The sequence below is a fragment of the Hippocampus bargibanti genome, linkage group LG16 (assembly GCF_051943395.1).
Source record: "Hippocampus bargibanti isolate YZ-2025 linkage group LG16, ASM5194339v1, whole genome shotgun sequence".
Lineage (NCBI taxonomy): Eukaryota > Metazoa > Chordata > Actinopteri > Syngnathiformes > Syngnathidae > Hippocampus > Hippocampus bargibanti.
The window spans coordinates 7,388,141-7,532,319 of NC_142749.1; the positions used below are offsets into that span (position 1 = coordinate 7,388,141).

The 144,179-nt window shown below is 40.6% G+C and overlaps 3 protein-coding genes across 5 annotated transcripts in view; 1 reads left to right on the forward strand and 2 right to left on the reverse strand.

The window, feature by feature from the left end:
- Positions 1-2,732: 2,732 nt before the first annotated feature.
- tmem164 (transmembrane protein 164) lies at positions 2,733-14,194 on the reverse strand. Its single transcript, XM_089017326.1, has 6 exons — positions 13,662-14,194; positions 10,781-10,830; positions 8,907-8,973; positions 7,744-7,822; positions 6,564-6,664; positions 2,733-5,261 (listed from the first exon to the last, which is right to left on the reverse strand). The coding sequence occupies exons 1-6, from the start codon at positions 14,097-14,099 to the stop codon at positions 5,055-5,057; spliced, it is 942 nt and encodes a 313-aa protein (XP_088873452.1). The 5' UTR covers positions 14,100-14,194; the 3' UTR covers positions 2,733-5,054.
- Positions 14,195-17,015: 2,821 nt separating this feature from the next.
- On the reverse strand, positions 17,016-96,747 carry gabra3 (gamma-aminobutyric acid type A receptor subunit alpha3). 2 transcript variants are annotated; one of them, XM_089017325.1, is made up of 11 exons: positions 96,481-96,747; positions 68,820-68,926; positions 47,949-48,067; positions 44,694-44,761; positions 34,540-34,760; positions 32,990-33,072; positions 32,713-32,856; positions 31,182-31,334; positions 29,913-30,118; positions 23,127-23,165; positions 17,016-22,986 (listed from the first exon to the last, which is right to left on the reverse strand). In XM_089017325.1, the coding sequence occupies exons 2-11, from the start codon at positions 68,903-68,905 to the stop codon at positions 22,663-22,665; spliced, it is 1,443 nt and encodes a 480-aa protein (XP_088873451.1). In that variant the 5' UTR covers positions 68,906-68,926; positions 96,481-96,747; the 3' UTR covers positions 17,016-22,662. The 2 variants fall into 2 exon arrangements, with proteins under 2 accessions (XP_088873451.1, XP_088873450.1); XM_089017324.1 differs by lacking the exon at positions 96,481-96,747 and adding an exon at positions 73,906-73,965.
- A 41,642-nt stretch (positions 96,748-138,389) lies between these two features.
- The window catches only part of gabrb4 (gamma-aminobutyric acid type A receptor subunit beta4), a 53,897-nt gene continuing 48,107 nt past the window's right edge, over positions 138,390-144,179 (forward strand). For both annotated transcript variants that reach the window (XM_089017319.1, XM_089017320.1), the window contains exons 1-2: positions 138,390-139,463; positions 142,849-142,940. In XM_089017319.1, the coding sequence (XP_088873445.1) occupies positions 139,384-139,463; positions 142,849-142,940 (172 nt within the window). In that variant the 5' untranslated portion in view covers positions 138,390-139,383. The remainder of the gene's footprint in view (positions 139,464-142,848; positions 142,941-144,179) is intronic.

Sequence of the window (144,179 nt, forward strand, 5' to 3'; positions counted from 1 at the left end):
GCCCTCAGAGGAATGGTTGGGCTGCATTTATTACTTTAGCTCTCAGCTTTTATTTATGGATTTGTGCGTGGGTATCGACGTATTTTTTATCCCCCGGAGTGAAAAAAACAGTGAAATGATCATGTGTTGGAATGCAAATTGTTGGTGTTGAGCTCCCCATCATTGTACATATGTAATGTTAAGCAGATTCCTTACTTACAGACAGTGTATTGTCGGTGTTCAAATATGACATGTTTCGGCGACTACTTCCGCCTTCGTCAGAGTGGAGGTGGACTCTGACGAAGGCGGAAGTAGTGAAACATGTCAGGTATTTGAACAGCGACAATACCCTGTAAGTAAGGAATAACATATCAAGTAGACAGGATGAATTTAGTACAACGATTGTACATATGTTTTGTGGTTCTACATCAGTCAAGGAAAGATATTAACGGCTAATTGTTTTGTTCATCTTCTAAAAATGGCGCAAGTGGTTTACGGCTAGGGAGCCACACGACAGGGAAAATTTAAAGCCATATACTCTCCATCTAGCATTCGCTATTCCTTCTTCTGTCTTGTATGTTGTCTTTGTGTACCGAAAGAAACCTCGTTCGTCTCCCCCATTTAGATGCAGCATTTTAAATATAACTTATCCAAAGCTAACTTTTGGAGGTGTCATTTACATTCAACACAGAAACGCTCCATTTCGTCAGTTGTGTAAATACAACAGAATTGGAACGAACGGAATGTTTGCAATGGAGTCTTGGGGTTAATTAAATCCCAAGAACAGTTTTCTTGTTTAACTGTTGTTGCCTGTCACGTCTACACACATGCGCACCCGCTGGGGCTCCAGTGTTACAATGCAGACTGATTTGGTTTGACCGACTGGATTTTATGATTTTTTTTTTTTGAGAGGTTCTCATTACTTGACCAACTTCTGTGACAGCCTTCACCAACTGGCAGATTCTTCACTTTTTTTCCTTTATGCAAAAAACGTCAAGGGCTTTTGGCACTCCCATCCACAGCTCACCTGAAATGACGTTTTAAAGTTGCGTTGCCTTAAATGAATGAGTTACAAACAAATGGAACAGGAGAGGATACTCAGTTCTTGATACCAGGTGGTTCCAATCATAGCACCGCTGGATTGGTCAATGGTGTGTTGTTGTCCGTCGCAGCTCGAACACGCCTCGCAGCGCTCCGCCCCCTTTGGAAAGTCAAAGTGCGGGAAGAGCAGCCAATAGTTTCGACTGAGCATCAAAATCTCCTGTTTCATTTGATCACAGCACAACCTGGAAATGATCTGCTGCGAAACCAAATTGACCATGCTCTTTAAACATATGTCTTTGTACACATGCAACATGTTAAGTTGCATGTATGAGTATGAGGCCTATGGTTTTCTCCATGATATAAAGTATATATTATGCTTGGACACTCTTATGAACCATGAAGAGCGTTAATAGACAAATATGGTGCTATCAGACCTCATATTGGGGTGGTCACAGCTTGTGACTGGTCATGCGGACTCATCCATCATATCATCCAAAAAAAAAAAAAGATGTTACATGTAAGATTTTCTCTTTCGTACATGGCTGCGAAATGCGGCGCATATTAACTTTGAAGGAAACAAAAAAATGTAGCCCCTGCTTTCATCAAATCCATTGCGGGTAACTATTGGGATGAGTTCCCTATGGGAAAATCGTATATTCCTTCACATATAATGAAGCGGGATGATTCCCAGCAGCAGACTACGGAATGTAATGTTAGCATTCAACTGAGATCTGTTGTGAGAGAATCTTACATGTTACCTTTCCTCTTCTTGAAATATGCAGATCTGTTCAACAGGCGTTCTTATTGATTTGTTTATGTTGCTTGTTTTCCCTAGCGACGTCAACATCCGTGCAGGGTTGAAAGGACAAGAAGTCACATGTTAGCCACCCTTTTTTAACCCTCCCATAAACACATCATGGCCCAGCCTCATGGTGTAGTCTGTTCACATGTTGATTTGTCGTTTGCAATTTGCAGTAGTTTGGATGTTGCTTTTATGAGGGGAAAAAAACTAACCCAACAACTCTTGAGCACATCCTATTGTTCTCTAGCTGCTGAATCATTTGTGAATTGACAAGTCCAAATATTCAAACACAAGCGGAAGGCCCAATTTAGACCTTTTCATATGACACAATGCTTGTGTACTGTTGAACAATTTCAAAGCATTGATACCTCATAGGATATTGGACTTTTTTTTAAAATCCTCATAGTTTAGTGTAGCAGGTATGTGCGTCGGCTCCCCAGGGAGGTTTCAGAGTTCGGCTTGTTTTTTCAGCTCAATACTGAAGTTCATGTTGTGTTTGACTGAACCAAAGATGCTAGCGGCCATGTCCGGAATGCTGCTCTTCAAGCCTGACTTCCTGTCCTTCCAAAAAAATACATCTGCAGTTGATGAAAAACATGTGTCTGTGCGTCTGCGTATCAATCGCTCACCTGTCTGGACTTATTAAGCAACCCTGTTTCAATGACTTTTCATTGAAAATATTTCTGAAGCCGTTCATGGCATCACGGATGGTTGCAAACATGTTACTTTCTACTTTTGTTTGTTATTTCTCTCATTCAAAAAAATGAAACTCCCATCGTGTGCCTCGTAGCTTTATGGGTTTATAAATGTTTTCCCCCCACAAGACCAGCAGTTATACTTTGTTATACCCCTTATTTTTATGCCATTAAAATGAAAAAAAAAAAAAAAAAAAAAAAAAAAAAAAAAAAAAAAAAAAAAAAAAAAAAAAAAAAAAAAAAAAAAAAAAAAAAAAAAAAAAAAAAAAAAAAAAAAAAAGTTTTCTTTACCCTGGACCCAGTAGCTGCACTGGTGTACAATCGCACTGAAACCGTAGATGAGTAGTTGGAGAAAAAAATCAATAATAATGACAAATGAAATAAGAACTACAATAAAGTTGTTTGAAACTTTTTACAATATGAGATTGAAAAAAACAAAGAAAGTGACTGTTTTTGTACATCAAAAGTTTTTTTCAAAAGAATATTTTGAATCGAGTTTCAAAATTATTTGAGTGGTTTTCTATGTTTTGAATTTTTGAGACACTTGACTTCAAAGGTGTCTCACTGTACAATATGAACTTTTTTAGTTCCAGTGGCCTGATGGGCTGGGAGGGTTGCCCGGCGTAACTCCTCATACCATTGTTAATTTCTTGTCATTTTGATTTTGGAATATTGTTTTTACTCTGCTTTAGTAACTTGAATATGTTGGAGAAAAAAAAAACGAATCGGAAAGCTAAAAAAAACAAACCCTGTAGACCTAGAGCTTTCCTCTCCTTAAATTGCTGTTAGTGTGGTAAGACTTGAAACGGGCATTTTTTTATCACAATAGTAAGACCCCAACAGGAAAAAAATGCAAAACTGATACAAAACACAAGCAACTTTTCTTAAAAAATATATATAAAAAAAAAAAAAAACACAAAAATGCAACTGGCGGGGTGCGTGAAAGAATATATCCATTGATGGGTAATCTGAGTATGTAAGCAGTGGATGTGAAGAAAATGTAGTTTTAAACTGTTACATTTTAAAATCATTTATTCAATAAAAAGTCAACAAAAAAGTGTGTTTTCTTTTCAGCACAGATGTTGCATGTTTATGTGAGGGGGTAGTAGCCCTCGCCACCCAATTTTACAATGATGGAGCCTGCGTAAGAAGCCTCTCCCTCTAATCCAGGGGTGGGCACTCCTAATCCTGGAGGGCCAACCTCCTACACGTTTTCCATGTCTCCCTGTTACAATACACCTGATTCAAATGACCAGATAATCACCAAGCTCTGCGGAAGCCTTACATTGAATCTGCTCATTTGGATCAGGTGTGTTGCAACAAGGAGTGGAATTTAGATATGAAAGACAATTGCAATGACATTGAACAACTGAAAAAAAAAAAACTAAGAACCAAAAATAATCCCTTAAAAGTAGAAAAGCATCCCTTTTTTTACATTGAAGTACAATATCTGCAGACTATAATTATGCTACAATGATGTACCACACACACACACACTTGAAATGATACGCAATGTAATTGATGAAATATTAATACTTTCTTTCCATCAATAAATTACCCAAAGTGAGCTCATGCAGATTATCAGATAATTGGGGTTTGTATTGGCGGAGTGTGTCTCAGCAATTCTTTGCTAATGTTAACAGGAGTATCGAGCGACACGCTATTCAAGTTTCACAAGGCATGACTATTTTCTTCTCCCAATAAATATGTCAACATATCAACCAAAAGAGCACAATTTCCTTGGCAGAGGACAAATAACAATAATCCGATGGGTCCTCATTGATCTCAACATCGACTGAATGTTTGCGCTGGAGCTTAGTGGAAACTCAAACAACCCAATAAATTTTTGGTCCTATTTTTTAAAAAAATTGACATTAAATTACAACATGTTTAGGTGCAACAAATGAACCTGGGGCATACATTTTTGATCGATTTCCTTCTAAACTCAGTCAGCACGGTGTTGAAATAATACACTTGATATTCCCTTATCATCACCTGATGGCTGATGTAGAAGTGGGAAAAAATGTTTTTTTTTCCCCCTTCTTCCATTCAACATAAACACGGTGGGGTCAGTGATGATGACACGACACTGACAGATCGTTGATGGCCATCTTCCCACTTTTCCCAAAGCCGGAAACGACTTAAATTCACATTTACAGCGCAGGACAAATCGCACACAATACAAGTAAAATGGCAGATAAACTGACAATTAGAAACTTGACATTTGCATATTAACCAGTTGAAGAATGACAACAGCAGATAAGTAAGTGGTCACCGCCCTCACCCCCCCCAAAAAAGGCAGCATAAGAAAAAAATGATCTGCATTTTTCAGGGAAAATGATTGAAATTATCAAGCGGACTGGTGAGCAGCCCACCCAATTACCAGCCCTAAAATACCCATTAAAGTTTGTGCGTGCAAGTTGCGTACATTTGGACCACACGCGGGACTCGAGTACAGTAAAACACACGGTAAAAGATGGACTAAAAGCAACATAAAAGGCATTGAGAGTGAAAGGCTCGCATGTATCCGTGGTTCAATCGACTTTCTTGCTGCGCAGCCGCAACGTATCCAGGAAGTATCTGCATATGGGAACCGTGTGTTGCGAGAGTAGTGTCAGAAGCTTCCCGTGGATAAGCGTCAGGAGGGTCTGGTGGCCCGCTGCCCACACACGGTACCAAGGTCCGTAAAAGGGATCGGACACAGCCGGGCAGAGCATGTTGTTGAGGTTCACCTCTGTGATCTGGCGGATCAAAGACAGGTTGGGACATCATGCCAATATGTTGCTGTCATGTCCAGAGAAACTAGAGGCCGGACGTCTTTGAACAATGATGACATTTGTTTTGGTTACAATTGATGGAGAAACCATTGACAGATGTGTCAATGCAGTGAGTGAGGTGTGGCTCATCTTATACCAGTGCTTCGTCACATAAATGTCGAGCACCTTGAACCTTTCGATATGTTGCCCACGCGCAGAGAAATAATTAGAACGAAAACGCTGTACATGATTTGAAGAGGATTCATTCCCCTGAGCGTATTGTTCTATCCCCCAGCTATTGGATGCAAAAATTATTTCTCATTAGTTTTGCAGAGGTGCAGATGAAATCACATATTAGGATCAAGCCACCTCAGAAAAGGTCACTGTGATAAATTACTTTAAAGAACAACCGACATCTCCGGACAAGTTGTGTCCATCATTTGTAAATCAAATGACTTCTACTGAGCGTATTTTAAAAGGATTCCACCGCATATAGCGATATTTTATGTTTTAAGACTCGCGCTGAATATTCCGGAAGTCTTGTTTTTGAGTTGGTGACGAGTCCGTACGTGACGTCACTGAAGGAACGCCCCTGACCGAAAAAAGGACACATTGTAGCAGTCCTTCCATCACGTCAATGCATTTTGCTGTACTTTGGTCTGAAAACGTCGTGTAGGACCAAAAAGAGGCAGAAGAGGGCGAAAAAGCTCCATGTAAGGAATTAATCAGACTGTGGAAACGGGCTGATTAATTCCTTACACGGATTTGTCGCCATGTTCTGCCTTTTTTGGGTGCGACATTTCCCACCTCTGATGCCTCAAAATGACACGGAATACATTCTTTAATCGATTGCAAACATGTATGCTTTCTTCTTCAGAACTATTTGAATCATATTCATAACTGGATTAAAGCATGTTCTCCGAATCTGAAGCCATTGTGGCGTGACATCACGAACAAGGGAGCGGGACCTTCTGAAACTGGACACTTCCGGTTTCAAATTGAAGTACTTTTTAGACACTTTAAGTCATTTTTATTGGTGTTTTGCATTTGACTAAATATATCATACTTCGTGTTTTGGGTATCTTAGATGCTATAAAACGTTTTTCTGAAGTCAGTTAGGAAACAAAAAAGTGACGTCGGTTGTCCTTTAAAGCGAATAATAATCTCACTTGTATGGTGACATTATCCCCCTCAAACACGCAATGACCCTGGTGAAGCGCAACCCAGTGCATAAATGAGGGCCAACAGTGCACTATCGAAGTCATCCAGCAAGGGTCGCTCTCTTACCAGGCCAAGAACTTGTAAGAATAGGAAGTGATAGAGGAAAAGGATGCCTGTGGACAGCAGCGCCCACCATATGTCCCCCAGCGGCTCGGGCTTGTACACACCTATGAAGAGTAAGACATTTCTGAAATACACATAAAGTAGACTTTAAAATAATTATGCGCTGTTGACAAGCTCTGAATGAAGCTGGCCAACACAGTATTTGTAAAATCACTTTTCACAAGTGCAAATCCCCGTTGATGCTATCCAGACAAAGTTTCCCATCGCCACTTAACTCATTCGCTGCCATTCACAAATTTATTCTGGGTTTGAAAATATGACGTAGAGCACCATTCCCGGATTTGTTTGGGTGTTGGTAATAATAATAATAATAATAATAATAATAATAATAATAATAATACATTTAATTTCTAAGCTCCTTACAAAACTTTCAAGGACACTTTACAGTCACATGATTTTTTTGTGGCTGCCGATAAAGCGCTGGCCATGGCCTCTGGCACAGTTTTTCTTTTCCCTTTTATCCACATTAGTGCTTTGTTCCAGCTTTAGCTTTTGTTAAAACGCTTTAAACCAATATGTACGTATTGCATTGTATTTTGGACAGCCGCCCTCATTTCATGCTCATATAACTCCAGACCCATATAAGTTAGGAATTGACTCTTTTTTTCAAAGAAAAGAAGAGAGGAAGGTTTCTAACCCTGTATTGAATGTTTATGGTGTTCCAAAACTCAATATTCTGTGGGTCCTGGATTTGGAGAGATAATGACAAAAATCCTGACGCTGGAGTTGACACATTTTTGCACATGTCGGTCAGTGAATGGGTTAAATAACACAATTAGTGAGGTGCGCAATTAAGCTTCCGCATGTTGTGTGAGCTTCCCTAAAGGTTAATGAAAGGAAAAATAAAGGCGCCGAGTAGAAACTCCAAATATCTGTTGCCATTAGAAAGTAGTAAAGCGATTCTTCCGGGCATCTTATTAATGTTGAGTGAAGCCCAAAAACATTTGTTCCTCAGTAGTATGGTAACCTTTATAGGAGGAGGTCAAGACAGACAAACAAAACACGCGGAGAGGAACAGCTACCACAGTTGAACTGACACAGGCGATGCAGGCATTGACGTCAAAGGAGAAAAACAAGTCTGCCGTCAATGAAGGGAGGATGTAAGTGAAGGTCAAAACTTTACCTCCTTTCCTGAAAAGATAAAGCGGCACCAGATACAGCATGGAGTGCTGAATGTAGTAAATCTCCTTTTCAAATGGCAGCTGAGGAGACAACAGAGAGGAGAACGCACGAATGTGAGAGAGACACTTTTTTTCTTCTCAGCATTCCAATCTTTTCTTGTAAGCATTTCCTATGTTTTTTCTCTATTTAATCAGATACAGTAAACATAACACACACTCAAAAATTCCCAACCTCAAATTTATATTTAACGAGGTTGCTTCAATGTTATAAAATGCCACAATATTCTAAATTATTCTTTTTTTGTCCTCATTCACATATTTTCCAGTTCAGCTATGGGACAATGAAGGATGAAATACAGAATGAAATGTGACCCAATCCAACCACTGTTTCCCGTTACTATCACGAAACCATTGTCATGGTCGATGCAGCTCTATCGAAAACCAGAGATGGATTTCACCTCAGAGCCCACAATCAAAAGTGACGGCACGCCCACTAACAGCGCCCTGGCACTCAACAGATCAGATATAGAGAATGAGACAAACTTCACACTCGATATAGAGGGTGACAGCAAAACTCTTGAACCGAAGGTTGCCAGTTTCACCACTTCTTTGGACAAAATAAATCCTCATTTGGGTAAAAAAAGTCAGTAAATCGAGCAAATACATCATATGGAAAAGACAGAGTTATATATATATATATATATATATATATATATATATTACTGTGTGTGTGTGTGTGTGTATATATACAGACTAATATATATACACACACATATATATATATATATATATATATATATATATATATATATATATATATATATATATATATATATATATATATATATATATACAGTAAAGTCTCCTTATATCGATATTCAAGGGAGTCCGAAAAAATATCGATATAACCGGGACTATCGATATATCCGACCCTGTTTGCATGTAATTTTCTCAGTGCGTGCATAGAAATAGTATCGATATAACCGGGACTATCGATATATCCGATATCGATATAACGAGACTTTACTGTATATTACTCTGTACACACACACACACACACACACACACACACACACACACACACACACACACACACACACACACACACACACACACACACACACACACACACACACAATCTTGCCTGATTTCAATGGTTGCTTACCAGTCTTGTGTTGACCACGGGGAACATTAAAGCCAAGAGGGCGCCATTCAACATATGGACCTGCAGCCTATAAAAACACAAAAGCAATCATGAAAATCGGCCGGCACGTCGGGTGCTCATTAAGGAATGCCGCAGATTTCAGACAACTTAAGATCTGACCACAGTTGCACACTCTCCGACCCTGTCGACCACTTCTGCAAATCTATTTCTGCATTGCGTACGTCACAGCGTCACATCTGAGTTGATCCATTCAGATTCACAGCCTGGATGAATGGGTAGGGAGTTGATTCTACTTGGGCGAGTAATGTGTTTAAATTTCAATCATAACAATTTTGTCTTTAGAGCTATTGATTGACAAGTTTTAATGTATTGAAAGGTGATTGTGATTGGTTAAGAATTTAACCAATCACATTTCAGTCATCATTTGTTACCAGGGTCCGAAATCTACCTGGACGCCTTCACAATTAGCTCTGCAGGCTCTGGAGCATAACAATCAATGGTGATGAAACAGTTGCTGTAACCAATCAGTGTTCGAGTTGGCAACCCAAGGCCTGCTCAAAAGTGCTGCCAACATCAGTTTTCACAAATTATGATTGGCTAGTCACATGATTGGCTCGTCACGAGCCAATCATAGTATCACTAGCTGCTAGTGATAAGTGCATACTGGCCAGAGCTAGCACACTGTATCTGTAGCGAGCATTTTTGTGTTGATTTAATAGTGGTTTTGACAACCCACAATGGCTGAAGGAGGAGAAGAAATGGATTTGGTTGGAGATATACTGTTGACACCATTTTGAAGATGGACTCTTCAAAAATAGATGGACATCATTAAGAAAGGTTGGACAGTTCCAAAGCTATGAATCCACATGTTCATCGTAAAAATTTGAACAGTTTATTGACACTATTCCTTGTTTCTTCAAGTCACCGGTTATTTCCTGTCCAACGACATCCTCTAGTGGACGTGTAGTACATGACACCATACTCGCACCTGTGGAGTGTTTCAGATGTCGCACTACTTACTGAGGGCCAAGGAGTGAAATGCACGCCCGCCACTGTGCAATCCCAACTTGAAAATGGAGGAAATCTATCCAGATTTGTACATTTGCAGCAATGGAGAAATAAGATGAGCCTCATCGCATGTCCCAAGATGCTGTGTCATTATAATATGGCAGCCATGAATTGACAAACTCATAAACAAATCCTCATATTTGCAATAATACAAGGAAACGGTAGAAGAGCAAATAATTTGGAAAAACATGGATGATTATTTGCATCCATGATTAGCATGTTTTTACAGTGTGTCAAGGTTGTGGATAAGCTCCACCATGAAGACAATAACACAAACCCAGGGGGCGTTGAATGGATATGATACAACTTTGCTCTCCAACGACAGGTGTCACATGTTCTCATTTGCACGCGAGGTAGAATAGATCGGGCCGCATTTGGGTTTTAATCTTGCTGCAGGGGGGAAACGGTTGTCTGAGAGTGAAGCAGCATGCTGCACTGTGGTGGGTGGAGAAGCGTCACACTTCAGCTGCCGATGACATTTGTGTTGTCGGGAGCAATTTAAAATTAGAACCACACCATTTGACAATGCGAGCGCGGCCTTTTGGGCGGCTGGATAATTTCAAGCCATAGAAAGCAGCCATTTCATTTGGTCGACATGACCATGCCTCAAATGAGCAATTTTCCCATCTCAATTAGAAATTGCATGAGGAAATTGAGAGACGATTAATTCATCGCGAAGGACGCATTTGTCAAAGTAAAACATTTGATGTAGCTCTTATATTGGATTTCCATTGATTGAGCAAAGGGGGCGCTTGTGCTTCAGCTGTTGAGCGGAATGATGTGTATGAGTTATACGGCAAGCTCACCTAAACACCACCATTGCAGTTTTACATGGCGGGCAGGCCAGCAGAAAGATCTATGAAAGAGAAAGACATAGTTACACACGCGTGGTAAGGTATAAATAAATCATTAAGTGCTGTAGAGGTGGAAAAAAATGGGTTAAAGCTTCATCTGTTGTCAAAAGAGCATGTTGTCAAAATTCAACCACAGTTCTTACAAGAGACAACATATTCCAATGCATTGTACCAGTGGAAGTCTGGGTTTTTGCGACGACTTCATTTCTGCTGCCACCCCACACCCCTTTCCACATCCACACAAGAGATTACACTCTGAAATGGATTTTATGCAAATCGCTACGCAAGCTTATTCTCAGTCAGGAGGTCCCGGTTAAGTAGAGATGTTTGCTGGTCTGCTCACAAATTGACTGCTTAAAGATTCATGTGTCACCGCTGACACATTTATCAAGAACTAAGATGCTATATAATGTGGTGTTTTTTTGTTTTGTTTTTTTAAAGAATAGGCTAATCTGTCTGTTCCAAATGATGAGCGGCAAAAACAGATTGTGATCATGGGATAGCCAGTATTAATACCCAACTAGGCCACTGCGGCATGAAGTTGTATATGACTTCGAGTGTGTGTGTGTTCATTCAAAGGACAATGCTGTTTCCGTGTCAAACAAATTCACCGAAATGTGAATATCAACATCAGGGATTTTCATGTTTATTTATGGCAGATGCCCTCAGAAATTCAATGAATATTCATTGAAGATTATAATAAATAAACAAATAATAATACATGTGTGTGTCAGATTCCAAATGGTACAACTTTGGCGGTATTTCGTTGAAAAAAAGTAATTATCAGGACTCAGGAAGAAGCCATGAGCATCGCAGCGACCATTAACCAACTTTATCATGACTGCGCATGAGCATCAACAGCGCCACGAAACAATTCGTCCACATTCTGTCCACAAGCATGAGCGTTGGTAAATGAGCCGCGGCACTGCTGATGTAGCATTAAAGACGCAATTAACTTTAATAGTTGCATCCCCCGAATAATTTTACAGCTAAAATATCAATGGTTGGGGGCCTGTTCTTTCATATGGTCAAGCTCTGCACTTCAAACAATCTGAAAAATAAAAATAAAACATAAACGCAGTTTGCGCAAAAGGGGAAAACTTCACGTTTTTGGTTCAGTAGCTGAATTATTACACTGAATACAAAAAACGTCTACGGACCCTCTCAGAGTGGCATTCTTTTGATGATTCAAACAAAATTGAATAAATGTTTACAGAATGTACTTAAACAGTTTATGTGGCCTCGACCCTGTGCATGAATATTCACATTTTTAAGTAGAATTGATGTCCACTGAAATACAGTAAAGTCTCGTTATATCGATATCGGATATATCGATAGTCCCGGTTATATCGATACTATTTCTATGCACGCACGGAGAAAATTACATGCAAACAGGGTCGGATATATCGATAGTCCCGGTTATATCGATATTTTTTCGGACTCCCTTGAATATCGATATAACGAGACTTTACTGTACATTGGGGGGATTATCAGCCAAACAAACCAACAAATAACACACCCTCAACCTCCAAAAAATTGGGGAGGAAAAAAAAATCTCCCTCTATATGCTAATAAATTTTAGATTAGTATGGGCGGCACAGAATGTCCCTAAAGTGAACAAGATTGTGTTAGCCGTCATTTCTTATTTTGCAGACCCGGTCAATGATGTTGTTGACCCACTATCAATCAATCACTATGTGCAATTTCAATTAAATTCTAACCACATTATTCATTTACCACTGTACTGTGTTATGTTCATGACCTTTCGCAACAAAATACAATAATGTAAGGCGCAGGCCAAGCAGTCAGGTCGAACCAACGAAAAGCACTCTCATGGAAATAGTGCATAGAATGTAGCTGATTTGAGAACAGGACTGACAACATTTACTTTTTAATGTATGAACCCAATGCTTTTGTGAATCATTGCTATATACACACACAAAGACGGTAGAAACCACACCCTACATTTTGTTGACGAACACCTTGGAAGCAAACACTACTTCAGCCGGGAGATATTGTGGATTGTCTGTTTAGGGACCACTATGTGTCTATGTGTTCGGATGGGACATTTGAGTCTGAAAAGCTGAGTTAACAACTTTTGATGATTAAATTTTTTTGAGACTACTCAAATGAGTACCATTGGCAGTAAATCATAAGGAAGTAAAAAAATTGCAAAAGACCATAACGAAGTAAGTAGAATTGAGGGGAAGTTTGTGCAAACTTTCACTCTGGGGAAAGAGGAAGGAACGCCGGTAGAGGGTAGAACTTTAAGTCAATCAATTAACAATACAATTACTGTATATATGCCTTTGCAATTAATAATATGGAAGGGTGTTTGCAATATTCCATCTTATAAATCAGGTAACCAAACATTAACATAGCTGTACGTTAATGTGATTCAAGTAATAGAAAAAAAAAAAACTGGACACTTGTAAATATGGGTTGTTGCAATATATTTAAATGCATTTCTTGATTCTGCACTATGTACAGTCTTGTTTATAGAACGGTTTTTGCACATCTACATTTGCACAGTATACAGTTGACATTTTTATTTTGTTATGCTTAGAATATCTTGTTTTCTATCCTTTCACTCCCACCCCAACCCCATCCCTCTTCAATTGCTGCTGTGGACTGCAAATTTCCCCATTGCGGGACGAATAAAGGTATTCTGATTCTGATTCTGATTCTGAATCACACTGCACACTTCATTTGCACATGAATGATGGAGGACACTGTGGCGACCCCTTCAAGAGAAAAGCAGAAATGAAAAGAAGTAAATGCAGGTATGCATTGATCACAGAGGTCAGGAACTGACCAGCAGTGTGATCCTTACCTGGATCATGGTCACCACATGGCACGGATTGAGCAGGTAGATCACAGTCTTGGTGGCGAATTTGAACCCCACTTCTACTCCAAAAGTCATGCATAGTGCAACAAGTAACAAGTTCTTCCCTACACTATCCTCCTTTGATCTCGTGCACTCTTTCCCCACCACTTTGAGCTCTTTTGAGATGTTTATTTTTTTCAACGCAACGCCAATCTCCACAATGGAAACGAGGAACACAACCAGACTTTCACTGATGCGCTGCTGGGGCGCGAGGAAGGCGGCACATTCTGGGCCCCCGTTGCCTTCAAACTTCGGGTCCACCCCGCCGTAGACCCAGTCTAACAGGCTGTATATGTTATACCTGGACATATTCCTCTTCTCGTGGTGGAAAAAATACGAACAAGACGGAATGAAAGACGTCACACTGACTTCTTGGCGAAACATGAACTGCAAGATTTTCCTTCGGCAGTAAGTAGAGAGGAAGACATGTACTTGCCCTGTCTCAGCTAGCGAATTAGCCGAACCCCCCCCCCCCCCCCCCCCGCAAGTCCTCCTACTCCTCCTGGGGCGGATGACAAACTTCCAGCTAGCTGCAGGAGGCGGCTGATAACATCGATGTTAATAGTTGTGTGACCGGGGTAACCGGGAAGCCTTCCTGCTCATTCACCTTCCCCTAAATGGCGTCGACATTATTTCAAGCAAGCATGTTTCCTTGCTCTCACAAAGTCTGAGCTCGAGTTAGCAACAACATGATCGGCGGCAGGTAGCGAGATAGCTTAGCCACCATCGCCCTTGTCTCAGTAAACCCTGAATTGTACTTCTCAGACTGAGCAGCAATGCCATTGGCCATGACGGCATGAGTGCAGTGTTCTTTTCCATTTTGCAACACAACGCTAATCCGGTTGATAAATCCAATGGGGTCGGTTTCAACTCGCAATTGAGATGTAATTAGTTGTTACACTTTTTGAGAGGTGTAAAAGTGACTTAAACGTGAGCCGATTTGTTTGCTGCCTGAGAGACAAAACTATGGGCATCCCAGCAGCCAAAAGCAACGGTCTTTTGCGGAAATGGATGAGGAATGTACTACCACGACTATTATTCCTGATACTTGGTAAGAAAATTGATTTTATGAAATTGCACATAATGGAATATAAAGCTTTATTTCGAAAGCCTTGATGCAAATGCAAGCCTGACTTGATTTGTGACATGTGATGTAACTTTTATTAGAGACAGAGTTGCCCCCTCTGATGACTTTTCTGCAAGCAAGTGTACCATCATCAAGCCGAGTTTTAAGACGTCACCATTAACGTCACAGGTAAAAGTGAAAATGCAAACAAATGTAACATACCACCACAAACCATAGCAAAATACACAAGCGCAATTTGTTATTCAACATGGTTACCTGCTTGTCAAACAAATCCTGACCTCAAGTACCTACCGACCTATAAATGTACACAATCACTAATGTATTGCTTAGAGTCTAATATATATATATATATATATATATATATATATATATATATATATATATATATATATATATATATATATATATATATATATATATATATTGTGGTGGGCCGTCAGGGCCAGCAAGGCCTTCCCTGCTGGCCTAACATAATCAGACATCATTATCATAATTATAATAAAAGTCAATTTCATTAAAAAAGTATTTTTTCTAAATATATATAATTATTCTACATACTGTTTTCTTGATGTTATATTATATCCATTTGGTTATGCTCCTTTCAGTGTTGTAGTTTTAGGTCAGAGTTTTTAATCCAATCAGAATTCAGCTAGTTTGTGTCGCCAGGCTGTATGAAATCTGACCGACGCCTTCAGAATCAACAGTGAGGGCGTCTGTGCGCTGTACAGAACGGGCACATGTAGTTAATATAAGGTTGCGATAGCCAATCAGATCACGAGTTGGCACCTCAGCCCTCAGCCCGGAAACCCGGAAACTTTAGCAGAAAAACCAATTATATCTACTCGCTTTTTTAATCCACAATGGCTGAAGGAGAGGACAACTCGCTGTCACATGTAGGTAAGCCTATTCTCAAGAACAAATGAAAAAGATTTGTTTACTTTTATTTTCAACAAATAGTTTGTTTTGTGAACGTCTTGTTGTTTTTCTTATATTAAACTGACATTTTGTAATTTAGCGTAAAATCTTGTTAAAGATTGCATATTCTTTGTGGACTTCAGTTCTAATTGCTGATGCACATTTATTGATGTGTAATTGCTCCGGAATATCGATAGTCCGGTTATATCGATATTTTTTCCGACTCCTGAGAATATTGATATAACGAGACTGTACTATATATATATACAGTAAAGTCTCGTTATATTGATATCGGATATATATATATATATATATATATATATATATAGTATATATATATATATATATATATCGATATAACGAGACTTTACTGTATATATATATATATATATATATATATATGGGGGGGTTCGGCTAATTCGCTAGCTGAGACAGGGCAATATATATTGGACTTCTCTTGATTCTCTTCTCTTGTTTGAACTGTTTGCCACTGCTTACCACCATCAGCCTTCTGTGCAAAATAATTATTTTCCAGCAATTACTTTCATTGGGAACGTGTCATCTTCTGCATGATCCCTGCCCTCCAGTTATTTCCCTGGTTTATGGTTATGACTTTATGAGGCAATTCCAGGCAGACATAATGGGAAGCCATCAAACATGCATTCGAGTAGGTCTGAGAGACCTGAGACAATGAAATCATTTCAATGAGACAATTATTTTAAATTTAATGAAAATTCAGACAGTTTTTTCATTTGAGGTGGGGAAATGAAACAAAAAGTTATTAGTTCAAATAGACCTCATGGACAAACGAGAACCGGTGTGGTAAATAAATGCCAACAGGCCACAACTATTCCAACTACTGCTATTATGACTTTTATTGGATTACCCCCACAGGACTGTTTATTGCATTGACCTATCGTCCTCTTTATATGAAAGAACTGAATTAAAAAAATAATAATTGCAGAGCTAATAGCCAGCTTTCTTCGATAAACAAAACCAGAGGAACATTTCCCTCATTTTGTGGGTGACAGCTGAGATTTAAGACTTCAGTTCGTCTTCCTTGTCTCTCATGCGATTCATAGTTCAAAATGTACACAAATCAACTGATAACATAATGATTTATGAGCATTTAGGTTTTACACCTGTCAGACGCACCCATTGTTTTATTCACGGATATGTTGCTTTCTTTGTTGCATTTACGGTATTAGGTATGTTTCTTCATGTCATTCTGTGCACACCTTTCAAATGACTCAAAAGTATTCATAGTGACCTAAAAAAAGGATGTTCTACAAGACAAAATACAACATCCTTTTATTTCAATTTCCATTTGCTACATGTCATAACAGTAAGCACATGAACGAGAAAAGTCAACATACAGACTCCAGTCACTGAGCACATTGACAGGGCCACTTCCCAACATCAATACAGAGTCCACCACAGTATGTTCCTGGAGCTGTCTTTTGTGGAGGACGTCTTTTTATCGCTCAATGCGTAGAGACATGCAGTGGAATAGCAGGAGAGAGAACACAGCATGTACAAGTCTGATTGCAAACAGCTGCTAATTCACAGTTAAGTGTTGGGAAAAAAAGTGCCCACAAAATACCGACCTTGTAAGGAGATTCGTGAACCGCATCTACAGCACATCATAAAAACACTATAACACTCAGTGTTACAGAGCTGAACATGAGACAGCGCTACGCTCATCTGATTAAAAAATAAATGACGTGACATATCCATATTCACAAACTACATCTGTATTGGAATTGAGTTCACGATATCTACAAATTCACAACATTTTTCTCAGCTATCCAGTATTGTTATTTGATATAGTGTACTGTATTTGTATATTGCGCGCTACCCATCCACGGAATTGCATCAACATTTTAGAGGTTAGGTTGTGTAACCCGTAAGCGGTACTAAATAGCATAAATGTCTATATATTCGTATACCTTTCATATATGTCTTTGTGCAATGACATGGTTTCTTTATAAACAACTCTGGCCATCTTGGGAAAATAATAAATGACAAAACAATCTCCAAAGTAGCATTCCAAGAGTACAGTCGAATCCAGTTGATCACAAACACTGACTCTTTTTCACTTTGGACCTTTCAATGTTAATAAATACAACAATTTGGGCATGCAAAAAGATGTAGAAATCAAATGTTGCGTGAGTGTTGTTGCCGTCCGCAGATGGACAAACAAGATGTACAGCAAAAGCTAATCTGAGATGCTGTACTGAAAAATAAGTACTCCTTTGGACCATTTCAAAATTAGGCCATAATTGTGTTTTTGCATACAGACATACAGTATATACTATTGATATCAGGGTACTTTTGCCAACCCATCTTTTGGTTTACCGTCACAATCTAGTGAGAGTTCTAATTCAACATCTTTACATCAACAAAACAAAGCATACAAAAGAATGACATTTTCACACATCAGTGGATGTCAAAATGAAAAAGAAACGTACGACATGTCCAATGAGATCGCTCCGATGCCATTTTCCTTCTGTTGTGATCCCCAGGGGGCATGTTTGCATAGTACAGGATCTGGAGATTGCCTGAATATTCTGTCATGTACAATATTAACCCAGTTCCCAGTCTTTTATTTGGCTGCCCAGTCAATCTAATAATTCTCTCCATTTATTCACACGCCTTTTGAGAGGAACCACTCACCTTTTCCCGTCTTATGAAGCCAAATACCGTGCAAATACATATGACGCAGAACTGTTATCTTTGCAGAGGCCAGTTGTTTGCTTTTGGATCTCATTAAGACTCCAATCACACCAAAGGTTATGCTAGGTCAATAAATTGCGTTGCAAAGTGAACAAGTCTCCTGATAGGCCACTTCATATCAGTGGAAATAATACTGTATAAAATGCCAGAAATGCTATTTTAAGAGGGATAATGAGAACCTCCATTGTCAGCGGTTTGAGTTACAATGTGTTACTTTTTATGTTAATAAGCAGCTGTTTAACGTTTAACAAGCTTCAATTCCTACATATTATTTCTTTTCGAACTGTCATATATCATTGAATGCAAGTCTTGAGTATGTTTGACACTTATTTCCAAGGCATTTTCCAAATATTGAACAGCTGCTTAAATCATCCCCATAATGCAAAAGTAGATTACAACGACTTTTATGCGGGTCTATTTTACTGCGTTTTGTCTCGAAATGAATACGTTGGTTCCTACTACTACTACTTCTGTGATGTACTTGGAGGACAGAGAATTTTGACGCTTGCTCTCCAAGACGGAATGGTTCATTTCAGTCCTCCGCAATGCATAATTAATCAGGGTCAAATAATTTAAAATCCCAGCAAGGGTGGAGTTGCTCAAACTATTGGCAACTGTCACAACATGATGTGACAAAACAAAAATGTTGGTAAACAATCTAAGTCAGCCATTGATCAATGTAGTCTGATGATATTCTCTATATTGTTGTATTTTCTAAATGCTGACCCTGTAGTCACTTAAAATATGCTCTGAATGACTAAGAAGGAACTTTCATGAAGGATTAGATTTGTTCCCGAGCTACAGGTAAAGCAGACTCAAGATATTTGCATGCTGGCGTAAGTGGGTAAAAAACACTTTCAAAACCTTGTTGGTGTTAATGAACATCACATAGAAATGCATTCTTCATTTATGAAGGTGTCTGGGGCTGTGAGTGGGTCACCAGTCAGTAAATTGGCCAAACCACAAGAAAACTGACATACAGATCTGCTTGAGTGGAATACTCCATATACCATGAGGTAACGCTGCATTTTGAGGATACGGTACACGGCGGCAGATTGCATTAACTTTTGAATGATATACTGAAATTGCTTTTTTTGCCACAGTAAAACCCCTTTAAGAGCGGCATAACACAGGCTCTTGCTGTAATTATTTTTTTGTTCACTCCTGAAAGTTGTTCCAAAAGATGTTTCGACAAATAGTGTGGTGCAACAGTACGTGTTTAGTATCAACATAAAGGCAACTTCGCTCAGTTCAATTGTACATGAGCAATCTACCGTATATTTTTCCCCCACTAGGTCTGGCGTCACAACTATGATACAAATTTATAGTCTTCATCTGTATATTTGGCAAGCACTTGTCTATGACAAAACGGAAAAGTTGTTTGAGTACACAAATGACATGAGTAAAAACATTGCTTTTTGCAATAGGCAAAAAAACCACGAGCAAGCACTGACAAAGCAGATGAAATTGAGGAAAAACAAGGAAAAATATATTCAAAAATTTTTTTCTGTCCCGTTCTCAAAATACATTGAATGTATAAAACATCCAATTGTATTAATTTCTATAAGAAACAGAAAAAAAACTGGGCTACAGTCTGAGGTAATGATGGTGTTTTGTGATGTTGTGATGACTGTGTAAAAAAAAAAGGACAAAATCCATGTGAAATCTTCAAATTGATTTTGTGTCAACTTGTCAGAGTCCATGTTTTATCCTCATGAACACTTTCACAGCTTTCCCTCTCACCCATACTTGCTTCACGATTTGGTTGGGCATAGTCACACAGTGCCATCAGCTCTGACGATATACACAAAACCGATTTTATTCATATGTCTACTCTCGGTGGATGAAAATACACCCCCCCCCCCACACCCTGCCACACCATTAATATTATCCGTCTATTCAGCAAGGCACTTTGCTTCCTTTTTAACCAAAAATATAATCAGCAAGCTATAGTCACTGGATTTGAAAATGCATCGGCTACCCCATGGGATGCAAAAGCAATTCCAGATCATACCGCATTGGCTCTGATGAGATTCATCTTGATCTGAAGGCCAGACACCGAAGATTATTAATGATGTTCCTGTATGGAACTATATGCGCCGCCCCCTGTTCCTAGACCACACTTATACAACCTTAGAACAGCTCCTTAGATGTCTTTGATTGCATCCCTTGCATGATCCGAGTGTGTGTGCCTGTATGTTATGAATTCTCGTTTTCATCTCGGTACAATAATGACAACCTGAAACCACTTGCAAAACAGAGAAAGAGAAAATGGTTTCACTATTTATCAAACTGAGAAGCGGTCAAGATTCAGCGATAGGCTACTTTGTAACTCACAACGGGAAACATGGCCAGAGCTACTGTAAATGGAAGAAGAAAACAAATGTAACATCCATCAACCTCTTTGACACAGAGATTGCATGACATCGCAGTCGAAGTGAGCCTGCCGTCACGCTGCTTTGCTTGTTTACATGGAGCGGAAGAAAGCTAGCGTGATGCCATGCCAGTTGGGTAGGGGCTTTAGATTGCTTACTGAATATTTCCACTCCTTCCATTTCTCCTTTGTAGAATTGTACCATAAACGGTGTAACATGGATAGCAATGTGATGAACTCTGGAAAAGGGGATATCATGACAATAAATTCCCTCACAGCCAAGGTAGCTTCATGTGAGCATTTGCCCCTCCGTGTTCATGGACGACAAAACATCACAACACAAACACATAATATGCACTCATAGGAATGTGAATTCTCAATCTCAAAAATGCTGCCTTTGCAAAGATATCCACAGGTCTGCCCATATATTAGTCAGCATATTAATTTCTGGTCATAAGGATGGGAATTCCCACTTCATGGTACAAATAATAACACCGTACAAATAATGAGCGGTGGCATTTTTTTCCCTGGAGGCCGCAGAAGATGGCTCCATTTGATGACATACTAAGTACGGTTAAAACAACGGGGACTGGGAGTATAGCAAGATTCCCAAAACAAAAAAACAAAACAGAGCTTTTTGTACACTTTTTTTTGACATAATGTCACAAACAAATTCATCAGGAACAACACTAGAAGCTTTCATGCTTGTCGGAGGTAATTGGGTCAATTTTGAATTGACAACGTCAGAGGTGATAACACACCAACATGTTGGCAATTATTGTTTGCTGCGGTGCAAAATAGTGCTACAACATACTGACCATTTTTAAAAATCATATTTTTAACGTATTATCTTTGTGAAGGCAGCTGCTTGAATATCATGAGATTAAGCATGCATGCACGCACGCACCCTATTTGCATTGTCTCTGTGTGTGTGTATATATACACAAATATAAAGAGGTACCTGGACTGATGAGTTCAATACATTCCCTGACCAACCTTGTACCCAAATTGACACATTTTGTTTTTAACATGAGATTAAAGCACAGTAACCCCTGTAAAATAATTAAATACAATGCAAGTAAACAAACTTGCTTTATGAATTGTAATTACAGTATGACTGCAGTATTCTAAAAAAAAAACAAGAAATACTGTATTTGTATGTTAGATTTTTTTATGTTTAATGACAGAAAGTGACTGTGCTCCCACAACCCACATATCTATATTTTGCAGGGATTACCTTTGTTGTTATGTTTTTTTTTATTCCCACTTCACATGAGTGGCAATGTGTTTGAAACTTGCTTATACAGTAAAACCTCGGTTTCCGACCATAATGCCTTCCAGAAATCCATTCGAAAACCGATTTGGTTGAAAACCGAAACATTTCTCATTATAATCAATGTAATCAATATCTGCTTTTTTAATCGCGATTGAACAATACAAACCGTCTGCTCACAATGCAACGCTACACGAGGATAATGTGAATGAGACACAAAGAAGTGACGTATAACGAAGCTTGAGGAGGTGCTTTCTGGTGCGCTCAGTTTGGCCAAGAACCGAGGCAGAAAAAAACATTTTTGGTCGAGAACCAAGACGTTCGAAAACCGAAGTTTGACTGTAATGGAAATGTATACTCTCAACACAAAGTAAAATAAATAAAAGGAACACATAAACCAAACCATATTCCAACATGGGACCCCTCCTAAGTTAGGTACCACTGTATGCACACACACACACACACACACATATGCACGCACCCCCCCACATGATTTTCATGGCTTCCATCAAATCTTTCTTCTTTCTTAATAAACCGATTCAAGATTGATTTGTGATCAAATTCAGTTGGGGTTGTTTGCCTCTATGATGGCCGGCTTCCTGTTCACGTACGTGGCCCAGTAGCCCAAGTTGAAGATGAAGAATAGGATGGGGAAAATGATGCGCGATATCTTGTCCACTTTGCTGACTCGGTTGTAAGACTTCTTGGCTTCTGTGTAGGGATCATCCATTTTATGGAGATAGGAGTGCTTGGCCGATGCCCCAGTAGCAGCACTCTTAGAAATGGTTGTTAAACCTTGGTCCTTTGGTACGTTGATGGCGTAGGTTGTTCCGACAATGTTGAAAGTGTTGTTTGCCTTTTTGGAGAGACTTGCAGATTCTCTTCTCTGAAAATGAAGAGAAAGCAGCAATGGTTGTCAGGAGAAAAGGCAGCAGACTCCACAATACTTCCATTTGAACTCTTAAAGAGGAAATAGAAGCAACACCACGAGACACGACACACACAAGAGCAAAACAAAAGCCTAACCATATCGTTAATCCTGGCCATGTTAGCCTGAAACGGTTCCTGAAAAGAAAAGTAGAAAAGAAAAAAAGTTTACCAATTATATTAAGTTACCCAAATTACATGCTCTGTTCATCAATGTAGCTTGTACATTTTCCACGATAGTCCAGTAAATCTGCATCACACAAGGTTTGATTGCAGAAGAAAAAAAAGAGGACATGACCATTTTATTCAGCTGTGAAATGTTTTAAAAAGTGCTTCCATTGGAAAAAAAAAAAACAAATAGGCTTGCATCACTTGCACTTGGTCGGCTGGCGTGTGCGCTTTGCTGTCAGCTGCAGCATAGAGCATTGGGAAAAAAAGGGGATGGAGGTGGTTGGGAAGGGGATAATAATGTCTGTAGTCATATCTGACAAATCAATGAACGCAGCGAGGCGTCTTCAGGCAAACATCTCATGATAAAACAAACATGACACAGGCAATATGATAGAAGAAGCTCATATCTTTGTACTTGTACAGAGAAACCATTACACTCTGTGTTGAAAGAAAGCTTCAGTGTTGTTCTGAATTTGCACAGGGATATACTTATTTACCAAACCTTTAGCATCGGATGATTTCATAATCCTAGCAATCTAACAATGGGCTCTACACGCTGCCACAGTCGAGGAGGGAGGAGGGATGAGGGAGGAGGGAGGGCCGGGCAAGTAGGGCAGAAAGATTGATGGTGGTGCAAGTTTCACTTTTCTGTAGTGGCGACGGTAGCTGTGTATGTATACGTGTGTGTGTTTTTGTTATGCTGTAACTGAGTCAGGATGTCCTCACACCTCACACCCATGGAAATTTCCATTGTACATTTCCATCTTATTTGTCTTAACACTAAAAAAAATGTCAGCCCGTCCAAATGTATCAGTACTCCCTTCCCCAATGAGATGCAACACCATTTTCCGGGTGTACGCCACCATCATTATACAGTCAAACCTCGGTTTTCGAATGTCGCGGTGCTTGTTCAATTCGGTTTCATCCAAAAATACTGTTGTTTTTTTTATGCCCCGGTATACAACCGAAATTCGTTTCTCAACCAAACTGAGCGCACCGGAATGCGCCATTCGACTACCCTCCGCTTCCTTATATGTCACTTCCTTATATGTCACGTCCTCGTGTCATGCCTTCCTCATTGTGACCGACGCATTAGTATTGTTGAAGTTTTTTTTACGAAGAAGCAGACGTGTTTGGCTGTGATCTCCGCAAATCGGACATTATCCTCGTGTGTCCATTGTGAGCAGGCATGTTTGTATTGTTCAGTCAAGATAAAAAAAAGCAGACATGTCTGTTTGAGATCATTGCAAATCGGACTGAATGCTAATGTTGATGTTGAAATTGATGAAAATAAAACATATTACAGTTTGTTTTTATAGTATTTTACAAATGACCTGCTCTATTATTACATGTTTATACAGTTAATGCTGTAAAATGGTTAAAACGTGCTTTAAAAAGTTGTTTTGTTGACTTGGAACGGATTAATTTTTTAAACCTTGATCATAATGGAAAGTGTCATTTTGGTTTTCGAACAAATTGGTCTTCAAACAGGTTTCTGGAATGGATTATGTTAAAAAAAACTAGATATCACTGTAGTTAAAGCTGAGTGTTTATGTATCATATGCTAACTGTTTACACTGGTAACATCTTTCACCAATATGAGAAAGTTCACATTTGACATCATAACATCGCTCGTCCGGTTCATGCAGGTTATACAATTGAGACAAATTGGCCTGAACCAATTGGAGTGACTTTGAATTTAATCGTGTTCTACCATAGTTTCACTGTGCTGAGTGTTATGAATTATGCTACGCGATAAGAATATTACAACTTTCTTTTTAACCATGTAATAAATATTAAATATTTACACCAGGCCAAATGTGCAACAGTCCACATGCTTTACTACTGCTGCGTTGGATTATAGCACATTCCTATGCAATTATTTAATGTTATGTACATGCATTAATGTTAAATTAAAAATTAATTTACGTAGGGTTCAAGGTATAACAGATGGCATGCAAAAGAGACAAAAAAAAGTTCCATGAAATTAAGGGGCCATTAAACTCACACTTTTGCTTACCGCTCTTGCGAATTGTGAAAAAAGTGTGGTATTTATGTGTGTTTCAGTACTCCCTATTTTTGTCTACTCTGAGGCCACAGCTTTAATTTTTTGCTCTACTTTTTCAGCTTCATTTGACTTTCCTTCCTTCCTTCCGTCCCTCACTCCTTCCTTCACTCCATCTTTTTCATTAGCATAACTGATGTCCCCCGCTTCCGCCGCCAATTGCTTCATAGTGCATCTCTTTACGCGGTTCCCATCACTGAACGTTTTGCTTTGACCTAATGTTGGCATAGACCCAAAGATTTAATCTTGATAAGCCACAATGTGGCCACGACGATTTGCTACAAAGTTTCGCCATTGTGTACAAAACCGAAGCCCCTTTTCTACCTAGCAATAGACGTCTTTTCACAATATTTGCATTTCCATTATAGAAAGATATAAAGGGTACCACAATAACTGACCTGCAAGATGTGCATGCAAGATGTGCATTCAGCCCAACCGTTTGTCAGTGTGAGTGCAGTGTTCTCCGAGTCAGGTAATGGGGTGGTGCTTAACAACACAATAATGACATCGCTCTTGACATCCGCGGTGGGGTTTATTTACCATTCTAAACTCTACTCCAGTGACCGAAATCATGAGGGAGGGGAATGAAAAATAGGCAGCTTTCGAATGGGTGTTGTGACAATACAGTAGACATCACCGTGACTTGAAATTGTTGTTTTCCCTTCACACTGCCATTGTTTTTACCCCTGACTTTCCTCTGCAATATTGATGAACACAAGAAAAAGGGGGAGGCCTAAAGGGGTCTCACTCGAGTATATTTTAGACAAGGAGACAAAAGTCACACTGGTGTCCTCAAGATAGCCAGTCACCGCAGTGCCTTTTTTGGGGGGGCGGTGGGGGGAGGGGACAAAAATTACTTACTCATCAGCAAATTTGACAGCCATTTGACTGTCATCGCTGGACAGCTCTGCGTTGAGTTTTTTTTGCGCCTGAAATGGGCAGCATTTTCACAGCCCCACTTTGTTCACCGGAAAGGTCGGTTCTTTTGGACAGCCTGCGGCTGGATAGATGCATGGCTTGAGGAGCCCGCGTTGAGAAGAAAGGAGCATCAGCGCAGAGCGCCAATGCATATGTGGAATTGTCGCAACTTGGAATTGAAGCGGATTTACGAGGGACAGGAAATATGAGACAATCACTTGTTGTCAATGGATGATACAGCTTTGTGTTTGCCTTCAACATTTAGCTTGTAGTGGTGCACATTCCACCATTACATCCCTGATCCATTGGTGAAAAGGACACTTTGATCCTCTCTGCTTTCATCTAGAATTGCTTCATAGAACAAAAAGGGTGCAGAAAGTGCTTAAGATTGAATGACATTGCATTAGTGTTGTCATATTATTATTTTTTGTTCTTTTGACTTCAATGAGCGCTGCGAGAGTGGCTGCCTTTCCAGCAGCTCCTGTGTTGTTTTTCTACTTCTTTCTTTCCTTTCCTCTTCCTTTCATAACTTTGCTGCTGTGAAATGTAAATTTCTCCACTGTGAGACGAATAAAGGCTAATCCAATCCAAAACCACTATAATATGATACAGTAGAATATGACTGTAATCATACATAACTGAATATCTATGGCATTGCTTAATAAAACAGCAGGCAAGCCACATAGTCCTTTTCCTGCTCTTGTAAATCCAGCTTGCCCTCTGTTGCAATTTACTGGATGCCTAAATGAATGTTTTGCAAATTTACACCTGAAAGAGCTCACAAAAACACAATAACATTGTGAATCCTGGGAAAAGGGTGGTCATGTTGCAGTGTACCCACGAATTAACTTGGTGTGAAATGTGTTCCTGTTAAACACAACGTTGATATACTCACAGTAAACCACTGTTTTTTTATTGTGTTCCACCATCTAACGGAAGAGATTGACATTATGCTGCCAATAACATTGCGTCTCTGGCATAGATAGATGAAGACATAATAAATTTGGGACAAATGAAGTGAAAGTTTTTAATTTCCCACGGCACTCTTAATGATGAGTGTGCAATGGTGCTTTGGTCGGAAATCATTAATGTGATCATTTGGTGACACCTCATGAGCTTTACGGAATAGCTGTGACACACTTTAGATTTACTAGTCTGCAGATTTTCAGCCAACAATTCTTGTGTCCTTCTATGTTGGTTGGTCTTTGGCACATAAAGTAAATCTAATGCATCCGCATCTTCAAATCAAATTGTATTATTATTTTTTTTCGGGGACCGGGTGATTTTGCGTCCTTAGGGGCGATTATGCCACCTAATGTGAAGTTTCTTTGTGTGGACGTGTTAGATCGAGCCTTGCTGTAGTCTGACCTTATTTATGATTCGAGATGACGTGTTGACATTTTTGATTGCCTCAAGTATTCATAAAAAGTGTGGGTTGCGTCATTAATTTGGCGCATTTTAGGCTATTGAAAAACTGGGAGCTGGGTCGCCTTTGGCATTTTTACGGTTTAAAATAAAAGTGAATGGTGATTTCGCTCAACTTTTTTTGTCTTTTTATCTCATTCACTGCCATTCACACATTTATTCGGGGATTAAATATATGACGTAGAGCGCCATTCCCAAATTTGTTCAGTTTTCTTTCCTTTGTTTGGGTGCCGATAACGCGCTGGGCATGGCCTCCGTCAATATTTTTCTCTTTTAAAAAGGTGCAGCGGTTCCCTTTTTTCCATGTTAGCGCTTTGTTCCAGCTTCAGCTATAATGCAATATAGCAGCCCTCATTTCAAGCTCAAATAACTCCAGATCCATATAATTTAAGAATTAACTCTGTTTTTTCCTGATGAAAGAAGATATGTTGACTGCATTGGATGTTTATGTAATCATAAAAATCAGTATTCTGTGGGTCCTGGAATTGGAGTGACAATAACAAAAACCCTGGCACTAGAATGGACAGCTTTGCACATCTGGCTGTGAATGAGTTAATAAGGCAATATAACTTTAACATTCAACAAATAAAGCTTTCCTACTGGTCAATGAATGCTGAACGTCTAGTGAACTAGACATAGACTTAAAGTTTGGAATGCTATCTGTAGCTACTGTATAACGCCCGAGGTCTGCTGAGTTTGTCGATTATTCCCATAGCATCTCAGTAGAAGGTCATGCAGCAACAGCGGCTTCAGAAAAAGACTGTCGATGGCGCCAATTCGCAGAAGCAGTCACAAGCATCAATGTCTTCTTTGCCTGTCTGACATCCCAAGGCGTTAATCTGAGATAGCTTGATGTTGGACTCCCCCTTCGCACAATGGCCAAATGCGCCTATCTGCTCTGCCCTGTTGCTTTTTTTTTGTTCATCAAATAATCCGCAGACTTCCGTCCTGCCATTTTACACGTCAGCTGGCTTGAGGTGAACTAATTAGCCCGTTGGTTAAACAGATTGTTTAGCGACCCAGAGGGAATTAGATGCCACTGAAGCTGTACAACCTCTAAAGTAAATGAGTATACGCTGACTTGACTATAGCTCACCATATCAGACCTAAAAAAGAAAGAGCCTGCGGCAAATGAAGTCATCATTTGGTTCCCTTGGCTGAAACTCAGCTTCTGATGACTGCAGACAGTATTTTATTTCCCCATACAGTTCCACCCCCTGTACAATTCTTTCATTTCAATGTGTCTTTGGTTAAAAAAATAGTAGTAGTCAGAGCATTTGGCTTTCCAGTAGTGTATTCTTGTGGGGCATTAAGGGTGAGTGTGTCTTGTCAACCACTGTGACCTCGTTCTTGTTTATCTATGATGACAACTACATTCTCAGCATTGTCCCAGAGAGCGCAGACGTTTGCCATTAAGACAAAGCCTCAGAACGAAACCAAGAAACAGCTCTCTTTCTCTCCATGCCTGACTCCTTATCTCTGCTTCATTCCGATAAACTGAAAAACAAACAAACATTGTTTCCACAATACTGCCTCCTATCAACCCTTCTGAGATTATTATTATTATTATTATTATTTGTGTTTACGCTATCAAACAAAGGCCTTATTCCTTTATAGTCTGAAACACAAAAGCATTCCCCAGATAAATATTTCCAGCAAAATGGTTTCCACACATCTCCATTTCAACTTTCTTGCTCTGATCCAATTACTTCTCCTGTCTTGTCCATTTACAAACATACAGAAGAGTGCAAGCTATTGACAAATCTGTATGTGAAATTAATATTGGCCTCGAGGGATTCATTTCAATACACTGTCACTATTTTAGTCAGCATCCCCGTTTATTTTTTCTTTTTAATGAGCATTCCGCACCGCAAGATGCTGTCTCATCTTGACAGAATGGGCTTAAGCGGACTAAAATGGGGCTTGAACATATGCTGTCATCCTAAATTGGGGCTAGTGTCTTTGGGAGTTTACCTCTGTTTCTGCTCTGCACGGTCCGCCCCGCTGCCCTTGTTCCATTTGGTTGTTAATGAATAAATAAAAGCTCTTTGATAGAGTAGTCTGGGTTACTTTAAGGGGTTGCTCCATGTTTGCAATTTGCCCTAGTTCATTCACAAGTATAAACTGCACACTAAACAACATTCTCAATTGCTCTGAGAGGGTCCTCAACAAAAATATCACGGTAAAAGATGGGAATACTCGAGGTGGAGGAGCCAGAGAGGACAGAGGACTAAATTCTATCATTTTTGCTGAACTCCTTCGTCACCATCATATCAATGTGCAATTTTCAAACAGCAATCACTCACCCTGACTTCCATGCCCTCTTTTTTCCCATCCCACGCCCAGCTGCGCTTGGTGAAGTAGTTGACTGTGGCAAACTCAATCAAGGCAGAGAAGACAAAGGCATAGCACACGGCCATGAACCAGTCCATGGCTGTGGCATAGGCAACCTTGGGGAGGGAGTTGCGAGCACTTATGCTTAGGGTCGTCATGGTGAGGACGGTGGTGACCCCTGAGGAATGAATTGGAGAAAAAAACATCAGCGACGAGTATCTATTTGAGGTAACACTGTGATGGGAAATAACAACATTTAATACATTTGAAAACAATTGTTTGTTGGCTCCATCACCATCAACTTTTCATTCAATCAAAAACAATGCCCCCACAGAGTAAACTTGTTTAACTCATTCACTGTCAATCCCAAATTTATTTGGGTTTTGGGTTTTCTTGCGCAGGTGTGCCGAATAAATCGCTGGTCAGACCTTTGCCAATGTTGTACCCTCCCATGAGGGGGCAGCATTTGCCTTTTGTACAGTCGCCCCCATCTCAGATAGCACCAGACCCATCTAACTTAGGAATTAACTATTTTTTTCTGATGATGCTATATTGAATGTTTATGTAGTCCTAAAACTCATTATTCTGTGGGTCCTGCAATTTGAGTGAAAATGACAAAAACCCTGGCACTGCAGTGGACACATTTTTGCACATCGTCTGGCAGTGAATGAGTTTAATTTGCAGGTGAGTGTAATGTGAATGCAGAATTAATCCAACTCTTGACACATTCATGGGAAATGCTTCCCTGTGCAGTACAAACTGAGATATTCACCAGTCAATTATATGACAAGCATGGACAAAAAAAATTCTCACCCTCATACAATCAGCAATTTAGAGCCTCCACTAAGCAGTGGTGCTAGTTAATGACAAAATATTTCTCAGAATAATGTTCAGAATAATGCATGCATATTTAACTGTCATTTATTTAAAACAATAAAAAGTAATACTTCATTCATGCAATGGAGCAGCACAGTAGCAACAGAAAGGACCCATGATTAGAAAATTGCATCCCATCTTTGAGTCTGAGACAGTGATGACAATGTTTGGATTTGATTATTTTGATTATCTGGAGACTACATAATGTGATCATTGCCAGCTATTGAATTAAATCATCCCTCCATATTTGTTTTGCTCTTACCTCAGCCTTTCAAAGCTCCATACTCACTCGGCCATCAGCCTCTCAGACTTCAGTTATTATGTAACGTATTCTGGGTTGTATAAAAACACAATGTGGCACTCACCAAATACAGTGCGTGCAGGAACCGACTCTCTGTTTAACCAGAAGGACACCTGTGACAGTATGACTGTCATGATGCAGGGAAGGTAGGTTTGGATCACAAAATAGCCGATTTTTCTTTTCAAATGGAAATATGTCGTCATCACTACATATTCCCCTGAGGAGCCACAGAGACAGAGGGAAAGAGACAGAGAGAGAGCAGAAAAAAGAGAAATGAAGACATGCCAGATTATCATGAAAAACACTTATATGACATAGTTGGGGCAACACAAGCTGATAAGATTCTTAATTCCTGTAATTCAAGAACATTTCTACATATTCAATTAAGTATATTAATGTCATGGTTACCATATCGTTGTCACTTCCCTATTTCCCGGTTAGGAACTGAAGAGAAGAATCTGTCTGACATTTCTTGGCCCATGCAATGCTTATTAAAGCAATCCTTGAACATCTACCTTCACACTGGCCTCTAGTATCCACACTTTTGTTCTTTCAACTAGCTTTTGTATTCGGTGTAGCTTACCTGCAAACCACCGTACAGCACAACAATAATGATTATCTCAAACAAAAGAGTACTCAGTGGAGTTTCTGACTACCTATAGCATACCTTTTGATTCAAGGAAAAACAGGCTAGAGGGCACTGCAAGAAAGTGGTTTCATTGTTCGTTTGGTCTCAAGGCGGCAGGTATAACCTTGCCGCAGAGCCTTAACTTGCCTCCTGAGGGTCACAAGTAGAAAATAACTTTCCACGTCGTACAATTGTCAGTGACGTTATGCTTCTGTATCCATCCATCCATCCACCCAAATCCATCCATCCATTCATTCATCCATCTTTCCTTCTTAGGAAAGATGGCTTATCTGCCTTGTATCTAATATCCTTATGCCTTATATCTTATATCTAAGGCTTATCTGCCTTATTGTTGGCCCAAGACTTTTTTTCTTTCATGTTTAACTGTATTCACTGTTAACCATCATCATGTTTACTGTTGATTTTTTTTTCTTTAAATGAGTGCATGAGTGGCCTTTGTTTACACACGGATGAACTCTGTCCAACATTTATGGTAATTCTAGCATTTGTGATAATCAATTCTGCGCTCTGGGACAGCAGGACTCTGAGTCCACTGAAAACTATTTTTACAGTTGGCAGTTTCCTAGATTATAACAATAATTTTGCTATCTTGCAGAGGTTGTCAAATGGCTCAGGAAAAAATGCTCGTCATTGAATGGAAATACAGCTTGATTTTTGGATCGCGTAGAAAAATAAAAATAAATCTGAGTTTATTTTCTGTCAGGGCTATCCATCTTTGAAGTGTTGACCTGTGTGCTATGCCGGATTTCAACAATCAGTCTCCATCCTGACATGTACAAATTACTAAAATAAAACAAATGTCACATTTTCTGGCAATCTTGAGCCGCCAACTAGACGGATTTTAAAATTGGACCACACAAAACTTTTTGTCCTAATGTGGCACCACTAGCAACCATGGCACAGTGCTAACCAGTCCAATGTGTTCTTTGCATTCTCTGCACTGTACCTGTACTGGAACTCATGGTTTCTTTGCCAATAACGTGTCCTAGTAGGTCATACTGGTTAAGTCTGGAACCATCCGCAGCCACAGACACAGATCGCTCATCTTCTTGTGTCCAGAGGTAAATCACCTCATTGTTGGTGTACGCATCTAGTAAGGAGAGACAGAGACAGTCAGATACAGGTGGCTGACTTTTGTTTGTTTTTTTTTAAATGAACTCGAAATGTGAAAACACCCACATAGTCTACTGACTACTACAGCTTTTGTTGTAAGTGTAACTTACAGCTTCCAAATTTCAGCGGACAGGCGTGCGCATCCATTGGGAAGTCCTCCAGGTGCATGGGGCATTCGGCGTGAATGGTCAACCTTGTAGGATGAAGGATGGGGGTGATAGCAGGAAGGGTGAGGTCAAGAGGGGTTGAGAAGATACGCACAAGTCAATATCCAATGTCCGCTATGCTTTTTTTATGGTCACTTTTATTTGTTAACCTTATGTTTAACAGGAATCAATATAAGTCAATGCACAATTTACTGATTATACACCGTGGCAATACTTGAAACACTGTGCCAGGAATGTGTCAATCCGTTTATGGAACAATTCATCAAAGTAAACAATCCTTGTAAAATAAAGCCTCCAGTGTTTTAGATTTTACAAGCAACGTTAGCCTCAATCAAATAAAATTAGTGTTTAATAATTGTTTCTGGAACAATTATTTTGTATTTAATTAAAAATATACAATCGTCCCTCACTGTATTGTGATGCACTTATTCATCTAATTATGTGTGTTTTTTTTAATTGGACAGTACAATACAGTACACTCCTTTTATAATACAGCACAGCACAGTGCAGGAAAGTTATTCACCTGCACTTTTCAGGTTAAACTATACATTGCTTCCGAATTGAATGTACTGTGGCTTATCACCACGAGTTACATTGACTTAGAATCTATAACAGGTAGTACAAAGAGGGCAGATGAATACAACCACTGTTGCTCTTTGATCGCATTCGGAAACAAATAGTAACAATCAAAAGGTAGCCTCAAATGGCACTGTCATTATATACCAGTGGCGGACCGTCAAGGCCGACAAAGCCTTCTCTGCCGGCCTACAAATATCGGAATCATAGACTTTTTGTTAACTATATTTTGTCCAAGAATTCTTATTAAATAATTTCAAATTGTCTTTCAACTTCCTTTCATTGCTTTTCCTCTGCTGGTCCCAGGTGTGTCTTTTCATATTCAAGCATTTAAACAATCACAATTCAGTCATCATTTGTTACCGATGTTAGAAATCTACCTGGACACATTCACAATCAGTTCTGCGGGCCCTGTCGCATCAAATAAGTTGATCAAACTGTTGCTCTAATCAATCAGATTTCGAGTTGGCAACCCAAATGGGGTAGGCGTTGGTTGCAAACTATGATTGGCTAGTCACTAGCCAATTATAGTTTGCAAAATCTGCTTTGTCACTCACCGCAAGTGACAAGAGCATACTGGCCAGAGCTCGCAGGAGAAGAAATGGATTATTAGTTAGATATTTACTGTTAGCCATTTTCAAGACAGACTTGTCAAGAAAGCTTGGTCAATTATTTTCTGTCTAATGGTACCCTCTAGTGGACTTGTAGTAAATCACACCACACTTGTTTCAATCTGGATTGATTCTGACAGAGCACTACTGAAGGCGAGCAATGAAATCCTCCATATCATTCAGACATTGAAAGACAGCATTCTTTATCATAATACTCAAAATGCACTTATCCAAATAGACAGATGTTCATGATCACGTTAACACTGTCAGTCAGCATGAACGAAACCCATGCTGCCAGTGTCTTACCTCATCGTGTACAGAAGTGTGCCATTGTCAACTAGTCGCAGGAGTTTGTTTGGGGTTGTCATATTGTGGGCCACAGACTTCTTTCCATTGTGGAAAAATGTGTCAGGTGTCCAGATCTTACTGGCAAGGAGGTTGTTGAGGGGCAACACCTGCATAGGCCCGTCAAATTTCAGTCTCTCATCTCGCCAACTCTGACGGAAAAATACATCGATGGTGTACTCCTGTAGAGAGCGGAGTGTAAAGGTTTCATCAGATAAATCATTCAACAAACTAATGTCAGAATGTGTCGTGAATATAATTTTCAAATAAAACAAGAACAATCATGTCCACTGAAAGGAGTTGGTGTCCTGGCAACAGAGCTGCTCATTAGGTATATATAGCAGCTGTGCAGACAGGAGATCGATAATTTAGCTTTTTTTCTGGTACATTCAAAGGCTTCTTGGTGAGCAACGATGTGGAACTGACTGCTCCATGGTTAAAAATCAAAAAAATGCAGTCATCATTTCCAAGTGGCTTCAAAACAAGGCCGTCTTCCGCAGGGAGATTTTGGAATGCCTTTACTCAACACATCAGAACGGCCTCTCGAAACCAATTTAAAACGGTTACGCATTCATAAATTTGGTGTCATGAGCTGAGTGAAAAAAGAACAGTGTGAAAAATATTGGGTTGACACCTTTTTTTGGATACATATTTGCAATTATTTCATGTATATGTATACAAAACTAAAATAATCCATCAATTATGATGCCAGTAACATCAGATTAAGATAATGGTTGTTGGCCCAGTGCAAATAAGCAATGGCCATCAGAAACAGATGAGCACACACGGACACCAGCTGTACTCGTGATTCGTTGTAGATTTTTTCTGGATTAAATTATTTTCAATTACAAAAGTTTATTTCTTCATTTTTACATCAAATCACGAGGCAGGAATCTTGGGAAAAGCCTATTGAGACTACCACACACAAATAGTGTGAAACCTGTCTAAACCTGATTGCAAACAAACTGACTTGCAGTTATGACAGTATCTCAAAAAGGTAACATTGGTCACCATGTTTCTCTTTGAGTAAAGTGACAACCCTCCCCCCGCACGGTTTCACTTGCAACTTCCCTGATATGCTATTTTCCTCAGAGCTCACAGACGTTGATAATCTCCTTTTTTTTTTATTAAATTCAGCTATGATTCCAGAACTGGGCCAACCACATGAAGCAAAATTCCCTTTCGCCTGCCTGTCAATGCAAGCTTTCAGTTTTGCATTCGTACATATTTTTGACATAGTAGCACGCCTTCGATCAAAGGCGGAATTCATTTGGTGTCGTGCTCTCTGCAGAGATCATTGAATTTCTGAAAGTATTAATAGGACTTGTTTCCCCAGGTATTTAGTGTAGAGGTGTTATCGTCTCACACAACACAAACACACACGCACATACACGGTATTCAATAAGAATTCAACCATTTAAAAGGTTGGTTGACATTTTATCTAGCGCCACCTTGTACCGTCAAATTAAATGGAATTAAAAGCAACGCCGAGATTGCACCGCGAAAACATTTTGGGAGTCTTATCCTGTTCCGGAATTAACCGAGGATTGCCTAATTGTTCATTAACGCCTTTCAATTCTTCTCACGCATGTTTTATTATGTTGTTGTTTTTTTATTAGCTTCTATAGTCTTTTAGTTCACACTTGTGCAATAAATCTTTTGGCAGCTTGCCTTAATAAAAATGCATGTTTTTTCTTTTCTTTTCTTTCTTTTTTTTTTTTTTTATTGTGTGAACCTGCTCGCCACATTTACAGCCTCTGGACCTACCAGCCTTAATCTCACACAGTTATATTGCATTCTTACATCGCCATTCTTCTCTACAACTTGCTCCCCACACTCCACATCTTGCAAACTCTGCTACCTAAGAGGCAATACCTGCATTTATTGGATTTTTGATTGTTGCCTGATTCTTCTCGGTTCTTCTCCGTTTCTTCTCCGTTTCTTCTCCGTTTGGGCTGTCTTTTCTACAGCCATAATGCATGGCAGTGAGATGTTTCTCACCGGTTTTGATTAGGGGGAGGTCTCCAAAGTCGCACCTCGCTCAGTCGCCTACATTTGAGTTGTAAAAGAGGTGCTAAAGCGTCACTTTAATGCATACTGCAAGGTATTTCCACCAAGGCATTTAGTACATGATTCTGTTCTCAAAGGATACATTTGCATTATCAATGCTATGTCCCAGTCGTCATAGACAAGTACTAATGTTATTACAGTGAATCCTTTCAATAATAACAACAACAGATTTTGTTCAGGGGTTTTCTTGTAAAAAAGCATCAAATATAAGGCTTACACCTTTTTTTGCAACCAAAATACCTTCATTCATTTCTAAAACTGAATTTGTACTATATTTGAATGGCAGCCGGTCTTCGTCAAGAAATGGTTGGAGATAGTCAGCCCCCTTTCTGTTTTTAAATACAGGCGAAAAGTAAGTTTACAGGAAAGGAAAATGATGTACCGTAAACGTATTGTTTGGTGTCAGATGACACGGTACTTTTTATCTGTGTTAACTAAGTCATGGGGTAGTTGTAATTTACTGCCCAGAAGAGATCTGTTGTCTCGAAAACTCATTGTTCACTGTTATTAGTGAAATATGTGACAATATCATCTTCTTGACAATGCGCAGCAGGCCAGAGATGACATTCGCCAGTGTGATAATGACACACACGACTTCCTTGAGGCAGCACATCCATTATCTCCCTTTCTTTGAGCATCACCGATGATTAGCCAAAAGATTTGATTGATGTCAGGTGGTCAATCTCGACTTCCAGCCGTAGCTAATTCTCTCGCTGTATTCATCTTTCCCCTGCCGAGAATGAAACCTGTGTGCGAGTCGCAACTAATTGTGAAACGCCTTCCGACTGCAATTATCTCCAGTGTTCATCTTTCTGCTCTGAGGCGTAAACACATTTAGCACTTCACCGTGTTCAGCCAGAGGCGCATTGTGCTCTACAAATATAATCACAACGCAGTAAACAAATGAAGGACAATGTCCATAACAGCATCTCCTAGAAATGTGTTGTCATTAATAAACATAAAAGTAAACACATCCTGTTTGGTTTGATCACTCTTTTATGACTTCTCCAGTTGGTCCTACCGAGTCCTAACATGCCTTGATTAGATTGAAAAATATAATTGCATCACCTTAATTAGGTTCAATATCACACACAAGAACGAGGACGTTGTGTTTTACTATATGCGTGTTTTTCCGCAATTAAAAACTACAAAACTACATTTTTTTTTTGGGGGGGGGAATAATATTGTTAAACCTTGTTAAACCTTTCAGTCCATCATTAATTTAATGTTTGGTTCATTTTGAAATGTTATGCAAACACACTTCTATTAATTCTGTGAAAATGTCCTTGAACTACTCAATGAGTCTGAAGTGGAATTTTTATCATAACAATGAGAGCAGCATTTTCTGTGCCCTGGGTGTGAAGGTGGGCAAAGTATCTATTGACATATACATTGAAATGTAGTCCAAGTTCAGATTTTGAAATGAATGGTGCGATTTTGGTTGTAACGTAATCGTTACACATTAGCCTCCGATCTTTTTTGCTTCCACTGGTTTCCTTTCTTGCCAAATAGACAAATATTTCAAAACATATCCATCTTCTGTTTATTTCTTAGTGATCAGTCAAGTTTAATGTTGTTTTTTTTTCTATGAAGGTGGGCTAGATGGGTCAGAACATTTGCTAAAAAGGTTTGCAAGACTAAGTCAACAGTCAGTGGTGCTGTAGGGCAACTATGGAAAAAAAATACATCCGTATCATTTTATTCAGTCATAATGCCATTTTAAATTACAGTGAGACCTCAACTGACGAACACCTTATCTTACAAACTTTTCGTGTTACGAACGTCAAATGTATGAAAATTAAACCTTATAATAAGCACTATTTTCATAATACACACCCACCACGGCTGGTGGAGTAATCTTCGGCGGAAGAACACCAAAGCACACGACCTTCGTGGCTATGACAGTCATCAACATGATGAACGATAATCTGATGCCTCAGCTTCGTAAGACCTTACAAGTCAGAAAGCAACAGGTGTCAATTGAGAGGTTTTTAATCAGCAAAAATGATGAGGAGTCTCCAAAGAAAAAAGAAGAGAAGCCACACCAGAGGTTAAGTTACCAACAGTCCTTATGGAAGGTGACTCTCCTTCCATAAGCCATCAACGACCATCAAAAAGGTAAATAAAACTTTATTTTACAGCACAGTTTATTTCTTTAATTACAGTCCTCATGTAATGTGCCTCTCTTTCCAAACAGCAATTCCCTTTGACCTTCGACCTCCAACGCCATTCCATCAAGCCATCAATGACCATCGCAAATGTAAATAAAGTGACTTTATGATACAATGCAGTGTATTTCTTTCATTACAATACAATACAATAGTTTTAAGGCTTATTTAGTTGAAAAGTATATTTTATGGAAACCCTAGAACGGATTATTCCCATTTTAATGGTTTCCTATGGGACTTTTTTTACACTTTTTTTTACACACACACTTGTCGCCTTACACACTCTGTCTGGGAACCAATTAAGTTCGTAAGTTGAGGTCTCACTGTACATGATTTGGCCCAACAGTGAAGAGGGATAATAAGATTAATGTTAATACACTCCACATGCATCAACATGCATATGAAATATGTATAGGGAGGGAGGAGGAAGGAAATATACATATATATTCTTGAGATAAGGGAGCACGCCCACCCCAACTTTGGAAAGATCAGTGTCAAAATCATAACCTACATTCTGGGTCTTCTTCTGACATAAAGCAGAGATATGGCATCGTTGTAAACTCTAAGCTCATGACCCCGACTTTCTACAATTGGTTGCTATTTGCAGAGCCACTTTCATCACCATAATGTGAGTGGTTAGGTTTAGAGAGACGTATGACACATTGGGGTTTCAGTGAAGGCTATGGGTACCAAGTGAAGCGTTTCTCAAAGATTTGATGTTGTGGATGGGTAATTGGATCGGTGGATATACAGTACACCACCCCCCCCCCCCCCCCCCAAAAAAAAAAAAAAAAAAAAAAAAAAAAAAAAAAAGAGAGATCCTGAGATAAAGAGTATCCTGTCTGCGGAGCTCATTTTCAAAAATTTCTGCAAGCTTTTTGATGCTTGGCATTATGTCGCTGGAGGGAGATTGTTCCATTTAGTACAACCGCTCATAGAGCACTTGAGCATGAATACTTGAGTAAAGCTCAATGACATTTTTGCTTATCCAGAAAAAAATGTTGGTGTCTCACTGCAATTGTTTTCAGGCCAATGTTCTATTTTTGACACACTAACTGTTCCTGAAAGTGCCACAAAAAATGTTGATAAGTGGCAATGAAACATCGTTGTTCACTTCAGGTGGAAAGATTGTGGTTATAAAGCAAATGGAAATGAAATAGAAACGGCAAGTGGAATGTGACTTACGATGGAAGTTCACCGCATCAGCGGATTTTCAGATATCTTAGGCATTGAGTGTTCAGGGAGAAAACACAAGGCAATATATATATTTGCTTTTAAAATCGGAGAGAAACTTATATAAAGGTTTATTTAAAAGCAAAGCTTTAATACTTTCCACATTGAGATTTTAGTGTCAGAGATTTTAGTGTCAGTCCTGGAGCCAAAATCTTCTTTCATTTTTATGCATGACTTTGAAAATTAAATTATTGCTCACAAGTGCCTAAATGCTCTTTGTATCCATAGCCTACTACACCTCAGTCAACCAAAAAAAGGCTACAAATAACTTGCCATGGCCATTATCATACATTTAGGAGCGCTGTGAATGTGGCCAAAACCATTTTGTGTGTTTGATGAACTCATGTTAAAAAATTGCGAGGCCCATCCACAAAGCTGATTGCCCCCCTTTTTTAAATTTCAGCAATTTATCCTGCTCATTACTGAAATGTGGGGTCAAGCTCTGCTAGTTAGTCTGACCCACTATTTGTATTTTCCCCTTTTGAATGTGGATCAGGTTGTTATTTTCATATCCTTTTCTGCTCAACGTCCAGTGTCAAATCTTTTGTAAATCGCCTTTTGAAATAATAGATGCAATGCACTATAATGTGTACAAAGAACTGTCACGTTTTTCCCCATTAAAAGTAAAACATGCACTGCTACACTTTTTCTCTCGCATTTGTGTAGTGCTTTGAGATGAGAAAGTGGAAATGTTGAAACGGAATACTTGAAACCTTGATGTAATGTTTATGTGCACAAAGATGACAACAAAAAACAACTGTGAAATGATCCGTGAGATCAAATACATTCACAACTAACAATGCAGTGGCGGCATGTTATAAAAGAATGTCTTCCCCGAATAAATAAAATTTCGTAAAAGTGCGCAATTTCTTTCTCAGGAATCAAAATAAAATCATTCTACTTCAGTTACAACAGAATAACTTAATTTTCTTCAATGTTGTGTCCCTCTAACTAACTGGACACTCTCAATCCAATTCTATAATCCATCCGTTCATATTCTAATCTGTTTATCCTCATGAGAATTGCAGTGCTATTCTATCAATACAAATTAATTAAAAAACATAATTAATGAGCGAACGACCTACTGTGTAAAATCAAAGATATGACAACTTGCCTTTTGAAATTACATTTTATGTAACCCTTTATTTTTTCTTTAAATTCATATTAAAAAATTGTGTCTCTGGAGTGTGAACATACTTGTCCTTGGCTGTGCAAAACATGGGCAAGTTGCTTGAGTTAGGACCACCAAACGAGTGAAAACAGGTTTGGAAAAACGAGTTAAAAATGTACATGCCTTGTAATTCCTGATCTTTGGGGGCTGTTGGAAAAGTATGAAGACAACTGGGAACTCTTAAATTGTTAAAAGGCAAAATGGCGCTGTGAGCAAAAGAACACAAAGATTACTCATCTATTACGTGTCACTTTGCTTCTTTTTAAATATAGTAAAAAAAAAGAAAAATGGGACTGGTGTGCGCAAATCTGAACATTTTACTTTCTGTACCTTTTTGTCCCCTACACAATGTACCATGGCATTATTTTTTATACTCATTCCATTTTCTCAAGGGGAAATTCAGAGTCTGATGTATGTTTTTATGTTGCACACCGCATGCAGAGAATGAGATCACACAAACGCAGGCATGCAAGGAGAGATGTCAGAGTGAAAGGGGAGGACAAACAATCCTGCACCTACCAAGGTCGCAGTTTGGGGATGCCGTCTTGCCCAAGGGCACCTTGATTAGCATCACTCCAACAACTTGACGCCATCCCCCCCCCCCCCATTTTGTCCACAAAGGGACTTTAGTGTTACAGATAAGCTCACAACTAAGCTGCTGCTGCCCCTTCGCTAATTTGAAGTCCAATGAACATCCAGATGGTATGGTATCGTGAAGTCGACTCGAATGGTAGCTCTATTTTTGACAGTGTGTCACATGTCCTCTACCCTGCATGACATCTGTATGCTCCGGCATTGACCCACTGATTCATTGTGTTGCCAAGTAGGGCATGCGAATACAATAGAAGATTGGGGCGAAAAGTGGGCCTCGAAAACCTCAAAGGTATTATCTGCTGAAAGAGATAAAATGTTCTTTGTTGTGATAAGAATGTACTCATGACTCAGAATCATCATCCAGAGAGCATGGAAATGCACGTTATGTTTTAATGGATGTACAGTTGATATAACGAATAAGGTTTGAAATAAAGGGAGGATTTGCTGATTTACTGTGCACAGTATTACCATTTTTTATATTATAATATTTAAATACACAAATTAAATAATTATTATAAGTGAAGAGTGGAGAATAATGTGACATGACTTTTATAGGATTTGAAACACGGCCGGAGACTTTGAAGTCCTGCCTTGCTTGACTTGCTGTCTTCTAGTAAGAACATATTTTTTTAGAAGCTGCAAAATACCCCTAGAATGAAAGAAAGGGAAGCCTCCCTCAAGACATTTTGGACCTGCTCAGTTGCTGTAATTATCTTCAGTAGTGTTTCCATTTGAAAGTATCCTTGTGGAATTGTGTAGAATTTGACTTTGACAGCTGTGAACTGCACCAAAGAACTTTGCGTGGACCTCTTGCTAGACCAAAGAACTCTAAAGCTCAATAATCCAACTACATAATACAGGATGTCAAGGACCCCCCTCTTCCCCCCAAAAAAAACGTTCTTACCCCAAGGTAGTTAATTAATTATAGTTGCATGATCAAATCTGTCAAAGGCAGCACAATATCATGAGATGGCTCTTTTTTTGTCTGCTGTAGAAAGGTTCGGAAATGACTCATAGAATTTCATAAATAAAGTGGATAATTTGGTTAGTTTTTGTAGTCTGCTGCTAAAAAAAGACTCAGTTGTGCTTATTATTTAGCTTATCATTACAGCGACCTGCCTGATGGCTAATACATCCACTGTAAATTCAACTCTTAATGATATGCTCAATTCTTTTTCGCCACATTGTTGTCAACATTCATTATATGCCCGAAGCATTGCCATTGCCACTAATTGTCTTTTGATTGTTTTCTTTGTTTAGTTTTGTTAGAGCCTGTGTAATTATATTTTTCAGAGGTTTAATAATACAATATAATACAATACAGATGGATTTATATAGCAGAGTGTATGTAGCGTTAAGTATGCCTGACTTAATGATTGGCGTTACATTATTTTGAATATCATAAACTCTTGGAATATGCAATGTGCATTGATGCCCAAAAAATAAATAAATAATAAATATTAAGGCTTGACAACCATAAAGAGCTGCACTTGTATTTAGCAAATGCTTTTATCTCATTCACTGCCATTCACAATTGTATTCAGGAATTGAAAATATGACAGAGCGCCATTCCCGAATTTGTTTGGGTTTTGTTTTTTGATGCTCGAGTGCCGATAAAGCGCTGGCGATGTTTTTTCTTTTCCACAAGGGGCAGCATTTCCTTTTTTCCATGTTAGTGCTTTGTTCCAGCTTCAGCTGTTGTTCAAGCGCTATGCAAACCAAAATGTATGTATTGCATTGTATTTTGGACAGCCACCCTCATTTCAAGCTCATATAACCCCAGACCCCTATAATTTAGTAATTCTCTTTATTTCTGATGAAAGAAGAGATTCTAAGATGAGAAGGTTTCTTCAGCCGCCATCTGTACAAAAGTGAAGGTTTCGGACGTTTCGCCTCCTATCCAAGAGGCTTCGTCAGCGAACTAAAGTCTGACTGGTCGTATCGGCCCCATATATATAACCTTAATGTCCAGACCTGGTGGCGCCGGACACAGCTATGATAGGTCCCTACTCTCAGGTTGGGGGGGCGCGGGACCCCCCCCCTGTGGCCCCACTGATTGTTCCTACATTCCTGACTAACGATTGGCCTATTACCCCCACTCCCCCCGGTATCACCTCATCAGCATAACGACCCTCATCAGCATTGCGAAAGTTGCCTAACCTGTTTTGCCTGAGCAGGCTATTGTATGAACGATCCAAATTGAACCTCACACCACCAGACCGGTTTAATTAAGTATTTTGTTGTTTTATAAGAATCGCCTCTTTTACCCCCCTTTCAAACCATCTATGTTCTTTCGCTAAGATTTTAACCTCATTGTCGTCAAATGAGTGGTTGCTAGCTTTTAGGTGCAAATGTACTGCCGATTGAGGCCCACTAGTATTATCCCTGCGATGTTGATAAAGTCTTTTTTTGAGAATTTGTTGAGTCTCCCCAATGTACTGCTCTTTACAATTTTCATTCTTACAATGTATGGAATAAACTACATTACTTTGTTTTTCATTTGGTAGCCTATCTTTTGGATGCACTAATTTTTGCCTTAACGTGTTTATCGGTTTGAAATAAGTAGGAATTTTATGTTGCCAAAGGACTCTTTGTAATTTTTCAGAAACTCCTGCAATGTACGGTACTGCTACTCCTCTCCTTTTAGAATCTTGAGAATTATTGGTTTCGTTCGCTATTCTTTCTTTCTGACATTTGTTGAATGAAGAGATTCTAAGGTTTCGAACGCTGTACTGAATATTTATGTAGTCCTCAAAATCAATATTCTGTGGGTCTTGGAGTTCAAGTTACAATGACAAAAACCCTGGCACTGGAGTGGACACATGTCTGGCAGTGAATGAGTTAATCAAAGCGATGAAGATGGAGGAAAAAATACTCACCATGTCAGTGTCTGACACTGGCCCAAAACTTGTCACGTAAATGTTGGTCCTCACTTCAGTGACACTCTCTGGAAAGAGGGGGAAAAGGAGAAAATAGCAGAATCTAAAACTCAGAGCAATGCTTCCAGTCAATCTTATGAAACGGATTATTCATGTGCATGGCAAGCTTGCAAATTAGCATTTAACTAAGCTTTCTTAATAGTAGGCAGAGGTAACCACATTTCATATCACTATGTAAAACAGGCTTCGGGGGATGAAAAAAAATGTCGGGAAAGCACGACTGAGCAAATTTTATTTGCTTATTAACATTGATAATGAAATCTCGCTCTCGCTATAAGGAGCAAAAGCACCCTGTGGTGAAAAATAAGAACTCATTTGACGGCATTTCCTTTATCAACCAACTGGAAAAATATTGATCAGTTAATTGCTATGCCCCCAAAAGCATATTTTACCAGTAAATGCCCTGCAATGGAAAGTCAAATATAATAACTGAAGTATTCACACTGCCCAACAGGATCATCTTGGTGAATGGCATGAACTCGTTTCGATCGCCTCAAAATGATGCTGTTCTTTAGGCTTCAAAAAATCTGAGTCCACGCCACTGCTAGTTGACAAGAAGTGCAAGTATTGAACCCAATTTTGCTTCAGTGGTCTTGTGATTACACAACAAACCATTCCGAACAATTTGCACCATTCTTTACAAGCAATTATTTGATTATCGTGCCTGAATAGAAACATACTTGACCGCGGTTGAGCGTTTCAGCCTTAACGGTTGTGAGCTGAACTGTCTTTGAGGCATGGGTTCATATACACAGGACGGCTTGCAAATCGTGGACAAATGACTGAAGGACTTCAAGTCAGTGATCCCAACATTTGCCAAGCTCAGATTTGCTTCGTCCACTTCAGCTCCTCCCAACAAACCCTTAAAGTCGGACACCACTTCAGCGCAAAGATATCCTCTTCCGCCTCTTTTTTGTCTTTGGCGCTGTGTCGCTCCCTCATAATGGTACAAATATTTGCATAATAGAAAAATGGATGAATGCATGGCTTGAGCAGCCTGCGATGAGAAGAAAGGAGTGTCAGCGTAGATTGCCGATCTGTATGTTGAACTGCCGCGGCTTGAAATTGAAGCGGATTTATGTGGGACAGGAGATGTGAGACAATCTCTTTTCATCAATGGTTGCTATAGCTTTGTGTTTGCTTTCAACATTTAGCTTGTAGCAGACGTGCACATTTCACCATGACGTCCCTGATATACTGGTGAAAAGGATGCTTTGATCATCTCCTTTTTCATCGAGAATTGCTTCAAACAACAAAGAGGGTGCAGAAAGTGCTGAAAATTGAATCACTGTCTTTTGTGCTGTGTCACATTATTTGTTATTTTTTTTGTTTTTGCTGTTTTGACTTCAAGAAACAGCTGGTCCTGTATTTTGTTTTTGTACTTCTTCCTTTCCTTTCGTCTTACTTTAATAAGTAAGGTGCTGTCAAATGTAAATTCCTCCATTGCGAGACTAATAAAGGCTAATCCAATCCAATGAAGTTGCCATCACAAAATGTGTCACGTTCCGACTGTGACAGGAACAGCTGACTTGTCGGAACGTTAAGGAAGGGGTTGGATCCCTAAGCGGACGGCAGAGACGTAGGTACTGGCAGAGAATTGATTATAACGTCCGATAATACCTCGGACCCGGATAAATGTGACAAAATAAACCACAAAAGCAGCACAGCGAGTAGGCGGGCGGGGGCGATCCGTCCAGCCTAACCAGCTCGAAAAATAAAAAGGCACACTGGGGTGCAAAAGCACGCGATCCCGACAATCAACAGACTTACGCGATCGCGGACAACAAACACCTCGGGCGAAGCAACTACTCGTACTGGGAGAAGTCCAAGAGGCGCGGGGTGTCGTATCATCTGACGCTGGTGAAGTGCCTGCGACTAGTTTAAATGTCCCAGAGTAGGTGATCAGGGGATTGACAGCAGCTGGCGGAGGTCGGGAGCGGCGGCCCCGCCCCAGCTGTCAACTCACACGTGACAATATGAGGATGAAATGTGTCTCTCCAATGGCATTTCTGCTCATGTTCTAAAATAATCTCATGTATCGCTGCATATTATATTGGGCAAAACTTTAAAATGGTAAAAATCATCAAATGATCAGCACATGGCAATTTTAAATGTGCAGTGTTAATTAAAAGGGAAAAAACACATCTCAATTCCACTGCATAAAGTAGGACAAGAGCCAAGAGGAGAGAAAGACCAAAATTTGTCTGCCTCTTTGCGGGTTGAATCAGCTCCTTTTGGGCGGATGTTTGAAGCAGGCTTTTGGGCTCTTGCTGAGACAAATAGCTTCTCTCAGCCGCGCAAAAACTATAGAGTGATGAGGCTTTCATCCAAAAGCGAACGAGGTAATTTGCGGTAACTATGTCCCAGACCGATGAGACCACCCACAGGTGAAGCCGCCTCCCCTTTGGCGCAAATACCCCCCTCATGAGAGAAGTGATCCACTTCCGCATGAATCACCCCCGAAGATGCAAATAGTTCTTGCAAAGTACGTGATGATCACCACATCGCTTCATCGGTTTGCATGGTGTGCATCTGCGGAGGAAGAATGACTCTTCCCATTTTATTCCCCTCCTCGTTGACAACAATGCATCTGAGAATTAATGGCAATGTGAATAGATGTTGCTGAAATGTAGTTTACATTCCGTTTCGGGTTCTATATGGTGCAATTATCAGAGATATTTGCACATGATTACCTCCCTCAGTATGTGGAATGACTGCTATTTTGCAGCTGCGCAACATTTTAAAAGAGATCAATCTGAAGGAGGAAATCATTTGCGGTGATTGCTTTTCTCTAACTGTAGCGTTTCAATCAGAACCAACGCCGCATTTTACTGAATCAGAAAAAAATAAGAGACTTGAATGCATTGTGCCGGATTCCTCTGCCTGGTTGCAGCTTCAGAGTCTCATAGCTCGGTGGTCTTGCAGCCTGGTAGCTACGCTTGTGGCCTGAACAGCATGCATTGAAGCAGAAACAACCATTCCAGCTGAATGACTGAGAAAAGTCTGCTCAATCGTGTGGGTTCACTTTGAGGAAGAATTGGTTGAAACGGCAGAGAGTTCACCAGCCATTTGTAGGCGACTCTCGTTGGAAGTCGTTCACTCAAGGGACAATGCTTGATCGGAGTGGCTCGCCATCAAAACGTTAGCCATGGCTAGTAAACATGCAATAGAAAGTACCAACTGTATGAGTCTTACCTCCCAGCCCAGGACGTAGTCTGTTGTCATAACCATCCAACAGCCTGTCTAAGATTCGGGTGAAAATTGTGATATTATTACTGTCATCGGGCAGTGGCTCTCTGTGTCCAACGACGGCACTTTGGAAAGAAATGGACACAAGTTACACTCAAAATGTAGATGACAAAACAAATGATAAAGCAGTTATCCAAACTCTGGAACTCTCTTCCTCACAACATTCACAACATTCACAATATTGATTCTCTTCCCACCTTCAAATCCCTTTTTAAAAGCACATTCTCTGTATAGTTGTATCTCATGTTGTAATTTATAATTTTATTTGTGATTTTATTTGTGTCCCCATTTTGTGATTGTAAAGCGTCCTTGCGAGCATTGAAAGGTGCTTATAAATAAAATGTATTATTGTAATTATTATTATATATTTCGCTTGGCTGATTATATATTTAGCTTGGTTAATTTCAGAACCCCAGCAGCAAATCTCGTGCTTTGTCAGCTTTTAAAATAAAATCTGACAGTTAGGCTCCTCCCAAGTATTTTATAAAAAATCGTAATGGTTTTAAACAGCACTGTAACATACCAAGAAGTGTTTCTAATTGACTGGCCACTTCATGGCGACCTCAGAGAGACTACCGTATTTTCCGGTATATAAAACACATCCAAAAGCCTTAATTTTCTTGAAAAGATGACCTGGCACCTTGTACACAGTTGTGTCATATACTGTATGTGAAGTAATATTGAGCCAGAACAGGTCTCGCAACTACTGTAATGTAATGTGGTGCCCCGAGTATTCTTCTTAAGGCTTATGGCTTATATATATATATATATATATATATATATAGAATGAGGCCAGAAGAATAAAAAAGATACTGGAAAGGCATATGGGAGAAGGAGGTCGCACATAACAGCAGTGCACAATGGCTGGTGACTCTGAAAGAGGAGCACAGCAACATCCCTGAACAGAACCCAGTTACCATCACAGCGGCAGATATACAAGGAAGAGTCTCAGGTATGAAAAACTGGACGGCACCAGGCCCGGATATGGTCCACACCTACTGGCTAAAGAAACTCACAGCTCTCCACGAGCGCCTAGCAGCACAAATGAACCAGCTGCTGATGGATGGGACTCACCCAGGATGGCTAACCGAAGGGCGAACAATCCTGATCATGAAGGATTCCTCAAAGGGTGCAGTTCCTTCCAACTATCGGCCAATAACCTGTCTCTCCACAACATGGAAGCTCATGTCAGGCATCATTGCGGCTAAGATAAGTGGACACATGGATCAATACATGAGCAAAGCACAGAAAGGCATTAGTAGAGATACTAGAGGTGCCAAACATCAGCTGCTGGTTGACAGAACAGTCGCTCAAGACTGCAGGTCCCGACATACCAACCTGTGCACAGCCTGGATTGATTACAAGAAAGCATATGACTCGATGCCACACACATGGATCAATGAATGCTTGGAGTTGTATAAGGTCAACAGGACCCTGAGAGCCTTCGTTGCAAACTCGATGAGGATGTGGAAAACCACACTTGAAGCCAATGGCAAGCCACTAACGCAAGTGTCCATCAAATGTGGCATATACCAAGGTGATGCACTCTCCCCACTGCTGTTCTGCATAGGACTGAACCCCCTCAGCCAGATAATCGCCAAGACAGGCTATGGATACCGCCTCAGAAATGGAGCTACGATCAGTCACCTCCTCTACATGGATGACATCAAGCTGTATGCTAAGAGCGAAAGGGACATAGACTCCCTGATCCACACAACCAGGATATACAGCAGTGATATCGGAATGTCATTCGGGCTGGAGAAATGTAGTCGGATGGTGACTAAGAGGGGCAAGGTAGTTCACACTGAAGGGGTCTCACTCCCTGAAGGAACAATAGCAGACATTGAAAACAGCTACAAGTACCTCGGTATACCACAGGCCAATGGCAACCTCGAATTAGCAACAAGGAAAGCGGCTACGACCAAATACCTCCAGCGGGTGAGGCAAGTCCTCAGAAGCCAGCTCAATGGCAAGAACAAGACCCGGGCAATAAACAGCTATGCCCTGCCAGTGATCAGATACCCTGCAGGAATAATAAGGTGGCCAAAGGAAGAGATTCAGACCACGGATGTTAAGACCCGAAAACTCCTCACCATGCACGGAGGGTTCCATCCCAAGTCCAGCACCCTGAGACTGTACACAAGCCGTAAGGAAGGAGGCCGGGGACTAGTGAGTGTGAGAGCCACTGTCCAGGATGAAACATCCAAGCTCCATGAATACATCAAAGAGAAGGCTCCAACGGATGATGTACTCAGAGAATGTCTCAGTCAATGGGGAACAGAGGATGAGGTGCTGGAAGAGGGACAATCATGGGAGGAAAAGCCCCTACACGGGATGTACCACCGAACCATAGCAGAAGTGGCTGATCTCAAGAAGTCCTATCAGTGGCTAGAGAGGGCTGGCCTAAAGGACAGCACAGAGGCACTCATCCTGGCTGCCCAAGAGCAGGCCCTGAACACCAGAGCCATAGAGGCAGGGATATACCACACCAGACAAGACCCAAGGTGTAGGTTGTGCAAAGAGGCACCTGAGACAATCCAACACGTAACTGCAGGGTGTAAGATGCTGGCAGGGAAAGCCTACATGGAGCGCCATAACCAGGTGGCTGGCATAGTCTACCGAAACATCTGTGTGCAGTATGGACTGGAAACCCCAAGGTCAAAATGGGAAACACCTCCCAAGGTGGTGGAGAATGACCGAGCAAAAATCCTGTGGGACTTTCAGATACAGACTGACAAGATGGTAATGGCCAACCAACCAGATATCGTGGTCATAGATAAAGGGCAAAGGAAAGCCGTTGTCGTGGATGTAGCGGTCCCGAGTGATGGGAACATCAGAAAGAAGGAACATGAGAAAATCGAGAAATACCAAGGGCTCAGAGAGGAGCTGGAGAGAGCCTGGAAGGTAAAGGTGACAGTCGTGCCTGTGGTGGTTGGAGCACTCGGGAGACGAGGATTTTTTTTTATTTTATATATATATATATATATATATATACAGTAAAGTCTCGTTATATCGATATCGGTTATATCGATAGTACCGCTTATTACGATACTATTTCTATGAACGCAAGGAGAAAATTACATGCGTGCGGGGTTGGATATATCGATAGTCCCGGTTATATCGATATTTTTTCGGACTCCCGAGAATATCGATATAACGAGACTTTACTGTATATATATATATATATATATATATATATAAAATCCTCGTCTCACCCCCATGGGTTGTGTCTGTCCCCCATTTTTAGGCCAGGAAGCTTGAGGGTTCTGCGCAGTATCCGTGCTGTTCCCAGCACTGCACTTTTCTGGACCGAGATATCCAATGTTCCAGGGATCTGTTGCAACCACTCGTCGAGTTTGGGGGTCACTGCCCCGAGTGCTCCGACCACCACAGGCACGACTGTCACCTTTACCTTCCAGGCTCTCTCCAGCTCCTCTCTGAGCCCTTGGTATTTCTCCAGTTTCTCATGTTCCTTCTTTCTGATGTTTCCATCACTCGGGACCGCTACATCCACGACAACGGCTTTCCTTTGCCCTTTATCTATGACCACGATATCTGGTTGGTTGGCCATTACCATCTTGTCAACTGTATCTGGAAGTCCCACAGGATCTTTGCTCGGTTATTCTCTACTACCTTGGGAGGTGTTTCGCCTTTTGACCTTGAGGTTTACAGTCCATACTCCGCACAGATGTTTCGGTAGACTATGTCAGCCACCTGGTTATGGCGCTCCATGTAGGATTTCCCTGCCAGCATCTTACACCCTGCAGTTATGTGTTGGATTGTCTCAGGTGCCTCTTTGCACAACCTACACCTTGGGTCTTGCCTGGTATGGTATATCCGTGCCTCTATGGCTCTGGTGTTCAGGGCATGCTCTTGAGCAGCCAGGATGCTGTACTTAAGGCCAGCCTCCCTCTAGCCTCTTTCTAGCCACTGATAGGAGTTCTTGAGATCAGCCACTTCAGTTATGGTTCTGTCTTACATCCCGTGTAGGGGCTCTTCCTCCCATGATTGTCCCTCTTCCAGCACCTCATCCTCTGCTCCCCATTGTCTGAGACATTCTTTAAGTACAGCCTTCTCCGAGCTAAAAAAAAAAAAATGGGGGACAGACACCACCCATGAGGGGTGAGACGAGGATTTTTTTAATATATATATATATATAGTAAAGTCTCGAGTATCGTAATAAGCAGTACTATCGATATAACCAATATCGATATAACGAGACTTTAATATATATACATATATATATATATATATATATATATATATATATATATATATATATATATATATATATATATATATATATATATATATATATAGCACTGCGCTTTTCTGGACCGAGATATCCGATGTTGTTCCCGGGATCTGTTGCAACCACTCGTCGAGTTTGGGGGTCACTGCCCCAAGTGCTCCGACCACCACAGGCACGACTGTCACCTTTACCTTCCAGGCTCTCTCCAGCTCCTCTCTGAGCCCTTGGTATTTCTCGATTTTCTCATGTTCCTTCTTTCTGATGTTCCCATCACTCGGGACCGCTACATCCACGACAACGGCTTTCATTTCCCCTTTATCTATGACCACGATATCAGGTTGGTTGGCCATTACCATCTTGTCAGTCTGTATCTGGAAGTCCCACAGGATTTTTGCTCGGTCATTCTCCACCACCTTGGGAGGTGTTTCCCATTTTGACCTTGGGGTTTCCAGTCCATACTCCGCACAGATGTTTCGGTAGACTATGCCAGCCACCTGGTTATGGCGCTCCATGTAGGCTTTCCCTGCGAGCATCTTACACCCTGCAGTTACGTGTTGGATTGTCTCAGGTGCCTCTTTGCACAACCTACACCTTGGGTCTTGTCTGGTGTGGTATATCCCTGCCTCTATGGCTCTGGTGTTCAGGGCCTGCTCTTGGGCAGCCAGGATGAGTGCCTCTGTGCTGTCCTTTAGGCCAGCCCTCTCTAGCCACTGATAGGACTTCTTGAGATCAGCCACTTCTGCTATGGTTCGGTGGTACATCCCGTGTAGGGGCTTTTCCTCCCATGATTGTCCCTCTTCCAGCACCTCATCCTCTGTTCCCCATTGACTGAGACATTCTCTGAGTACATCATCCGTTGGAGCCTTCTCTTTGATGTATTCATGGAGCTTGGATGTTTCATCCTGGACAGTGGCTCTCACACTCACTAGTCCCCGGCCTCCTTCCTTACGGATGGAACCCTCCGTGCATGGTGAGGAGTTTTCGGGTCTTAACATCCGTGGTCTGAATCTCTTCCTTTGGCCACCTTATTATTCCTGCAGGGTATCTGATCACTGGCAGGGCATAGCTGTTTATTGCCCGGGTGTTGTTCTTGCCATTGAGCTGGCTTCTGAGGACTTGCCTCACCCGCTGGAGGTATTTGGTCGTAGCCGCTTTCCTTGTTGCTAATTCGAGGTTGCCATTGGCCTGTGGTATACCGAGGTACTTGTAGCTGTTTTCAATGTCTGCTATTGTTCCTTCAGTGAGTGAGACCCCTTCAGTGTGGACTACCTTGCCTTGCTTGCTTAGTCACCATCCGACTACATTTCTCCAGCCCGAATGACATTCCGATATCACTGCTGTAGATCCTGGTTGTGTGGATCAGGGAGTCTATGTCCCTTTCGCTCTTAGCATACAGCTTGATGTCATCCATGTAGAGGAGGTGACTGATCGTAGCTCCATTTCTGAGGCGGTATCCATAGCCTGTCTTGGCGATTATCTGGCTGAGGGGGTTCAGTCCTATGCAGAACAGCAGTGGGGAGAGTGCATCACCTTGGTATATGCCACATTTGATGGACACTTGCGTTAGTGGCTTGCCATTGGCTTCAAGTGTGGTTTTCCACATCCTCATCGAGTTTGCAACGAAGGCTCTCAGGGTCCTGTTGACCTTATACAACTCCAAGCATTCATTGATCCATGTGTGTGGCATCGAGTCATATGCTTTCTTGTAATCAATCCAGGCTGTGCACAGGTTGGTATGTCGGGACCTGCAGTCTTGAGCGACTGTTCTGTCAACCAGCAGCTGATGTTTGGCACCTCTAGTATCTCTACTAATGCCTTTCTGTGCTTTGCTCATGTATTGATCCATGTGTCCACTTATCTTAGCCGCAATGATGCCTGACATGAGCTTCCATGTTGTGGAGAGACAGGTTATTGGCCGATAGTTGGAAGGAACTGCACCCTTTGAAGAATCCTTCATGATCAGGATTGTTCGCCCTTCGGTTAGCCATCCTGGGTGAGTCCCATCCATCAGCAGCTGGTTCATTTGTGCTGCTAGGCGCTCGTGGAGAGCTGTGAGTTTCTTTAGCCAGTAGGTGTGGACCATATCCGGGCCTGGTGCCGTCCAGTTTTTCATACCTGAGACTCTTCCTTGTATATCTGCCGCTGTGATGGTAACTGGGTTCTGTTCAGAGAGGTTGCTGTGCTCCTCTTTCAGAGTCACCAGCCATTGTGCACTGCTGTTATGTGCGACCTCCTTCTCCCATATGCCTTTCCAGTATCTTTCAGTTTCCAGCCTTGGAGGGTCTGCTCTGCTGTTAGAACCCTGCTACTGAGCGTACACTTTCGCAGGTTGTGTTGCGAACAGCCTGTTTATTCTTCTGGCCTCATTCTCTTTCGTGTACCTCTTTAGGCGACTGGCCAAGGCCTGGAGCCTTTGTTTGGCAGTTTCGAGTGCTTCAGGTATGGTTATCTGCATGTACCTCTTGGGTATTGGCCTTTTATTCACACCTCTCTGGGTCTCCGTCAATTGACTCACATCTTTCCGAGCCGCCTTGATCTTGGCCTCCAACCGTCTTTCCCATGGTGGGTAATGAATCTCGTGGCTCTCATGGTTGCTCTTGTAGCCAAGCATGTCTAGGATCACTGATGCTGAGGTGTATATCAGCTCATTGGTTTCCGTGATCGTTCCAGTCGGGATCGTTCTCAGTGCTGCATTCACAGTTTCCATGAGACTTTCAGGTGGTACTTCACATAGCCGTTGTAATCGGTGCCTTCGTTGCCCAGTTTTCATTCTTGCCATGATCTTATCTCTCAGGTCATTTGCTGCCTCGCTCAGCATTTCATTTATTGGGGCTGGCTTCCCAATCTCATTATTCATTGGGGCTTGCCTCCCAATCTCTGGTTGAACCTCTTCCTGTGATGTGGCAGCCTGGGGCCCTTCACCTCGGAATTTGTGTTGTACCTCATCAATCTCAAGTTGTGATAGCAATTGCCGTTTGTGGATATTGGAACACTGAGCTACTAGTTGTTTCGTGGTCAACCGTGACTGTGGGTTTCGAAGTAACCATTCAGCCCCCATTCTCCTTATGTAACCCCTCTGACTAGGCTTGCTTGAGTAGTAGCATTCCAACAGAGCCATGTTATCGCATCTCGTCCATCTCCGCTTTGTTCCAGTAGCCCATTTTTCATCAGGGTGCTCTGGTTCCCCAGCACCTGACGCAGACCTTGTTTGGCCGGGCGACGTCTGAGCCGGCATGTCATTCCATTTATTGTCTCTCATCATTGTATGAGGTAGGCATTAGCGTGAAGGGTCTTGCCCAAGGACCCACACTGGATGATGTCATTGTGCTCATTTGTGCTCATTTTCTCTGCCACAAGTGGGATTCGACTCGTCTCCCATATGCCAAACCGATGCCTCATCAACTGAGCTATCCAGCCGCTTATGCTCCCCAAGATGACGTTTTTATTTGTGTGCGTGCATGTTTGATTTTCATATATATATATATATATATATATATATATATATATATATATATATATATATATATATATATATATATATATATATATATAACAAAAGACAAGCCCACTCGTGTCCTGGTTGTGTGGATCAGGGAGTCTATGTCCCTTTCGCTCTTAGCATACAGCTTGATGTCATCCATGTAGAGGAGGTGACTGATCGTAGCTCCATTTCTGAGGCGGTATCCATAGCCTGTCTTGGCGATTATCTGGCTGAGGGGGTTCAGTCCTATGCAGAACAGCAGTGGGGAGAGTGCATCACCTTGGTATATGCCACATTTGATGGACACTTGCGTTAGTGGCTTGCCATTGGCTTCAAGTGTGGTTTTCCACATCCTCATCGAGTTTGCAACGAAGGCTCTCAGGGTCCTGTTTACCTTATACAACTCCAAGCATTCATTGATCCATGTGTGTGGCATCGAGTCATATGCTTTCTTGTAATCAATCCAGGCTGTGCACAGGTTGGTATGTCGGGACCTGCAGTCTTGAGCGACTGTTCTGTCAACCAGCAGCTGATGTTTGGCACCTCTAGTATCTCTACTAATGCCTTTCTGTGCTTTGCTCATGTATTGATCCATGTGTCCACTTATCTTAGCCGCAATGATGCCTGACATGAGCTTCCATGTTGTGGAGAGACAGGTTATTGGCCGATAGTTGGAAGGAACTGCACCCTTTGAGGAATCCTCCATGATCAGGATTGTTCGCCCTTCGGTTAGCCATCCTGGGTGAGTCCCATCCATCAGCAGCTGGTTCATTTGTGCTGCTAGGCGCTCGTGGAGAGCTGTGAGTTTCTTTAGCCAGTAGGTGTGGACCATATCCGGGCCTGGTGCCGTCCAGTTTTTCATACCTGAGACTCTTCCTTGTATATCTGCCGCTGTGATGGTAACTGGGTTCTGTTCAGGGAGGTTGCTGTGCTCCTCTTTCAGAGTCACCAGCCATTGTGCACTGCTGTTATGTGCGACCTCCTTCTCCCATATGCCTTTCCAGTATCTTTCAGTTTCCAGCCTTGGAGGGTCTGCTCTGCTGTTAGAACCCTGCCACTGAGCGTACACTTTCGCAGGTTGTGTTGCGAACAGCGCACAGTAAGACTGTACTTTTGAGGTTGCGCTTGGTATGAAAATAGGGCTCATAAATTTGCATCTCATGATATCCATCAGGAGTGAACTGTAGGGATATAGAAATCCCATTATTATATCGTTAGAGCGCTGATGATTTAATGAGTCCACCCTTTAATTAAGATCGAATCCCCTGAAGGGATAAACTATCCAAATATTTTGCTATCAAGAAAAAGTCAATGCACCAGTCGCAACAATTGTTGCAGTGGCAATGGACACAGTTTTAAGAAATTTACATCTTAACCACGAACTTGAAAACCTTGAAAATCTCTTTGAAAGGTTTTCTCTATTTTAATTTGTCCGGGAAAATAAATCCACCCATAGATTCATCAATTATTCAAACTAACATTCCGCATGTCAAGAGATTGGTCAGTCTTTAGTGATGCTGACATGCATGTTTTTAGTTTTTAGTAAGAAGCTGGACGAAGGCACACACAATTCGAAAGCCAACCCCTCAAAACAGTGAACTTAATCATTACTTTGTGAAAAAATATGACTACATCATTCTCATCTTGCAGGAACTAACCAGTGCTTGGTTCATTCTATACACATTTCCGACGGATATTCTCATTTCCATCTCAAACAAGGACGATGTAAAAGATTAAATGAAAAGTGTTTGAAAGGCAGACAAGGTTAACAATTTAGTTTCGTGTTGGCACACTGAAGCCCCCACAGAGTGTAAATGGAGCAGACTTGGCATTGTGCGGTGCTTTGTGTTCGAGACTCTTTCTCAGGGCAGACGGATGGTGCAGCCAGCTCTGAGGTGTCTGACCTTGATTGATGGAACAGTCAACTTGGACGATGGGTGATAGTACAGTTTTATTTGTTAGCCAGCAATTGTGTACTCGGCACGCTCAATTCAAGCAGACATGATTGAAGAGCGCATCGGAAACTTTGTGATTGGATTCATTCCGTTCTGTGGTGCTGACCTTCAAGTGTTCAGCTTTATAACACAATATGTGTCATACTTAAAATAATGATAACTGCTGGTGTACCTCATAAGAGTTTTAAGTTGCACCTTTACATTAATATAATGGGTAAGTTTAGGGGGTTAAAAATCAGTTAACTGTTACTAAAAAGTCTGAACAATCATGTCTTGTGTCACACATCTTTTTTTCTCGTTCGTCACATACGAATGTAAACACAGGTTAAAAACTTTTATCAGTTGAATTGAATCTCTAGCATTCAAATCAAGTTCTCACACATGCGGATCTGCTTATCAGTCCAAAGAAAGTCATTTGATTTTCATGAATGATGGTGGTTCAAAATGGCGGGATATTTATCCTTAAAAAAAGTTGTTTGAAATCAGAAATATAAAGACTGAGAATACTTTCAAATTCTGAGGTTCTGCTGTGAATGACCAACATTTCAGCTCTCGCCCAAGTAATGGTAATTAGCATCTTCCTTCCTTCCTGTATGGCATGAAACCAACTCTGAGCTCCTGTTGAATGGAATTCCCATTTTCCTTTTTACACAGTGCATTGGAGCAGCAGAGTCGACAGTGATTGATCAATGCTTCGTGCTCACTAATGAGCTTATGTAGTTTAATCTCGCTAGAAAGGTGAAATTGCTGAAATCGCTGTGATAAATTTTTTGGTATCGATTGGTAACGTTGCTCCTATTGGTGCAGCGTGATGTCATTCCCCAAGATTGGATTAACGGTTTGAACCTGCATGACTGCTTCACAATGACACGGTTGCATACCTCCAAGCATTGTTCGATTCAATTCTCAAATATTTCACCGTGGTCACTTTGGGATACATCACTTTCATGTTTTGATTTCAATCCACCCTGTCTGAAGTCATCCAACGAGCCACAGATGACGTGTTACAAATGGAGAGATTCAAACACAAATGCAACAGCCAATGCACTTATTGAATAGTCTTACTGTCGAACACCCGGGGGGAGTGAAATCAAAAACGTTAATTAGCCAGGCTGCTTGAAGCGTTGCAGAAATAATATTGAAACCTGATAAAGTTCCTTGCCGGGACTTCAGAAGACCTACTTTGGATATTAGATATTCAACTCCAAGTACCTATCGTCAAAAGTCACGACTCTATGTGGGTGTAGCAGTGGGGGTGTTGTAATTAGCGCAGTCCCGATGAATAAATTCCATGATGAAAATGATGCATTGGTTACCCTTTCCAACATAGCTAATCTCTCATACCAGATCCTCCCATCAACAACATATTGATAGCTATGCAGCAGCGCGTTATTCGCAGTGCATTATGTAACTCTTTGTCTCTTATCAATGAGTGCCATGTAGTTTTTTCAAGCCTTAACAGAGTGAAAGATTTGTCCTTGCTTGGCTACTCTGTTGTCTACTTTGGTTTTGAGGAAGATGTATGCATTGGTGGACAACTCATGGAGGACTTACTGTACTGCAGTTGCTAACAGAGAAGTTTTGATTCAGTCAAGGTGCTTTGCTTCTATCATGTATTTCTTTTTTAATCTGCCTGAACATATTGAAAGAGTTGTACAGAAAATTGTGCAGAACATGAATCATTGTCAATCTGACAATAAAAAATCCAGATTTACTAGAATTCAGGAAATTTTAAGATTATTTGGCAGTGAAGCATTTAATGTGTAATTATAAATTGATCATTATTTTCACATCATTGCTGAACACGAACAAGTACATTTAGTCTGCTACTTATATCTTATTTTATTTCCAGTTTTTGTCCATTGATGATAAATTACTGGGTTATTTTAAATAGACATTTAAAAAGTAAACAACATTGCACATCATAGTAGCTTGACACGTTTTGACTATATGATTACGTGACAGCGTTATGAAAAACGAAGATAATAAAACAAAATGGTCTAAGCTCCGCCTTCGCACAAGATCTATTCATGTAACCATCCAAGACACTTTAAGATTTTTATAGATGCTGCTCGGTAATGTGACCCCTGTGAATCTCAGATTAGTGACTTTTGCCTTTGACTTGCTGGCCTGAATATTGCACCTTTAAAGAGAAAAAAAAGTAATACTGTACTGTACATTTAAGAGGGTTAAATGGGCCTTATATGAATCATCTTTCTTTTTATTTCATTCATTTAAATGGAAATATTTTTCAACAACATTACCCCTGTCTAAACTCTGTGCCAACTTGCATCCATCCATAATCCAAACTGCTTTATCCTGACAAGGGTCACGGGTGTGCTGGAGGCCTATCCCAGCGGACTTAAACCACTTGTGAAATGGTATTCGGCAGAAGTCTATCAGCATAGCTAAAACCAGCACTTTGTAATTGAAAGCAGCAAAGCGAAGGCCAAGAGGTGACTTCTTGGCTCATGAATCACATTTAGAAGCTATACGATGGAATCGGCTCGATTGAGAGACAAACGGACAATCGCTGACCGTGACTCAGTAAAATTTGGTGTCAAGGTTAACTGTTATCTGTGATTGCTTGGAGAAGACGGCTTACAATTGCTTATTGTGGACTTGACATTGTCACATTATTATCGTGAGGTCTGTTTGGCAAAGTCAGAGAAGTGTTTATATGACACCATTCATTTATAGAGCACAGTTTATCGCGCTTTTTAAATGTGGTCTACACCTCGGCAAAAGTCGTATCCGACAGCTGTGATGCAGTCTTTCTGGCACGGCGCTCCTCTTTAATTTAAATCACATCAACTTCCTTTTTCTTTCATGTACATCCTCTATTCCTCAGCCTTTTCACTATAAATACTCTTTAGAGTTGGACAGGTCGTTGCAAAAATGCAGCTCCCGAAATGAATAAGGCGCTTTGTCATTCAACGTTTTTTGACTAAGGGTTGACAACACTGTTATGCTAATTTCCACAGCCTAGACTATAATCAATCTTGAATGTCACACTCAAAGATGGCCAGCAAAAGAAAAGTGGCACTTCAAGAGTAGTTGACTGAAGAGTGTACTCTCTGCTCCTCAAAGCCTATTCGGCTTCCTTCTCATCGGTGCAGCTGTCACACTGCCACTCCTGGATCAAACACTGACACAACAGGACGAAGGGCATTTGGAGAGCACAGACCTCCACCAGGGTAATGAAATGTTATTTGAGGAATTGATGAGAATATTCAGACCTTTGTCCAATTAATCTAAAACCTCTCACTATAAACAAACGAACGAATGAATAAGACGGCCACAAACGAATATTTGACCGGTCGACTAGTCACAGAGAGTACTCGCGTTGAAGTCAATTAATGGGATCATGAGTCCATCACTGCATATCGTGGCAGTCAGCAAATGCTCTTAATATGATCATCATTAGCTGACAGATTAAATTCTTGCAGGCATTTGTAAATCCTCAAAGATGAAGAGGAAATGTTATTTGTTGATTTATTTCGTTAGTTTTCGCAATTTTATACAGTGAATGAAGTTTTAAATGTAGTTTAACTCATTCAGTGCCTCCACTGTTCATGTTATGGCTATTGCCATAGAATAGCTGTGTTTTGGTTGTTAATAACCGTGAGTTCACTTACTGTGTCTGACATTCATGGGAGATTCTACAATATATTAGAACACCCAAATATGTCAATCAAAAAAAAAACATTAGTTGTGTGTGTGAACGTTATACAATCTGTCCCTTTATGTCAGAAATAGAATCCGATACCAGCCACAATGTGCTTTTATTTTTAATGCTTGTGCATCACTGTCCCGAAGGCATGAAAAAGTAGGTTTGCATCACATTAAGTATTTTAGGTGAAATGTGCCCTAACTTTCTGACTCTGTTGCTAACGCGGGTCAGCCATGACACTGCATTAGTCACAGCGTTCTTCTGTTTACATCATGAATGACCCAGATTATCACTTATGCGCATGTGTGCCAAGGACAGGCCGAGGGTGAGTGGGCGACAAGGCCATTTTGAATGAAGCATCAAAAAGGGATTAAAAAAGCAAGATTTAAGACTATGTGATTAACCGTCCGTCTTCCTCCAACATTCCAAAAACATGAAATACGTATGAGGTTCATCCAAGATTTTAAATTGCCCTGCGGTGTGAGAAAGAATGTTTTTTTTCTTTTTTTTCTATCTGTGTGCCCCGCCTCTCGCCTGAATTCAAATGTGACAAACTGCAATTTCCCCACGATCCACATGACGATATACATCAAATATGGATTGAGAGGTGAAAGTTTTAGAATGAGTGTCCTATTAGTTCAAAAGGGATTCTAGTGGCTTCGTAATGTTTATGCACCACAAATATTTGAGTGCATATCCGGTGAACTGGACTTTTTACTTTTAAAATTATGGTCAGATGGTAATTATATTTACACACATGTTTTTTTAATCCGAGGGTCGGTTCAACAAGAGGACGTGAGAGGATGTGGCACCAAAAATGGAAGCCAGAAGCCTTTCGTACGACCGCAGGAAATGATCAAACACCGAGATAGGATCTGAGATGTGTGCTATCATTGCAGGTAACATCAATGTAGTCTCTGATGCATTTTTGGAAGGAAGCCACGGCGCAACACGCTGCGCTCTTATCTGCAGGGATTTCAGAGACGCTATCAACTGCAACAGCAGCAATGAAAGGATCATTTATAATTTCGGCAAGATTTGGAATACTCCATGCTATGAAGCAACCTAAAACCCGACTCTGTTAATATGTAATTATTTTTCATGCAGGATGGCTCTACCTGTCAACAATATTTAAATCTATATTTTTACTGACGCAAACACAAAAAACGGTATATGCTGAAATAATATGTATGTATCATTCTCAGACATAGTATGACATAAATGATCACAACTCTCTTAAGGTTACAGTTTTGCAGTTTTACAGTTAATCTTCTCTATATTAGCATATTGAAGGTCATATTTTCTACCTTTTAATCAAAGGCTTCCATTCTAGTCAGAATAGCTCATGTTGCAGAAACTGCATTTTGCCCAACCATGTATTCAACTATCCTGCTTCATGAATGATATTTGTGTGACCTTCCATGCAGACAGTGTTAGGGCTCTGGTCAAGTGCATTTAACACCATAAAGTCTTTAATGGGAAGGGGTGAGGGTGGGTGTGAAAGAGACTTTCCTATCATGCTGTTTACTCCCAGAAGAAAAAAAATATATATCCTGCACTTTATTTTGAAGCAAATCCATATAAAAACACACCTTTCTCAAAAACTGAGCCCCCCCCCCCCCAAAAAAAAAAAAAAAATCCACAAATTCAACATCTCTGGAAAGACATTAGACAAAACAACGCAACAAACATACCGAAAATGTTACATGCGTATAATTGTAATACCCTGGGGTTGAGTGAAAAAAATGGCGGAGAAATTAATTCATTAAAATTAATGAGTCTAATCTACTGGCTTCCTTTCTATAAATAGCATTTTAGCACAAGGACTGTACCTAAAGGTGAAAATACGGATTTGTGTATAGCTTGATCAAGTTATTTCATTACAATAGCATGACACAAAATGTGTACAGTTTACATTTAGAGTAGGTACTTTTTTGCGTGATCCTTTGTGACTGAATGCTGGCAAAATTGTTGATTCATTACAGTTTCCCTTTTGCCACCTGTCTTAAGCAATTTCATTCGAGAGGCAAGATATCCACCGAAAACAATAGAGCTATCTATCCGCTCGAGTTTAACATCATTTGAAATGTTGGCACTAATGCGTAGCCTTGAAACGTTGTAGTTTTGCCAAGGTTTTAAGACTGAACTAAATAACTGCATTAAGAAGGGGCTGAGTGCAAAAGAGACTGGAAACCTTGTTAAAAACAAAACGACCAAAGTGATTAAATTTTCACGTTGGAAAAAGTATGTGCAGTATAAAAACTATGCTTTCTGTCTGACACATATACAGTACCTGAGATAAACTATGTTTACCATTAGTTTCACCTCACACTTCCGTAATCCTTCTCCCCTCTCCAATTTCACTCCATCGTTCAAAGTAGCACCTGTTTCCCTGATAATTCAATCTGTGCTCTTAATATGATCATCATTAGCTGACAGATTAAATTCTTGCAGGCATTTGTAAATCCTCAAAGATGAAGAGGAAATGTTATTTGTTGATTTATTTCGTTAGTTTTCGCAATTTTATACAGTGAATGAAGTTTTAAATGTAGTTTAACTCATTCAGTGCCTCCACTGTTCATGTTATGGCTATTGCCATAGAATAGCTGTGTTTTGGTTGTTAATAACCGTGAGTTCACTTACTGTGTCTGACATTCATGGGAGATTCTACAATATATTAGAACACCCAAATATGTCAATCAAAAAAAAAAAAACATTAGTTGTGTGTGCGAACGTTATACAATCTGTCCCTTTATGTCAGAAATAGAATCCGATACCAGCCACAATGTGCTTTTTTTTTAATGCTTGTGCATCACTGTCCCGAAGGCATGAAAAAGTAGGTTTGCATCGCATTAAGTATTTTAGGTGAAATGTGCCCTAACTTTCTGACTCTGTTGCTAACGCGGGTCAGCCATGACACTGCATTAGTCACAGCGTTCTTCTGTTTACATCATGAATGACCCAGATTATCACTTATGCGCATGTGTGCCAAGGACAGGCCGAGGGTGAGTGGGCGACAAGGCCATTTTGAATGAAGCATCAAAAAGGGATTAAAAAAGCAAGATTTAAGACTATGTGATTAACCGTCCGTCTTCCTCCAACATTCCAAAAACATGAAATACGTATGAGGTTCATCCAAGATTTTAAATTGCCCTGCGGTGTGAGAAAGAATGTTTTTTTTATTTTTTTTCTATCTGTGTGCCCCGCCTCTCGCCTGAATTCAAATGTGACAAACTGCAATTTCCCCACGATCCACATGACGATATACATCAAATATGGATTGAGAGGTGAAAGTTTTAGAATGAGTGTCCTATTAGTTCAAAAGGGATTCTAGTGGCTTCGTAATGTTTATGCACCACAAATATTTGAGTGCATATCCGGTGAACTGGACTTTTTACTTTTAAAATTATGGTCAGATGGTAATTATATTTACACACATGTTTTTTTAATCCGAGGGTCGGTTCAACAAGAGGACGTGAGAGGATGTGGCACCAAAAATGGAAGCCAGAAGCCTTTCGTACGACCGCAGGAAATGATCAAACACCGAGATAGGATCTGAGATGTGTGCTATCATTGCAGGTAACATCAATCTAGTCTCTGATGCATTTTTGGAAGGAAGCCACGGCGCAACACGCTGCGCTCTTATCTGCAGGGATTTCAGAGACGCTATCAACTGCAACAGCAGAAATGGATCATTTATAATTTCGGCAAGATTTGGAATACTCCATGCTATGAAGCAACCTAAAACCCGACTCTGTTAATATGTAATTATTTTTCATGCAGGATGGCTCTACCTGTCAACAATATTTAAATCTATATTTTTACTGACGCAAACACAAAAAACGGTATATGCTGAAATAATATGTATGTATCATTCTCAGACATAGTATGACATAAATGATCACAACTCTCTTAAGGTTACAGTTTTGCAGTTTTACAGTTAATCTTCTCTATATTAGCATATTGAAGGTCATATTTTCTACCTTTTAATCAAAGGCTTCCATTCTAGTCAGAATAGCTCATGTTGCAGAAACTGCATTTTGCCCAACCATGTATTCAACTATCCTGCTTCATGAATGATATTTGTGTGACCTTCCATGCAGACAGTGTTAGGGCTCTGGTCAAGTGCATTTAACACCATAAAGTCTTTAATGGGAAGGGGTGAGGGTGGGTGTGAAAGAGACTTTCCTATCATGCTGTTTACTCCCAGAAGAAAAAAAATATATATCCTGCACTTTATTTTGAAGCAAATCCATATAAAAACACACCTTTCTCAAAAACTGAGCCCCCCCCCCCCCCCAAAAAAAAAAAAAAAATCCACAAATTCAACATCTCTGGAAAGACATTAGACAAAACAACGCAACAAACATACCGAAAATGTTACATGCGTATAATTGTAATACCCTGGGGTTGAGTGAAAAAAATGGCGGAGAAATTAATTCATTAAAATTAATGAGTCTAATCTACTGGCTTCCTTTCTATAAATAGCATTTTAGCACAAGGACTGTACCTAAAGGTGAAAATACGGATTTGTGTATAGCTTGATCAAGTTATTTCATTACAATAGCATGACACAAAATGTGTACAGTTTACATTTAGAGTAGGTACTTTTTTGCGTGATCCTTTGTGACTGAATGCTGGCAAAATTGTTGATTCATTACAGTTTCCCTTTTGCCACCTGTCTTAAGCAATATCATTCGAGAGGCAAGATATCCACCGAAAACAATAGAGCTATCTATCCGCTCGAGTGTAACATCATTTGAAATGTTGGCACTAATGCGTAGCCTTGAAACGTTGTAGTTTTGCCAAGGTTTTAAGACTGAACTAAATAACTGCATTAAGAAAGGGCTGAGTGCAAAAGAGACTGGAAACCTTGTTAAAAACAAAACGACCAAAGTGATTAAATTTTCACGTTGGAAAAAGTATGTGCAGTATAAAAACTATGCTTTCTGTCTGACACATATACAGTACCTGAGATAAACTATGTTTACCATTAGTTTCACCTCACACTTCCGTAATCCTTCTCCCCTCTCCAATTTCACTCCATCGTTCAAAGTAGCACCTGTTTCCCTGATAATTCAATCTGCAAAGTGGCAAGGCCATGCGAATACATTACCCTTCTCAAGACCCGTGACATATTAACCTTGACGGCCGTGCCGAAACAGAATGTTATCTCTTGACCTGGTCACCTGGCAAAGCCTTGCCCCTCACTGCTGCTTGGTGAATAATTCATGGGAGACGAGGTGAAAAGTTTGGCCATTGTTACAACACATCCACAGTGAAAAAGTACACAATGCATGTTCATCCTAATAGCATTTTTTAAAATGTATACATTGTTTTCGTTGAATAATATAGTTCCAAATCGAAATGAACTTTGCGAGGCAGATGGCTAATACAGTTGTAATCTTTCAAATGCATCTCTCCGAGCTGAGAACAGATGTGAATGCAACCAAGGAGGACCCATCAAGTCCTCAAGGCAGCTGCTATTTTTTTACATTTGGATTTGATGTAGTTTTTAACAATAGTGGCAACGGTGAAGATTTAACAACAGCTTTATCACATCCAAAGACATGAGCTGTTAGCATTTTTGATTTAAAAAAATCTATTTTGACTCTTCCTGACGAGCGAAACCAACTGAAACACCCAAGCTTATTCTTCTCTATGTTAATCTGATCGACCCGTTTGACAGGTGATGCATTTGTCCAATTACTGTATGAGTTTGTTTGCGACATGCCTATTCTTTTACAAACAGATTCCATCAATTCGGTCCCAGGCGTGTCTCTGAAACAAACCATCTGGCATGTCAGGTTCCTTTTTGAATATGCAGGAAAAACATGCCGAGTTGCAGGATGCCAGTTCCCCAAAGGGGTTTTGTCAGCTTTGTGGTAATTCATCAGGAATGTCTTCTACCTCAAATGTACTAAAGCCGATTTGGATTCTGATGATAAAATCAGAAGGCACTGTGGGAAGCGGCAGCTTTCTGACGAAGGAATCTCTGCTGATCCAACGACATTTTGTATTCTGATCTGCCGACATTTGAAATATAAATGACTGTAACACGTACATTTGGCATTATCCGACTTTGTAATATGGTAAAGACTGAATCACTCGCACTCCGGTTGGTGGCAAACAAATAGCTCAATGCACTATTTCTTTAAAAACTAGTTATTTACAACTTCTTTTTATTAAACCACAAAATACCAAAAAAATGACAGTGGACATTTCTGGAAAAGGAATATTTGCACTTGATTATGGTTTAGGTAATTATGGGAAAAATACCATTTTTGCAAGTCTTTGTAAAGTGCCACGCTCTGGCCATAAATCATAAAATCTACTGCCTACTTGGATTCCACTCGAAGGAATGTGACTTTTTTCTTTGGTCCCCAACGATGTCAGCATTTCATATACTGTTTGTTATTAATATGCTGCTCTCATAAACAATAACGTGGCTATCTATAATTAATGTCATGGATCCTGCCAATCGCTTTTCATCAAGTTTTTATAACCAAGAAACGCTGAGAGTGGTGATCCTGGGATTCGGTATAGTGAGAAAAAAACGTCATAAGCAAAATTGATAGTGTGCATCTCCCCAAAAAGTTCATGTAATCACATTGCTTGAGGTGAGACACATTTTAAATTGTAACCAAGTCAATAAAACAAACTTGCTCTCTAAGAACTAATGCAAAACCATGTGGCACAATGACAATTAAAGCAAACTAGGCTAATCTTCTGCTTCCTCTTCTGCTTTTTGAGATAATTCTCCAACCTGGCTTTTTATTTGGTTGTGAGCTTTTGCTTCAGCGTTTATAATCGCAAAAGCATTTTACATTTTGCTATTTAACCCCCCACCCCACCACCGCGACAATATCCTGCCTTATCAACACTCCTAACATGGCAACCAGCGCACGTTCTCTTACCGTGAAATCACAAGGGGCGAGATTACAATGACACCAAGACACAAAGAGGTGGTCTTTCTTTTAGCTGACTCTTAACACAGGCATGCAAAGATAATAAAAAATTTAGATGGGAGGACAGGCTCACCTTGCTTCATTATGAGGTATTTTAATCGTATTTTCAAATTTTCAATATTTTTGATGGGAGCAAAACATATTTGGGGAATCAAATGTCAATATGTTGACTTCAAAATGACTTGCAGGAAAATATCTCAAACAAAATATGCGCTTTTGAAATGCATCTGTACTTTTTTATTTACTTCCAGTCAGTATCATTAAATTATTTCCTTTTGATAAATCTGAGATTGTACAGGTGTACCTAATGAAGTGCAGGCTGAGTTTATACGTTGGCTCAATGACAAGATCTGGTGTAGCCGTCAGTATGATTAATGAGCCATGATACAAAACAACTCAGATAAACAATAGCTGGCAGAGAGAATGGAAGACTGTAAATCGTACTCGGTGGAAGCGAGAGTGTCTGAAAGGAGATCGTTTTGTCCTACCTGGCTTGCGGAATCATGCTGAGGCATAGGAGGAAGAGCCACAAGGTCGAGTGCAGGCGTTCAGGCTTCCAAAACGCAGCCGCCATTGCAATTTAAACAGAGGACTCCTGAAATGACAGACCACAATGTCATGTTGACTTCCACCGTGTTATCTTAAAGTTGTTTTACAAACACTCTGATTGCGCTGTTCAAAACTGTATTTGACAACTATTGAGAATGTAATTAAACACAGAGAAAGAAGTGCATCTTGGGTGGACAGTATGGGGAGACATTTGGAGTTTTATACAGATACGTTCTACTGCTCGCATGCTTTCTTTACACCTTGCACATACAGAGTACTCCATACGTGCTTATTAAAAACAAGATTCTCGTAGAAATGTTGGTCTGTGGAGTACACAGAAAAGGCTATGTAATAACGTTACAAGTAAGAAGTTAAACATTTTAGAACTCAAAAAATAATATTGACAGTTATTTTGATATATGGATTGGATCGGATATTCCTTTATTAGTCTCGCAATGGAGAAATTTATATTTCACAGCAGCAAAGTTATGAAAGGAAGAGGGATTGGATTGGATATCCTTTATTAGTCTCACAGTGGAGAAATTTACATGAAAGGAAAGAAAGAAGTAGAAAAACAAAATACAAGAGCTGCTGGAAAGGCAGCCACTCTCGTGGCACCATCTTGAAATCTAAAGAACAAAAAAAAGTATGAGCATTTGAAATCGATTTAAAATTGACAGAATGGTCCAATGCAATTGCAAACACAAACTTGTTAAACTACAGTAAAGTCTCGTTATATCGATATCGGATATATCGATAGTCCCTGTTATATCGATACTATTTCTATGCACGCACGGAGAAAATTACATGCAAACAGGGTCGGATATATCGATAGTCCCGGTTATATCGATATTTTTTCGGACTCCCTTGAATATCGATATAACGAGACTTTACTGTATATCCAAACAATAAAAAACATTTTTTTACATGGAAAGCGTGCTTTCTAGTGAAGAAATTTTTTCCAGAACGTAATTCCTAATTATAGGTACCTATATATATATATATATATATATATATATATATATATATATATATATATATATATATATATATATATATATATATATAGGTATAGGTATAGGTATCTTGAAATGTTTGTTCCTCTATGACACTATCGGAGATCACACACACACATCACAACTTTTTGATTTGTAAATTTATCCACTGTGAGACTAATAAAGGCATATCCAATCCAATCCAATCCAACAAAATCCAAATGGTGCCCGAGCAGGCAGCCGTCTGCACGAATATGCCAGCAGTGTTTTTGATTTGAGAAGAATGTCAGTGCCATTTGACTGTTATCGTTGGACAGCTCTGGGGCAATTGTGCTTTTTTGTGCCTGTAATGGGCAACATTTTCACAGCCCCGCTTCGTGCAGCGGAAAGGTTATTGCTGTTGGACAGTCTGCGTCTGGATGGATGCATGACTTTTCGTCAATGGATGGTACCAGCTTTGTATTTGCTCTCAACTTAGCTTGTAGCAGATGTGCAGATTTCACCATGACACCCCTGATCCACTGGTGAAAAGGACACTTTGATTATTTCCTCTTTAATCTTGAACTGCTTCATACAACAAAGAGGGTGCAGAAAGTGCTTAAGATTGAATGACTATCTGTGTCTTTTGTGTCACATTATTTGTTATTTAGTTTTTGTTGTTGTTGTTTTGACTTCAAGATGGCACCGTGAGAGTGGCTGCCTTTACAACAGGTCCTGTATTTTGTTTTTCGACTTCTTTCTTTCCCTTCCTCTAACATTCATCACTTTGCTGCGGTGAAATGTACATTTCTTTACTGCTAGACTAATAAAGGCGAATCCAATCCAATCACCATTTCTCAGACCACCATCTATAATGCCAACACAGATCAAACAAAGACGTATTCCCACTTATTTTGGGATTGGATCACAGCAGAGAGATTTGGCATGCCTAATTTTGTAACCACTAAGTGATGCCGTCTCCCCCTTGAACACTGTTGCAAATGCAACATTATTTTTCAATTTTGAGCCTTGTACTGTATTATGGCAGACACATTTCATTTTACTCATAGAGGAAATTGCCTCTACTCATGGCTGCTTTCAGAATTTCGTGGATTTGTTGAAAGCACAGTCGAAAAATGTCATCACTAGGGGGGAAAAAGCCAAACAACCTCGGCACAGCAGAGCAGATGCACGGTCACTGGAGCGCACATCTGTAGCAGCTGTTTTATACTTTAAAGGCTTTTATTGTGCTTTTGTGAGATTGTGCCCCGTTTACGGCCAGCGGGATCAAACTGTCCCCTCGGGGGAAATGGTCGTTTTCTCTGTTACTGAAAGCACTTCTCATTGCATGAAGAAGAAACAAATAATTAGAGATATAGATAGCCTTGCTGCTTTGTCAAAGGCCATCCACACTTCATTTGACCGCCATTGGGCAAATATGCTTAAGAGGAAGTTGGCGTATTGCAGCTCGATTATATCCAGAGAAACATACGGTAGGCTTTGGTTGTATCGCATTGTAGGACACAATTTCACAAATCAGCGTCCTCCAAGTTCATCATGCGCTTACTGTTAGATTAGGACTCTTTGGCACAAATAATTAAATTGCGGTTCTCTCAAAGGTTGAGAGAGAAAAAAAATACAGCAACTGACTTAATTTTTAGGTCAAGAGAGCAGCCAAGGAGGCTGAGGATGAAAAATATAGTCATGTAATGGAGGGCCATTCACCATTCGACGATGGCTGAGAGAAAGAGTCATTTTGTAAACGCCTTGCTTGGCCTTGGTCCACTTCATTGATCCTTTCCGCTTTTGAAATGTTATGTATGGAGCATGCTGATACTGTAATTTCAACACATGCACTTTGCTACTGTGCTTTTGTGTCATCCAAGTCACAAACACTACAGTACACACTGCAAGAATACATTATCGAACTGCCTCTTTCTTTACATTCTCTTCTTGATGCATTTTATTTTTAAAAAAAAGCATATTATTTGGAGGCCTGTAAAACATTAATAACATTTCTGAATGGGGAAATATATTTGGCATATGAATAAATTGAGTTACAAGTGTGGTCATGTAACAAATTGAACTCGTAAGATAATACGCACTGTTAGCACTGTAAAAGGAAAGACAATTAGACTATGATGAATGTGTATGTTTCACCCATATTAACTTCATGAACATATGACATCGGACTGCATATGCAAATGAGGATTTAATCACACCCAAGTTAGTCCAGGTGCATCTGCAGAAATGCCCTGACTAACCACTTGCATAATTGAAATGACACTCATTAGATCTCAGTCAAGGCAAAATAATCCAATTTGGATTAATGCCGAATCATTAACCGTCATAGCTACGCAACATGTTCGTTTGTAGATGTAAAAACAGGAACATGTAATACCCTAAACGCATCGATTAAAAATATGCGTAAACAGAATGAAGAAGAATGAAATGGCAATTTTAGTCTTCACAAACACAGAGATTTGCTTCCGTTTGCCAGATATGTTTTCAGACCATGTGCATCATGCCTCCATAAGTACAACACTGTACAAGTGGATCAGTAGCGTTGCGAAGTAACAGGAAGGGAATCCCATGCTGTACATTTTGTTTAAGTGCAAGTTTGTGGCGGCAATTGGCTTCTCAAGGTTCCTTGTATTGAAGGCCTTTTCACTATTTTGGATAAATCTATCGTATTTTCTGGTGTATAAGGTGCACCCAAAAGCCTTCATTTTCTCTAAAAGATGACCCTGCACCTTATACGCAGCCACCGAGTCCATTTCCCCCTGTAGAAGTAGTGTGTAAACCCAACCTCTACTGTAGCGCCTTATAATGCCTCATATTTGCCTTATATTTGGAAAACTTGTGTAGATGTATATATTAGTATATTTGAAAAACCTTTTTCATTCATTGAAGGTGGGCCTTATAGTCCGGTGCGCCTTATATATGGAAACAAATCAAAATCCACCATACATCGGGGGTGCGCCTTATACACCGGAAAATATGGTAGTCATTATATAGAAGGTCACATTATCAAAAGTGTTCGTTGTGAGCAAAATTGGCAACTGGAAATTGAATCCCGTCAAATTGGGGCTTTGAAATATGAACGTTATAAAGGTGGACACGTAAACGGGGAACCTTGAAAACAATCTTTGACTGGATTGATTTATTGTTTTATTCACCGAGAACGTACCAAAATCTTCACCTCATGCTACAAAGCACTCGGACATTTTATAGAAATTGACATTGCGGAAAAGAAATAATTTAAGACTATGCGATGAAAACATAACACCCATAGTTGATGCAAAAAGAATATAAAGGAACCAATTGGATCAACATCATTATCTCGTCAGGTGTTTAAATACAAACATAATTTTTACTCCTTCCTTTAGTTTTTATGTTCAGTAATGAAACCAAATTATACCCCATGGACACATGGATGTCATTTCCTTCTAATGTCTGACAGAAAAGGCCATAATTTCTTCTCATGCGCACCATGACTATGTCCTCTGAATGTGCTGGAGACACGTCAATATTTTAAAGTATACTTAGATCCATCCCACTGGAACACACAGCTGTTTGCTGAACTAGTTAAACTGTTAACTCATTCACTGCCAGATGATGTGCAGAAATGTGTCCACTCCAGTGGCGAGGTTTTGGTCATTTTCACTAAAATTGCAGGACCCACAGAATGTTGAGTTTTAGGACGAGATAAGCATTCAATGCAGCGTAAGAAACCTTAGACTCTCTTCTTTCATCAGACACAAATAGTTAATTCCTAAATTTTCAACTCCCAAATAAATTTGGGAATGGCATTGAATGAGTTAAAAAGAAAATCCCATTAAAAAGATGCATACCTATTCATAGTCTAATGAGGGGATGATTACGCAAACATGATAAAATGAAAAATAAAGTGGTTTGAGTCAGGCACAAGCCCCAATTAGAAGAAAAAAAAGAACATTTGCTCAACGGAAATATTGCAAAGTCTTGCAAATCCTTTCCATATGATGAGAACAAAGAGTGCTGCCGGCCTGTCGTCTATACATTTGCGCACCTGAACTAGCAATGCTTTTCGTGCAAATGAAGGGCTCACTTCCTGGGGCTCTGACTGCTCTGGAAACAAAAGAAGAAAGGAAGACGCACACATTAAAAAAAACACACAATGCTTTTGTTTGCAAATTAAAAATAGCTTCCCTCAGGTGACAGGCAACCTCAAGCGCTCAACATTTGTCTTCTTTTCTCTCATCGTTTCTTTTCACAGACTAAGAAGGCATGAAGCCAAAACACTTTTTTTTGACACGCTCAAAAAGCAGGAACAGCGTTTTTGATTTAATCATCTGCATTTTGAGACTGAGTGTTTTTGCAAAGAGATTGCGGCATTAAAGAGGAGTGATTAGACGCTGGGTTTGGGTGAAGGGGAAATAATTTCTTAATGCATTCAGTGTCAGCCATTTCCCGACCCTGGAAAGACACTGGTTTGTGAAGAAAATTGGGTTCTTCACTTGAGAATCTGCACTGCGGTGCAATGTTTTCCCACACCTCTGCAAATCAACAATGTTGGTCATTAGGCTAAAAAGAAATAAATTACATTTTAAAACTGAACTTTATTATCTTTGTTATCCATACATCTCTTGGATCTCATCAGATCGCTGTTGTTATTAGACACAAGATAAAATCTTGTTATCAAGTAAGTTACATGCAGGGAATGTTGCCGAATTAATGACTTTTTTTGTTGTTGTTGCGGTCTTGTTCTTACTGTTGTTTTATTTATTTTTATCTGTCCCCTTTTTAAAGTGCACGCTATTATATAATTATATTGGTAGTTACATGATTAATTTATTGGGTTATTTCCCTTGTGGTCTATTTTTGTATAATGTCAGACTGCTGGTGTTTTGTCAGAATTTATGTTTTGTTCCTAACAGATGCGTAGGAGCCATCTGACAATAGGCTTTTGTTAATAATTTCAGAGAAATGAAACAACTCCAATGTAATTTTCAACTCCCTCTGCTAAAGCTCCTTGAGTATTTTTCTGTTAATATTCTGTTGACACTTGATTGAACATACGTCACCCAAGAGTGAATCAAATGGCTCCAACAGTCTGGTTCATCAAATATGAAGATATTTAATGTCCTCAAAAATTTGGGTACTTATTGAATTGGTGCGAAATCAAATCTGACAGGAAAGTGACGATGGCTCTCATTGAAAAGCAAGAAAAAACAATGTACTGTATTATGCTTGGGTAGTTTTTTTCTTTTATTTAAAGAAAGAGGAACTTTCACAGAGACACATTTAAATATGTGAACAGTGACAGTAGTTCCTTGAGGGCTTTGAAAGTAAACATGAAAAATCACGCAATTTTGCATACCCTGTCACAATTGGAGATGTGGCAATGTTCCGAAATTATCAGCAACACACAAGTGTCACCGTGTCTCAAACACCAAATTAAATTCAGATGTTCTAAAACGTTCTTTTGACTTCAAGATGGCGCTGCGAGAGACGCTGCCTTTCCAGCAGTTCCTGTATTTTGTTATTGTACTTCTTCTCCTTTCTTCTTCCTTCCATAACTTTGCTGCTCTGAAATGTACATTTCTACAGTGTGAGACTAATAGAGGCTAATCTAATGTAATCTAGTGTAAAAAGCGAAAAGTATGATTTTTTTTTTTTTTTTTTTTTTTGGGGGGGGGGGGGCACTGATTAATATCTGGAACCGTTCAAGCTGTCATTTCCTTCACTATGAGTACCACTGTAGAAAAACAGCCCCAAAGCATGATGCCGCCACCAACATGCTTCACTTACTGTCAGTATGATTTTCTTTCGGTGATGACCAGGGAATCTCGCCAAGAAAATCCTGCAGCTCCTTCATGAGTGTTTTCAGCCTCTCGCAACCTCCCTGACCAGTTTCAATCTCATACTTTTTCATGTTTCGAGGGGCAGCGAGTTCTTGGTCCACCATATTTTCCTTCGCGATGACTATCGTCAACGACTATTTAGTGCCTTCAAAATACATGTACTTGTCTCCCCATCTCCTGACATATGCCTTTGAACATTGCGGTCCCTCTAATACCGTGGAAGCTCTATAAGGACTATGACTTGCGCTGTGAAATATGATGGCCATCGCGTCAGGAAAAACTGATAACACCTGAATTTTTTATTTGAGGTTAATCGTTGGCACTTAAAATTATGGGAGGTGTGTACTGGCAAAATTGATTCATTATGAACTCAGCCTGCCTGATTTAAATGTCCGTGCACAGTTCCAATCACATTATCACAGTTGTTTATTTATCCTGCACAGGTTTCTAATGTCATCCGTGGTGGAAAAGTTTTGAAATGATTTCATTGGTCTCATGTTTTTAAGACCTCAGAAACTTGGCATTTGAATTTGAAGTGGATATAAAGTACAAGGATTTCACCGCCGTTCGTCAGTTGATATGGGCATCACTTTAGTCTCGGCTTTAGCGGGTAGAAATGCGTGCGCTTTAGGGTTTAGGGCCAGCGATTGATTTTGCTAGTGTTCGTCTGCCCAAGTCATTTCACAGACTTTCCACTTCTTCTCCTTTGATCAAACCCATTTGGCAGTGTGTTTTGGGTCACTAATTTTCTGGAAGATGAAGAATCCGAGCTCCATCTTATTGGGTTTTGCTTGGTTCTCACTCTGTAAGCATTCTTTGAACTTTAATGAAGAGGGTGTATGACGTGGTATGATCTTTGTGAATTTTTAAAATTATAAGCCAAGATATATTTATTGTGACTTCTAGTTTTATTTTGATAAAACATGTTTTCACACAGGCCCCCAACCCTGCTCCGTTGAATTATGTGGACTACCATAATTTTGTAACTTCAAGGTTACGGTCAATCTCGATTGCTTGCAGAGTTTGATATTTCCAATCACACTAACAAAACAACTGTATTGACTTCCTGCTGAATCTGTTATATGACCAATCCTTCTCTATTTATCAACCCTGCAAAATATACAGGACACGGGTGAACGGCGTCAGTTCCTGACACATGTTCAAGTCGCAACAGAGCTCAATGAACCGCATTCACCCAAAAACACTTTCCTTGAGGCACCATCGTTTTGTTTACAGAAGCTTTTCAATTATTCATTGACAGGCTGGAAAAACTGAACGAGTTTTACCTGCTTGCTGTACATTTTCTGCTTGACTCACATTTGATCATAAACATGCTTTAGTATGGCAAGTGTCATAATGACAAACCCGGTTCGCAACCCAGCACCATTGGGAGTGGGGAACTCGATCAGATAAATAGAATAATGAGCTAAATCAGGATGACTTTTACAATTAGACTCGGCGGCAACACTGCCGCGCAGCATTACATCATTTACACTCAATTAAAAAAAATGAAAATAAAACACAGCTATTAAACTAAGTAAAATGTGTAAGCTTTAGAAAAGAAACCTGTTGCTGTTTATGAAGGAGGGTTGATGAAGTGCATGACATCCTTGAGCACTTACCACCCGTGCAGGTGTTACATTGGGCCTTGCTATGACATTTCTGCTCATTCCCTTACCAATTCACCTTGTGAACTTTTGGCACAAATACAAACCCCGTCATGATAATGTCATAATAATGTCATAATAATGTCATGTTTAGAATAATGGAAGTAAACAAAATAAGCCGCAGTGGAGCAACGGACATAAGTGACTACGACGGCTGAAGAAGTGCACTATTTATTCTGATTTTAGGTGAAGAAATGCATTAGTGTTGGAGTGATGAGAGGAAAAACAAGTGGTTATCTGCCTGGTTACAGAGAATCACAGTTTGTCAGGATTTGAGTGATGGAAATATACAGGCAAAAGTAAGCATCATAGGACCCTCCCTCTTTTAAAATACAAAATTACAAACAGTAGACTGAATATATAGTTTGCTAACTTGTCATTCATTGTGTGTTTAGGATTTGTTTAGGTTTAGTTCATACTCTATACATGTAGCTCATTTTTGAATAACCCCCTCAGTTGTTCGTTCTCACTGTATTTTGACTAAAGCGTGAAGCAAGTTAATGCACATTTGGGTGCTTTACCAGACTGGATATAATGTTCCACGTGGGCACCTCGAGGAATGCATGGATGGATGCGAGTTACAGTTTTGTTCTCCTCCTCTTTTCCTTTCGGCTTTTCCCTTCAGGGGTCGCCACAGCGAATCAATATCATCCATCTATCCCAGTTTTGTGCATCCTCTTCTCTCACACCAGCTACCTTCATGTCCTCTTTGACCACATCGATAAACCTCCTCTTCGGTCTTCCTCTCAGTCTCCTGCCTGGCAGTTCAAGGCTCAGCATCCTTCTCCCGATATAGTCACTCTCTCTCCTCTGGACATGTCCAAACCATCTCAGTCTGGCCTCTCTGACTTCCTCTCCAAAGCCTCTAATGTGAGTTGTCCCTCTAATGTACTCATTACATTACATTACATTACATTGGAGTTACAGTTTCGTTCTATTGGGGAAAAATACAGTGGAAAGAAAAACGATTTGAATATTGCTTTCAATGCTCTTTATGTGGCATGCATTACTCAGGGGTACCTGCATGGTTGCAAATGTTCAGCAATTGAAGTGAGGCATGCAGCGAATTATCTTGCCGGTCAACAGAGTAATCTGGTGCCGGGAGGTTGCTATGGGAATACAAATGCATCACATGCAATCCATTTCACACACAATACCCCGTCAGTGGACGAAAGGATAAGGCCTTTGGAATAAACCGGAACATTTTTAACCAGAGAAAGATTTTTAATCATGTGCACATTTTAACTTTTATCAACACCGGGCCAATGATGTCTCACATTTGTTTTGCCGCATTTTGGTGTAAGGTTATTTACATGATTGATGAATCACAGCATGCGCCACTTGTTTGTAAGGCGGTAATTATTTCATGATGAGCCTGCTCATTAACCCCTTGATTCCATTTTGGATCCATTTCTGGTATCAGGTTTTTGGTAATTGCATTCTAACATAAAAGATGGTTTGATTATCACACTTTGACTTTCCAACACAAGTGAAGCTAATTTAACAGCACAATCATGAACAATCAAGAATGTTTGAGGACATATAGCATGTGATGGATACGTCATGAAGTAAATATATGGGGGCTTTTTGTTTTTGTGGAGTTTCACAAATGTGTTGTTTTTGAAGGGTTAAGGAATGCAACACTGAATAATAATTGCAAGCATTCAATTTAAAATCACACATATACATATAAGATGATATCGCCGTTCAATTTCCCACATATGTTGAGAGTTTGCATTTTTAAAGTGTGCTGACAGCATGAGCACTGCCCGCTCAATAAGGTATCGTGTTAGTTGTTCCAATTTGGATCTATCATTATCAGGGTGAATTTCCCCTTCCCCTCTTCACCATGTATAAAATATTAATAATCTCACTACCATTATTTTCTGGCATCATCACCAGTTGCTTTTGTGAATTGTCATCTCCAGCGTTCTCCTGACACTAAGATACACCAACAAAAGTCACAGAGTAGGCAACAAACATTGATTTGCAATTTGTTGCCCGTACTTATAATACAATACAATACAATACATATTGATTTACAGTATATAGCGCTTTAACAACAGCTGAAGCTGTAACAAAGCACTTAACATGGACAGCTATCATATACAGGAAATAAAGCAGTGACAAAGATAGTAGAACGCACCAGGGAGTGAAACCAAGGATCAAGTGGGAATCATGCTGAGTCGGAGAGAGTACTTAACTTGTACTGCTCACTTTCACAGAAAAAAACCCGGCACACTTTTTTTAACTTCGTACACGGCTTTGGCAGGAAGAGTCAAAAAAATTTGAATGAGCAGGTTTTATCACATCATTGGTAGAGCGTATACCTCATTTCACTGGAGGGAATACTGATCAAATGATATATGTTTCTAAAAAATCGGATGATATCAGTACCGTGTCCAAGTTGCTGCAGGACAATTCTAAAGTTATATGTCACTGCTGAAGGGTATTCGTGGGAGCAAAAAAGTACCCAGACTGTTATGTTGTAACCTTATTAAGGTGGCTCTCTCGACAAGAACATTGGCTTCCAGCCAGATAGTGATAAATTAACAGGGTGAAATCACTTGGGCACCGAGGGGTTGGCTACTATTTATTATCCAATAAAATCACTAACCATGCATTTTGAGATGAGTCCATAAGCAACAGCACGTTCTGCTATTAACGCGTTCACACTATTTAGGTTTGTTAATGAACCGTCGATGTCACACAATAAGATTCTCCAAGCCAGAGCATCGAAATCTTGTCCTGATGAAACATTATTTGGATGAAGTGAACGGTGTCATGCAAACTTCAGTTAAAACTTATTTCAACAATGTTTTTGTTGTAAAGACAGTCAAAGTTTGAAAGCATGAATAGGAGAAAAAGATCTTCCTTAAATAGTTTTTTCCCTGACTCAATCTGAGGTCACCTATTGTCCGGGGAAAAATAGGGTTCCAATGTGTGGTGTTAAATTTGAGTTAATTTCAGAAAATAGAAATGTGCCGATAAGTCATTACAAATGGATCTTGAGTGTGTGGAAAGATCAACATTACTTTACCTATTTATACGGTCTTCCTTGGTAGACTTTTTTTATTTATATCTCATAACGCAAAAGTACTTAAGCAGGCCTGTATATTAAACGCACATAAATGGTGGTTTAATTTCACCAGAGTCTTCAGCCAAACACGTCAAGCTCCATTCTGTGATTACATTGGGAGTTGGGAGTCAATAGTGCAAGACGATGAGATGGGCTGGTAATTCTCAGATGGGCTTTCCGGGTCATTTCCATCAATCAAAATACTCCAAATGCCCTCTTCCATTATGGGTGTAACATGGGTGTGTGGATGAAAATGTCAGTTTAGTTTGATAGACATTTTATCAGTCGTAATTGGTTGATATTGTTTTTTTTCGCCCAAGCTATTAGAGCTCCACCACATTTTGTACAGAAACAAAAATGTCAACCGGCAAATATAGACAGACAAATTGATTCCTATTTTCAGTTTGGTTTTCAAAAAGTCATTTTAGATACAATGTTTATGAATTGACATCGTAATGCAGCTTAAATTTGGTGTCAATGTTAAAAATGTTACAGCTGGTCCTGACATGACCGACAGCTATATTGCATAGCAGTAATTGATATACAACTGCTTACCGCCTGGTAATAGCCTTGCAAATAGTGTTTGGGTTTAGCTGTCTCAATAAAATAATTTCAACTGCTCTTTGAAATCATATTTGCCTCATCCTAAAATGTTGATTTGATGACAACATCTGTATTTCTATAGCTGACCGAACATTAATTTACCCCATATTTTCTGGTGTATAAGGCACACCGGAGTATAAGGCACACCTCCAGGGAATTGTGTATTTTCAAACGTTTTCCATATAGAACGTGCACTGAGTATAAGGCACACCTTCAATGAATGAAATAAGTTTTCCAAATATAAGGCACACCACATTATAAGGCACTCCAGTCGAGGCTGGGGTTAGTTGTGAGACCTGCTGTGGCTCAATATTACTTCACATATAAAGCACACCTGCATATAAAGCGCAGAGCCAGCTGTTGAAGAAAATGAAGGCTTTTGGGTGCACCTTATACACCGGAAAATAGGGTACTTGAATGTTTCTTCGCTACTAATGTAGCGCACTATAACAGGAAAGTGCATTTTTAAACTTGAAATGGAGTTCCAAAGCTTGAGCTCAAATCTAGATGGATTGAAGAAAATTTAACCACACTCAAAATTTATGAATTTAGCCCAGACTTCCTCCCGCTTTCTCATCTGAAACAATAGGATGTAACTGATGGGCTTCTTACCTTAAGTTGAAAGCAGAGCTGTAAGAAATCTTATCCCAGGAACGGATGTGGAAAATGTCTCTGCTTCATATTCCCAAACACACATCACGTTCTATTCCCATCACATTATGCTGCCTGAATAGAAAACATATCTCAATTTGATGCATAGAACCTCATGTGGTATGTGGAGATATGCATATCAATGGTATTATTTAATTTGTTATCTGCTCCACACCCCCTGTAGGAATGATGACAAGGGTAACTAACTGTGGGCTAAGATCATCTTAACGCCTGGTTGTGAGGACTTGCCAAGGAAATATTTGCAGGCCCTTTTTGTGTGGCCGGTCGGGTCCCACTAAGTATGAATGATGGCACTGCTGAAGGCGCCTCTGGCAAGTGTGACGCCAGCTATGGCTGCTTGGTCTCATGGAGGACACAGCGCCAGGTGTTGAGGCTGTGTAGCAGTCGTGTGAGCATGACCGATTATGACTGCAGAAAGCATGATGCCGGATGCTGCACAGGCGAGTGCAATGCTGGCAGAGACTTTGGCAGATGATGGTATAAAACAGCTTTTCTGCTCCTTGGACTGTGACGGCATCAGCCCCATGACGGAAATGTGACTGGGTATCTGCGCTCGACATAATTCGGGATGCTCTGTGTGGGCTGCTGCTGGAGCGGCTGGTGAGAGTGACTCTTGTGATAAGAGGAGATTTGACTACTAGTGCAGTAAGTATGACTCGGGAGAAGTTTGCTGGTTGGGCAGAAGCTATAATGAACACTGTCAGTGTATCTGACAAAGGCGGGAGGCAGGAAGACATATTGGGTGGGTTTGTCAAACGAGCAAAAAATACTGAGCATCGCTCTCTCTCTCGCTCTCTCTCTTTCTATGTTCACCTCAAAGAGACATTCTGAGACGTTGCTATTGGTCGTCCTGTCCTTTCTGAGAACGATGCTTACATTCTTGGCATCAAGTCAAACTCATCAAAACAGCAGTGAGAGCCTTGCAATGCAGTCTGTTTGCGGCATTCGCTGATAGAAATTGAGGCGATTCCGAGGTCTTTCTTTGCAGCCTAGTAACAGGAAGATGACACTCGTGCTGATTGTTATAGATTGTTATCAATTTGTATATCCCTCTTTTGTCCAACCTAATTCTGCTGTCAAACATTGCGGTGATGGGGGTATATGCTGGTGTCAGGACACTGTCATCAAATAATTCCACATAGCTTTCTATCAAAATCAACCACCGGACCACTTTTTATCATAAATTTCTTTTCTCGTTTTAGCATTAATCAAAATGTTCTCTGAGCATGTTCAAAACATATCTTCAATCAGGAGACTGCTGGCAGCTTCCAAAAAGAATAGAGTATGTGTTTTAACATTAAAATATCTCTTCATTATGCTCGGAATGATGTCAAATTGCTGATCTGTATGTTCTAACTAGCAATAGCAGGATCTGCAATATTACATGAGCAAATGAGTACCAAAAATAACAGCAGTATGTGATGGTCAGTATGCCCACACAGACTTTTTCTCAACCTTACTCCACTTTGCAGTCATTATTTGAAACCTATTTTCATTTAAAGACACCCCAAAACCTTGGACTGCTTTGTTCTTGTTCCTGTGGCAACCAGTGCCGTGCGGTGAGGTTCATGGCTGGTGAGGCACTGACGTCATCACAGTCAGATTTACAAACATATGAACTCAACAGAGTAGCTTATTCACCATTTGATTGGCAACAGTTCACGTGTTTTGTTTAAATGTCATGTCAGCATTCTTTATATACAAACTGTAGCATAGAAAAAAAAGAATAAAAAAACATTATTGTGTTACCTTTACTTATTAATGAAGTCCATGCGCCACTCCTTCTGAAGAAAGGCATCGATAACTTCTTTGTAGAAGCCTTCCTTATCTTTATTCAGTTTTAAAAGTCTCTCTATGTCAATGGAGATCACTGCCAGTGAAGAAAGTTGTCCGAGATCAGTCCTGTTCCGACTGTATGTTTTCAGTCTTTTCAGTGCTGAGAATGACCGCTTCACTGATGCTGTAATAGCCGGAACAGCGAGCACGAGCTGGAGCAACTTTGTCGCCTCAGGAATAGTTTCAATGAGATCCTTCTGGGCCAAAAAGCTGAGAAGCTGTCCAGGAGATTTACATCCACCCCTCACCGTTTGTGAGCTATACAGTCCGGTGTTGGTCTTCCTTAATTATTATCTCCTGCTTCGATTGAAAGTCCAGTTTAGAAAATTCTTTCAATTTAGATATGTAACCCTCCATTCTGAAAATAAAGCTAGGGCAACGTGAAAAAATGACTGGATGGTTGCACTTAACTTGCTCACTGTTTACTGTAGCTTGTCGTCACTACATGTAATTCTATTCTGCAGCCGAGGAGTCGCAAGAAGAATCTGTAATCACCAGCGCCCCCTGTCATGAGGCAGGAGAACTGTGTGCCTCACCTATGCATACAGTTTTGATAAAAAGAAAATAAAATACACTGTTGTACAGTGTTTATAATGTACAGTGACTGTACATTATATACACCAGCTAAAGTGTAGAAATTTAGTTCATATACTAAAAGTTTTTGAACACTTTAATAGCGATATGCAGAGGGGCAGAATTGCGGTCTCACTGCAGAGCAAGCCAGCACAGTTAGCATAGTGATTGTGCAATCCATGGTGAGGCTCAGCCAGCTGATGCCTCACCGCTCGTCTCTACTTAGTATTTGAACGGTAAATGTGAAAATTTAGCAATTCTCAAAAAAAAATCCAAAAATGGTGAAGTTAAATGGAAAATAACTTTAAAGTAACAAATCACTAAATAAATATAACTCTTTAATTTATTTTTTCATTTGATATTTCCATGATGACAGGTGCCTCACCTGCCTCCCCTGACTGCACGTCACTGGTGGCAACCATACCCCATTGATTGAGTGATGTCTGTGTGATAAACATGGGGAGTTGGACAAATATTGTTTTGGGCGGCATAAATATAGTTTCTTTTTATTATTCAACATTATTCAACTTTATTTGTCAACATAGATTGGCTGGTAGCTATTATGGTTTATGTGGCATTGATGATATTGATAGGGGGTGGTGGATGAGACATAAACAAAGCAGTGGGCATTGTGGGGTAATCTGCACCATCCGTCCTTTTATCTATTTTTTTATACTGATTGTCCTCATTAGGTAGAATTCATGCCAATCCAAGCTGACTCTGAACCCTGTAGAGGCATTTTTGCACGGTGTCCTTTTCTATGATCGATGGGGATGTATTAAAAGGAACCCAACTGTTAAATGAAGTGGAAATTGTTTGTGGAAATTGGATTTTAAGTTAAGTTACTCACAACCAAATAAATCATTAGGCAAACATGTCAGGGATCCTTTTAACTAGCCTTCCAGCGACTGGAGAAATCAATGCTGCAAAGGTTTTTCTCCACATATACAATGCACAGCTTTTGTTTAGATTCTAGTCAGTCCAAACACTCTTCAAGATCGAAATACACGTATTGGCTTTTTTTTTTTAATGAAGACGAGAGTTTCACACAGCATGAGCAAAAACAGCCAGGCATCACACCATTTACAGTTCACAGCTTCCACAGTGGGCATACTGTATCTGGATATTTCACAGAGATTTTGTCAAGTAACCCCGATGACTGCAATAGTCCCAAATGTATGCCAATTGTTTTGTTTTAGCTTGACGACATCATTTTTTTTTGTGTTGTTATGAGTCCCATCTGTAGTGCCATATTCGAACAGGCCAATGCAATCATGACGTAATCTAAAGAGCTTGTCTATTTTACCGACTGCATCGAGTGTAGGCTGAAACAGTGTGACTGTGGCCAAATGCTGCACAATTAAAATGCCTGCAGTTATCTGGCAGGCTATGATTAAAAATAATAATACGGTCCTAGTTGGGAAATCACCCTTGGAGAAAGAAAGGGGGAGATTATCCCACTATTCAAACCATCATGTATTTAAAATGACATGCAAAACATTGCAGTCATTTGCGTAAGAAAATCCATGTATGCAAGTAAATGCAATAACTAGGCAACTACGGTCTACTGATTGACAGGCGTGGGTCCTAAAGGTCTATTAGGCCTGTGAATTACCTTCGGGAAACACCCAAGCTTGTTTTAAAGCAAATAATGTGCATTTTTGAATGAGTTCATAAAAATCAGTAAACAGTACAAACTCTGAGGCTCGTATTGTTTTGCGGCATGGTGGGAGCAGAAGCTGACTCAGGTGGGACATACACCAAGATCCCAATCTAATTTTGATGTAAAGATTCGCTGCACACAGTCAGACCGTGTATGCACATAGGAGGTTCAATTGTTTTCTTGATGAAAACATTCAGCCAAGAGCACCTGTGCACCTCGCTGCAGCACCCTGTGTACACAAGATTTTCCGATCTGTTTGAAAGTCTTGCAATACTTAATTGAACATGATTTGGAGCTGTGTGAGTGTAACGTATGTGTTACGTAAACGGGGCCACCATCTTTGTGGAATTTTCTTAAACCCAAAGTTAGCACTTTTGTCACGGTATGTGAGGTGGTGATGGTGGTTGCGGATCCCAAAAAAGCAGGTAGGAGGGAGCACAAGATGTATTTGACAAATTGTGTCAAATACCAGGGAACAATAGTGGAGACGGCAACCGTTGCCTCACCGGCATATGATGGGCGGCGGCCTGATGGGAACGGGACTCGGCCTGACGTGAGCGTGGACGCGGCACGGTTCGTTGTGGACGTGAGTGTGACCCTTCTCACGCAATCACGTGACGATGCATGACTCGACGTGGACGTTGCACGGCTCGTCGTGTGACGCAATTTAAACTTGATGAGGCGTGGCCTAACGTAGACGTGAACTGCCCGGCACCGGGGAAACGAGACAAGTCCTTAGCACCTGCGGGATCCAGCGCTGAGTGGGGTCTCGGACTGACGTGGACACGGCATGGCTCGTTGTGGACGTGAATGCGACCCTACTCACACAATCACGTGACGACGCATGGCTCGACGTGGATGTCGCACTGCCAGACATCGAGTGTCACCCTGGACGGCCACCTGGAAAGAGGTCTCGGCCTGACGTGGACACGGCACGGCTTGTCGTGGGCGTGAGTGCGATTCAGGTGGAAATGAGACCGGTCCGTTGTACCCGAGGGATCGGATGGTTGGTCGGGTAATTCTGTCACGGTATACGAGGTGGTGATGGTGGTTGTGGATGCCAAAAATGCAGACAGGTTTATTTGACAAATTGTATTAAAATAGACTCAGCAGGAACAAAATCTAAAACCGCCGGCAGCGCTATCCGTTGTTCGCCAACCAGAACATGACAGTCTGCCATTGATTGGAACGACCAACACCTGTGCAGGCGGAGCCGACAGCGCCACCCGTTGGTCGCCAACTACATCGTGACAACTTCAAATGACATAAAAGTCCTCCATGATAAACACTTGCATGAAAGACAGTATGATGACTAAATCACCTGACTTATTTTGCTGGCCATACTGCTCTTCACATTGATGAGAAGGTTTCTTCAGCCGTCATCTGTACTTTTTTGAAGGTGTCGGATGTTTCGCCTCACATTGTTTGAAATTGTCACAGTAACACATTTTGGTAATTTGGCTGACACGAGGCAATTAAGTCTTTTTTTTTTAACACTGAGACTTATCAGAGAAGGTGCTTCCTTAGTCATCGGAGAACAGAAAATGTGAAGAACAAACATTGACTAATAACAAAGTCGTCCCAGTAGGAATCCGCATGTCCACAAAAATTTGCTGTGTTTTTCAAAGCTGATGCCAAACATTGTTATGTTATTGCTATTGATTCTTGTTTTAAGCTCTGACAATTAAACGGCCTGATTGTACTGTTACGGTAAAGGGTGGCATGTCAATCCCCGGAAAAACGAGGTTTGTAATCACTGGGGGCAATTCCATATCTCCATCGATGGAACCAATCTCCAATTACCAAGGTGTCAACCATTGCCCCACAGAGCGGCCTTTATCAAATACTGTGACGTGTCTGTTGTAGACCACATTGGCCGATGACCCTGCAATGACTCCTGCTTGAAGAGTGCAATGCCATCCCTCAGGTAGCGTGTTAACAGCATGAGTAGGTGGTCCGAGCCATGTAGACTTTTTCGACGTTCCACTGAGGCGGCGAACAATTTGTTAAAAGTCGCAACTGGCAAATGTTGCCCATGCAACTGTGACTCATTTGGTTTCTCTGTTTGCTACTAATAAAATCTAAATCAGCCAATCTGCCAAAGTCTCGATCGCAATGTGCCAATAAGTGGTTTGGCATGCAAAGTGAATATCTGGCACATTTCACAACTCATAAAACATAAGAGAGGGTTGTTTAAAAAGAAAATGAACTGTTGTTTTGGTAGGAAGCATTGCTCTAGACCAAGGTGTCAAAGCCAAGGCCCGGGGGCCAAATCTGGATCATTTTATTCGATTTTAATGCTTGCTAAAGTCCCAACCAAAATTTCAAATTGTGATATATAAACCACAATAACAGTCATTATTGTCATGTTTGTGTTTGCGACCAACGGGTGGCACTGTCGGGCCCCGCCTGTAGCTGCACAGATGTTGGTCGTTTGGTCGTGTAGTTTTAATCAGTGGCAGTTAAAGGGATATCCGGTACGACAATTCAGTGTCAGGTCATTGTTTGTTTCATCCTGTCAGGTTTGTTTCATCTCGTCATGTTTTACTCCTGCCCACTGACTTTATTTAATAAAATTTGTCAAATACAACCTGCTCCCCCCTCCTGCCTGCTTTTTTGGGTTCCACCACGACCATTACCTTGCAAATCGTGACAATTATTCTTGACTTCAGATTTGAAAACTAGTTATTGATTAATTTGTTGTGTGTTCTGTATGTAATATGTGGAGGAGATGAAACATTCTAATGGTTTCCCCAAATTCATAAGAGGAAACCCTATCTACAATGTGGACCGTGGCAAAAAAATGACATTCACACCCTGCTCCAGACAAATAATAAATCAGATATGACTTCCTCTTTTTTTCCATGTTGATGTCTGTAATACATTTTGTCAGTAAGATGCTGGTCTAACCATCTCCGGACCAGAATGGATTAGTCATCAGCAAGAAATCCGTGAAACCGAGTTGATGCCACTCAACATCACTTAGTGCAATTCACAAGTAAGAAATATCCTCCCTCTTCTTTGTCCTGCAGGAGCTGTCCAGTATGATGACGGTTGGAGAGCAACAGGCAGCCCCCCTGCTATGTGCTCTGAGGGGATTTCAACCTAGGGAAGCTGAGCGCTGCACTAACAAGGTTAGTCACAAGATTCTGCCATCAAGGGGAAACTCGAACCAAGCAGCAATAATACGTCTGACTTTGTTCCATACAAACATCAAGAGCCATTTTTGCTCTCAACGCGGTCTTAAGTATGAGGGTCAAATTAAGAAGTGTGGTTGGCATGGCTCATTTAACTGCCATTCACAAATTTATTCAGAAATTTAAAATCTGACGAAGAGCGCCATTCCCGAATTGCTTTGGGTTTTTTCTTGTTTGGGTACCGATAGAGCACTGGCCATGGCATGTGGCAATGTTTTCCCTTCCACAAGGGGGCACCATTTCCCCTTTTTCAATGTTAGCCCTTTGTTCCAGCTTCAGCTATAGTGCTATATAAACCAATATGTAAGTATTGCATTGTATTTTGGACAGCCATTCTCATTTCAAGCTCATATACCTCCAGATCCATAAAATTTAGGAATTAACTCTTTTTCTGATGAAAGAAGAGAGTCTAAGGTTTCTTACGCTGCATTGAATGTTTATGTAGTCCTAAAACTCAATATTATGTGGGTCCTGGAATTCCAGTGACAATGACAAAAACCCTGGCACTGAAGTGGACACATTTTTGCACATGTCTGGCAGTGAATGAGTTAAGTATCACAAAGAGCGGTTTAAAAGCAGCAAGGATACAACATGGATGAAAAGTGATTTTATTCTGCTCAAGGGGAAAATAAAGAAGTGTCCATAAATCTGTACATACGGTATAGTCTGCGTTTTGATAGCAAAGTGACACAAACTACTGTATACCTTGACCAGTTGGCTGTTCATTTCGCTTCATGAAACTTAATGCATGCACTGTGACATGTTTACGGTCTTTAGTTGTTATGCAGACCAGTTGTGATCTCTCGAACAAACTATGTCTCCTTGGCCGACAGTGTCACTTTACTGAAATTCCAATGCATCGATTCAGAAGTAGAAACACCAATTTAAGGTGGTATTCTATTCCATTTTTACTTGTCATAGATCTGCAAAATGTCCACTGTTTTCCAAAAGTAACAAGCCGCTTATAATAATAATAATAATAATAATAATAATAATAATAATAATAATAATAATAATAATAAATTTTATTTCAAGCACCTTTCAAAGCTCTTCAGGACACTTTACAGTCACAGACAAGCATAGATACAATAATAAATAAAATTCAATTATAAATAGAAACAACAGATCAAGGTACATAGAAAATGCAATTTTGAATAGGTAGGAGTTGAAGGTGGGAAGAGAATCAATGAATCAATGTTACGAAGGTTAGGAGGAAGTGAGTTCCAGAGTTTGGGGGCAGAGCGGCTAAAAGCTCTGTCCCCCATTGTGCTGAGACGGGCAGGGGGCACACATAAGTGGAGGGAGGAAGAGGATCTGAGGGAACGAGAGGGAATAGAAATTTGAAGGTCAGATAGGTATAGGTTTGTATATATTGAAAGTTTTATTGTGATCACTCCTCTCTCAGGTAAAATATATGTAGTGAATTGTGTGACTCAGGCAATTTGTATTCCATCTGCAACCTTTCAAGTGTGAGGTTTTTTTCTCCGCAGGACCTGTGGATATTTTGTCTCTCCAGTAGAGCTTCCCGGATATTCAACTTTAGGCTTAAGCATGAACTTGTGACCCAAAAGGTCTCAGGCAGACTGTGCTGTTTATCATTTGTGAAAATACGGGCAAAGCTGTGTCCGTATTATATTTTCGATAGCCTCTTCTTATCAGAGAGAATGAAATGCATTATTTTTGCTCCACACCGATAACGAGTTTACTGTCAAAAGATGAATATGAGACAACTTTGCAGTGAGCGCATGGATAGAGTCCTCCCCAGTGACGTTCGGTGAAGTTCATGGCTAGTGAGGCACTGACGTCATCATAGTCAGATTTACAAACATATGAATGTACTCCACAGAGTAGCTTATTCACCATTTGATTGGCAACAGTTAACGTGTTTTGTTTAAAATGTCATGTCTTCTTTATATACTCTATACAAATTGTAGCATAAAAAAATGTTATTATCGTGTTACCTTTACTTATACATGAAGTCCAAGTCTCTCTGTCTCAATGGAGATCACTCCCAGTGAAGAAAGTCGTCCTTGATCAGTCCTGTTCCGACTGTATGTGTTCAGTCTTTTGTGCTGAGAATGACCGCTCCACTGATGCTGTAGTAGCTGGAATAGTGAGCACGAGCTGGAGCAACTTTGTCGCTTCAGGAATAGTTTCAATGAGATCCTTCTGGGCCAAAAAGCTGAAAAGCTGTCCAGGAGATTTACATCCACCCCTCACCGTTTGTGAGCTATACAGTCCGGTGTTGGTCTTCCTTAATTATTATCTCCTGCTTCGATTAAAAGTCCAGTTTAGAACATTCTTTCAATTTAGAGATATAATCCTCCATTCTGAAAATAAGGGCAAGCAACACGAAAAAATGACTGGATGGTTGCACTTAACTTGCTAACTGTTTACTGTAGCTTTCTGTCACTAATTCTATTATTCTGCAGCCGAGGAGTCGCAAGAAGAATCTGTAATCACCAGCGCCCCCTGTCATGAGGCAGGAGAACTGTGTGCCTCACCTAGGCACACAGTTTTGATAAAAATAAAATAAAAACTGTAGTACAGTGTTTATAATGTACAGTGACTGTACATTATTTACACCAGCTAAACTGTAGAAATTTAGTTCATATACTAAAAGCTTTTGAACACTTTAATAGCGATATGCAGAGGGGCAGAATTGCGGTCTCACTGCAGAGCAAGCCAGCACAGTTAGCATGGTCATTGCGCAATCCATGGTGAGGCTCAGCCGGCTGATGCCTCACCGCTCGTCTCTTCTTAGTATCTGAACAGTAAATGTGAAAATTCAGCGATTTTGGAAAAAAAAATTCCAAAAATGGTGAACTTAAATGGAAAAGAATGTTAAAGTACAAATCACTAAATAAATATAACCGTTTAATTTATTTTGTCATTTGATATTTCCATGATGACAGGTGAGGCACAGCCTCACCTGCCTCCCCTGACTGCACATCACTGATCCCCCCCTCGTCTCTGATTCCACCTCCTGTTGCTTTGCACTTCAAACCAGGCGCCAGCGATTGTGATAAACAAAAGAACATCTGTGAGGACATCTGAGTCGACCCTGCATCCTGAGAGAACTTTTGTTCCACGTGAATTGATTTAATTGAGTATTATTTGGATCCTTATTTTGTCTTAGTCTTCCAAAGCCAGTGAAAATACACTTGAATGAATCCCATCACAAATTCAAATGAAGTTAGTGAGCAGTTTACAGTGACGACTCCAACGGCAGCTCATCAATCAATAGCCATTGATTTCCTCTACTCATTATGCGCTTGTTGAAGATGTTTTGTCAAGTTTTGGGGAGTACTTTTATTCCTTAAATTGCTGAGACACGCGTTCACATGAGATTAGTCTTGGCAGGAGTCTTCAGTCGCTGCCAAAAAAATGTGAATCTACAAAAGTGGCATTTGCTGACAGAGTTGAAACAATGTTATCAATTTATGGACTGTGACATAAAAAGACTTTACTTCATAAGCACTTTTGTTTTAATATATTGGCGTCCACGCTTGTTAATTTAGAAACGCCACTTGGCTCGCTTGTTGTTTTGCTTCGTATCATTTGTGGTCATCTTGAAGTCGCGATGTTAACACTCGCTCAGAGCCTGTTGGTCACGACTGACGTGATCACGGTGGAGTTTTCAATACACTTGGAGGGCTCTTGTGATTCTCTCCTGTCAGCTGGCATCACCCTTTTCATCATCAGACATTAGTTATGCAGTATTCCAACGCTTCTACTTGAGTCGGGTGGCTTTTTTTCATAGCCTCATGTAGAATGCGGGTGTCTTGACAGTGTTTTTCGCCTACCTAGACTTTTTAGAAACATGTGGTAAACATCCATTTAGTTTGGGATAGTTGCATGTCTGTCAGGGCAAAGGATGCTTTTCCTCAAGTCCCTTGGATATGTTTATCTTCTCATCATTGGAGATGCTCTGCAGTTTTTACTGCATCGGTCATAACACGCCTCAAGAAATAATATAGTAGAGTTAATCCTGTCAACAAATCCAGTGTTATTCCTTACATGTTGGATTTTAGTAGATCTCCAGAGCCCAATATAATGCAACCCCATCTTCCATTGCAAATTTCTTTAGCTTCACCAAGTCACCGAAACAAAGTACATTCATCTGGAAGTGACGCGGAAAATAAACAATTCTGCTTCCTTTGACTTATTAGCTGCATGCCGGACAACAAATCAGTCCCCTAGCTTTCCGCCACTGCACATATTTCCAGCAAAAAGATACAGTGGGGGGGGGGGGGGGTGTTCCGTAAGTCTCAACTGCTGAAGAAACAGGGCTAAGAAAAGTCATTTACTTGCAGTCACACTCATGAGTGCACGCAGTCATCGCTTTTTGAGTCCCAAAGTGTACAAACTTGAGAGGGATGCTGCAGAGTACAACATGTGATTGTGCATTACATCAAATTAGAGCGGTGGTAAAACAGGACTATGTGAAGGTGGGGGGGGGGGACTAGGGGAATTTAAAATGTGGCAGGAATGAAAGATGCTTTTCGAAAAAGGAATGACTTCTTATGGTCTTGATTTAGCAAGACAGCCATTAAATAAAACCAGCGCTCAGCAGCTTAGAGACGTGTGTGAATACGCACAAAGAATACGCATGAATAGACTTCCTAATGTGAAATGTCTGCATGTCACATTGGGCCTACTTTCTGTAATGTGAACAAACATTCGCGCCACCGAAATTTGGCTCTCAACTCCTGGGTTAGCATAATTTTTATCACCAATATTTATGAGTCAATATCAAGAACATAGATAACCACAAAAAAAGAAATACAAATGAAAAAAAAAATCATTACTACAGTATTGTCATGATGTCATGACAAAAAGAACATAAAGTTCTAAATGACCTGCAGTGTTGTATTTCTGTTGGATTGATTGGATATGATGTGATACATGATGTATGTAGATGGCACACCTATTATTTTATACTGTATTTTTATAATTAGCACGATGTACAGTTCTTTTTATGAAACTTTTTTGGGCAGTTATACATTTCGGTCTCCTGACGTTTTCTTTTGTGCATAGAATACTTTGTATCCCCCCACCCCTTTCAATGTTGGATTGGATGTACCTTTATTTGTCTCGCAGTGGAGACATTTACATTTCACAGCAGCAAGGTTATGAAAGGAAGAGAAGTAGAAAGTTTTGCTGCTGTAGATTGTAGATTTCCCCATTTTTGGACGATAAAAGGCTAAAGGCTTAAAGCAACATTAAAAGTTGCGAAACACCCTCTAAATTATGGTTTTTCTTTTATTTAAAAACAATTGACACAATTATGATTCAGGGTGTCCCCTTGCCTAGTGCCCAAAGTCGACTGGGATTGGCTCCAGCACCCCCCCTTATGAGGATTAAGCTTTCTGGATGTATAGATGGAATTGATGAAAAGCTTTCTACAGCCGTCATCTGTACTTCTTTGAAGGTGTCGGACGTTTCGCTTCTTATCCAAGAAACTTCGTCAGCAAACTAAAGTGTTACTGGTAGTTTAGGCCCTATATATATATCCCTACTGTGCAGACATGGTGGTGCCGGACTCTATGACTGCTATGATAGGTCCCTGCTCTCAGGTTGTGGGGAGCAGAGGACTACTCCCTGTAGCTGCTCCACTGATAGTTCCTGTCGTTCTGACTAAAGACTGGCCTGATTTCCCCACTTCGACCGGTATCACCTCATCAGTATTACTAATCCTATGTTGCCTAAGCAGGCTATTGTATGAACGATCCAAATTGAACCTCACCCCACCAACCCGGTTTACTGAAGGATTTAGTTGTTTTATGAAAATTACTTCTTTTACTCCCCTTTCAAACCATCTATGTTCTTTCGCTAACATTTTAACCTCATTGTCGTCAAATGAGTGGTTGCTAGCTTTTAGGTGCATATGTACTGCCGATTGAGGCCCACTAGTATTATCCATGCGATGTTGATAGTCTTTTTTTGAGAATTTGTTTAGTCTCCCCAATGTACTGCTCTTTACAATTTTCATTCTTACAATGTATTGAATACTATTGAATTACTTTGTTTTTCATTTGGCACCCTATCTTTTGGATGCACTAATTTTGGATTAGAAGCGAAACGTCCGACACCTTTAAAGAAGTACAGATGACGGCTGAAGAAACCTTTTCATCGATGGAGCACTCCTGTACGACTGAGAGCTTACAGACGTATAGATGGAATTCTTATGATCAAAATTCTTTCCTTAGCCCCGATAACAGCTTTATGCATCTTGGTATTTTCTCAATCTTTCTGATGTACATGATGCTTTATTACATAGAATGACTTTCAGTTCACAGTTTCGATATTCCCAGTTTTTTCACCTTCTACCTAAAAAGATACGAGCAAGACCTTTGGTTCAAATTGCACCTTTAGGCCTTTTTGCTGTGGATTGCTCCCATGTCTGTCTTTGTTTTTTATATTCGCTGCTTTCCCATTAGAAACACATACCTGTCAACCTTGGCTAATAGTCAAAGTCAAAGTCAGCTTTATTGTCAAATATGCTAATATGTATGACATACAGCACAGATGAAATTACTGTCCTCTCGGACCCAGCATGCAAGGCACTTATAATTACTTTAACAAACATAATAAACATGAACTGTCCTTATAAATGATTATAAACACGCCGTACGTAATTAGAAATGACAAAATGTATCAAATGCGAGGAAACTTATAAGTTTACAGGTATGGATACAAAATATAATTTCCAGTCACTTCCCTTGACTGAGCCCACTATCTAATTCCAGGGTGCTTGGCTGCCCACTGATCCGCAAGAAATGGGATAAATCCAGAGTATATCATTGTTAAAGTACCTTTTCCTTTTTAACCATACACATCAAATACATATGCAGTAGCTTTCACAAATATATTTCTCGGTGCATATTGTGTTTAGCAGTGTTGACTGGAAAGATGGGTGTAAGACTGTGGAGTGGATGGGGTGGGGTAGTAGGGGTGTATTTGCTGGAGCTTTGGTTCCAAGGTTAAGTTAGCGCCTGCTCAACAGTCTTGTCACTGGTTGCGGCAGGTTGTGTCTGACAGCTTTCCAAACAAACAGCATGCGCATTTCCAGTATTTGCGTCAACCTCTAATTTGCGTCACGGGTCATCACGTCGTTTTGAATCGCTCCTTAAGGACGTGTCACCATCAGCGCTACCTTCTTTCGTGTCGCATTGGTTCGCAAAGGGGTGGGGAGGGGGTGGGGGGTCGGGCTGGACACCGCTGCAAAATACGGTCATTCAAATCCAGTGCTGTTTAAAGGAGATCCTAACAATAAAAACAAACGTTTCCCACACATGCAGACAGACAACACGTCCGCATGCAAAGAGGAGACCGGTTCAACCGTATATCGCAGTCGCGCCACAAGCCGCAGTTGTTGCATGCGAATGAAACATGCACGTTAACCGAGCGCTTTCCAACCACATGTGCGGCACCTTCAAAACGCAAAACATAATCAGAAGGAATTAAAATAAAAAAGCAGCTCTCACCACTCGTAAAAAAGATCGTCTTCCTGCTGTTTTTGCTTCTTTCCCCTACTCCGGTCTTTAGAGTTAATGGGGGTCTGACGCGTGGTCCGGCCGATGTTTTTCTGCTTCCTTTTGGGATTCCTTTTATTTATTTATTTATTTTGCTTGTTGTCAGTGGTAGAATAACAGAGAAATTGGCGTCCTCGCGCATAAAGAAGCTCAACCCTTCTCAAACTATCCTTCCCGCCCCCTCATTGTAGCCATCTGAGATTGGTGCTCTTCGGGAGGGGCAAACCTTGAAGCCGCGTGGGGTGGGGGGAGGGAATTTGCGTTAGCGGAGTTGATCTGTCACGCGCTCCAGCGGCCACGTGGACGCGCATCGCATGCTTGCTGAAGAGCTTGCATCGTTGGCTTGAAATGTGCTCGACAACTGAAAGGGACGCCCCCCAGCATGCCACCCCCAATCAACAAATCGTTACAAGTATCCAGCATATGCAGCATACGCCCCCTAACCCCCGCCCCCGTTTTTTTGCTCTTTCTTGCAGCTTGATGAAAACACTGCAGAGGTTGGACCCACTTGTTCCACTCGGTTCAGAGGCACCTGTCCAAGGTCCTGTTACTGATGACAAGATGCCGAGCTGAGAGTGATTTAGCAACATCAGTTGAGTCAGTGGAAAGGGAGGAGAATGAAATGGGAGAAGATTACTCCCTCTTGTGTGACCTTGGGGGATGTTTTGGTTTAATCAGAGAGACGAGCTGTCTCAAAGAAGAAGGATGAGATTCGTCTTTGTTCCAGATTGGACTCAAGGGTGCAAAGTGTCATCCCTCTGTTCTTGTCGTAAACAGAGGAGACTGTGCCAACTCCCACTTGTGTGCGAAAACCCACACCAACAACTGACCTGGTATGTGCTTTATGCTGCATAGAAAGGTGAAGTGATATAAGATCACAAATCAAAACATGCAAGAAGCATTGTGCAATTTGTTCAAAGTGTTCCACAGCGGCAATCGAATCAGAATCAGAAAGCCTTTGATAGTCCCACATGAAGAAATTTGCAATCTATAGCAGCAACATTTCTAATCCAGAAAGAAAAAAAAAATAGACAGGCAGCAGGAACTTACTTGGAGGAGCTGGGGCTTTCGGATTGCTTTTCATACGCCAAAGTGGTAACTACATAGTAAGCTGTGACTATTGTTAAAGCTATTGCTCATCAAAAGCAGGTGATGAATTTTCCCTCCAACAATTATGAAATACAAAAATTCCCAAATAACTAAATACAAGATGTGAACCAAAAATTCTTTGCATCAATCAAAAACGTTTGTTGTGTATCGCGGAAAACAAAAGTAACAAGTGTATGTCGCTGTTTGCTGACCTTGTAATGCCCGAACTGCCTTTCAAACTCAAATCTTATTTACTGACGGTACAAATGAGTACCGGCATATTTTTTTTTTTACTCATAGAAAATAAAGTATAGTAAGTTGCTTCCCAAATTTGCTGTTGGTACAAGTTAGTACCCCATTGTTCCGATATCTAGCAACATGCTGCATTTTTCGCCTGTCAACACAAGATTGCATCAGAATTACTCCAGGCGTCCAAGTGAGTGCGGGATGAGATTTTATTTGTGATCAATATTATAAATATTGTAAACATTATAAATATTTCTGCATTTCTTGATTGTCACCTTCAGAAGCCAATGACATGATTCAGTAGAAAATTAACATTTCAGTTTATAGTATCGGAATGGTTAAACAAGCCCATGAGACCATGCCTCTTCCCCCGAGTCTCTTTTCAAGACGATCATAAACTTTCAAGACTTATCTTCTCTTTTAAGAACCAATGGACACTCTTTTGTAGCTACTTTGTGGATACAAATTCATATTTTCTGTCTTCATCAAATATAGTTAGTGAAATGATGTTCTATTTTTTTCCTTACTGGGTCACAGTCTGAACGTTTTTTTTTCCACTGAAGCAACTCAGTAGTTTTCCTTGACTCTTGACCAAGTATCACAACGTCTGCTTAACTAAAGAGTGCAAGCAGCCTACTTTTGCCACTTCTTGTAACTCTAATTAAGTTTCAATGGAGCTTCCCTTTGCCCCATTTGTGGGCCTTAGATTTGGGGGTTTCGTTTTAGTACAATGTTTCACAGAAACCCTTTGAGACTCTCAAAGTAATTAATGGTTGTAATAAATTATCTCTGAGCTATAGTGAACAAATGGAATCAATCGACTGTGCCGAATGTTTATGCCAGGGAGAGTTTCAGTAGGCTTTGAGTGTTTAAAGGTAAAATTCCCCAAAGCAAGAAAAAAAATTGCGCCGTGGCTGCCAACATTAATGCCGCCTGCTCTACAACACAAAGTATGATTAATCGCTTTTTTTTTCTGTTTTCAAATGTAACCTCTCCAATCACCTGTACATGGCTGAAAGCAATGCCATCTTGCATCTATTTGAAGTGGAAGCAATGGTAAAATGAATGAAGCATAATGTTACTTTTCCATGCTTTTCAACAGTTAGCGAGCGCCCTACAGTTAGCTTCCTTTCATTAATTCCTTTAAGCCGACGTAATCGTGTCCTCGAGCTAACAATTATACTGTAAACTCTGGAAAAACTGACACAGAGATGTGTGCAAGTCTCGGCTGCTATTGCTAATTAGTCCCTGCTTGTGGACAAGAAGTGCAAGAGTGAATGTTGTTCAAAAATTAGTTTGCCTCAGTAAAGTGTATGTGTGCACAGGCATCTCTATTTGGTTAGTCGAAACCAAAGCACGGCACAGCCAGGCACAACCTCCACATCACGGCTATTGGAGCTGATGTTTTATTTCATAAATTCTCATAAAAATTCAGCGGTTGAAAAGAATGTCATAAAAATGGGCTTTTTTTTGATAAATTTGGTCAAAAAAAAAACAACAACAAAAAAACGCAAGACCTTAAATCACACTCCATCAAGCAAATACCTCCAAAAAGCTTCCCTTCTCAGCAACAGTGGGAACAGAATAGCTGATGGAATTAGTTTTTTGTCCAAGGACAATTTGGCAAGCAGCATTTATCGATACGAATGAACGGCCCTAAATGTGACGGCAGAAATACTGTAAATAAATCTAGACAGACTCTCGCTACAGCCAAACAATCAATTATCTGGTAATCTAAAATCAAGAGTTTTCTTCACGTTGTTTGAAGAAAAAAATCTGATTTAGGATAACTCACAACAAAAATCCCAACGTCTGATCCTTGGAACGTGATACAATGTGAAGTGATTGCAGAAATTTAGATTGTGGTTTCAGTGTAACCTAGGAATGAGTGATCAAACAGCAAAGAGACATTATTTATTGAATTCTGGCTGTAAATTATATTGTCCCTCTCCTGTCCCCCATAAATCAGCTTCAATTGGATCCCGCGACAGTTCCATATATGCATCGGCGCTCTGCGCTGACACTCCTTCCTTCTTATCGCGGGCTCCTCAAGCCATCCAGCCGCAGACTGTCCAACAGCACCGACCTTCCACTGAACAAAGCGGGGCTGTGAAGATGCTGCCCATTACAGGCGCAAAAAAGCACAATGGCCCCAGAGCTGTCCAGCGATGACAGTCGAATGGCACCGACATTCCTCCCATTCAAAAGCAGTACTGGCATATCCATGCTGCCGAAAAGGCGCAACCGCTCAGCACAGTCTCCTCCTTGATAAATGTCGTGGTCAAAAATGCTGAAAAACAATCCGTATCCTTCCACACGACGCACAACAACACAAATTGACAAAAGAAAACACAAAAACAAGACAAAAACAACAAAAAAAGCAAGGCTCATCAGAGCACTTGCTGACGGCTGCCTACTCGGGCGCCATCTTGGACTCCTATGCATGTATAACATGGGTATTTCCAGAGTCACGTGAATGCCATTAAAATCCATGAGAAAAATGATTTAAATTTGGTTTATGATAATTTAACTCATTCACGGCCTTTCCCAAATTTATTTTAGAATTGAAAAGAATGACGTGGAGCGCCATTCCCAAATTTGTTCTGGTTTTGGATTTTCTGGCCGGGGGGGATCAATCACTGGTCAGACCTCTGGCCATGTTTTTTCCTCTCACGAGGGGGCAACATTTGCCTTTTGAAAAGCCGCCCCCATTTGCACCTCAGATAACTCCATAGCCATATAACGTAGGAATTAATTCTTTTTCTGATGAAAGAAGATTGTCTAGTTTCATACGCTGCATTGAATGTTTATGTAGTCCTAAAACTAAATATTCTGTGGGTCCTGCAATCTGAGTGAAAATGACAAAAACTCTGGCATTAGAGTGGACACATTTTTGCACATAGTCTGGCACTGAATGAGTTAAAAAGAAAACAAGAGGGCACCGTTGGTGTTATTTGTTTCCTGGGTGTTGCAGCTCCACCACCAGGATGCTTGCTGGTGCACCTCCCTACTGGAGGCAGATTCATCCCCATCTGATTTCAACCCGATGAGAGAGACTTCATGTATTGAGCTACCGTAATTAGTCGTTTCCTGCCCCAACCAGGACTGAATGACAGCCATGGAAACCATCTTAAAACATATAAAATGGCATACACTAAAACACACACACTGCCTGTACATCAAAAGAATTAAAGTCATATCTAGACTAACTGAGCCCTGCACTCCGCCAAAAGTTAGACGTAGTCTGACGAGGTGTGAGATCAGACCAACTTTCAGCCAATGGGTTGTCAGGCACACAGGCCGCTCATCAAATGGGCACCTGAGATCAAAACACCCGTGGTGGTGCGCGGCCAGTCGAATTCCCAAATGGGCCCAACCAGAGTCGTGCCTCAATAGGATTTTCGTTCATGACAGCTACAAACATAGACTTTTAAATATTTTTACCGTGTCAATACATGGACAACACATTAGATAAGATGTTCCTCTAAAACAGGGATGTCAAACTCAAGGCCCGAGGGCCAGTCCTGGCCCGCCACATCATTTTATGTGGCCCGTGAAATCAGTTCAAACATTTTGACGTCCACGAACAGGTTTCCAAATTGTCATATATAATGAAGAAGAGATAGCTTCAACGCATTTTCTTGTTACCAAAACCCTCATAATAGTAACATTTTCACAATGACCATGTACAAGTGGCGACCTTTTTTACATTTGTGAAGTAGCTATCTACATGATAAATATACCATACTTTCCGGTGGATAAGGCGCACAAGAGTATAAGACGCACCCCCAATGAATGGTGTATTTCCAAACCTATTCCATCTAAGGCACACTGGACTATAAGGTGCATCTTCAATGAATGAAATACAATTTCCAAATGTAATATTTAAATAGATACAAGTTATCCAAATACAAGGCCACCACAGTACATTACAGTAGTTGCGAGACCGTTTGTGGTCACAAATAAGGCGCACGTGCATATAAGGCGCAATGTCATCTTCTGAAGAAAATTAAGGCTTTTGGGTGCACCTTATACACCAGAAAATATGGTGTGTTGGGGAATATTTTGTCGCTTATATGTTGCTGGTTCCTGAGAATCCTAAATCTGAGCGGTTTCACACATGATAAGGATTTAAATGACATGAATGCTTTGGCCTTCATGTCACCAGGTCTCAAATGGCAATCGAACAGCTAATTAACTTGCTGATAAGATGCCTCCAACACCAAATAAGGGAATGGACCTTGATGCCAGGAACATGTCAAGGTGCAGTTGTTCCGCTGATGCATCTTCCCTTTTAATTTGCCACCTGTATGTGCAAATGGCCAAAATGTTGTCAGATGAGATCAATCACTGCGTAACTGGCAAAGCAACCCGCCCCTCCGCACATGCTATGATTATGCTAAGTCACTGCTAAGCTGCTTTGTATGAACTATTCGTTGTACCAATAATGTCATGTTTATTCTGTTAGAAATGAGAGATGAGGCTTTTGCACCAGTTGGGCGTTTTGGAACATGGCGTAGTGCTCCTACTAATTAGAACCACGGCAATGTGTGATGTTTAGATTTATATCCTGTATAATTCTTTGCTTCAATTTGTTTCTTGGATCAGTTCATTAAAATGTATGGAACATTTCATGCTGCCAAAAAAGTTGAAGACTTACCGGATTGTAATTCTATTTGATCATTCAGTGAGGTGTGTGAGTCGCAGTGACGTGCAGTCAGGGGAGGCAGGTGAGGCACGGCCTCGTCATGAAAATATCAAATGAAAAAGTAAATTAAACAGTTATATTTATTGAGTGATTTGTACTTTCAAGTTCTTTGCCATTTGACCTCACAATTTATGGATTTTTTTTCAAAATCGCTGAATTTTCACATTTACCGTTCAAATACTAAGTAGAGACGAGCGGTGAGGCAACAGCCGGCTGAGCCTCACCATGGATTGCGCAATGACTATGCTGCCTGTGCTGGCTTGCTCTGCAGTGAGACTGCATTGCTGTCCCTCTGCATATCGCTATTAAAGAGTCACTTTACATTATAAACACTTTACTACAGTGTTTATTTTATTTTATTTTTTATCAAAACTGTGTGCATAGGTGAGGCACCCTGAAATGGTTGCCAGCCAATCGCATGTTGCTTGGCCTTATTTTCAGAATGGAGGATTACATATCTAAATTGAAAGAAATGAGAGACTTTTAAAACTGAAGATAGATAAGGATGGCTTCTACAAAGAAGGTATAGATGCCTTTCTTCAGAAGGAGTGGCGCATGGACTTCATTTATCAGTAAAGGTAACACGATAATAACGTTTTTTTTAATTCTTTTTTTTCTGTGCTACAGTTTATATAAAGAATGCTGACATGACATTTTAAACAAAACACGTTAACTGTTGACAATCCAATGGTGAATAAGCTACTATGTAGAGTTCATATGTTTGTAAAGCTGACTGTGATGACGTCAGTGCCTCACCAGCCAAGAACCTCACCGCACGTCACTGGTGAGTAGGAAAAAAAACAATTAATGAATCTGCAATCTGTATTGGTATATAAACTCTGTGAAGTCTGATGCTAATTACTTTGGAAAGCGCTTGATAGTTGTTAACACACTCTGGCGCAATTCATTATTCGATCTGGCCACTTTAAGTTTTATTCTTTTGGCATTACTGCCACCCTGAATCCGGACTACAACTCCCCCTGATGAACTTGTTTCCCGGTACAACACGGACCTTATGAATATACTCAACGCCCTTGGTCCTGTAAAGTCCCGGTCTGTCCAATTCACCCGGTCCACCCCATAGTTCACCGCCCATCTCCGCTCCACCAAGGCGAAGACTCGGCATCTGGAAAGACTCTATAAGAAGACCGGCCTCAATACTCACAAGGACATGTACACAGCTCACCTCGCCCATTACAAGGACTCTATCTATCACATGCGCAAAATCACAATACTATTCTGGACTGATTGACTCTAACACTGGAAATGCATGGACTCTCTTTTCCCTGTACAACAAAATCATTCAACCCCTGTCTCTATCCCCCCACCCTTTCACTCCTCAGACACCTGCAACGCTCTGCTTCGGTTTTTCAATGAAAAGATCGACAAGATCCACCAGCACCTCGTCTCCTCTGTATCCTTCCCTTCCCCCAACCTTCCTACTCCCCATCAACTGCTATCCTCTTTTGAACTCCCTTATCCCTCATTAATTTCGGACTTCATCACCAAGTCCAAGATTTCCACCTCTCAGCTGGACCCCCTACCTACTATCCTCATCAAATCTTGTCTACCCTCTCTCCTCCCTTTTATTTAAGCTATTATTCACTTCTCATTATCCACTGGAATTCAAAACCGCAGATGTAACCCCAAACTTGGCTCAGATTCCAACAATTTCAATAACCTACGTCCAATTTCTCATCTTCCATTAATGGCTAAACTTCTAAAAAACTGTTGCCTCTCAGCTCCACTCTAACCTCACTCACAATAACCTCTACAAACAATTCCAGTCTGGTTTCCGTCCCCGCCACAGCACTGAATCAGCCCTCATAAAAATCACTAATGATCTTCTCATAGCAGCAGATACCGGTTCCCTCTCTATTCTCATCCTTCTTGATCTATCTGCAGCCTTTGACACCATTTCTCACCCCATCCTGCTCAACCGATTTTCCACTCTAGGCGTCACACACACCCCACGTAGCTGGTTTTAAAGAGTTTGATGGTTCTCTTTATTTGTAAGTAGGTTCGTTGTCAGATCTCCCAGGCAGGTGACGCGCAGAGATTGAGCGTGGTGTGGAGTCGAGAAGGTCGTGCCGTGATATCCGTCCGACGCCCGGCATGAGCCGGGCGTGCCTGTGCAGGTCTTTGCAAGTCTCTTTGAGTCTGTGAGTCAGAGATGAGTCTTATTCTCTCTGTCCCACGACAGCTGCTTTTATACCATTTTCAAGCGTGTGATATGCGTCAGGGGGAGACGCACATCAAGGAGATCAAGGAATTGAAAGACATTAAAGCTGCAGTGCAAACCGGTGACGCCACAGTTTCACTCTTACTTACTTCACTGTCACTGCTTCGCGGATGACACCCAACTCTACCTTTCCAGTAAACCCAATGCCTCTCTTCCACCTGCATCCCTTATACTTTCCCTCTCAGAAATTAAATCCTGGTCTTCTCATAACTTTCTCAAACTAAACAGCGAAAAAACTGAACTTCTCCTTGTCGGGACTAAATCCACCCTTCGGAACGTTTCTCTCTCACCATTGACAGTTCTACTGTTTCCCCCGTCCTTCAGGTCAAGAGCCTGGGTGTCATCCTCGATCGATCGATTTTCACTCCCATATAAATTACATAACTCGGTCTGCATATTTCCACCTTCGTAATATCAATCGTCTCCGTCCCTCTCTCACCCCTCACACCACTGCTATCCTCATCCACAGTCTCGTCACCTCCCGAATCCATTATTGTAATTCACTTCTTTTCGGGGTCAATCAAAAATTTCTCCATAAACTCCAACTAGTCCAAATTTCCTCAGCCCGGATCATCACTAAAATCCCCTCCTTTCACCACATCACTCCTGTCCTCCAGCAGCTCCACTGGCTCCCTGCTTCATATTGATTTCAACATACTTCTGTTTACATTTAAAGCCATCCATAACCTTGCCCCCCCTATCTGTCTGACCTACTTCAAATCTCTGTTCCCTCTCGGGCCCTCAGATCCTCTTCCTCCCTCCACCTCTGTATGCCCTCTGCCCGTCTCACCACGATGGGGTGCAGAGCTTTCAGCCGCTCCGCTCCCACACTGGAACTCACTTCCACCTAACATCCATAACATTGACTCCCTTTCTACTTTCAAATCTCATGTCAAAACCCACCAGTTTAGACTTGCTTTCATTGTCTAGTTTAATCTGCTGTTTTATTATTTATTGTTTTATTCATGATTGTATTTTTTATGTATTGTTTTTATTGTAAAGTGTCCTTGGGTGTTCAGAAAGGGGCTCGTAAATTACATGTATTATTAATATTATTATGATTACTTTGTGCTGAGTGATTCACAAATGTTCCAGACATAATGACCTGTAATTCCAGAGATATTAGACGCCACATACACAAAAACAACAACATCACAGTTAAACGGAACATAAAGTTTCAAGGTGATAATGACGCGTAACATGAGCATGCGGACCACAGGATTTTATGGTACACTAATGAGGAACCTTGAGATGCGCAGCACCAGCCTAAAGTAGTCTAGAGCCTAAATAATTGAATATGTATTCTGATAACACCTACGCTCAGATGGTCACGGAAATTGGCTGATTATATGGACTTTGTCCTTGCTCTCACCCATTTTCAATCTCATCACCTTGTTAATAGTATAGCACAGTCATCCTATTAGTCATTCCTGCTTTCAACAGTCTTCCCTAAAATGGCCGATACGAAGGTCAACAACATATTTTAGTTAAAAGCCCCGCTCATTCCCTGATGACAGTAAACACGTCATCTTCAATATTAAAAGCATTCAGGTCATCACTAAAACCGACAGGCATAACATCTGCGGTCAAAAGAGGGAGCGGAAACACTGAACATTACATATTTGACAAGACCTTTCCACTTGCTCTGGTTAGGGTATCATCCATCTGTGTGTGAATGTGAACCATCATTTTGGACACTTTGACAACTGGCGGGTTGGCTCAACGTTTCATCATGGACAAGTGTTATTCACCTGCTGGCTGTTGAGTGTCCCCGCAGAGTTTCAGGAACACGTCCACAACTCCAGTATATAAAATGTAGACTCCCATACAAGCATTATTTTTAGATGGAGACTACGCTAGCAGCAGGCATGCAAACAACATAATTATCTTGCTGTGAGGCAACTGTGAATGCAGCTCCGACACATTTCATTTTGATTATTCTTCATCATAACATTTGATTTTTCATGAAAAAAATCCCCCAACCCCAAAGTCACATAGTATATTTTTCTTAGAAGTTCATCCTCAGAGGCATCCTGCAGTTTTAGGTACATGTATAGCATCAATGATGTTCTCGAATCCCGTCTGCCTGTCCGCTGGCTAGCTCAGTGTGGAGTCTTGAAAGAGGTAGGGTTTTGTGTTGTGGATTTTAAAAATGAACTGTATTCTCTGAATGTATGGTTGTGGGTAGGGGGGAATAGGGGAGTTGCCTTGAAAATTAAATTCTGCTGAGATTCTTTTTCTTCGCATACAACAATCATATAGATCACGAAAGAGCCGGTTCTACATATTTAAAGGATCCGAACAGAAGAGATCACCAACAACCACAAAAGCTTTGTTATGACAATACGATTAAATTACAATGTGAAGAAAGACCCAAATCATGAATGAATCATGTCCATGTTAAATTTTGGTAGAGAAAAGTACACGGCACAGTATTTTTGTCATAGCAGGGATAGGCTTCTGCTTCTGGAAGTCTGGACAGGATATGCGGTGGAAAAAAAAAAATATAATAACTGGCCAAAATGCATCCCATTCGTAGAGTAAGGATTAATATTCTGTAGTGTCAAGACATTTTTTTTCCCAACTATGAGTGAATCGTGATTACATTTAAAACTTTTCATGTAACCATGGCCGATGAAACGTCTTTTTGGCAATCGCTTGAGTTGTCTGAATTAAAAAATAGTGAAATGAAGAATGTAGACCGTTGGAGGAAAAATCCTAAGAGTCCCATTGCTGTACAATATTCTTGAAGAAACTCTCCTGAGAGGCCATTGGCAGTAGCAAAGTAAACTGTTTGCCGCAGTACATTGAAGTAGTAATACAAAGTAAGCCAAACGTGATGAATAATAGATGAATGATGGGAGACAACCATTCATCATTATGACATTTAGGTGGAAAGGAAATAAGAATTATTGAGTAGGCACAAGTTAGGTCAGCCTCAGTGGACCCACAGGGATATGCCAACGCAGAGAAAGCCACTTGCTTTTTTGCCAAAGAAAACAAATGCCCTTCTTTGATATATATATATATATATATATATATATATATATATATATATATATATATATATATATATATATATATATATATATATATATAGTTTAGGCTTTTGGTGCCAAGGGAATGAACGCTTTAGATCAGCCATATGGATGCAAAATGCAGAAAGAGAGGAAACACTGAACTTTAAGTCCGAGCCCAGCCGTGAGCAGCTTGAAAAATGTTACCAGTCCTTGCATAAACAGCCAAAAAATAGTATCTCTCCAAGCAGATAAAGAAAATAAAAGAACAAGTGTCTGGCGCTCATTTTTGCACTTCTTCTTTTCCTTTCGGCTTTTCCCTTGAAGGGGTCGCCACAGCAAATCAGTGTCCTCCATCTTTAGAGGTTTGATCTGCATGTTTGTTTTGGCCAAGCTTTTACGTCGGATGCCCTTCCTGACACAACCCTCTGTATTTATCCGGCCTTGGGACCGGCACAAGAAGACTTATGTCCCTTTGTGGCTACAGAACAAGCAACTTGCTCAGTAAAAGGCTCCCATTTTTGCACTATAAATTGAAAATGAAATCAACAGTGACATGGGTGCTCCTGCTGTTTTATGATCAGCAGAGGATATACAGTCTGATTCGAAAAAGCTTCAAAGCAATGATCTTGTCAGCTCTTGGGTTGAATGCATGATCAATGGACCAATGTGACTTAAAGTCCTTCGCCGTGAGCTGAAAGTGTCCCTGCTGTCAGAGCAAATAATCAGAATGGAGTAGTATGTGTGACTTAAAGTCCATTTTCAAATGTCACAAGTCAAAATACATCATTGAGAGCCCCGGCACAAATAAAATGGTTTTGTCTTCTTCTTAAATTCTTGTCACCCCATGAACATAAGCGAACGATTGCTGGATAAAATTTTTTAGGACACGTGTCGGTGTGCCATTTAGGTAATAGCATGGCTTTTAAGGAAAGGCTCAGCTGTTGGTCAAAATAAGTAGGGTCACTGAATTCTAACATTTTATTGCCTGATAGCATGTACGTACGTCTGTGTAAGCTCTCAGGCGTACAGGAGTGCTCCATCGATGAGAAGGTTTCATCTGTACTTCTTAGAAGGTGTCGGATGTTGCGCTTCTAATCCAAGAGGCTTCGTCAGCGAACTAAAATTTGCTGGTAGTTTTGGCCCTATATATATCTATATATATCCCTACTGTCCAGAGGTGGTCCAGTCATTGACCCCATAATCAGTCAGGACAATAGAAGTAATCAGTGTAGCCTCAGGAAATAGTCCTCTGCTCCCCCCAACCTTCGAGCAGGGACCTATCATAGCAGAGGTCTGGCACCACCACCTCTGGACAGTAGGGATATATATATATAGGGCCAAAACTACCAGCAAATTTTAGTTGGCTGATGAAGCCTCTTGGATGCGAAGCGAAACGTCCTACAATTTCAAAGAAGTCCAGATGACGGCTGAAGAAACCTTTTCATCGATTCACAGCATATGCTACATAATATTACAAACGGTTGAGAACATATACAATATATCTTTATTTAAGCCATGAAAGCACTTTTTTAATCGTTGCTATGTACTGCATGAGATCTTCATATTTTTATCTCTGTGGCCATTTTATTGGAATTCTGTGAGTGTTGAGGCAATTGAGGAGGGGTGTCTGGATCCTCAATTTTGTTTGGTGAAATGACAATTGATTTTCTTTTTTTTGGGGGCGGCGGTTCTCAACCTGGAGATCATGAACACATATTGCACCCCCTCCCTAAAAAAAGCCTACTGGAAACACTTGAAAAGAAATATAATCACGTGTTTGCATCTGATACTGTTCACATGGCCTGGCATTTAATAGAAATAGACCGTCCTGCATATTCTGCAAATGAGTATTTCCATAATGAGGCAACTACGATCACCCCGCAGGACACTATTTTAAATAACATTTCGGGTTGGACAAAATAATTGCCTTTTGGCTCTGGACCCACAATGTGGAGTGCAAGCAGCTTTGGTCTAAATTGGATCTGCTTGCGTGGAACTGTGATGTCAAGGTGAGAAAGGCAGGCATGATGCTGGAAGACATCCAATACTAATGATCAGTATTCCTTGGAAATGATTGCAAGAGTAGGAGGTGACGAACATTCTTTCGCCCGAAGGTGTCAAAACCGAGAAGTATTCTCATGGTGTCAGTGATTCAGTTGCAATTGGTGTTACCTTTCAGTCATTATGTGTTTTTGTTTCCTCACAAATCTATACTCACTACTAAATTCACTACATCATTCACCACTTTAAATTTGTGACATATTTGCTAAATTAGGGTGCACTTAGCACAGCTTGCCAAAATTCAATATGAGTAAATGGGGCAGAGTCAGCTGTGTGGCCACCATTTTCTTGTTAGGAGAACGGGCTCGTTCGCGAACGACACATCACTCATTGTGGCAGCTCCGTGTGTATCCCGAAAAATAATTCGTATGCCAAGGTAACATTTTCATAAATGTAACGTTCGTAAACCGAAAAGTTCGGAAGCCGAAAAGTTCGTAAGCCAAGGGGTTCGTAAACCGAGGTTTCACTGTATTCTTAACATAAATGCTGTTTTGTGACTTAAGCAGACGTTTACAAGATGAGGTGAATTACAAAGTACAAAAGCACCAGCTTTGACAGCTCCTACGGTGCACTGGGTCAAAAAATGTGTACACCCTATGATACTGTTGCATGTAATATTCTTGAAGAAGAAAATAAGAATAATAATATTTGGAGATCGATCGGATTTTATTTCAAGGCACCATTTTAATTTATTTTTTGTTTTCTGGGAAAAAGTTTTGATTTCAAGTAATATTTATCAATCGAAAATCATTGACCACATCAAAGAGGGAACATTAGACCACACACTGAAATTACGAATCTGAATGTCCCCAATACAACTCATGCATTGTGCGCGTTGGGGCAGCCCAAACAATAAGATTTTGGCTTCATTGAAAAAGGCCTGCCATGCCATCTCTGGTGCGTACGATATGTTTGTTTGATTAATTTTTAATCATGTTAGCCTAATATTCTTTGTGAAATGCTAGAAGTTATATTGTAGTGTCAAGGCTTGGAATTGATTGGAGGCAGATGAAGGGTTATCGATGTACCTCAATCAAATCTCAAACTGCCTCTCTCTTTCCCTATGTCACATTGTTATCCTATGTTTGTGTACATGTTCATTATTTTAGAAAATTGCGCCCTGTAGCGCTATTAATGTGTGGATTAATTTACATTTGAAATGCACAACCTTCCATGTACGTTATTATGAAAGCATACTTGCTGAGAAAGTGTCCAGTTGGGATGCATTTATGGTTAATCTAAGAATATTGAGGAAAATCTCATCAAATCTAATATTGGAATGTAAAACAGCAGGTATCAGAAAAATTAGATTTTACCCCTGAGCTGTGCTTTCATGGTAGTTAAATGAGATAACACACCAGGACATTCATTTTAATGATCATGTGAAAAAAACGCCTTCTCTTCTCATTATATTATCCCTTTCTGAGCAGTTTGTATCCTTGCTTTCATCTCCTTTTGTTAAGATCAGTTTAACTCCCAATCAACTTCTGCAATTACACAGTCAGCCAGTGCACTTTTAGCAACCCCCAAAAAAGAGTTCTTATCTTGACCACATTAATTAAGCCTCATTTAAGATTTTTTTTCAGGGTGGTGTATTTAAAGCGTTGTAATCCTTTATATTCCAGCCTGCAGCCTCATATATGCTGTCTGGGGGCCTCTGGCCCAGCAAAGTCCAAAATGGAAGCTAAAATGAGCTGCGTTTTTTTTTTTATCTTAATGCAAGCAAGAATAAATCCTGGCTGCTCCACCTTGAGCCGTCACCTTATTGTAGTGGAGGGGCTTGCGAGCACTAATGAGTATAGAGGCTAAATTGTGAAGGTCCCAGATAGGGTCCCCAGGGGCACCAAGTTAAAAGTGAGGGACCATCTCATGACGTATTTTAAAGACTTATGCTGCTACCTAATGGTGGACCAAGTTTTTCCTTGCCTGGATGCAACTCAGCATCTGTCTGCTCCCAGATTGTAGAGGTTGGCTTTAAGGACATGAAACATTACCTCTTTGGCAGGAAATAGCCTGCCAGGTGTGCGAGGTTGCATGTAGTCGGTTAAGAATACCCTTGGCTGTGGCTAAAACGTGTGGTACAGGAGAGTGAAAATAGCAGCAATGTAAATCACGTTCTGTTTTAGCTGATTAGGCTGCCATATGCCATTGAACGAGAGAAAATATGGAGGTCACAAGTAATAAGTCTTCCAGCCAAAAATGGACTTGAAGCAAGGACGACATGTTTATGAGCAGACTTTAAATGACATGCGTCCTTCGTAAAGAGAGCAAGTCCTGAGTGCCTTTGAAGTGACTTAGTATCTGAGGTAAAGTGACAAACTGGCGCTGGTCGATGACAATGACCAAATGGAAAAGAACAGACTTCTATTGGTTGAATAAGTGGGATGGATCCTGTAAGAGTATGCCCTGTGTAGTCCGTAATGAAAAAAAATATATATTTTGACGTGGATAAAAAAATCTTGGACAGTTTTGGTGTTGAAAACATGCTATGAGGTGTTTTTTCTAGTTTAAGTTTGATATATTCTGTGTGGAGAGACATATTCTGTGAATGGCAAAAAAATGTTACAGAGCGGAGTAAAGCACTTCCATTTATTATGATTTATTTAGTCCAACGCAGTCCTATGCTATGCATGAACAACAAAAAGGCATTATATTGCCAATGTTGTTTTTAAATGCTATATGCTCGAAAATGTGGCCAGAGTGATGAAAAGAAGATAATCATAAAACACAAATCATAACTTGAATTGCTTTCTGCTTGATCTGCATAGGCTACACAAAATATATTTTCATTCATTTACATGTTTATTATAATGTTTTTTTTTCTGTGTTACATCAGAGTGGGGTCTTTCTAGATATTTGGATTAGTATTCTGCATTCTGATATTTAGGTACAAAATACTCATCACAGATAACTACCAAACTCGCCTTTTGTTCTTATTGTGTCTTGTTGTCAAGAAAGACTAAAACAAAGAAAGAAGTACAAATGACACATGTGACAAGAAACCTTTCTATTTCTGGTCTCTTAGTCTAGACCAAGTATTGCTAATTTTATCGTACTGAAAATACACATAAAAGGGGCATATTGCAACAAGAGAAATGCTCAACAACGAGGAAGAACATTGACATGTGAAAAATGTTGTTTGTAAGGTTAAAGAGTTATATCCAAAATCGATTTTGGGTAGACTGATATGTTGTGTTTTTTTTTTGTTTGTGTGCTGAATTCATCTCTCAAAATTGAGTTTTGGTTTTGGAGAGGCCACGTTTTCATAAAGGCACATGCAGGTGCACATAATGCTCGAGTGGGCGAGAGGAGACTTTTATTAAAATGAAAGCATATGAGTTACGTTTCCAAGGACGAATGCAACTCAATTTATTTTTATTTATGTATTTATTTTTAGCCGCCCTCCACATAATTTGTCAGGGAACTGAATTGCTTTGCAAGTGAAACAACACAATGTATTTCAGATTGATGAGAAGAAGTGGTGAGGAAATGTGTATTGTGTTTATATGCCCGTTGTCCTTTGAGCATCATCTGGGAGGAAGGACACGTGACTCCATCCAGAGTTTAACACTGGTACTACAAGAAGGTGTGATGTGGGGGCCACCTTCCCTCTATCATCCACATAGAGACTGACTGAATCTCAGCGGTGGTCACCAGATGGTGCTGCAAAGGCAGGTTTGATCAATTCAGGCCTGCTCCAGTCAGTTGAATAAAAGAGTGAGGCAGAGGGAAGGGTGCTAGCATCCACATATTCATCATTACTCGGCTGTCTGGAATCTAGACACGTAGCTGATGCTGGCTGTAAATCTACCTCAAGAGGAAGTGTTGGCAGTTATGTTGTCGAGAAGAGTGATGCATTGTAGAAATGACCTATGGAGAGACAATTAGCCTTAATTTATTGAGTTGTTGCTGTTATTTGAGGCCATTCTAACTCATCTCATCAACCTTTTCATTTCAATATGCGTGTTGTTGTTTTTTCCTGGCAGGTGATACACATTGTGTTTGTGGGATTCTTAAAGTCTATGTGCGTGTGTTTAGGACCTACTCCCTTTGCATTAGTATCATTCCTAATATTATTATTCAGCTTCACAGTGCTTTTTTGTGCAGCACTATAGAGCGACTCTATAGTGCTGTCTCAGCACGATATGCCAATAAGTGTTTTTTGTTGTATAATGTGGTTGTGTCGTTGAAAAAAAAAGAGGTTCAGTTCATTGGACAACATCAACAGTTCATTGGACATGAAATTTAATTTTCTTTCCATCTGTGTAAACTGTGCCAGAAAAAAAATCAGGACTGTCATCACCAACAAAGTACGGAACTGTATTTCAAGTACAAAATTTACGAAGTCTTACATACTTACCCAGTACAACTCTTGCCACTGAATGAAGGAAACACTACAGGATCGCTTAGTCAAAGTGCTGGTTGATATTTAGCCCACATCTATGGTAAAATGTATTGTTTGGAATCTACTTTTTTATGAGACGAGTCGTGGAACATTTATGGCATGCATTATGTATCTACATCAAATCAATGTATGTTCTCATTGCAAGGCCTTTTTCAAATTTGGATTTGATCAGATTAGCCTGTATTAGTCTCACAGTGGAGAACTTTACATTTCACAGCAGCAAAGTGATGAAAGCAAGAGGAAAGGAAAGGAAGAAGTAGAAAAACAAAATACAGGACCTCGTGTAAAGGCACTCCCGCCTGCGCCATCTGGAAGTCAAAACAACAACAAACAAAAAAACAAAACAAATAATGTGACACAACACAAAAGGCACAGACAGTCATTCAATCTTAAGCACTTTCTATACCCTCTTTGTTGTATGAAGAAGTTCCCGATGAAAGAGGACAGGAACAAAGCGTCCTTTACTAGCTAAACGTTGAAAGCAAATACAAACCTGTAGCATCCATTAACAAAAAGAGATTGTCCCACATCTCCTGTCCCACGTAAAATCCGCTTCAATTCCGCGACACTTCCACATACGCGTCGGCGCTCTGCACTGATGCTCCTTTCTTCTCAATGCGGGCTCCTCGAGCCATGCATCCATTCAGCCGCAGACTGTCCAACAGCATCGAACCTTTCCTTTAATTTCAAGTGAAAAAAATATCAAAACACTTTTTTCTTTCTTCTTATCTAATGGAAATGACAGTACAGTGGGGCCTTGGCTGACGAACTTAATTGGTTCCCACACAGAGTGTGTAAGGAGAAAGGTGTGTATCCCAAAAATTAATTTCTCATAGGAAACCATTAAAATGAGAATAATCCGTTCCCAGGTCACCATAAAATATAATTTTCAACTGAATAAACCTTAATGGACAACCAACGTCTCCGGACAAGTTGTGTCCATAATTTGTAATTATGGCTTTAAATTACTTCTACTGAGCGTATTTTACAAAGATTCCACCGCATATAGCTATATTTTACGTCTTAAGATTCGCGCTGAATATAGTGACGTCACTAAAAGACCGCCCCTGACCGTAAAAAAGACGCATTCTAGCGGTCCTTCCATCACATCAATGTATTTTGCTGTACTTGTTTGGTCTGGGGACCTCGTGTTGCACCCAAAAGCCGCCAGAAGAGGGCGTCCAAGCTCCATATAAGGAATTTATCAGCCTGTGGAAACGGAGGTGGCCACAAAAGGTCGCCATTTTGAGATTTCCTCCCAATGTTGCCTCAAAATGGCACAAATAAATTCTTTAATCGATTGCAAACATGTATGCTTTCCTCTTCAGAACTATTTGAATCATATTCATAACTGGATGTGTAACAAGAAAGCATATTCTCCGAATCTGAAGCAATTGTTTTGATTCACTAGCAATGCTAGACGTCTTGGCGTGACGTCACAAACTGGGGCCGGGACTTTCTGAAAATGCCCAATTCACAGCTCAATTTTTTTGCAGATTTTGGACACTTTAAGTCATTTTTATTGGTGTTTTGCATTTGACTAAAATATACTGCGTGTTTTGGGTATTTTAGATGCTATAAAACGTGTTTCTGATGTCAGTTAAAAAACAAAAAAGTGACGTTGGTTGTCCTTTAAAACTACACACAATATACCTTATTATATGTATAATAAATGTCCTATTGAATTGTAATGAAAGAAATGCACTGCACTGTATAATAAAGTCACTTTATTTACATTTGTGATGGTCCTTGATGGCTCCTTATTGACACCTGTTGCTTTCTAACTTGTAAGGTCTTACGAAACTGAGGCATCACATTATCATTCATCATGTTGATGATTCTCATACCCACAGTCTTTTCTGGATGCAACTGTTAAATAAAAGCCTGCACATCATTCCACTTAGCAGCCATCTCCTCCTCCTTGCCCTCAGATGACAACTCCTGAATGGCTTGCTTCTGCTCGTCCTCTTGAAGGCAAATCAAATCCTCTGTGTTGAGGACCTCATTATGGTCAGCAACAAGCTCCTCAATGTCATCTGTATCCACTTCGAGTCCCATAGGTGCTGGCAGAGATTCTATTACAACAAAAGGCGGGTGTCCGATGATTCCACGGACCCGGAATGACGTGACAAAAGAATGCGGGCGGGGGCAAAATAAATTGGCACACGGGAGTGCAAAAACCAGCGATCCCGGAAAGCAACACATTTACGCGATCGCGGCTAACAATCACCTTGGGCGAAGCAATAGGGGATTGACATCAGCTGGCGGAGTTCGGGAGCGGCAGCCCCGCCCCAGCTGTCAACTCGCACGTGACAAGTTCGGTGTCATTAGTCACGTGAAAGCATTGAGTAAATAACGCCTTTGTGTCAAGCTTTGTTGGGAAGGATGGTAGCAATGGTGGACTTAGCATATCGGTACCGGGCTCTTTATTTGTAGAATGGCAGTAGAAAGTTACTCTCAGGGAAGTGACACACAGATGTCTTGCAGAGCTTGATCGTGGCGTGGAGTCGAGCAAGTCATACTATAAAACTCCGTCCGATGCTGAGCAGGTCTCGCAGGTCTCTGGGAGTTGCGTGTGTGTCTGAGTCCGAGATGATTCTGATCTTCTGTCCCGCGACGGCTGCGCCTTTATACCATTTCCAATCGTGGGAAATGTCAGGCTGAGATTCACATGAAAGCCGCGGTGTGAAAGGCGCACCTGTGACGCGACAAATGCACACCTCGTTAGTGTTTCTCATTGAGTTCTTTCTTCTCCTCGACTGAAATTTTGTTTTGTGTCTTCTTCGGCTGATCACAAGCCCGTGGTGGGGTCTTTTTCGGTCCCATAACAGCAAAAGTATCGTTGAAGACGTGTGCACTCATAGAAAGGGGGTGTGGAAAGGTAGGCCGGCTGGTGCGCTGTTCGGTCGTGTGCTTTGGTGTTCTTCCGCCGAAGATTACTCCGCCAGCCGTGGTAGGGGCTGTGTATCGCGAAAAGTAGTGCTTACTCCAAGGTTTAATTTTCATAAATTTAACGTTCGTAAACCGAAGATTTCTCAAGGCAAGGTGTTCGTATACCGAGGCCCCACTGTATGTGTCCGTAATCATCAGGCCTCATTGTAAGTGATGATGCAATGAAGTGGGGACAAATAAGGGAAGAGGCGCAGAGCAGATGGAATGGCCTGTCAGCGAATATTATGCCGATAGTTCGGGCCAGATGCCATTTTCTTTCGTCTTTTTCTGGCCCTATTACCTAAAATCAACAAAACAGGGTTACAGCCTTCATCTAGATGTACTATTCCAATTGCAACAAAGAAATGGATGCTTGTGTGTTCCATTTTATCCCCCCATAGTCTGTATTTTTTTCTTCGCTCTCGTTCCATCCATCCATCCATCCATCCATCCATCCATCCATCCATCCATCCATCCATCCATCCATCCATCCATCCATCCATCCATCCATCCATCTTCTACTGCTTATCTGGGGTCAGTTTATGGGGGCAACAGCTTTCGCAGGAAGCCCAGATTTCCCTCTCACCAGCCACTTCTTCCTGCATGACTGGTAAATGGATAGCTTCACCTTTTGGCTCAGGTCCTTTGTCACCATGACAGGCCGACACAATGTCCGCATTACAGCTGACGTTGCACCGATCCCCCTGTCGCTCTCCCGTTCCCTCTTGCCCTCAATCGTGAACAAGACCCAAAGATACTGGACGGACCTCTCCATCTTTTTCTGACTGAGGACCATTGTTTCAGATTTGGAGATATTGATTCTCATTCCACCAACTTTACAGTCGGCTGCAAACTGTTTTAGTGAGTGTTGGAGATCCCGGCTTGAAGACTCTAACAGCAACACATCATCTGCTAAAAGCAGAGATGCCGCACTGAGACTCCCTAGGGCCTAGCCGGACAAACTCAAACATCTCGGCTTTACCAAGAAGTTCTCTCCACAAAGGTTCTGAACTAAATCAGTGACAAAGAGCAGCCTTGGTCGAGTCTAACCAATAATGTGAACGCATTAGACTGACTGCTGACAACCAAACGCTGACTTTAGTGATATAGTGACCGGAGAGCCCGTATCAGAAGGTTCAATACCCCATTTTCCCCCACAGACACCCTTGTTGTCGTTTTTAATAGTTCTTTGTTCTCTGCCCGTGTCTATTTTTATCCAAGTGTTTGCAGGAGGAGTCAAGGAAATGACGAGGCTTGGGAGATTTGCTCATCTCCATGGCAACTATTTTGCAAGCCGTAATTGTCAAGCATCGTTCTTTTTTTGTCTCTCATATACTCTTCATGTTTTTGGGGTTGGTGACATTTGTGAGTCCTATTTGACAACACCTACTAAACTCAAAATCAGGGGTGGCAGCACCGGTCCTCTAGGGCCCTGATGCTGCATGTTTCAGAATCTTCATTCCTCCAACTCATGAGAAACCTCCGCAGAAGTCTCACAATGGTCATGATCATTTAAATCAGGTATGTTGAAGGAGGGTAACATGTAAACCATGCAGGATATGTGCTCTGGTGAACCGGAGTAGCCCACCCCTGATCCAAATGGTTGCCTATCCAACAGTCGATACATTTACATAAGAATCCTCTCGTTTATCCCACTCATCATGAAACATCCCACCCGGCATGTCCCTTGAGGAGAGGACTGAGCAGTCTGTTTCTCTCAGAGGCAATGGATGTGCTGTTGTGGGGTCATTCTGTACACCAGTGCAAGTACTCAATCTACATGCAACACAGTCTGCTGCCGCTATGAGGCCTACTTTCACGAGGAGAGAATCCGCTTAGTTCAAACGGGTGGGGTTTCCCAGTCTTTCCCCTCCCCTTCTGTGGACTGGATTCTGCTGAGAAATGTAGCTTGACAATCACTGCTGCACGGCACCCTCTTTTGACACCCACACTGTACTGCTTTCAGGCAGAGTGATTGGAATATTTGATAGAATTTAACCCTCTCACAAGCTGACTGGAAATATTTTGATGTATGAAATCTTTTTTGTTCTTATTCTCCTGCCGTCAAGCCGAAATTCAAAAATAACCCCTGTGTCTCCGTTACATCAATTTAAGCAGTGCAAACAGAAAAGTGTCCACTTGCATTCCTCACAGTCCCCAGCCATTAGTCATCTCATCCAAAATATTTTCAAGCTGTCAACTGGTAAAAGTCGGTATTCTATTCTACATGTGGGCGATCCTAGTGGTCACGTGGCCATGTGATACTACAATCTCACAATGGTGACTTCTGAAGCTCGAGGAGCAAGAAAAACCCACATGGAGAAAGAAGTGAGTCACGGGCGCTATATCATCACAACATGGAGGTTGATCAGGGCTTCTCTGGACGCGCACCAATGAAACGTGAATGGAAGACAGAAATATATTAAGAAAACAGCCGAGAGGTACATGGCCTCATGTTTTTAATAAACAGCCGTTGTAGCACTTTGAAAAGCAAAAACCAATAAGCTCGACCCCAGACTGACGATGCCAGGGGAGATAATGAATTTAATTCTGCATTGCCTTTCGTCGTCACCAGAAGCCCCAAGGAACTAAGTGCTCACCTGTGAGCCTCCAGATTGCCTGGAAAATATGCCTTTCACTGTTCAGAGTGACCCCTCCTCTCCATCACCTACCAGGAGGGCAGCAGGTGGACCAGCAGGACCAGATGGAAGCGTCATCTGTCAAACTTTCAGGGATCTCCCACGCATGCCAAACACAAATAGAAATGGAAGCAGACATAGTCCAAGTGACAGTACTTGAAGTAGCTCACCGTCGGCACATACTGTACTATAATCACTGTCTAGATCTGTTTTTTATTGTGCCAAGCCACATATTGTTGATTGGAAAATCTCTCGGCATACCACTAAACAAAATTTTACAACCTGTGGCAAAAATTATGGAATCGCCAATCTCAGAGGATATTTGTTATTGCTCTTTTTGATAGATTTTGCAGGAAAAAAGCAGATCACAGACAAATCGCAAAAGTGAAATATTTTCAAATTGCAACTTTCTGCCTGTAAGACATACTAATAGAAATCCAGGAAAAAAAATCTAGAAAAAATATTGCACTCATTAAAAGTGACATTATTAGACCATGCAGAGGGAGAAAAATAGAATCAATTTGAATATAACAAACAGTGTAAATTTCAATACCCCAAACTACCACCTGCATCAGTAAAACAGAAGTGATCACACCTTAGAGAGCTGTTGCACCAAGTGGACTGCCATACATTTTGGCGATAACGCAAGAGATGTCAACTGAAACAAAAGAGACGATCATCAAACTTCTTAATGAGGCTAAATCATTACGCAATGTTGCAAAATCTGTTGGCTGTTGACAGTCAGCTATGTCTAAAATCTGTGTTACGTCAAAATTGTTGTGTGGTTTTGTCACACAGTGCTGCGAGCTACATCTACAGACACTTCTCAAATTTCATTTTACAGACATCGTCCCCATGCCCTCATGCAAAATGTGATCTCCTATTTCTATTCTGAACATACTGTAGCCTGTGTGCTCCTTTGATATGAAGTGAGTGACAGTCAGGGAGGCATTCCACAGCAGTATCTGAGGTCATCACAGAACAAGGCCCCACCCTCCCTTGAAATATAACATAATCAATACTGGCAATGTGATGCAGTGGAGCAAGTAGTTCATCAATACCTTCAGGCAGAAAGAGGGAGATTTGTCAATCAACTCTGTCTTTCACATTCTTATTATCCAAGATAACTCTGAATATAGAGATGAGGTCAGCAGATCCCACCTCCCATTTTGCACCCCAATAATGTATAAACCACTTTCTCAGAAAACGACATCATTCAGAAAATTTGCATAAACAGTAACTCCGCTAATGGAGTAGAAATACTAAAATGACACCGTGAAACATGCCCAGTTGTGTGTTGTATTCTTGGAATTCTGTGAAAAAGTAGTTAATTTACTACGCTTCATCACAGTCTTCTGATATGCATTTATGGATCAAATCTATGAGTGATTTGAATCTTTGAGACTTCGCCATGCAGTACACCAACCCTAAGAGCTAAAAAGGTGCAGAAGTGCGCATGGGTAATAAAGATTCAAATTCTAATTTAACTCATTCACTGCCATTCACAAATTTATTTGGGAATTGAAAATATGATGTAGAGCGCCATTCCCGAATTTGCTTGGGTTTCGTTTTATCATGCTTGGGTGCCGATAAAACGCTGGCCATGGCATCTGGCAATGTTTTTCTTTTTCACTAGGGGGCAGCATTTCCCTTTTTTCCATGCTAGCGCTTTATTCCAGCTTCAGTCGTTGTTCAAGCGCTATATGTATGTATTGCATTTTATTTTGGACAGCTGCCCTCATTTCAAACTCATATAACTCCAGACCCATATAATTTAAGAATTAACTCTTTTTTCTGATGAAAGAAGATAATCTAATGTGTTTTACGCTGTATTGAATGTTTATGTAGTCCTAAAACTCAATATCTTGTGGGTCCTAGAATTTGCGTGACAATGACAAAAATCCTGGCACTGGAGTGGACACATTTTTGCATGTCTGAGTGAATGAGTTAAACAGGACAAAATAACATGGGGAAGATACAACACCTAGATACTAAATGAACTGTAACTGACAAAAAAACATTGAAAATGTAGTACAATACGATAATATGGCACGTTCCGTCCGCTTTTGCTTCACTTAAATACCCAGTTGATTTAAAGGACAACCGATGTCTCCGGACAAGTTGTGTCCATAATTTGTAAAATGGCTTCAAATGACTTCTACTGGGCGTATTTTATTAAGATTCCACCGCATATAGCTATATTTTACGTTTGAAGACTCGCTCTGAATATTCAGGAAGTCTTGTTTTTGAGTTGGTGACGAGTCCGTACGTGACGTCATGAAAGGACCGCCCCCTGACCGAAAAAAAAGACACATTGTAGCAGTCCTTCAATCACGTCAATGTATTTTGCTGTACATGTTTGGTCTGAGAACCGTGTTGCACCCAAAAGCCGCCAGAAGAGGGCATTCAGGCTCCATATAAGGAATTTATCAGCCTGTGGAAGCGGAGGTGGCCACTGGAGGTCGCCATTTTGTGCCTCTTTTTTTTGGAGTGAGAGATTTTCCCCCAATGTTGCCTCAAAATGCCACATATAATTCGTTAATCGATTGCAAACATGTATGCTTTCCTCTTCAGAACTATTTGTATCATATTCATAACTGGATGTGTAACAAGAAAGCATATTCTCCGAATCTGAAGCCATTGTTGATTCTCCACCAATGCAAGACGTCTTGGCGTAACATCACGAACTGGCGGCGGGAATTTCTGAAAATGCCCAATTCGTAGCTCATTTTTTTTTGCAGATTTTGGACACTTTGTCATTTTTATTGGTGTTTTACATTTGAATAAAAATATCATACTGCGTGTTTTGGGTATTTTAGATGCTATAAAACGTTTTTCTGATGTCAGTTAAAAAACAAAAAAGTGACGTCGGTTGCCCTTTAAAGCAATTACGACTAGGAGACTCCGCCCACCAAAGAGGCTGTTGAACAAAAGAAAACAGCAGGACAGGAGAGCAGACAGGAACACGAGTGAAGTGTGTGTGCTCTCGCACTCCCCCAGGATCATCCACATCTGCACAAATCAGTACAGTTATGTTCGCACCGTTTTTTTCCCCGGTCCTGTCAGATGGGATCAGAATCCACAAATGTTCCACAGTTTGTTGGTTCCACACAAGATCTTTACCACGCAGAGCTCTCCCCCCCCCCCCATGGGACAGGCGATACTTCACACATCTCGATGAAATTGATCCTTATTCTGCTGTTGAAAAAAATGAAAAAAAAAAAAAAAAAAAAAAAAAAAAAAAACAACACTTTTGCAATACCTTTCTTAACCATTTGTCATGTAGCAATTAAATTTAATGCAAGCCTTCACCATTACAAGCATCGACTCTGTCTCTTTCTCTCATGCCGTACAACCCCTTAGCTGCCCATGTCTTGTCTTTGCTTGATAACATGCAATGTATGAGGTTTTACTTCAGTTTTAGAAATGCAGGATCCTTTGCATGTTTTTGCTTAACAAATTACTTTACATTTGGTTTGACGCCAGTAGAGATGGCCTGGACTTGCCTGGAGAAATAGATACTAGTTTTCTGGCCCAGTGCATGAAGCCTGACACGCTTGGCAAAATATGGAAGTCCCAAGACTAACCCTGTAAGGACAGCATACTTGCATGGACCCCCGTGCATGGACCCCCGTGTACTGTAAAGTGAATCATCTATATAGGCCTCCATATATACCCAGTAAAGCATAAACAAGCCACAGGGAAGATTCTGTTGCTAAATTAGCGGCCACTGAAGGTCACATTATGGAAGAATGCATAATCAGGCTTGTGCTTAATTCAACACTGACCGTCTCAGAGAGAGAAGACAAGTCATTTGTGGAATAAAGACTTACAACTCTGTTACTTTTTAAAAAAATAGTTACTTCTTAATGAATTATTTTATTTTATTATGATTATTTTGACATTTGTTTTGTTCGACAACATTACGTAGAATAAAAGTGATGATTTTGTTGCTTTTATTGTTCATAAAAGGGCAGCACAGCTGCTTTGAGATGGCAAAAGTCCCTTGGCTGAAGCCAATTACACTATCACACACACACACACACACACACACACACACACACACACACACACACACACACACACACACACACACACGCACACACACGAACACACCCAATCCCTTATGTGCGCTCTCCAGCTGTTCCTGTTCAGGTTGATATTTAAGTGCAACGACTCAGGCCAGATTCTATTTTTTACCACTGTAGGAAAAATCTGATACCCCAAGGAATACGATGTGAGTAACAAGTGTTAAACATTTTTAATGTGTATGAAAATAATTGCACCAAAGTATGAATTATTTCATTAACATTATGTGACTGGATAAATTACCGTATTTTCCGATGTATAAGGCGCACCCAAACACCTTAATTGAAAGATGACCCTGTGCCTGTGTCTTTTGTGCAAGTAATATTGAGCCACAAAAGGTCTCGCAACTACTCCTGTTGAGGAAGTAGTGCCCGGTCCATGCTTGGATATACTGTATAAAACGTAACCCCATCCTCTACTGTAGTGCCTTATAATGTGGTGTGTCTTATATTTGGAAGACTTTCATAACTGTATATATTATATTTGGAAACTGTTTTTCATTCCTTTAACGTGCGCCTTACAGTCCGATGTGCCTGATATATGGAAAATGTTTGAAAATATACCATTTATTTGGGGTGCGCCTTATACTCCAGTGCACCTTATACACCGGAAAATACGGTATATTAAAAAAACCGGAATAATGATTTCGTGAATAGTCAAAATTACTCCACTGAAAAGGAAAGGCAAGTCAATAATTTTATTGATGATATGTGATGGCATGAGTCTGGGAAGTTGTATTTATTTATTGACAGTATTTAATTTTATATTAATTAAATAATTGACTGCCAAAATTACTAAAAAATAATTTCACATGTAAGGCGCACCTGCGTATAAGGCGCAAGGTCATTTTTTGACGAAAATCAAGGCTTTTGGGTGCGGCTTATACACCGGAAATTATGTTACATAAATAAGTACCGAGGATTGAATGTGTGTAGTCTGAAAAGGCTTTGGGTGTGAATGGCTGACATTTTATGACACTATCTATCGGATAAGCAACATACTATATCACCAGAATTTTTAAAAAACTTTCCTACAAATCTTCTAGCCCATTGATAAAAATTGGCCGATGAAAAAGTTCCGCCCAAACTTTAGTGTGTAAAATAATTAGCCCGAGTAGAGTTAACTGTCAACACTGCTTCATTCTCTTCTCACGAGGACAACGTCTTGATTTATTATCTACACAGAGGAACAAAGAGACGACAGCAAAAAATCCATAAAAGGGTTAAGTACTGAATTAAAAGTGGCAATATGCCACTATAATTGTGCATATGTTAGCGTCACACATGAGAACCGTTGGCATAATTAGCTTCTTGACAACTGGGCAGATAATGCTGCCTTGTTGTTTCTCCTATCATCTGAATTGTGTCACAAGAAAACAACTGATGCCTCTGCTTACTTGGCTCATGTGCGTATTTGCCGAATGATGTAGTAGTGGCTTTGTTTGTACAGGGAATGTCATCTATTTGCACAGCATGGGCAAACATTGGAATAAATAGACCTGGCCAGTCTTGAACTGTCCAGATAAGTGTTTGACTTTGAAAACGAAAAATAAAAGGAGGAGTAGATGATGAAAGAAATGGTTTTGTTTTTCTGGTTTTGTGGAGCAATAACACAACACAATCATTTGGGTTTCTATTCAATCCGATGTGATGTTTTCACGTTGAGAATTGATACAGTATAGCTTCCGGTAGTATTATATACAGTATCCCGTTTATTCCCCAGAACCCATGTCAGGAATGATGAATCTGTTCTATTTTCACTTACCCCTGAGATTTGTTTTGCATATTGGCACAAAAGTTAGGGATGTCAAGGAAAACATTTCTCGGAACTGAAGAATACTTGGATAATGTATGAATGTGTTTGGGGAATACAATATTCATAATCTGACATGAGGAGTGTAAACTGGTTGGGGTGCTTTGGGGTTTACAGCAACCTTTTTTTCCTGACACTTTTTACACTTTTGAGGCTGGACTTCTTGTGGCTACTTTCTGCTCATTTTTAGTACGATATCTACCCTTGAATTCAATTCTGTATAAATAGCTGTGGCATGTTGCTGCATTTGTTCTGGATTAGCGAGGTATCAAAATGTCTGCCTCTTCCCACTTTTTACTTTCTTGTGGGAGTGTGTTTAAGCAAGAGAAGCTGTGAGAAGCTTCAAGATAATTAATTTGGAGGGGCACGATGGTCCACTGAACAAGGCCCACCTGTCCCATATAATATATGTGCGGTGACAGCATGCGTAACAGGCATTGACTGTCTCCACGATTCCTCTTGTGGAAGGATCTGCTTGCAAGTTTTATGATGTCATCCCAAGGATTCGGACAAAATTGCGATTGGGACTTAAATGTGAGCTGTGCTGAGAGACATGTCCTGATTTGTTGTTTCTTTCACAGGAGGGATTTCATCACTGTCAAAATATACTCACCGTTGTAGGACAATGTTGGGTCATGTGAGGGTAAATATACTTGTAGGTGTTATGTTGTACTGTTGTATATATTCAGATTTCAATATAGCATAGCTATTTCAAGGGGAAATATCATTGGCTGTCAGTGAAACGCAATAGCCTTGCCCCTTAAAAGATTTACCCTGATTGAGATCGATGCCTCGCCTTTACTGATGGATTGGCTGCGATGAGGCTTTCGCTCATCTTGGGTAACTCGGATGTCACAGTGGCCTGCAGATGTCCCTCTGGCTCATGTTCCTGCCCCTGTGAGTGACCTTTAATGCAGCATTAGCCAAGGAACATATTGTACAAGAGAAAGTCTGGAGTGCGGCAGCTGAGCCCATTGTTCTGCGCATTCATAAAATAATTTATATTTGCAGCTGAGTGTCTGTGAATACCCGACGGTCTGCTGCTACCCGCTGGTCTCGTGGGGTTCAAATAGTCAAGCTACATGGCTTCACTATAGGAGACGACACCGTCGCCATATGCGCTGCAGCCGTGGCGTGTCAATGGGAGTCACATTGGTAAAAATTTACTCTGTAGTTCATTCAAAAGCAAATAAGCGCAATAGACAGGAGCGAGTCTTGGAATTTATGACATTTCATCACACAGGCGGCATTGTTCTACCTTTCCGTGAACCAAGTGAAGCTGTCATTCAACTGACATCCCCTTCCAGAGGCCCCGCTGCATGTCACCATATGTGCCAGGCCCTAAAAATTAATCGTGTCCATGCACGGCTCATTGAGCGAACTTGCTAAGATCACTTGACATACCTGGTTGACATTGTCACAGAGCCTCCCACTGCTTTTCTTCATGACATACATCCTCTGTGCTACTCTGATAACTTCCCTAATCTTGTAACTTCTGGCAACTGTAAAGCTATCTTGTCAATTAAATAACCTACAGCAGAGGATTGGGTCCCACAAGGAATTACTAGTAAATTATTATCCATTTATGGTCTGCTCACAGCTGTATAATTACACTTGACCGCAGTTCCTCCGACTGTGTGATGAGGGAGATTTCTGAAGTCCACATCTTTTAATTAGCCTCGCCAAATACGGCTCAGAAATGCAACCAAAAAGTAAATCCGTGTTTGGGTTCAAATTAGGAATTGGGAAATTTTACATATAAGATAGACAGCAGAAGAGGGCCATCTATTTTTCTTCCAATGCATTCACAGTCCTATTAATCCTTTTAATTTATTTGTTTATACTACAGTGAGCACCTGCTCCAAGATGGCTTCCCCTACAGTTCCTTGCATCACCAATTCAAGTCCTTAGTGAGCACTTAAAAGCTTTTCGATGCATCTCAAAATATTTATGAATTGAAATAGGATTATTTTTCCTTCAGCTACTGAGTGCTATTGGCGCAGGGCTACACAAGCCAACCAATGGAGTCGCATTTGCAGACTCACCCAGAGACTCCACTTGGGCAGACTCGAGTATTGACTCAGTATTGGGAGAATGCCTAATAGCACTATAAGAAGGTTCTTGAATTATCAGCAGACGGTTGATATTGCACCTATTTTAGAAATTACGATTGTGTAATGGTAAAGGATGAAAGAGTGTTGTCAGTGGGCATCTGTGCATCCATTTTGTGGATTTGATGACAACATCACTGCCTTCGACTCCTACTTTTTTAGCTCAACTGTGAGGCTCATTGCCTCGGGTCTGTTTCATATTGTAAATTAATCATTCTTTGATGGAATTGCGTTCGGGAGAGTGTATGTACGCATGCAAGTGGGCGTGCGTGCTCTCTGTTATTGCACAGGAAATGACAGAACGGAGTATGATTTCCGCCCAGCACCCTTCAGACCTCATATTTTGGAATTAATTCATTCCGTGGCTTTTGCAAATTGCATGTCCAATGCCAATCATTGGGCTTTGAATTTGCAAGATTATGAGCGGGAGAAGAGGGGGAGGCGGCTTGTGTGAGGGCGCAAGGTAACCATGTCTTAGACTTTACGATGGAGGGACACAGTTCAAATAAATGCAGCCGTGCTCACTGGAAAGCTGCTGCTATCTGAATTTTAAAATACCTTCGGCACCATTGTTTTGTTTCCCCCTCCTGTGTGTATACAAGCTGCAAGCAGTCACGAGGCTGTTTCCATGGCAATATCTATCTGTGTGAGGAATTCATTAACCCTTTCTCATTGGAGCTCTGTGCCGAAATCCCACATTGAATATCGATAGGAAATGAGGGGTGGATGCTCATGTGTTAATGTGTGCTATTTTTACACACATATTATTTATGAAAGACGACATATAATATTCCTGGAAGTAGAGGGGAATTCGTGTTCTCTTTGGCGCTGGTATTCTTTATTATGCCAAGCTCCGTTGTGCCAGGCTTTCGACATGTTCATTTCAAGGACGGCAGAAAAAAGTATGTTTTTTTTTTTTTCTTTTCAATACAAATAACATGACTTGTTTCATAAGTTACCCATTTGCCAGTGTCAAGACTAATATTCTTTCGATGATGAAGTCTCCAATGATACATTTTGTGTGACACATTTTCCACCAACATAAAAATTTGGTTGAAATCCAAATGGTAGGACCTCAAGGATGTTTAACTTCTTGGTTCCACTTCTAACTACTGTACACAGGAATACCCAGTGAGAATTGAATGTAAGAGTGGTATGACATATCTAACCTTTATTTTGGCTGATTAGTGTGATCCAGACGCCCCTGGGGCACCTGCTGCGAGTGCCATCATTATTGATTCTTTAGAAGGGAAAAAATGGCCTGATTTCACTGATTTCTGTCAAGGGCCAACACTCCATGGTCAATCAGGACATTCATGTCCAATTACATTGGAACGGTGGTACTCGGATTCAAGAGCAATCAGAATCCTGAGTTGAACAATTGCGCATGAAAACCAAGTAGTAAATGTTCAAGCGGTGCATCTGTCATTTTTATGCTTCTATTTAATGGTCACAGATGGATGTAAATCGTGCCAATCTCAGATCATAAATAATAAAGAAGATTTCCATCAGACATCCTGGAGTATATGTATTAGGCTTTTTTTATCAATACTAGGCAAGATATATATGATGCATCATTCTGGCTGTTTATGTGATTGCATGATAATGTGATCTGTTGGATTTTTTTTTTTTTTTTTTTTGGGGGGGGGGGGTTGAAAATTGGGGACATCGCCCTATTCTGGGGTTTAAGAATATCATTATAAACTGTGCAATACAATGGCAACATTGTATTGCAGTTCAGCTTTAACCAACAAAACATGAGCATCACTTTGAATGGGCTTCTTCTGGTAGCTTGGCAACAATTGCTGGGAGCCTGCTTGGATGTCGTGCTTCGAGCTGCACGCTAGCTGTTCAAAGCCCCTCATCTCATCATCATGCCAACTAGAGGGTGTGATACATTTGATTTGACTGATTATACATTTTCTATACACAAGGCACAGTCCAAAGGCCGTGCTGACTTTGACCTCGTCCTGTGTCCACGGCAGAAGAAATAATGATTCCGAAAAAATTAATAAATATGTCACGTGGTTGTACTCAAATACACAAATGCAAGACAATTCAGTTGTCACCAAGGCTCCCCATGACAAAACCATATGGAATACGTGTCAAAAAGCAAATCATGTTTTAAATGGGAAGATGAGTCACTATACTCCCATTTTAAGAGTACGGCTTGTATTTGTCTGGACACCTGCCGCGTGATTGAATGTCCAAGGGTGACTCAGCGCATGCATTTTTCAATGTCCCTGAGGAATAGCTTTTTTTCCAACCAGCAAGCAACTAAGCGCACAGGTGTAAAAATCAAGGCCCGGGGGCCAAATCTGGTCCGCCACATCATTTTAGTCGGCCCGCAAAAGCAAATCAAGCATGTCAAGTGCCATGATGCATGCTAAAGTCCAAACCAACATTTCCATTGTCCCGTGTAAACCACAATAACAGTGATTATTCTTGACTTCAAATTTGAAAACTAGTTATTCGTCAATTTGTTGTGGAGTTCAAATAATGTCAGATATCAACACTGTTATTCAAAACAGCTTTACAGATTTGATCGCACAGCTCAGCTCAGAAAAAAAGTGACAAGTGGCATGTGGGCAAAATAATTCGATCTGGGTCCCAATTGCCTGCAGGGTGCACACGGCAGAAGTCAAAAATGTTTTTAAACATGTTTGTTGTAAAAAGTTATCCACTTCATTATGGACAAAATATTCACTTTTTACTGCTGAAAATAACTAAATATGATTAGTACCTCAAAAAACGAACGACTGCACCTCAACGCACCCAGCTGTCAAATTCATAAAGTTCGCAGACGACACCACGGTCATCGGTCTCATCAAAGACGGCGACGAGTCTGCGTACCGACAACAAGTGGAGCAGCTGGAGCTCTGGTGCAGCCGTCACAACCTGGAGCTGAACACGCTCAAGACAGTTGAGATGATCGTGGACTTCAGGAAACATCCATCACCACAGCTACCCCTCACACTATCCAACTGCCTGGTGTCAACCGTTGAGACCTTCAAGATCCTGGGAATCACAGTCTCCCAGGACATGAAGTGGGAGGTCAACACCAACTCTATCCTGAAAAAGGCCCAACAGAGAATGTACTTCCTGAGGCTGCTAAAGAAGCATGGCCTGCCACAGGAGGTGCTGCAACATTTCTACACGGCTGTCATCGAATCCATCCTGTGTTCTTCCATCACCGTTTGGTTCGGGGCCGCCACAAAAATGGACAAAATCCGACTTCAACGGACAGTTAGGATGGCGGAAAAAATCATTGGCACCGCCCTACCCACTCTCGAGGACTTGCACACTGCAAGAATCCAAACTAGGGCGCGGAAAATCCTACTGGACCCTCCGCACCCTGCCCACCACCTTTTCCAGCTACTCCCCTCAGGGAGGCGCTACCGATCCATGCGCACCAAATCCAGCAGACATTTAAACAGCTTCTTCCCCCAAGCCATTAACTCTTTGAACTCTTTCAACAGTAGCCAAAATGGAACTGTATAGTGCCACTTAGCAGTTTCTTTTTGACAACGATACTAGTGCAGCGTGTTCTACCGGAAACAAATTCCTTGTGTGTTCTACATACTTGGCAATAAAGATGATTCTGATTCTGATTCTGATTCTGAAATAACTAATTAAAGAATAGAGACAATTGACAGAACGAATATGAAGATACGACAGATTTTACGCCAAGTGCATTTGAACCTGTCTCCAAAAATAGAAGCCATTATATTTCCTAGAGACGATGAGGTTGACTGACAGACGTGAGTAGAAAGAGGAAAAGCGAATGACTGGAAGACACCAATGCATTAACCATGTGATGCTATTTATATCAGAGCAACAACGTTGACCCAGTAACTCACGTTATGCAACATGTGAATGAAGCAAAGTCGGAGAGAGGGTGGCACATGCGTGATGTGGAATCCCCATATTATAAATTTCGATGAGGATTGACAGGAAGTGCCAATATCGGACAGGGTGACCAGGTACACCTCAAACATTCTTGTGGATTCTTTTTATATTCAGTCACACTTGTTTCAGTTCCAATTTTTTACACAATATTCCTGACTCAAGGAATAAGTTCATGTTAAAAAAATATTGTTGAACTAGTCAATTCATTCATCCGTTATCTAAAATGCTTATCCTCACAAAGGTCACGGGTGTGCTAGAGCCTGTTGTAGCTATCTTTGGGCAATAGGCGGAGTACACCGGGAATTGGTTGCCAACCACACACATAGACAAACAACAATTTACCAAAACAGTCACGTTTTTTAAATTAACATAGTAGCTCATATTAAAGATAATATAACAGATATAGTTTTACATGGATTGTCGATTTTCGCAATGATTAGAAATTTTAATATACAGTAATCCCTTGTTCATTGCGGTTAATGCGGACCGGGACCACCCGTGATAGACGAAAAACTGCGATGTAGCGAACCCTACATGTATTGGTACATTTTAATGTGTATGAGTACAAAAAAAATATTTGTGAGGCCAAATTTAGTGAAACACAGTACAGGACATGCATAAAGAACCACAGTAACTGTTTGTAGTAAAGTACAAAACTCTAAAACAGTAAACAGTCCACCAATAATAGACAGTATACACCGTATAATCTTTACAGGTGTACGTCTGTCTTGATGTAACGCACCATAGATTCATTGACGTTGTAATGGTGTGCAACAGCGGCATACCTTTTGCCTTCCCTCAGTTTGTCAAGTTATTCGACTCACTGTTAATATTTTCCTCTTCTTTTGGGTTCACTGGTTGATTTTGAAGGCACAGAGCGTTTAGGGGGTGTATTAAATACAAATGCAAATACGAGAATAGGTACAGTACGTAATCTGAACTAACGCGATGCGGGAACAGGAGGAGGGGTAAGCATTCAGGTAGGCTGAATGGTGTCCAGTAGTATCGTCTCTCTGCCAATCAGCTTCGGTCAAGTCAGCATGAAAACAAATGAAAAAAAACTCCAGTTGACAGCGCGATATCACATGAATGTAAACAAAGACAAGACAATTAAAGGACAACCGACATCTCCGGACAAGTTGTGTCCATAATTTGTAAAATGGCTTCAAATGACTTCTACTGAGCGTATTTTACAAAGATTCCACCGCACATAGCTATATTTTACATTTTAAGACTCGTGCTGAATATTCCGGAAGTCTTGTTTTTGAGTTGGTGACGAGTCCGTACGTGACGTCCCTGAAGGAACTTCCCTGACCGAAAAAAAGGAGACATTGTAGCAGTACTTCCATCACGTCAATGCTTGTTTGGTCTGAAAACCTCGTGTTGCATCAGAAAGAGCCAGAATAGGGCGTCCAAGATCCATGTAAGGAACTTCGTAAGGATTCATTCCTCACAGGAGCTCGGTGGCCATTTTCTGCCTCTTTTTGGGTGAGACATTTCCCCCCAACGTCGCCTCAAAATGGCACGGAATAAATTCTTTAATCGATTGCAAACGTGTATGCTTTCCTCTTCAGAACTATTTGAATCATATTCATAACTGGATGTGTAACAAGAAAGCATCTTCTCCGAATCTGAAGCCATTGTTTTGATTCTCCAGAAATGCAAGACGTCTTGGCGTGACGTCACAAACAATGTTTTCGCAGCTCAATTTTTTGCAGATTTTGGACACTAAGTCATTTTTATTGGTCTTTTGCATTTGAATAAAAATATCATACTGCATGTTTTGGGTATTTTAGATGCTATAAAATGTTTTTCTGATGTCAGTTAGGAAACAAAAAAGTGACATCGGTTGTCCTTTAATGTACTGTAAGCAAAGTGATGAAAATTTTGTTTATATTAATCATTGACTAATTGTCAGATGTGACCAAATGAAACCGATGTTTTTGGTTGTCTAACTAATTTTCGGTTTTTGGCATTTACAGGACAGTAATATCTTAAAATAGGTAAATATTATATAAAATAACAATAATAGATCTAATGAATACTTTATCCAGCTCTCTGTAACCTGCTGTTTTTTTACAGTACTGTAGTGACTTTTTCTGCCATTTCCTGCCATTTTTTGGGGCGGAAAAAAAAATGTGCGATGCATCAAGGGCCGCGATAATCGAACTGCGAAGTAGCAGAGAATTACTTAATGTTCTCCCCAACACTCCTAATAATTTCAGATACAAGCTGCTTTCCCCACTCTACATTGTCATTTACATTTTTGAATACAGCTGTGCAACAAAATCAGAAATAATTGTACATAATAAACCAGTTTCAGCTTTTGAAAAAGCTTTTTTTTGTTGTGTTGACTAAAAAAATCTACAAACACTGTGTTCTTTGAGCACAGTTCCTTTATTTATTTCATGCTAAACAGTCAGAGCACCTCTGTAATCTATACGAGGTATTGGTATGGTAACATTTTACATTGGTACCCAAAGTGCCCTTTTGTCAATTTTCTATTCTTATTCTAATATTTAATTTTTGCGTGTGCATATCTCTGAAAACCCGTCTGGTTGGTTTGTGTTCAAGTTGAAAGTTAATTTGTTCGATATTAGCAAATTTCGTCTTGTCCGGTCGCATCGCTCTGTGTTACTCATGCTACATGATGTGGATTATTAGAATTAGTCAGATTGAGCATTTTGACTGCCAAAGAAAATCATTACGCTTCACTTTTTGGATTTGAATTTTTGTTAACCGCTCCAAGAAATAGGTCTGCTGCATTTTTGTGTGTAAGCTCTCAGTCGTACAGGAGTGTTCCATCTATGAAAAGGGTTCTTCAGCCGTCAAGGTGTCGGATGTTTTGCTTCTTATCCAAGAAACTTTGTCAGCAAACTAAAGTCTTACTGGTAGTTTAGGCCCGATATATATATGCCTACTGTCCAGACATGGCGGTGCCGGACTCTGCTATGGTAGGTCCCTCCTCTCAGGTTGGAGGGGGAACAGAGGACTACTCCCTGACCCATTGTTTGTAGCATTGACTCCTCTACATACATCCATCCATCCATCCATTTTCCGTACCGCTTATTCCTCATTAGGGTCACGGGGGGTGCTGGAGCCTATCTCAGCTGTCTTCGGGCACGAGGCGGGGGACACCCTGAATTGGTTGCCAGCCAATCGCAGGGCACACAAAGACATACAACAGTCACTCTCACACTCACACCTAGGGACAATTTGGAATGGTCAATCTGCCTGCCATGCATGTTTTTTGGAGTGTGGGAGGAAACCGGAGGACCCGGAGAAAACCCACGCGGGTCCGGGGAGAACATGCAAACTCCACACAGGGAGGCCGGACCGAGACGCGAACCGGTGACCTCTGCACTGTGAAGCTGTTGTGCTAACCACTGAACTACCGGGCCGCCCTCCTCTACATACAATGTAGCCAAATATTTAAAAACTATCTTCGCTCCGTTGGTTGGTAACACCAAATATCACGTAGAGAACAGGGTTTGTAGAGCGGATCAAAGACCTGATATTGGAACCTGAGGAAACATTGGCATCTTACGATGTGACTTCTCTCTTTACATCTGTCCAGACCCCAGCAGCAGTCTCAGTGGTGAGGACGAGACTGCTGGCGGACGTTTCTCTGCATGAAAGAACCAAACATAAACCGGACCACATCTGCCAATTATTGGAAATCTGCCTTAATACTACGTATTTTCAATTTAGGGAGAACTTTTACAAACAAATTCATGGTTGTGCTACGGGCTCACCGGTTTCACCCATAGTGGCTAATGTGCACATTGAAGAGATGGAGAAACCGGTTCTCACATCCTTGCCGGGGACAAAACCTAGACACTGGTTTAGATATGTGAACGATACTTTTGTCTGAATTAAAAAACAAGAAATTCAATCCTTCACAGATCACCTCAACTCTGTAGACATCAACATTAAATTTACTCGTGAGGACATTCAAGAGAACCAACTTGCCTTCTTGGATTTTAAAGTAATTTTAAAAGAGGACAGAGCGCTAAAAACAGAAGTCATTAGGAAGGCTACGCACACTGACCAATACTTACTTTTTGACTTTAACCACCCTTTACAACACAAACTAGGAGTTATCAGAACCCTCCAGCATAGGGCTAAACTAATATTAACAAGCGTTGAAGGCAGAGAAAAGGAGTCAAAACATATCAGGAGAGCACTCACAAACTGTGGGTACCCTCAGTGGTCATTTAACAAATGTCAGAAAGAATGAATAGGGAATGTAACCAGAAATTCTGAAGATACAAAAAGGAGAAGAATAGCAGTATCTTACATTGCAGGAATTTCTGAAAAACTAAAAAGAGTCCTTTGGCAACACAAAATTCCTACTTATTTTAAACCGATAAACACTTTAAGGCAAAAATTAGTGCATCCAAAAATAGGCTGCCAAATGAAAAACAAATGTAGTTTATTCAATACATTGTAAGAATGAAAATTGTAAAGAGCAGTACATGGGGGAGATTAAACACAATCTCCAAAAAAGAATTTATCAACATCGCAGGGATAATAATGGGCCTCAATCGGCAGTACATATGCACCTAAAAGCTAGCAACCACTCATTTGACGACAATGAGGTTAAAATCTTAGCGAAAAAACATAGATGGTTTGAAAGGGGAGTAAAAGAAGCGATTTTCATAAAACAGCTAAATACTTCATTAAACCGATATGGTAGGGTGAGGTTCAATTTGGATCGTTCATACAATAGCCTGCTTAGGCAACATAGGATTAGCAATACTGATGAGGTGATACCAGTGGAAGTGGGGCAATCAGGCCAGTCGTTAGTCAGACAATAGGAACAATCAGTGGAGCTGCAGGGAGTAGTCCTCTGTTCCCCCTCCAACCTGAGAGGAGGGACCTATCATAGCAGAGTCCGGCACCGCCATGTCTGGACAGTAGGGATATATATATATATATAGGGCCTAAACTACCAGTAAGACTTTAGTTTGCTGACGAAGTTACTTGGATAAGAAGCGAAACGTCCGACACCTTCAAAGAAGTACAGATGACGGCTGTAGAAACCTTTTCATCTCTGCTGCAGTTTGTTCTAAATTTGTAAATGCAAAATTATGAATGAAACAATTAGATTATTCAAGTGAACCTCACATACGCAAAACTGCTTGTGCATTCTTTCAAACCCTATATCGTCACTGAAATATCTTAAAAACTGATGGAATTGGATGAGACAGATTGATCAGTAGAATCCTGGGAGAATGTATGACATTAAACATGTACAGTATTTTCCGGTGTATAAAGCGCACCGGATTATAAGGCACACCGCCAATAAATCAGAATCAGAATCAGAATCATCTTTATTGCCAAGTATGTAGAACACACAAGGAATTTGTTTCCGGTAGAACACGCTGCACTAGTATCGTCGTCAAAAAACTGCTAAGTGGCACTATACAGTTCCATATTGGCTACTGTTGAAAGAGTTCAAAGAGTTCAAAAAGTTAATGGCTTGGGGGAAGAAGCTGTTTGGTGCCTTTTTCAAACTTTTTCCACATTAAGGTGCACCGAACTATAAGGTTCACCTTCAATGAATCAAAAAAAGTCCAAATATAATATATAAATATAAAAGTTTTCCAAATATAAGGCACACCTCATTATAACATGCTACAGTCGCGGCTGGAGTTACACATGACTTCTTCTACAGAGGCAAATGTAGTCGGTGGCTGCTGACAGTAGTTGCGAGACCTGTTGTAACTCAATCATACTTCACATATGAGGCGCACCTGTGTATAAGGCGCAGGGTCATCTTTTGAAGAAAATCAAGGCTCTACACCGGATCTGGTAGCTTTTGATATGCTACTTGATATTTCAAGTGCTCCCCTATCATGTTTGCTCGTGCTGTGACATCATAAACAAGTAAATTGTGGCTCATTAACGTGGACCTCGGCAAAGGAGTGTTGAGAAATTCCAGCAACAGATGACAACTGTTGGATTTAAAGGGAAAACCTCCATGAAAGCGTAATGAGGAAGAGTCTGCTGATGATCCTCAAAAAGAATGTTTATATAGCAGACTCCCAGCCGGGATGATTTCTTCTGAGGACGCGGTCCTATTTTTTATTATACAATTTTTTTTGCGGGGGCAACAAAATGGAAACACGGCATATCAGTTGCAGTCTGCTTTTGTCCCATTGACACCACGCACAGCGTCGACAGGAGCGGGTCTATTCACTTAAACGAGCCTTTGCGCATAGCCTTCAAATCACCACAACTGCATCAGTGCAGAATGGGGTTGCTTAGCAACTGGACAGCAACGCGATCCCAGAAGAAAACCTTCTCTGTATAAAACGCAAGCTTGTGTTGCTGCTTGAACGGTGGTGTGCGCGCTTGCTCGTTAGCCGTTGCCACCGAGGTTTTGTTGTTTACACCCGTTCATGTAGATACATTTAAATACGTCATTGATGGTTTCTTCTAAACCCCGTGCGTAAAGCACAGATTCCAAGCGCGCGCGTGTGAGTTGGGAAACGGGAGGGGGGCGGTTGCGCTGGCTTGTCAGACGCCTATGAAACAAAAGTGAATATAAAGTGGGAGAACACACACGCCACGCTGAAACACGGATTTCAGATGGAATAAATAGACTGTTGAGGGCATGAGCGGGTTGTCGCTCAGGAATTCACCTTAGTTGGCCCCCTCGCCCCCCGCCTCCAGCCGGGTATTTATGTTCATTTCGGAACAGGAGAACTTTTAAAATAAACGAGAAAGGAGGTGGAAGCCACGCAATTTCTATGGATGCTTGGATCTCTGTCTTTAGTGCGGCGGTTCGAGGAGGAAATGAGTCGCTAAACGCGTCTAGGTGCCCAAGCGCCATTGGAGGCTGGACTCGATACGGGAGACAAGTGGACTTCATTAATATCTTCGCGACTGTGATGAGATCTCGAATGCATGCCTCGTCATATTAGGGGAATTTCTTTCTCTGAGAGCGCTGATATAGGTTGCTGTGACGTCTGCATCAGATATTAGCCATTTGCTTACCCCCCCCTTTTTTTCCCTCCCTCCCCAACGTGCATTTTTCCCTTCAGTGACTTTGCGCTGATCTCCATCATCATCTGCAGCAGCGACAAGAAGGGCAAGCAGGGAATGAAGATTTCATTTTTCTTTTTTCTTTTTTGTTGGAGTCCACCGCTCCCAGCTCAAAGAAATCAAGGTTTACCGACAGCGCGCCAGGTTCCCGTGTAGCACCGCTGCCGCAGCTGCAAACATGCCTCTTGTGCACACTTGGACGGGGAAATTTCATCCACCGATTTGAGACGACTTTTTCGATACTCTTGGCATCGCCTTTTGGTATTTTTTTTATATTTAGTGCGTGCGCTTGTTTTTGAGCAAGATGTCCGATCTCTTGGTGTTAGTCGAGGGGCTCTGTGACCTGCACGGATTTCCATAGCGGAGGTCAATTATTAAGATTTTTGACACAGAGAAGCCTGCTTGAAGACGTCGCATGCGTAGATGTAGACTAGTTTACTCGACATTGAACCCCCTTTGCCCATTTTTTAGTTTGTGCGTTTACCGGAGGGACCACTGGATTGGTTGGATTATAGATACTAGAAATAAGGATTTGTGGAGATGTTGGGTCGTGAAGAAGATAAATTATGTGGAATTTTCTCTGCTCTGGCGGCTTTGTCATTCGCATGCTTTTTTCAAAGGTAAGAAAACATCACTCGGGAAAAACCTTTCACACCAATCGATGTGATTATCTGTCAATCAAAGGCTCAGATGTGTCAAATAGCAATAAAGCGGTGCCAAGGCCTGCTTATTACATCCATTGCTTCCAATGCGCTCGATTAGACGCTGCCGTGGCGCGCGCCATGTGTGTACCTCCTTGATACCAAAATACAGTGTTCATAATTACATGCATTAAAATCAATGTTGCCACCTAAGGAGGGAGACCTCATATGGAAGAGGGTGGGGGTGTAGGTGGTACTGATGAGTTGATTGCATCGGCCTGATTATTTGATTGATGCGCAGAAGAATATGTTGAATATCTCCCTTTAAAGTTACGAGTAAACATTGTTGCTTCATTTCCATATTATATATTGAATCATTGAATATTATTGACTGGCTGGTGGTGAATGGTTTTTCAATCTCAAATGGTCATCTTTGTGGAATTTCGGTTAAATCTTCACCTTCAAGTGTTTCCCTTGAATCACACAAAGCATAATCACAGCACGCTGACCCTTACCCCCGACAATCCGACAATTAATGTTGTCGTTAAAGGCAGTGATGTACATTGCATCGCTTGTGACCTGCTCTTTTGCCTTGTCTGCAGTCACCCACCGCCTCACGAATCATCTCTTAAGGCTCGATTGCATCTTTCGACATCTCTATTAGAATATATTACAGAATTGGGAGAGGGGGGAAAACTAGCCAGGTGGGCAATTTTGTCAGTTGTCATAAAGCTCCCTATTGTTATGATGCCCAAGGGTTTCCAACCCACAGGTTCTGTGTGTGCATTCAGCTTGATGAACAGCTGCATTTCCTATCCGAGCTAATTGAGCAGTGTATTCCCTCACTCAGCCAGTGACTAAAGTCTTCCTACCAGGGGAAGTATTTTTATCCCCCACCCCATTTTCTTCTTGCAAAATCCCATTCCACACCTACCCCGTTTGCTGGAGCCCTCGTCTTCTTTGAGGTCATGCGGGTCAAGGAAGAAACGTGAACCTTGTTGAGTGGCAGGTCAATTTGATATTTTACGATAACATATTTGTTTCATTTTTTTTTAATTAAATATCTGCTAAACATAAATCAGAACATAGAATGCAGTTTGTAATAATATATTTCACACATTTCGCAAGTTGAGTTAATTCCGATTTTTGTTGTGATTGTTTTATTTTGATAATGCTTTAAGGCAAGGGTGTGCAAGTCATTTTTTGCCCCAGGCCATGTTTAGTTACGGTTTCATCTCAAGGGCCGTTATGAATTTTGAGAAGCGATTATAATTTGTAATCCCCTCCACATATTACATAGAGTGCACTCAACAAATTAATATATAATTAGTTTTGAAATTTGAAATAAAAAATCTTCACTGTTATTGTGGTTTACATGAGACAATTTGAAATTTTGGTTCGGACTTTAGCAAGCATCATGAAATTTCACAAGTTTGATTTCCTTTCGCGGGCCGAATAAAATGATGTGGCGGGCCAGATTTGGCCCCCAGACCTTGACTTTGACACCTGTTCTTTAAAGGACAACCGACGCCTCTGGTGAACAAGTTGTGTCCATAATTTGTAAATTTGCCTCAAATGACTTCCACTGAGCGTATTTTACAAAGATTCCACCGCATATAGCTATATTTTACCTTTTAAGACTCACGCTGAATATTCAGGAAGTCTTGTTTTCGAGTTGATGACGATCCCCCGTGACGTCACGTTTTGACCGCCCCTGACCGAGAAAGCAACACACAATGCATTCTGCGGTACTTTGTTTGGTCTGAAAAATTCATGTTGATCCGTGTTGATGGTGAAATTAGAAGGAAAACACATAAATAACGCGATGGTGAATCGGTGTGTGTTGCACCAAACAACTATTTGATATTCGCTGACACAAATTCCCAGCAGACAAATCAGCCCATTTCCAACAAAGCTTGGGCGCCATCTTATGCATTTTCTGGGTGCTACATTTCTGTCCAGATACCTCAAAATAACACGGAATAACTTCTTTAATCGATTGCAAACATTTATGCTTTCCTCATCATATTCATCACTGGATGAGTAACAAGAAAGCATCTTCTCCGAATCTGAAGCCATTGTTTTGATTCTCGAGCAAGGCAAGACGTTTTGGCGTGACGTCACGAACAAGGGGGCGGGACCTTCTGAAACTCGCCACTTCGGGTTCAATTTGAAGTAGTTTTTGGACACTTTAAGTCATTTTTATTGGTGTTTTTCATTTGACTAAAAATATCAGCCTGCATGTTTTAGGTATTTTAGATGCTAAAAAAACGTTTTTCTGATGTCAGTTAGGAAACAAATAATTGTGTCTGTTGTCATTTAAGGGAATTAAATATACTCAGAAATTCCAGAACAGTCTTATTATTCCTGATAAGCAACGTGACAGGAGGGTTAAAGACATCTGTCAGGCTCGTGTTGAATAAATGATGCTCCCGAGGATATTCTGTCTCCATGCTGTGGCCAACCTAACCTGTGTCTCGACAGCATCATGTGAAGCGGTTATTGTAACCCTGCATGCGATTATGCAAATGTTCCCTTGTGACTGGAACATTTACTATTTTGGACGGTCTGCTTCCATGAAATACAAGACAGCTGCATATTCATTGCTTGAACCGAGGGCATAAATATACATGATGGCGAGCTGTATCAAGGCCTGTGCATGTTATGAGATGGTCGAGTGAAGCTTTAATCCTCACTGTGCCCCGAACCTCTCCTTTGGGAAGATACAGAAGTCACTGATGCTTAGTTGTTGTATTTCATTTCAGTTTTGCTTATTTTGGTTGAACCGTTTCATGCCTCAATCATGACAGCCTGTAACCTGATAATGTGATAAGCTGTTCATAAAGGGCTTAAACATCAATTGTAAGATGAATGTCAATTACTTTTTTCATGTTAGATTTCCTCCTAACTGATGAGAATTACAACCTCGTTATCTTGATTATTTATCCTATCAAGACACTTTGAAATTGTCGGACGAGTGAACCTTCTAGCATGTAGCCCACTGCACATCATAAAATTCCTCAAGGCATGCATATATTAAAACTTCAAAACCCTGACCTCAACCACATCAAGAAACTCTGAAATGAACTAGAACAGAGTCTGGTAGGGAACCAGGCCCTGAGTGAGTTTTGGCCTCACAAATTTTTGGATGAGGGGAATGGATTCCAAAATTCTTGCAGAAAATCTTTTATTCCAGAAGATTTCAACTGCAATGGCCAACTTTCTCATTTGTCTCAGAAAGCGAGTGTATTATCTCGATGTTAGAGTTTTCATAGGTGTAAACTCGCAAAAGAATTGCCCACATAACAAACAGTCATGGCAGCCTTTGTAAATATATCCATTTTTATTTGTTTTCTTTCCCCAGCTCCACTGGAAGCACCGGAATGTCTGTGGCCAAGACTACCGTGGACAAGTTGCTGAAGGGATATGACATCCGTTTAAGGCCTGATTTTGGAGGTGGGTGTTGTCACTCTTTACATTGGTGGGGAAAACACAAGCTCTTTTTCATCAAGTGGATTTTCAAATCAAAGTTTCCGTGCAGTGTAATCTATGCGTCACTCCTCCGAGAATCTGTCCAAGAGCTCGCCTGTGGCAAAACATTGCTCGGAAGTGATTGCAAGCATTCCATTACCATGCATCTGTTCACTCACCAAAAATGGCTGCCCTATAAAAGTGGGTCAAACATGAAGATGAGCTGTTACACACACAATGAGCTATTACCAAACAACACTGCACAGTTCCTCACATTGAAACAATCACCAAAACCAATTCTGAAAATATAATGTATTAGGATATCGTCACATTGCACACCTGGGCTTGCTCCATTTCTGTTTTCAGTTTCTCCATTTGTTTCATTTACGGGGCCTAAAATTGAATAGCATACTATATATTTACTGTAATGGTGACTTTGCTTCTGTTTAAGTGAGACTTGCTTGAATTTATGTCCAAATTCAGGTCAGCTTTTTCTATTCAACCGCTTTTCAAAAAAAATCGCACAATGGTGCAAAGCAGACTTTTCATTAAAATTACACGTAAATGAAGTGTGACGTTAATTAAATGAGTGTCAGGAATGCAGAAGTGAATGTACAGTAAGCGGAAACGTATCGTCGGGTTAAAGCTCCTAGTGCTTGCAAATTTTATGATCACGCATGTTATGCCACATTAATTTAATTTTAATGTCTTTCTGCTAAACAAGTTTATTGAAGCCTTCTGTTGTTCAGATCACACATCTGTGTTCGCATCTTATTGGAATCGCTTCCAAGAAAATTAATTGAGAAAGGACTTACGTACAAGGAAGTCAGAGTTGATATTTTCGATGGATGATGCCTCAAAGTGATCAGACATATTATGTCACGTTTACAGATTACATAAAGGATGGCCATGGGCAGAATTTGCCTGGTGATTAGTTAAGGAATCAAAGATGCAATTGAAAAGTGTTGTCCATTTGTAACAATACCCAAAACACCATTTGGAACAGCAGTAAAAAGCTGTCGGGTCTGCAGTGCGGGTCCGCAAAGAACTGCACAATGCAACCCAATTGTTAGCATCCGGAAAATGTCATGTGATATGGATGCAGACGTAGCTGTGCCTCGCTTCCCAACATCTCTGGCACATTAGTGGGTAGGAGGCACTGATGGGTATTTCGGTCATGTAAAGTGATGAGATCTGATCCCGGTAGAAGTACATTGCTATTCT

Bases quoted from the DNA above. Each gene is read 5' to 3' on its own strand.
- tmem164 (XM_089017326.1), bottom strand. From the start codon at position 14,099: ATGTTTCGCCAAGAAGTCAGTGTGACGTCTTTCATTCCGTCTTGTTCG. The intron at 7,823-8,906 runs GTAAGCAACCAT...TTGTCTCCTCAG, and splicing joins CCGTGGTCAACACAAGACTG to CTGCCATTTGAAAAGGAGAT. The intron at 6,665-7,743 runs GTAAAGTTTTGA...TACTCTTCATAG, and splicing joins TTATCTTTTCAGGAAAGGAG to GTGTGTACAAGCCCGAGCCG.
- gabra3 (XM_089017325.1), bottom strand. From the start codon at position 68,905: ATGGCGGCTGCGTTTTGGAAGCCTGAACGCCTGCACTCGACCTTGTGG. The intron at 32,857-32,989 runs GTAAGTTACACT...TCTCCTTACTAG, and splicing joins TCCGCTGAAATTTGGAAGCT to ATGCGTACACCAACAATGAG. The intron at 31,335-32,712 runs GTACAGTGCAGA...GTGGCTCCTCAG, and splicing joins AACCATGAGTTCCAGTACAG to GGGAATATGTAGTGATGACG.